At 43.5% G+C, this 121,896-nt stretch overlaps 4 protein-coding genes across 6 annotated transcripts; 3 read left to right on the plus strand and 1 right to left on the minus strand.

Annotated features, from left to right (window-relative positions):
- The first annotated feature begins 7,871 nt into the window (after nucleotides 1-7,871).
- On the plus strand, nucleotides 7,872-37,604 carry LOC311236739 (ran-binding protein 3-like). 3 transcript variants are annotated; one of them, XM_084324485.1, is made up of 14 exons: nucleotides 7,872-8,232; nucleotides 19,940-19,998; nucleotides 20,102-20,132; nucleotides 20,282-20,350; nucleotides 21,165-21,227; nucleotides 22,682-22,747; nucleotides 24,634-24,731; nucleotides 26,203-26,285; nucleotides 26,916-26,988; nucleotides 27,089-27,176; nucleotides 30,027-30,148; nucleotides 31,532-31,652; nucleotides 33,430-33,822; nucleotides 36,250-37,604. In XM_084324485.1, exons 1-14 carry the CDS (start codon nucleotides 8,022-8,024, stop codon nucleotides 36,357-36,359), a joined length of 1,587 nt encoding a protein of 528 aa, XP_084180611.1. In that variant the 5' UTR covers nucleotides 7,872-8,021; the 3' UTR covers nucleotides 36,360-37,604. The 3 variants fall into 3 exon arrangements, with proteins under 3 accessions (XP_084180611.1, XP_084180612.1, XP_084180613.1); XM_084324486.1 differs by having other exon boundaries at nucleotides 30,030-30,148; XM_084324487.1 differs by having other exon boundaries at nucleotides 20,285-20,350.
- Nucleotides 37,605-42,539: 4,935 nt separating this feature from the next.
- Nucleotides 42,540-50,826, plus strand: nadk2 (NAD kinase 2, mitochondrial). Its single transcript, XM_084324074.1, has 12 exons — nucleotides 42,540-43,202; nucleotides 43,535-43,623; nucleotides 43,772-43,860; nucleotides 45,651-45,732; nucleotides 45,985-46,068; nucleotides 46,435-46,577; nucleotides 47,688-47,781; nucleotides 48,031-48,126; nucleotides 48,547-48,602; nucleotides 48,759-48,812; nucleotides 49,148-49,271; nucleotides 49,383-50,826. The coding sequence occupies exons 1-12, from the start codon at nucleotides 42,963-42,965 to the stop codon at nucleotides 49,519-49,521; spliced, it is 1,290 nt and encodes a 429-aa protein (XP_084180200.1). The 5' UTR covers nucleotides 42,540-42,962; the 3' UTR covers nucleotides 49,522-50,826.
- A 3,987-nt stretch (nucleotides 50,827-54,813) lies between these two features.
- Nucleotides 54,814-66,782, minus strand: skp2 (S-phase kinase-associated protein 2, E3 ubiquitin protein ligase). Its single transcript, XM_084324287.1, has 10 exons — nucleotides 66,693-66,782; nucleotides 65,802-66,079; nucleotides 65,026-65,137; nucleotides 63,992-64,135; nucleotides 62,564-62,698; nucleotides 60,844-60,942; nucleotides 59,353-59,480; nucleotides 57,608-57,659; nucleotides 56,724-56,831; nucleotides 54,814-55,916 (listed from the first exon to the last, which is right to left on the minus strand). The coding sequence occupies exons 1-10, from the start codon at nucleotides 66,713-66,715 to the stop codon at nucleotides 55,703-55,705; spliced, it is 1,293 nt and encodes a 430-aa protein (XP_084180413.1). The 5' UTR covers nucleotides 66,716-66,782; the 3' UTR covers nucleotides 54,814-55,702.
- A 4,523-nt stretch (nucleotides 66,783-71,305) lies between these two features.
- On the plus strand, nucleotides 71,306-121,526 carry rictorb (RPTOR independent companion of MTOR, complex 2b; the record flags this gene model as incomplete). Its single annotated transcript, XM_084323996.1, has 38 exons — nucleotides 71,306-71,354; nucleotides 71,497-71,544; nucleotides 75,936-76,033; nucleotides 76,679-76,743; nucleotides 77,424-77,555; nucleotides 77,958-78,021; nucleotides 78,794-78,920; nucleotides 91,094-91,263; nucleotides 92,059-92,126; nucleotides 92,226-92,293; nucleotides 93,407-93,489; nucleotides 94,503-94,590; nucleotides 95,140-95,230; nucleotides 95,681-95,747; nucleotides 96,234-96,314; nucleotides 96,860-96,960; nucleotides 98,289-98,454; nucleotides 99,423-99,524; nucleotides 99,952-99,998; nucleotides 100,248-100,383; nucleotides 100,871-101,070; nucleotides 102,387-102,513; nucleotides 102,741-102,905; nucleotides 104,122-104,198; nucleotides 105,685-105,763; nucleotides 105,876-105,985; nucleotides 106,742-106,829; nucleotides 106,943-107,035; nucleotides 108,005-108,111; nucleotides 109,133-109,383; nucleotides 110,185-111,310; nucleotides 111,850-112,024; nucleotides 113,122-113,206; nucleotides 113,776-113,964; nucleotides 114,604-114,762; nucleotides 116,760-116,883; nucleotides 118,059-118,197; nucleotides 121,391-121,526. 38 exons carry the CDS (start codon nucleotides 71,306-71,308, stop codon nucleotides 121,469-121,471), a joined length of 5,226 nt encoding a protein of 1,741 aa, XP_084180122.1. The 3' UTR covers nucleotides 121,472-121,526.
- Nucleotides 121,527-121,896: the final 370 nt, after the last annotated feature.

A 121,896-nucleotide genomic window follows, 5' to 3' on the forward strand; every position in this document is an offset into this window, starting at 1 on the left:
GGGTGAAATGAAAGATTTAAACTGTCCAAAGGACGCTAATGTATTGCGTTTTAGGGTACATTGCAAGACGTCCCAGATGGGGGAGGCACAGAAGCTAAAAGCAGATTTCAAGTTCAGTGTGAACTCTGGGGGTTTGAAGTGTGAGCCAATCATTGGAGCGAGTATGATGAGGTGCAGAGGACTAGTCCGATAATGAAGTGATATAAGGGGGATGATCTCTAATAATGGCTTTATATAGAAATGTATGCCGGTGCAAATAACGTCTCTCTGCCAGAGAGGACCACCCAACCTTATTGTACAGGATACAGTGGTGAGTACTTTAACCATCACCGGGGATACATCTGAGGACTGAGTGACTTACAGAATCCAAGGGTTTAAGAGTGGAAGCAGTAGCACGTCTATAAATCACATCTCCATAATCCAAGACAGATAGAAAAGCTGCTTTGGCAACCCTCTTTCATCAGGACGCTGGTTATGTTCCTGTGTGGTGACCATTCCCTGAGGATTTAGTCAAGGTCTGCTTGATTCCTCAAATCAGACAAGAACACAGAGTTCATTTTTCTTTCTTTTTTTAGCATTTTTACAGCTTTATTGGTCACGCAGGACCGACAGAGGAGAGGGCGAACGGGAGGAGAGGTGGAGAGGACATGCGACAAATAACGACGGGAGCTGGGATCGAACCCGGGTCGGCTGCGTAGGTGCGCGAGGCACTATGGTATGCGCCACGAGGGTGCCCCGCAGAGTTTATTCTTAATGGTATTCCCCTTTAAATACTGTTGCACGTTTTACCTCTTGTGGTAACATAGACACTATATAGAATATAAATAGACAGTCATCACTGTGTCCTTTATGAGAAGGTTTGTTGGTCCTCGGCGCTGATGGAGAGGCGAAACAAACACTGGTATTTGTTAATTTTTAAGGCCCTTATAACACCTCCTTCTACTACATCATTATTGGAATGGAATTTTGAAACCTATAGAACCAATCTAGTGACTGGCTGGTCCTTAATGTCACCTGAGTTTTGCTCGGAACAGGGTAAATCTGCATTTTGCTATGATGCCCTTAGCTAGTGGAATGAACTCCCAACAGTCCTTACAGCTTGAGATTCTCCCCTCTGTTGTAGAGTTTAACACCTTGATCTCCAACTGTTGTCAATCAAGTTGTACGTGTTTTAATTGATTTGTTATCCGTGCTTTTGTCTCACCTTGTTGTCTTATTGTTGTGATTTCATATGCTGTGTGATTTCTTTTGCCTTTTTTTTGCTTATTTCTGTATGTACACTCAACGTGACTGTTAACATTAACAGGGACTAAACACGTTTAGCAATTATGCCACATCAATGTGGAACGCCCTACCCAAAGCTGTAAAGGAATGTGAATCACTATACCCACTTTCAAAACCACTCTCAAAGAACACCTACGGGAGACTGCAATTCGAAACTGGCCCCTGTAAATGTCCTAACCCAACCCCCTCCAATGTACAGTAAATGACCAAGTATGGTTTTGTCAATATTCCAATGTACAGTTTTGCTTGTACAGTTGTACAGTGTTAACCCCCACCCCTCCTACCCAACCCCCCCCCCCCCCCCACCCCCACACCACCCACCCAACCACCTCCAATGTACAGCCCCCCCCCCCAAACCCCACCCCACCTACCCAACCTCCCCAATGTACAGTTTTTACGTCAAATGTATATACTCTCTTTTATGGACTCTTTTTGTATCACAAACAGTACTGTATTTGCAGATCTGGTTGGTCATAAATGTATAGATGTAGCAGTACTGTCTATCTGTATGTCATGTGTGTCATATATGTCCTGATGAATTGAAAATGGGGGACCCTGATGTAAACAAGACGAAAGTCTTTCTCTGGTCTGCATCCCCTTAACAATTGTGTGTATTGAGCTGTACTGTATTGTACCCATTCTGCAATCTGTTAATAAAGTTTTCAATCAATCAATCAATCAACATGATGTAAATTTAAAGGCAACTGAGGTTTAAATTTACATCGTGTTTACAGTCAGGAAGGTTTGAAATTAAATATACACTGGTCCAGCTCTTGATATACCATTGTGTGGTGGGTGTCAGTTATTTAAGGTTGTGACCAGTGGTTTACCTCCTGAATGTGACCGAGTGACTGTTATCCCAGATCATTTGAGGATTGAGAATTGGCGATAAATTGCCAAATTTCCCTCGGGATTAATAACGACAAAGTATTTCTATTCTAGGATGTCTGCTGTCGATCTAGACTAGAGGTAGTTTCTCTGCTAAATGTGTGATGTGATATTAGTGCCACCATGTGGTGTACATGGAGAATTACACTAGTGGGTCAGCATCTCAACTGAGCCATAATACAAGTACTGGTATTGTAATAGCTGGAATGATACAAGCTTATGTAGACAGAAAATGTGATCATTACATTAGATCACATTTTTGTGATCTAATGTAAAAAATAAGGTACATGTACATTGCAGTGAAATGCTTGGTTCTGTATGAGCCCCCTGACATCGTGCTTCATACAGTAAAAAAAAGTAAAAAGAATAAAGACCAAACACTATACAAATGATACAATATACAACTAAAGTACAAAATAAAGTACAAATGCAAACAATGAAGTACAAAATGCAAACTTTTTAAAATGCAAAGATTATTTAGGGATGTAGTGCAAATCTTTTAGTAATAAATAGATCAAATATGGTGTGGTGTTAAAAAGTGTTTAAACTTTAAAGTGTCTAAGGTGAATGTTAATGGTGAGTGTTTAAACTGAGAGTGTGCATATTATTACATTATCATATGGATCCACGATAAACCAATTTTATACAATAATGACAATTATTAATGGTAAGAGGTGTTGTTTTTTTGTTATGGTTGTTGTTGTTGTTGTGGTGGTGGTGGTGGTGGTGGTGGTGGTGGTGGCGTGCCAACCCAGCAAAGTACACATCTTCTCCATTCTAGGGGAGGGAAAAATTACTATCTTAGCTCGTCACTGGTTAAAATGTCCTCATGATATGCATTCACAGGGAGGATCGTGGAGATTGTAACGTATAATTAAAAGAAAAATCAGTTTATTGACATTTTTGGGTAATGTACATACTTTATTAAACAAATTAAAAGAAAATGAAACATATAAACCCACAACACTCCCGCCCTCCCCCATCCTACCACCCCCCCCCCCCCCCCCCCACTGCCCCAGTTCAACCGCCCTCCCCACTCAAGATCTCCCATGTGAGGCATAATTCTTGCATAATCCACCCACTCCTATTTATGCTTTAACTTGTGTTTGATAATCTCAACTATTTCAACCACTTTTCAACCACGATACCTAAAAGGCAAAATAGCCACAGTGAAGAATACTGTGATTACATGTTGTGAATTGTGAAAATGTGGTGTAAATATCCTGATATGATATTTTGGCCATATCGCCCATGCCTACTCCACTCCATTGATTTATTGGAGAACTAACGGCTGCAGAACTCGAGAACGGAATGTCTGACCACAAAGTGTGTCTGACTCTTAACCACCGGACAACAACATATGACGTATATCATGCGAGTTAGGGTACCTTGTGTATCCTGCACCTTGTGTATACTGTTTACTTTTACTCTCACTCATATATATTCAGATAAAAATTCTTTATTGCCTATATTAATTGTAACATATAATATAACCGATAGGGTATACAAATCCTCATCTGCACTTTTGTTTAAACACTATTTACTTTTCTCATGTTTTTATATTCAGAGTTAATTAAATCGTTTACACTGTTTATCTTTTTCTCATATTCTATATTCAGAAAATGTTTATTGCCTATATTTATGTCTTTCTACTATTGCCCTGCCCCTCCCCCATTTCCCCAAGGGAATCAATAAAGGAATATCTTATCTTATCTCATACACAGTATAGGCAGAGTAAGGGAAAGTAGGCCTACAACCCATCTATTTTTGTATAATTTGAGGCGTGTGGCGGCTAAATGATTGACCTTCTGCTCTAACTTTGATTCAGCCGTGCTCTTTGGAGATGGATAAACTTCCAGTGAGTTATGGATGACTATCATAGAACCGGTGCCACTCGTTTCAACATTCAGCACACAAGTCAGCTATCGACGAAAGGTGAAGTTCCACTTAAGAGATAATAATAGAAGATAATAGTACACAATGTTTATATTATCTCGAGGTAAGGAGAGAGTCATTCTCAGTAGCCACTTCACAGTGCCGAATGACAGTTTGAGAATTCAAATTTTCTCTGATTTATTGCTTGATAATGGAGACCTTTTGATGTGATTGATTGCCTTGGTCAGCATGCTATGTCGACGCTTAATGACTGAAGAACTGAGCAAAGAGCCTCAATGTCAAGGTCAACAAAAGGGTGGAGGGGGGGTTGTGAAATGCAGCCAGCAGTTCCTCTTGCCTATAGAGGCGCAAAACATTATTGTGCAAGACTCAAAGGCAGACCAAGCCTGTTCGGGAATCACAAGACAGTGACACAAACACAATCCAATCCACTCAGAGAGAGACAAGACTCGACTAGCACAGCAGAAGGCCTGTAGTGGGGGAAATGTGTTTAGGGTGAATCATTTGAGCCTGGAGACGTACAGTCAAATCAATCAATAAATCTGTCAATCAATCAATGAATGAATCATGCATAAGTATACCGCATACGCATGGCACTATACAGTTACTCACAGGAAAACATTGCAACCACCAACACATTGCAATAACTTATGCATACAGTTACAGTACATGTCTGCATGCACAAGTGAAGGTGACACAGCCATTCTAGATGTTTCTTTTTCACACACACACACACACACACACACACACACACACACACACACACACACACACACACACACACACACACACACACACACACACACACACACACACACACACACACACACACACTCTAGTCTGTGTGTGTGTCACACACACACAGACTAGAGAAAGAGCTGTAGGATCACATACACTCACACACACACGCACACACACACACACACGCAAACATGCATGCACACTCACTCACTCACTCACTCACAAACGTGCGCGTGCACACTCACACACACACACACACACACACACACACACACACACACACACACACACACACACACACACACACACACACACACACACACACACACACAGACCAGTCCAGAAGGAGCTGTAGGACCTCATAGACTCACACACACATTATGCATGCACACATGCGCGTGCATACACACACACGCACAATTATACACACACATACTGTAGAAACATACATACATACATACTGTACTGTGATCCGATATTTGTATTTTCCTATAGTACAGCTGCACAGTGCACACTTAAGTTAGTATAAAAACCAATCCAGTGTTGGTAAGATAATATGCTTGCTAATTGAATAGCTCTGCTTAAAGAAAGAAATAGTCTCACAGCTTTCCCTTAATGGTTTTCATTTATTTGATCTGTACATGTCTGCATGCACAAGTACACAAGCACATGCACACAAGGTACTGCAGCCGTTCTAGACGCTTCTCTTTCACACTCAGCGAGAGCGAGAGAGAGAGAGAAAGCCCTGTCAAGGCTGCAGGACACACAGCATAGTGGAAAATTCCTGCCGCTCTCACTGAGCATGCTCAGAGAACCAGCCTGTTCCAGTCCCTCCAGTCCTGCTCCCCTCACTCACTCCTCATGTATCAACATTATAATTAACAGCTGGCGTGATCTCACTTGACCACACATCATCAGCAGGGTGTTCTCTGTGTTCTCATAAATCCTGTTATATTTATTACTAATGGCGTTACAGTAATAGGATATCATAATAGGATATCATCATGTCATTATTCGGAGTCAGAACACACAGTACCGGTATATAGACGGTTTCAACCTTGACATTAAAAACAAATATAAACCAACATTTTGGAACATTCCAACATTCCTATCAGTTGTTGATATTATTAACTGAGCATGACTTATTAATAAGAGCAAAATGGCCACCGTGTGAATAATGGCCAATAGGGAATCGACTGTAGTTCTAGATGTTTCCTGACACCTCCTCAAACATTCCACTGAAGCCATCTATCAGTCCTAAAGAGCGACGAGACACACAGTAACAAGCAAACAAACACCTTGGACAGGTGCCCATCTAGTTTAGCTGTATATTGTTTACAATCGAAGGTGATTAAGCAGACGGCACACACACACATGCACGCACGCACACACACACACACACACACACACGCACACACACACACACGCACACACACGCACGCACACACACACACGCACACGCACACACACACACACACACACACCACACCTACACACACACACACACACAGGGGTGTAGCTCCAGATTCTGGGCCCCATGAAAGAATGTATTTGTATAGTGAATGCGAGCACGCGTAAGCGAAAAAAAAAATGTATTGATGAAAACGCATAATATGGTTTTTACCTATACATTCGGATCAGCAGTTCAGCACCTGCACTGTTGGTGGGTGAGCCTAGTAAAGGATGTCGCATTGCGTTCATCTTCAATGAATGGACCAATGCAATAGTCTACCAAAGCCCCCCCTCTCTCTATATATATCTCACACACACACACTTCAGAAACAAACATAGTATCAATGAGAGCATCAATAATACACCTGAGTGATGTCTAGTAAAAAAAGAAAAAAAAAAAAAATTGGGCCCCCCCCCAGTGCTGGGCCCTTGGAATCATCCTAAGCTACCCCCCCCAGCTACGCCCCTACACACACACATATTGCACACACACACGCACATGCACACGCACACACCGAATGTGAGACTGAGTCATCCTGCTTTAAGTTAAAAATAGCTGTGGGCACTGAGCCTAATACACCATCACTATCCGTATCCATGGATGTATTCATTCTACACACCAAATCAACTGTAACCAGTACTGATGACAAACTAAACCCATAGAAAATGGGGAACATGTGACTGTAATTCAAATTACTTTTACACAGCTTCTACTTTGTTGACGTTGAACTATTGTTGAACTATTGGGATTTTCAAAAAAACGTTCAATACACTTGGCTTTCATTGACAAAAGCTTTACCTATAACTTCTACATCCTGCTTCCTCAAGAAGTCAGCCACAAGTAAGTGAATACCAGCTAGGTCTAATGCACAGGCCTTCTTAAGGTCATCTTACATGAACCAGAACTCAAGATTCACACTGCAAACGAAAATAGTTCAATATTAAAGCCTATTTACACACCAAACATACAGACGTAGGCCTACCATCAGCCCTTTGATGTCAAATTGCCGTCGAATTAAGTAATCTGATGGGAAAAAGTTAGCCTGTGATGTTTTATACATGTGCAGTGTGTAAGGTCCCCACATTACACTGTTTTGGGATCACTATTACAAACTTGTTCATCCTCAAAGATCAAATAAATTGTAAACCTAATGGAATCTCAGGGTAACAGCATCAAAGTCTTTAAGAGTTCACTACTAACATGTATTATATGCTACAAAGCCTGATTACACTACCCTTATTGCTATACATACATCCTCTATATATCTATAATATTTAGTCAGCTGGGACCCTGATGTAAACAAGACGAAAGTATTTCTCTGGTCTGCAATGCATCCCGTACTACTGTATTGTACCGATTCTGCAATCTGTTAATAAAATGTTCAATCAATCAATCAATCAATCACAAACGTCAAATCAGACACTGTGCCAACCACAGGCCACGCCCACCACAGACCACGCCCACCACAGACCACGCCTCCACAGCCATGTGGCGCGCCGTTCGATAGTAAATAGGCGAGGCTTCGGTTTTTTTGAACGGTGCTTCCGCTGTAGAGCTAGTTACAGTAGGCGACGTTATCTGACAGTGACAGGCAATACGACCGAGTTGATCACGTCTCGCAATCTGGTTATTGTTTCGATAAGACAGTGCTTCACAATTGAAGTAAACATTTATTATTTCGGCTATTTTAATTGTTTTGGAATCGAGTGTGTAGTGTAGCAGCGTTGGATTTTCTGCTTTTTTCAAAGATCTGAGAATTATGAGAGGAAGCCTATCATCGACTACTACAGATATCGGCGAGTATTCCACGCGTATGCCTTGCTCAAAAGACTTGAATGACAACAAGGTTCCCATCGCTGCTGCAACTACAGAGGACGCGCGTCCAACTGTCATCATCTCCAGTAATAATATTAATATCTCGGCCGAGCAGCGCTCCGTTGAATGCGCGAAGAACAGAGATGATCTCAAAGGTAAGTGAGCCGATTATTCAACTCAGACGCTTATGGCCATTGTTTACATGCCATTTAGTTGCAGCTTTCATCATGTAAAAAAAACACTGAAGTGTATCCTATCCTATCCCGATGGTCTGGATAATGGGTCGCGCCTTGCATATGTTATGATGAATTGAAAATGGGGGACCCTGATGTGTATTGAGCCGTACTGTATTGGGGAACCCATTCTGCAATCTTTTCCATGATAGGCTATCTTGAAATAATATACACACACTTTTGAAGTGACACAAGCTGCACACACACACACATGATCATTGACACAGGGCCTGTAAAACAATAATGATTAACTCTGACTACTTTGTAATAAATTAGTAGTAACACTGAAAATTCTGATCTGGGCATATTCTTCAGTAAATTATTATGAGCTAAAGTTTGTTATTAATATTTAATCTGGGGTTGTTTTCCTTGTAACCTTATGTGTCTTTTGCTTTTGCAACACTACTATCACCGACATCTAAGAAGGGAGATCCCCCCTTGAATGGCCCCTCTTAAGATTTCTCTCCTCCACACTGCCTGTGGTGCATTTTTTCCTATTGCTAGGTTTTAGTGAGTTTTTCCTTACCTTCGCGTGGGGTATGTCTGGGAGTGTTGCATTTATTTAATTTATTTAAATTTGTTTGGACTTTATGGTGTTTTTGTTTTGTTCTTGATTTATTGTGATGTTTTTTCTTGACTTGTTTAATTAAAGAAGACGTGTACAGTCCGGCCCATGGGGACATTAACGTGTGTTGTCGGGCCTTTACAAATACATTTGATTTGATTTGTCAGAGAAATTGCAGGTTTAAAGCTCAATGTCCACTGAGATGTGCAACCTGAAGATGTGCAGAGAGTGAGTAGCTAAACTAAAGCTGGATATGTGCAGAGAGTGAGTAGCTAAACTAAAGATGTGCAGAGTGAGTAGCTAAACTAAAGCTGGATATGTGCAGAGAGTGAGTAGCTAAACTAAAGATGTGCAGAGTGAGTAGCTAAACTAAAGCTGGATATGTGCAGAGAGTGAGTAGCTAAACTAAAGCTAAAGATGTGCAGAGAGTGAGTAGCTAAACTAAAGCTAAAGATGTGCAGAGAGAGTAGCTAAACTAAAGCTGGATATATAACAGTACTGTATATTTGAATACCGTTTATGTCACAAATGTATCAGTACTAAATACCTATATGTCCCTATGCCATAAATGTCATGTATGTTGTGTATGTCATAAATGTCAATATGAATTGAAAATGGGGGACCCTGATGGAAACAAGACAAACGTCTTTCTCAGGTCTGCATCCCCTTAACAATTGTATGTATTGAGCCGTACTGTATTGTACCCATTCTGCAATCTGTTAAATAAAGTTTTCATTCATTCATTCATTCAACTAAAGCTGGATATGTCCAGAGTGAGTAGCTAAACTAAAGCTGGATATGTCCAGAGTGAGTAGCTAAACTAAAGCTGGAGGTGTGCAGAGAGTGAGTAGCTAAACTAAAGCTGGAGGTGTGCAGAGAGTGAGTAGCTAAACTAAAGCTGGAGGTGTGCAGAGAGTGAGTAGCTAAACTAAAGCTGGATATGTGCAGAGAGTGAGTAGCTAAACTAAAGCTAAAGATGTGCAGAGAGTGAGTAGCTAAACTAAAGATGTGCAGAGAGTGAGTAGCTAAACTAAAGCTAAGATGTGCAGAGAGTGAGTAGCTAAACTAAAGATGTGCAGAGAGTGAGTAGCTAAACTAAAGCTAAGATGTGCAGAGAGTGAGTAGCTAAGCTAAAGCTAAGATGTGCAGAGAGTGAGTAGCTAAGCTAAAGCTAAGATGTGCAGAGAGTGAGTAGCTAAACTAAAGCTGGAGGTGTGCAGAGTGAGTAGCCGCTAAGCTAAAGCTGGAGGTGTGCAGAGAGTGAGTAGCTAAACTAAAGCTGGAGGTGTGCAGAGTGAGTAGCCTATGAGCTAAAGCTGGAGGTGTGCAGAGAGTGAGTAGCTAAACTAAAGCTAAGATGTGCAGAGAGTGAGTAGCTAAACTAAAGCTGGAGGTGTGCAGAGTGAGTAGCCGCTAAGCTAAAGCTGGAGGTGTGCAGAGAGTGAGTAGCTAAACTAAAGCTGGAGGTGTGCAGAGTGAGTAGCCTATGAGCTAAAGCTGGAGGTGTGCAGAGAGTGAGTAGCCGCTAAGCTAAAGCTGGAGGTGTGCAGAGTGAGTAGCCGCTAAGCTAACGCTGGACATTATGGTCTACTCTACACACCACAGCACTGTGCTCAGTGGGCGAGACTCGGTCAAACGTCTGGAGGGGCGTTTCTCACTGACCCTCAACTTCAAGTTTCAAAATCCACTTGTGAAACTGAGGACCGGATCACGGCAGCTTGTTCCAGGCTGTAAAACTAGTTTGTGCTAATTAAGCCCCAGTGGACTCCTGCTTAGTGTTTTTGTTTTTGGAGCAACCTCCTGGCTAGTCACTTGTGTTTGTGAAAGTTACCAGAACATTCTATTGCACTGAATTTGAGGAAGGATGTTAATCTTAGGGACAGAGACAGATTGAGATTGAGACAGTGTTTAGTACGGTAATCTAGTTATTGAATGAGCCACATACTGTACCAGGGATGTCCCGATCAAATTAGTTTTGCCCCCGATCCCAATCCAAGTAATTTGATATTGAGTATCTCTGCCGATCCTGAGTCCTGATCCGATACTTCCGATACCTTCCTAGATAATACAGCTGCACAGTGCACACTTAAGTTAGTAAAAAACGATCCAGTGTTGGTAAGATATGCTTGGTAATTGAATAGCTCTGCTTAAAGAAAGTCTACATCACAGCTTTCCTTTAATTGTTTTCATGTACTTTTGAACAAAGTATAGGAAATAGGCTGATACCGATCAATACCAATAAATTAAAATATACCACGATCGGCTCCAATTGGTCCCCTAAGATATTGGGACCTCTGGGAGTTAATGCAGGGTGCCCTTAGTTGTTGGAGGTTGTTTTAAGTAGCTTCACATTCCTATGAAGTGAAGCACCTCCTATAATAGGCTGGAAGAGGCCCTGTGTGGCTTATGAGCTGAGTGTGTGTGTATGTGTCTGTGTGTCTGTGTGTGTGCGTGTGCGTGTGCGTGTGCGTGTGCGTGTGTGTGTGTGTGTGTGTGTGTGTGTGTGACCCTTTCTAGTTGATGTAATGGACATAGCCTAAGCCTACTATAACAGAGAAAGGAGAGGAAGGGTTAGTCATTTAACTGTGGTGAATCTGGGTCAATGTTTTGCAAAAAAAAAAAAAAAACATTTTTAATGACTGAACTGTGAACCTCCAGACCTCAAGGTGATCTGCTGATCCTGACTGAAAACATTTGACTCGTTTTAACTGCACTCAGGATGCAAAATATACATTATAATACATTTTGCATCCTAATACAGTTAAAACAAGCCAATTTATTCAGTTACTTCGAGTAGTGTTATTATTATAGCCTCCTGTAGGTCCAAGTTCCCTTTTCAGTTTAGGCTAATTATTTCAAGTACCGTACTTTTCGCACTATAAGCCGCACCTGACTATAAGCCGCAGCAGCTAAATTGAATGATGTGTACATATATAAGCCGCACTGGACTATAAGCCGCAGGTGTTTTAATGTTTAATTACCATATGTAATTAGCATTGGGACACAATACTGTCGGACAAATAACAAGAATTAATTCATTTACAAGTTGTATTAAGTTTAGCAAATAAGGGAACAGATAAATAACATTTCAATGCATCAAAAAAGCAATATTTAGATTTTTACATTTTCGGGTTTGGTCACGTCGAGTCACATAATAAGCCGCACCGTTATATAAGCCGCAGGGTCGAAAAATGGGGGAAAAAGCCGCGGCTTATAGTTTGAAAAGTACGGTAGTAGCAAACTGTTGATCGCCATCCGTTTCGTTATGCTACAGTATGTTGAAGACGTTTCTGTGTTCGTGCCCCTTGTCCTGGCCTGGCCTTTTCCGTGAGCTCCACTAATTCGATACAGATGTGCTGGTAGACTAAGCTATTGTTTTGTGTCGGACTTGTTTAGACCGGTTTAAATGTTGTCAGCGAGACAACTCAAACCACATTGTTCAGGCTCTCAGCCAGCGTGTGTGTGTGTGTGTGGTGGTGGGATCGCAGAGAAATCCTCTTTTCTTCTCGCAGACCGTTGACAGTCGAGCACAAGCAGTACCCCGAAGAAATCCAGGCAGGAAAGGGAGATTTGTGTGGATGAGGGGTCGGGACTCGAGAGGGGAAGGGCTTTTTGAGCGCTGTATTGTTCTCGGCGTGAGTGATGTGTGGCCAGTGTGGCCAGCTGTTGCCTGTCACTGCGCGCTGTGTTTTTCCTGGCACTCTGCCCTCCGCAAGCCCCACCCCGACACCCGAGGAGGCATTCTGGTTCTGTCCAGAGAGGCCTAGTGGGGCGGTGCTTCCTGTCGCCGCCACTGCCACGGTGTGAAAACGGAAGCAAGAAAGGTGGCAAACTGTGCCTGTGTGTGTATGTGTGTTGGGCTCCTCTTTTTTGCTTATTTTTCACAGAGCAGAGAACGAGTAGTGAAGCAAGGCCACATGTGGCAGTTAGATTTATGGCATGATGAGCCTCTGCCAGGCCAGGAACACAAAGAGGCTTTTGTGGGCAAAGTAACTCACCGCCCGCCCGGCCAGCCCAGCAGCAGCAGCAGATGGGCTCAGACGCGCTGTCCACCCACTGTGTGCCCTCTTGTGAAAGATGGGAACATTAAACAATCGCAGCTCAATCTTACAAACTATACATTTTTCTGTGCATGTTGTCGACAAAGCTCACTGGATGGATGTAGGCCTAAAAGGGATGGACCCCTAGAAGGATGAATGTGTTCAGAAGAGCTGTGTGTGACTGTGTGTATATGATGTTACTGTATGCTGTATGTACTCTGTACACACTACACACTATCTGTGTGTGTTTTAAAGCTGGTGATGATTACCTCTTGGAGCCGACGCCTGGTCATCACAGGCTATCTGGACTAAAAGACAAATGCACAGACCTTGTTAAGTCAGCCATCCATCACTCCCCCATCATATGAATTGTCCTGTCCTTGGCCCTGGACAGCTATAAAACACACACACACAATCATGCATGCATGCACACGCACGCACACACACACACGCACATACATGCACACACATGCTTAACACACACAAAGAATCATTGCAGTGGCAGAGAGCGCTAGTAATTTGCACATCATGCATCTTGTCACTCATACGCAGTTCTCTCTACATCATGCAGCATTTATTGCTCTTCACATCAGTCAGTTCATGTGACATTTTGTATGCACAACAGCGTACGCACAACAATTGAAAGTATGTACATGGTAATTTGATTTAAAGCGATAGTTGTGCTTTTTGGAATCCTGGCCCTATTTGTTACTTACCAGTGACAGTGTTGATTGGCAGAGTGCTTTTTCAGCACAACCCATACTGTTCTTTATTTTAGCTTCCACAAGTTAACCGCAAACCAATGCAGAGTAAATGGGGTCAAACTGAAATTGACTTTGTGTGCACCGTGGAGTAGGTTTTGGCTGTCTTTAGTCGGTCTGTACAGACAGGAGCTTGATCCCATTAAAGGAACACGCCAACATTTTGGGAAATTAACTTACCGTCTTCTCCAGAGAGAGACAAGAAGATAGATACCAGTTTCCTCTCTGTGCATTCAGTAGAAAGCTATCTGGCTGCATGTTAGCCTAGCTTAGCACAATGAATGGAACCGGACATGACCGGTTAGCCTAGGCATTGTCCAACTAACACCTCTCCTGAAGGCTAACCGGTCATGTCCGCTTCCATTCATTGTGCTAAGCTAGGCTAACATGCAGCCAGATAGCTTTCTACTGAACACACACAAGAGAGGAAACTGGTATCTATCTGCTTGTCTCTCTCTGGAGAAGATGGTAAGCAAATTTCGCCAAAATGTTGGCGTGTTCCTTTAAGCTAGTGTTTCTCAAAGTGTGGGGCGCAGGGGGGGCGCAGAGGCATGACAGGGGGGGCCTTGAGATTAATTTTTTTTTTTTTCTTTTTTTTATATATTACAGAAAATTATCACTAAAGTGTTATCTGTTGCAGCTGCACTGTTCTCCATGAAAATACCATATTTGGATAAGTTTGACCATTTCTCAAAATCTGAAAATCATTATTTAATAAAACACAGAAAAGGATCACCAAGTTAGTCTGGATAAAAAAAAACTTTACAGACAACATTGAGACAAAGCTTCCTGACACATCTCCATCCAAACTCTTGGAAGAACTCATTGAAATCTCATCTGATACCACCTGGAGAGCTAGTTTCAGAGTGTGGTGCTGAGTACCAAGTATCTCATGATGCAGCAGTTAAAGTGTTGATACCATTCAGCACCACATATCTGTGTGAAGCTGGCTTTTCATCCATGACAGCTCTGAAAACAAAATATAGGGCCAAGTTGAGCCTTGAGGATGACATGCGTGTTGCCTTGTCAAAGACTGACAGCAATAAAGACTGTTTGCTTATTTCCTATGTTCGCTTTGTAAATTCCCAGTCACTGAGTGAAGATCTGCTGTTTTGCAAATATGTCAAAAACAGAGCGACAGCTGATGAGCTCTTCAAAATTATTGACAGTTACCTGATAGAACATGGACTGAAATGGGAGAACTGTTATGGTTTGACACCGACCCCAAACGCAAACGGCACAGAGAGAGTTGTTTCAGAGTTAGCCAAAATCAAGGGCTTGTTTATTTACTGAGTAAACAGAAAGAATTTGGTGGAGAACAGAACAAACTGGGAAACAGGCATGTGAGGAATGTTTGCTGCTCTGCAGCTTCTCCCGGGGGGTTACGTTTGTGGAATCTGTCCGTGACGTCTGAGCCGCTCTGCAGAATCCTCCCAGCATATACTCCGGGGTGGTGGCGGATAGGGAGAGAGAGAGTCCGAGTTAGCTCAGTGCACAATTGGAAACTGACAGGTGACAGGTGAAGTGACTTGTCCAAACAGATAAATCCAAGTGACAGAATCTTCGGTGTGAAACACACAGTGAGCAATGTCCAAACAATAAATCCAAGTGACAGAATCTTCGGTGTGAAACACACAGTGAGCAATGTCCAAACAATAATAAATCCAAAGTGAATATCCAAACAGGCAAAAAGGGTGAGAACAGTCTGAACGAAAAACAGGATCTCTTCAGTGCTTTAACACACACAAAAAACGATTGAATCCAAAAGACTGTCTTGCAAAAACTCACCAGAGCGCTGTGCGTGAAGCGAGCAGATCAAACAGGGCGAGCGCTTCGTAACGGGGAAGCAGGTTCTCCAAACGGAATACTCCTCGCGAGTCCTGGGAGGCAAAGCACAGGGAAAGCAGCGACGGAAGGAAACGGCAAATGCAGAGAATATTTCAGAACGATCCAACATCAATAAATGGGGAATCAGGGTATATAAAGCCAAGGGGTGCTTAATGACAAGCTGTGACAGCTGCGGGATGAGATTGACCATTGCTCCAGAAGCGTGTGGTTGGGGGAGCACCAATCAAACGGCATCTACAGGAAGAAGCGTGTGGAGAGGAGAATGCAATTAATTAACCGAAATATCTTAAAGGAACAGAGCGAGTGGGTGAGCAGCGGACCAATCATCACAGTACTTTAAGAAGCCCGTGGTGGGGAAAGAACCAAACCTCACAAGAACTGTGTGGGCTTTTGCTCTGACGGTGCGCAGGCCATGGCAGGGAAAAGGAGGGGGCTACAGGCGCTCATCAAGGGGGTCTCGCCAAACGCGCAATGGACGCACTGTAAATTCACAGAGAGGCGCCAGCGTCAAGACAGCTTAGCCCTGAGCTGAATGAGGTTTTGACAGAAGTTATAAACGTGGTAAATTTCATCAAAACCCGACCCCTGAAAGCGCGCCTGTTCTCTGCACTGTGTGAGGAGATGGGAGCTGACCATTCTGCAGTGCTGTTTCACAATATTGGTGTTATTTCAATACATTTAAACATTTCATGACTATTTTGTTGGGGCGAGGGGGGGGGGGGGCCCAAAATATTTTGGTCCGCCAAAGGGGGGCCTGACAGAAAAAGTTTGAGAAGCACTGCTTTAAGCCAACTAGCTGTAGCTAGTACGAGGAACAGCATGGACTGTGCTGGTACGAGGAACAGCATGGCTATCCCTTTTAAATCTGTCGTGATTTTTCATCAACACCTGCCATTACAAATCCTGGAAAAGCACAGAAATAACCTGGTTGTCATCATCTCCTTCTTTACCTTCTCCTGAGCTGCACCGTGAGACTTAACGTTGGGAGGAGCAAGGACCAGGCTCTAAAATCAGACACGAGAGGACAGTGAGTCCTCTGTGTGGGTGGGAATTCATGATAGATGTGTGTTTATTCAGTTTGACAGGTCTCTCAGCGAGGATTTATGTTTAATTTCTGTTCCTTCTTTGGAAGGGTGCGTGCTTCTGTTACATAACGGCCGTTGGCAGAGATGTTCGACCGTTCCTGCAACGTCCTTTTGTTCTTCTGCTCAGTACCGTATATTAATGTGTGTGTGTGTGTGTGTGTGTGTGTGTGTGTGTGTGTGTGTGTGGTGTGCCTCTGATCATCTGTATCAGAATGATGGTTAATAAAGTGTTTATGATTATATATATTGACGGATGACATGGAGATAGATTTGAATGGTGCGTCTATTTCACATTCCCTCTCATAGTTTGCATTACGTAATCCTGACCCACGCTAATCCCTGATGTGGAAAACTGTCCATCACAAATGGCTGTCACAGATGGCAGTCATGCCTTTTCCCCGACGTTCATGTGCCAGTGGCCAGTGGCCGCACCGCGTGACGTCTGCTTTGTTTTTCTCATGCAAGGGGTCCAGAAGAGCTGGCAGACCTCTGTGGCCACTAGGGATGGGTACCTTTCACATTTGAACCGATACCGGACCTGTGAATCGATACCGGTACCCAACGGTACCTTTTTTCGGTACTTTAGTCTCAAGAAATTTAATTTACCTACCTCAGTCGTAAAAAAAAAATCCAAACTTCAAATAACTACAATTTCGACAGTTTTCGGCTTGTCATTGCTCCGACTGCTTTGTTGTTGAATCAAGTAAAATCCTAGGTAAGCATATATTGTGCGTGTGAACGTTGACATGAAAAGAGAAAAGTAAAAAAAAAAAAAATTATTTTATTTTTTATTTTTATTTTTTTTTCGGTTTCTCACTTGATTCGATACTCGGTAGTACCGACGTGTTTCGGTTCGGTGCCTCAAAAGTACCGCCTCAAAAGTACCGAATTCGGTACCCATCCCTAGTGGCCACAGACCTATTGTGACAGTGTGGTAATAATGTGGTGACGCCGGTATGGTAGCATCAGAGACTGGAAGAAGAAGAAGCAGTACTGCGTGTCTCTTCCAAAATGTCTTCTTCTTCTACATTTTGTTACAAAGATGTGCTCATTTACAATACAGTCACGCAAGACGGGACATAACATCATACACACACAGCCTTGCAGGGCCATGGCTAAGAGAATAATCATCAAAGACTCTAGTCACCCAAACAACTGCCTCTTTGAACTGCTGCGGTCAGGCAAGCGCTACCGCCGGAGTCTCATGGCCAGTACAGAGAGACTCAGTAGTAGGAGCTTCTAACCCCAGGCCATCAGGATGCTCAATGACAATGACACTATGTATAAACAACCCATCATCTATGCACTGCACACACATCCACATGTACACACACTCACTTTAAACAAACACTCATCTTACCACTCACTTTACTCACTTTAACACACTTTATATTTATCTATTATTAAAGAGATTTGCACTACATTCATACCTTTTTGTATGTTTTGTACCCCATCTCATTTCTGCATTGTACCTCACTGTTACTCATTTTACTCTGTATTGTATATATGTATATTATTGACTTTACTTACTTACTTCTTACTTACTTCTTATTACTTACTTTCTTTTCACTGTATGTAGCACACTCCCAGGGGCTCATACAGAAACAAGCATTTCATCATAAAGTATTCTGTATTTTGTTGTGACTAATAATAAACAAACTTGAAACAAATTAGAAAAATGAACACACCACCACCAAAAGAGAGGGGGGAACAATGACCAAGAAATACTTTAAATAAATAAACATGATACTGATGATACATAACACAGTGGCAAGTGAGCTACAGTAAGGAGGCTATTGTTGTTGTTGTTGTTGTTGTTGTTGTTGTTGTTGTTGTTGTTGTTGTTTGTCAGTAGCTTGAGTGACAGGCTTGACTGTGACTGCTTTCATTATTAACTTCTAAAAAAAAAAACGACAGTAAAACTGATGGCATCTTGTTGGCATTGCCTACTGTTCCTACTACTCATGAACACTGTGACACCATAGCTCATCATCAAACAATGACACACAGTGTCATAGATGCAAAGCATTCTTGCATAGATTGAAGCGGTCTTACACAAAGTGCCATGTATGTGAGCTACCACTAGGGGCAGAGTTGCTAACCGTGAGTGAGTGAGTGAGTTAGTGACATTGCCGGTCTAGGAGCTACTTTGCATCTTAAAATCCCTCCTTGTCATCCATTCATTATTCATTTATCTATTTGAGATCACCCATCCCATGGTGGGGTGATTCCAACGTAAAGCATTTGAGTGGCGTTGATCGTTTTGGATTAGAGGGTATTTTTAGAGTCTCTCGAGACTGGTCCATGCCGGTTTCAGAGCTTGATTGACCCATTGCCAAACCTTGGCGCCTGTTGCCTGGCTCAAACCCCCCCCCCCCCAACACGATCCCAACACTCAGCCCTCGCCCGGAGGAGGACCCGTCCCCAGCTCTCATCCACGCTCGTCGGGGCAAGCTAGTTGCTTACATAAGAGCCTGTGGAAGTCAAAGCGTCTATTCATTGGGATAGCAGAGCCTGGAGATGGATGACTCAGCCTCTCTAGTAGGCGCCCCGTTCTGGGTGTGTAATTCTCATGGCTTGCTCTTGGCTCATTTACCATTCTGACTGCCATGGTGATGTTTTTAGATTCTTGGCGCAGCACCTACCCTTTAAAACTCGATTCAATTACTCAACTACTCTAAAATTGACTGATATTTGGTATGCCGTGTGTTTATACTAGGTTAATACCATTGCATTTACATTTAGTCATTTAGCTTTTATCCAAAGTGACGTACAAGTTCTATACGACAAGTCAGCAGGAACTAGGGTACAACTCTGGCAGCTAAGGGTCAGTAACATTGGGTCTCATTCTTTAACGGACTTACGACAAAAAGGGCTTTCTCTTAGGGCCATTTGAGACCTTTTCGGGCAAGACATGAATATAGACAATATATTATAATATAATATTAATTATATATGTTTTATTGGGACGGGTGGCGAAGCCCAAAATCGTCCCGAAAAGGTCTCAAATGGCCCTAAGAGAAAGCCCTTTTTGTCGTAAGTCCTTGGAGAATGAGACCCATTGTTCGTCAAACAGTGTCGAACTTGAGTGCTACAGTCTTGAGTGAATATCGGCATAGTGGGTATAGTGATATAGGTGAAGTTAAGTAGATTCCTAAGTAGCAAGAGTGCACCATGATACTCGTGACCTGAGTTTGAAACAGGGTTATGAACTTTTGCAATGCTGTACCACGCTGGAAAATAGCTGAATGTCAAGTATAGAAATCAATGTACACGCAAGTATGAAGAATCGTCCTATTTAGTTTCATCTATAATGTTCTCTTTTCACAGAGAAAACGGTGATAGCCCCGCCTCTGTTCATCTTTCAGAAGAGTGGCCTATCCATGAAGGTAAGACTGGCAGACGGCCGTTGAATGCCTTGAATGCTATTAGATAAAAGTAGTATAATGTTGTATTTAGTTTAGTAATCCTATGCTTTTTAATTTCCTTCAGAGAAGCGCAGAGAAATGGGAGGAAGAGGCAGGTAAGCTGAACAGGGTAAATAACGTTTTCCCACGAGGGGCTGTTCCATTGTGAATGTTAGCGTTGTCGGTCGTTGTCTTTCGTGTTTTTCCACCAGAGTTTACTGTGATTAGTGTTACATGTACTTGTCCCTTTGTGTTTTTCTTCCAGTAGTTGTTGGAGTCAGTCCAAGCAAGAGAGTGAGATCGTTCACCTACCCTAGTCCCAGAATTAGAAATGGTGAGTTAATTCTGCCTAAAAGCAAAACAAGAACATTTCAATATGGTAGATCAATGTCCTTACAGTTACAATGGATACATAGCAGAAGTATTTAACATACGTTATACTTAATCATAAGGTCTGTTATTCTGATGTTACTCGTGTGTCGTGCACCAATAAAGTTGTTTCATTCAAGTTGATATAATTTGTACATATCATTGCTGATCAATGCCTCAGGTCCCCCCCCCCTCTGCCCCCAAGTGAAACTGGCACAATGACACTGACTGCACTGCACTAGTCCGTACTGGAACTCTGCACTCTTCACTTTATATATATATATGTATTTTATTGATTAATCCTCCACTGCACTGTTTCGTTTCTTGTCATGTGTCTGTGTTGGTGCAACAATTACCAATGTGTTTTTACACAAATGGCTCAATAAAGGAATCTGAATCTGAATCTGAATCTGAATCTGACTGGTGGAAATCTCCCATCTCTAAATGGGTGAATTCTCAGGAATTAAGGAAATCAACCTCAGTGTCAGATTTGGGTTTTGAATTGGGGTCATGGGTCAGAGCTCATTGAACCATGTAAATAGAGAACCATGTAAATCCTAATTTATAGTGAAAACGTAAAAAAGATTTCCCCTGACAGCAGTGACGTGCATAATTGTGCATCATAGTGAAGTTGTGTAATGTTATGTTGTCTGGTTATCTGTGTCACGAGTCAGTCAGGGCAGATGAACAATGAATCACTACAGTGTTCCGACGAGAGGAGGATAATCCTAAATCCAGATTTTCATGATTCCCTGTGATCGTTTTGTTTCCATGCACAGATTCCAGTGACAATAGCCGGCGTGTGAGATCAGCCTCCCTCTGTTTCCCGCCTCCACCTCCAGGTACATGAAACACGTCTCACGCTCTCTGTCTGCGCTGAGGGCATTTCTGTTTCAAATATATTTTTTATAGGAAGAATCTGTATAAAATAGAAATTTTATGATATATGGACGATATCTGTATACTGTACACTAGGGCTGCAAATAACTTGTTGTGGATTAATCTGGCGATTATTTTATCGATTAGTCGATTCATCTAAAATAAATGATTAATTTCCCCCGAAAAAAACAGCAATTGATTTATATTTGCAATTTAACATTTCAAAGTGTTTTTTTTAGTGCGGTACTACTATCCTTAGGTCACATGGGTAGTTGCCTCTCTGACACCACCTAGTGAATACCCAGAGTAGGAGATGAGCCATGACGTTTATTTTTGTTAAATAAAAAATAAAAAAAACAGGATTTCTCTTGTTTGGCGCTCAATGAGTTAACAATGCATCTGTCATGAATATGCATGTCATTGACAACGTCGACTCACCATTGCAGCCCTACTGTACATATACCCCCCCCCAGCACTACTTTAGGTTATGGGTTAATGTTCAATTTGCATTCTGTTCAAGAAAATGAATGACTGACTTGACTGGCCGACTCGCCATTATTGTAACATGCATGCGTGATTTTTAAGGTCCCATGAAACGGCTAGCAGAATGCTAATTTGACTCTACAGATGTATGTGTTTCCTGTAAAAACTGGAAGCTAGGGAGGGACTTGTTGTTGATATTCTTTCTAGGCGTAAAGGCATCTTAAGGGATTTCTGATTACATGCAGTACTAATTCTACATGAGCACATACAAGGAGTCTTGAGAAAGAAACGATATGTCTCGACTTGTTTGAAGATTGCCCGTTCAGTCGCTAGGCGTTTTGGTCGGAGGAGGAGGAGGAGGAGGAGGAGGAGGAGGAGGAGGAGGAGGAGGAGGAGGAGGATTGGGCCTTGAGCCCCAGCATAGTTAATAAAGTACCGAGTCATGGTGCTTCCTGCTGGAGCTGTGCACGTGTCTGCCAGCGCATCTAACGTTACAGTAATGCCAAGGCCTCATATTGCCAGCATTCAGACGGAAGACTCCCCCGTATCCCTTTCTCCTCGTCCATTTCGGTTCAGTCACACTTCAAGCTCACCTGCTTGTCATAAATCTCACAGTGACCCACTATAGCCGCCACGTGACTGGTGTTCTCATGTCGTTTGCCTTGTGTGTGTGTGTGTGTGTGTGTGTGTGTGTGTGTGTGTGTGTGTGTGTGTGTGTGTGTGAGTGATGGTCACCTTTAGCGGAAATCTGCATGGTGACATTACCAACATGACTCATGTCACTGCTTTTCTCCCAGGGGTAGGGGTGGGGGGCATGTCGGCTCATTTCATTTTCTTGTCTTTTAACACGTGAATTAAAAAGTCATGAGCTCAAAGCTTGTGTTTTTGTTTTCACCTCGGACGTCCCTAACGAAGTTCTCCTCCTTTCTTGTAGTCTCACGATCAAATGTGTTCATGACGTCGAGCACGAGCAACAAGACTAAGGTTCCAGATGAAACAGGTGGGCGTCGGTTCTGATGTTTTTTTCCTCTCTTTACGAAAAAGTATCATGGTATTCCCCCTCCCCCCAAAGTATCATGGTATTTCCCCCCCAAAAAGTATCATGGTATTTCCAAATTAAAAGTATCATGGTAATTCCAAAAAGGTATCATGGGATTTCCACCCTTTTCTTGGTCAGTAGCATGGTGGTAGTGACCGAGAATCATGGTTTGAATTAGATTATACCATGTTATTATTTAGTATTAGTATTATTAAGTGTAGAATTATACAAAAAGTATTTGTACCATGGTAAAACTAAAAGTACCGTAAGGATAAGCACTCAGTGAAGAAACCCAATCCTCATACCAAACACTTATGCTACTGATAGTGGTCAAATAAAAAGGTCATATGTGTGTTTGGGGGGGCGGGGGGTAGGGTAGGGTAATGAGTGTACAGTAGGGAATAGGATACGAACCAGGTTTAGGGAAAGGGGTGTGGGTGCAGGAGGAAATGGGTCAAATGGGAGCTCCACATGGCCACCACAACCCAAAGTGTAGATAGATAGGCAGCGAGAGCAGCATATCACCAGGGTTATCAAGTGTAGATAGGCAGCGAGAGCAGCATATCACCAGGGTTATCAAGTGTAGATAGATAGGCAGCGAGAGCAGCATATCACCAGGGTTATCAAGTGTAGATAGATAGGCAGCGAGAGCAGCATATCACCAGGGTTATCAAGTGTAGATAGATAGGCAGCGAGAGCCGCATATCACCAGGGTTATCAAGTGTAGATAGATAGGCAGCGAGAGCAGCATATCACCAGGGTTATCAAGTGTAGATAGGCAGCGAGAGCAGCATATCACCAGGGTTATCAAGTGTAGATAGATAGGCAGCGAGAGCAGCATATCACCAGGGTTATCAAGTGTAGATAGATAGGCAGCGAGAGCAGCATATCACCAGGGTTATCAAGTGTAGATAGATAGGCAGCGAGAGCAGCATATCACCAGGGTTATCAAGTGTAGATAGATAGGCAGCGAGAGCAGCATATCACCAGGGTTATCAAGTGTAGATAGATAGGCAGCGAGAGCAGCATATCACCAGGGTTATCAAGTGTAGATAGATAGGCAGCGAGAGCAGCATATCACCAGGGTTATAAAGTGTAGATAGATAGGCAGCGAGAGCAGCATATCACCAGGGTTATCAAGTGTAGATAGATAGGCAGCGAGAGCAGCATATCACCAGGGTTATCAAGTGTATATAGATAGGCAGCGAGAGCAGCATATCACCAGGGTTATCAAGTGTAGATAGATGGGCAGTGAGAGCAGCATATCACCAGGGTTATCAAGTGTAGATAGATAGGCAGCGAGAGCAGCATATCACCAGGGTTATCAAGTGTAGATAGATAGGCAGCGAGAGCAGCATATCACCAGGGTTATCAAGTGTAGATAGATAGGCAGCGAGAGCAGCATATCACCAGGGTTATCAAGTGTAGATAGATAGGCAGCGAGAGCAGCATATCACCAGGGTTATCAAGTGGGCACCTCCCTTCACTGGTGTTTCGCAATGCCATTCGCTCTCATTGAAAACAACAACAGCTGCATTTAAATGACCTTTTGGAAATTGCCAAATACCGTAATAGCCAGTTTTCTTAATTTCGGTTCTCGTGAGTGTAAAATAAACGGATACGAATTACATTTCTAAGCCTGGTGTCTTACTTTACAAAACAGGTGTTGCAATAGTTTAAAAATAGCCGCCCCCATTCGCCTGTTTACATAGGAACTTCAAAGTGAAACAGAGGGCAATTGGGAGACTCTGCACCTGCACGTCTGCACGTTTTTTTTTATCATCCTAACCTATGTGTCACCCCCACCCCCCACCCCCCTGTGTGGTGTTTACCCTGTCCGTCTACAGTGCCACCTGTGCTCCGGGGGCGGAGGTCATTTCTGAGGCCCGCTCTTCTCCTCGCCCCTCAGCCCTGGAACCTCTCCGGGCAGCTGCACCTACCTGAGGTATTACGCAGCTCCGCTTTACCCCTCACAACACTCCCCCTGTGCCAGACCTAGTGGGACATGTGTCTGACACCCAGGTGCGAGGGCCGTAGCACCACTCTGGACTGAGCGCCTGAGAACAGGGAATTATTGTTCGGCCCGGTCTGGTATAGAAGGTGTGAACAGCGAAGCAAACTTTGCCTGGTTTCGTGCTCCTCTGCTTTCATGGTGTCTCCTGACGCAGCCTACGGGGGCCTCACATTCCTTTCTGACTAAACGCGTTTGCTTAACCGCTAAAGGGGCGGGAGTTTGTCCAAATGTAAAATGTCAAAACTGGTTTTTGAGTCCTGTTGTTTTCCCATTTCTCGGCATTCAACTATTCATTTAGCAACCGAGAACATTGATATGGTTGTTCTACCAAACTGAAAGATTTCTCTACCCGAGATCTTCCCACATTCTCGTAAAATATAATTATGGACCAAATGCATATATTCTTCTGTGCTTTTCCCCCAAAAAAGTTTTTCAAGGGGAAGGAACATGCTTAACTCATTCAGCGCCAGGGATTAGCCTTGTCCCGTTCGAGCTATGCCACGCTTTAAATATAGGGGTGCGTCACCTTGTTTGTAGAGCTATATCTATATTCTATATTATAGCTATGGAGACAATACTATAGGCATTTGACAGTGACTTTCTTCCGTCGAACATGCAAAAAAGAGATAATTTATTCATGCATACGTTTGCGCGTTATCCCGGGGTGAATATAAGTATAGTTTAGGAGTGATCCGGGATCATTCCTGAAAAGCTGAGTTATAGGGCGCTACGTGTATTCTACTATAAGCATTGGCGTTTCTTGCCTGGACATGCTACCATTTCCAAATCAAATGTATAGGTATTATGTTTCATCATGAAAGGGGGGTCGTTTTTTTATGCTTTGATGGCCAGTAACGACATTCATGTTGAACACTACAGACGCTGATCAGCTGGATCGATATGGAAAAAAAAACATTGTTGGATCAAGCTGAAATTGATGTCAGATAGTCCTTACCTTTGATCGGGGGTATTCCAAAAAGAATATTCCAATTGTCTGATCGCGATTTCCAGTATTGGTGTCCATCTGGTCCCGGACATAATTTGGCACAATTTATGGATCGAGTGTGCCAGATGCATTTCGAAGTGGTCGGATGAAGCGATTTACTCGGCTCCGTCTAAATTTAGCGCCCGGAGGGATTTAAATGTAAGACACGGTCTGGAACAGGGTTTACTGCACTCTCGATACTGCCACCTAGCCGGATCTGGCCGGTACTGCACCCTCGGGGTCCCAGTAAACTCCTTGTTGGCGGGGAATGAGTTAAAGGAGGCAAGCGTTTCTCTGTCTTTATAAAGCAGTTATTACCAAATACTATTTGTTCAAATGTAACTTGTCAAACAGTATCACAGCATGATCAGTAAGACAAAAGATGTATTTCTTTTTCTTTTCGTTTTCTGTTTTCAGGGGAGCTACAGATATAACACTGATATCTGCAGCATCGCAACTCGTCAACCATCTTCTTCAGTCATCTCAAACCAAACACACAGGTATGCACAGAGTTATTTTTTTTCTCATTTTTTTCCCGAGTTCTGTACAACTTTGAGAAAATACAATATAGATTATAATACATTCTTTTCAATAAACAGACAAATCTTCTTTTTTATAAAAATCTTGAAATAGATAAATACAAAATATTTTAACAACCCCCCCCCCAAACTGAAATATAATAATAATAACAGTGAAAACTGTTTTGCATATATATATATATATATATATATATATATATATACAAAATAATAATAAAATATATATATATGTATATATATATATATATATATATATATATATATATATATATATATATATATATTTTTTTTTTAAAGACAGAACCCTCCCAACACCCAACTTCCCTGACCCAGTTATCTGGTTATGGCTGGATGAATCGTATGCATTTTTGCCCTCATCAGGTACCATCATTAGCGTAGAAGAGGTCGCTTTCCAAGGGCGAGACGAGGCAGCTTTACTACAGTCGATTAACCCAGGGGACAGACCTGTGTCTCATCTCTCTCTCTCTCTCTCTCTCTCTCTCTCTCTCTCTCTCTCTCTCTCTCTCTCTCTCTCTCTCTCTCTCTCTCTCTCTCTCTCTCTCTCTCTCTCCTCCCTCCCTCCCTCCACAGGCCCAAGGCGGAGGTGTCTACTTCCGAAAACATCCAGTTTGTCTTTGGAGAGAACATGAGCGAGAGAGTTCTGGTGTGTTTTGGTTATTCAGTAGATGTGCTTGCAGCTGTTTCGCCAAAACCTACAATTCTTTTACAACCAGATCCTGTCATTCTTCTCTTCCTCTCAACAGAGGCCTCAGAAAACCCCGAGCGACGGATCAGAATCCGACTGCAGCACATCTGAGTCTGAGTCCTGTGGCTCCGAATCGAGACATAAAGGTTTGTAGGTTTTTGGTCGTGCTGTTTTAACCCTTTCACCACCACACTACAGAAGGTTAACGCTTTCAGTACCACACTACAGAAGGTTAACCCTTTCACTACCACACTACAGAAGGTTAACGCTTTCAGTACCACACTACAGAAGGTTAACCCTTTCACCACCACACTACAGAAGGTTAACGCTTTCAGTACCACACTACAGAAGGTTAACCCTTTCACTACCACACTACAGAAGGTTAACCCTTTCAGTACCACACTACAGAAGGTTAACCCTTTCACTACTACACTACAAAAGGTTAACCCTTTCACTACCACACTACAAAGGGTTAACCCGTTCACTACCACACTACAGAAGGTTAACGCTTTCACTACCACACTACAGAAGGTTAACACTTTCACTACCACACTACAAAGGGTTAACCCGTTCACTACCACACTACAGAAGGTTAACGCTTTCACTACCACACTACAGAAGGTTAACACTTTCACTACCACACTACAGAAGGTTAACCCTTTCACTACCACACTACAGAAGATTAACACTTTCATTACCACACTACAAGGGTTAACGCTTTCACCACCACACTACAGAAGGTTAACACTTTCACTACCACACTACAGAAGGTTAACGCTTTCACTACCACACTACAGACCGTTAACCCTTTCACTACCACACTACAGAACGTTAACGCTTTCACAACCACACTACAGAAGGTTAACACTTTCACCACCACACTAAAAGGGTTAACGATTTCACCACCACACTACAAGGGTTAACACTTTCACTACCACACTACAGAAGGTTAACGCTTTCACTACCACACTACAGACCGTTAACCCTTTCACTACCACACTACAGAACGTTAACGCTTTCACAACCACACTACAGAAGGTTAACACTTTCACCACCACACTAAAAGGGTTAACACTTTCACTGCCACACTACATAAGGTTAACCCTTTCACTACCACACTACAAGGGTTAACGATTTCACCACCACACTACAAGGGTTAACACTTTCACTACCACACTACACGGGTTAACGCTTTCACCACCACACTACAAGGGTTAGTGCAAGGGTGGTAGTGAAAGCGTTAACCCTTTGTAGTGTGGTAGTGAAAGCGTTAACCCTTTGTAGTGTGGTAGTGAAAGTGTTAAGCCTTTGTAGTGTGGTAGTGAAAGCGTTAACCTTCTGTAGTGTGGTAGTGAAAGGGTTAACCTTCTGTAGTGTGGTAGTGAAAGCGTTAACCCACGAAATGGCAGGACGGGGCTTGACGCCAGGAGGGACTCTGTTTTAGCGGTAGTTCGACGGTACTTCCAGTTTCACCGCGGGATATCGGCCATTGCGTAAATAATGTACCGTGGTACTGCCGTGGTACTGCCGTGGTACTGCCGTGGGAACAATCAATCCAATTGACCATATTCACACGGCTGCCATTTTGCTCTTATGTCGTCATGCTCAGGTTGGGATCCCTTGTTGATTGCAAAACCGCTCTGAATTCCGGATCTGGGAATAGAGAAGAATCCTAATTTGCATTAAAAAAATATCTTTTAGAATTTTGGTGCAGGACAAAAGGTATGTCCACTTAATTTGCATGTAACTACCTCATGCTTATTTTGGGAATATACCCTACTGCCTTCTAGTGGTGGTATTTCAGAACTGCATACAAAGGCACTTCGACCTCCAAAGCACATGCCTGCTTTTACCGGTGTTTACTGATAACATATTTAGTTTGAGAAATAAACTGAACCGTGCGGCTAGGTGGTGTAGTGGGCAAGGCGCTCGCCACCAATGCAGGAGACGCTGGGTTTGAGCCCAGCTCTCCGCATTGCTATCAGCTTGGCTGGTCGTTCATACTAACACAATTGGCAGTGTTAGGGGTGGAAAAGCTGATGGGTGGGGATCGGACGTTGTGGACAGCGACTCCTACAGGTCGGTTGGTGCGCCTGCGCAGCAGAATCAGGAAGCGACGGGGGCGGCGTGTCCCTCCCACGCAGACCCCCGCCGCTGAGAGATCGCGCTGTGCAGGTGAAAAGATGCGACGGCTGCTTCCTCGAGTACCGGAGGGGACACGTGATGTAAGGCTTCATCCACATTGCAGCCGGCTTGTGGGAGGCATGGCCTAACGGCGTTTGAGACAGGGGAGGGTAGAATTGGACGATACGGAATTGGGATGGGAGAAAAATAGAAAATGAAAGAAAAAAAAGTAGATAAAAAAAAAAAAAAAAACTGAACCCTTTCAGTGACCCCAATCACGTCACTCACAATACATTGTGTATGTGTGCTAATTCTGTGACTGAAACAGATTTGGGATACGTTCACTGGGCCTATGCTGTTTTTGAGTATAATTCTATTATCCATTTGCAGAATGTGGCTCAGGGTATCTGCGGGGTATTAAAAAGTATTAAATTCATAATTCTCAATTTAAGGCCTTAAAGGGTATTAAAAGTCTTACATTTAATTTGCACAGGTATTACATTTTGGGGGGGGGGCAGCCCGGCTGAAATAATATTGAATGTTTTTGTATTCAAGTCGTTATTTGTGGGGCTACCGGGAGCTTGGTGTGTCTGGCGAGAGCTTGTATGGAACGCTCAATAATTTAAATTGGCGCGCAAAAAGCTGCAAATGCAGCCACCAGTTCAGTGTCACTATGTGTTTTTTTTTCTTTTTTTTTGCTAGTATGGTCGTGAAATTGGTATTACATTTTGCTCCAAGTGGTAATAAAAAGCGCTTAAAAAGTGTACTTGTTGGAACCTACAGATACCCTGTGGCTGTGATAGTGTGTATACTCTGTGTATTTCTGAAGCCTCTTGTTGTAGCCTTCAAGTAAACTTTGTGTTTTGACACAGCAGTAGTGTGGAGCTCGCTGAGGGAGTCCGCTGCAGCCTACAGTGCTTCCTGCGGGAGGCGTCGTCTCTTCCGACGCGTGCAGCTCGTCACCGGGGAGGAGACGGAGAGCAACGTGGTGCAGGTGGGTCATGTTTAGTGAACAACGGGGTGCACCGTTAGCGTGGCGGCGTGCAGGGTGTTGGTCGGCGCGCACACCAATTATGGGTTATGTTGTGGAACCGGACTCGTCAATTATGGATGTAGATGGATCTTCATGATCAATATAGGTTTAATAGTGAAACACATAGTAACAAGGTACATGTAGATTAAAATGAGCTTTGTTGAGAGGGGTGTTTCCACTGGCCACCTGGGAGACACTGAGGTGGAGAAGGGGGGATCCAGCTCTCAATGGTGGAGGTTAGGAGGGGTTTGTGGACATTGGCTCTCTAGGTGTGAGATTCAAGCTATTGTTAGGACGAACAAAGGTATTCCTCCACAGTTATCCTAGTCGGGTGGTGGTCTGGGATGCCCTGCTAAATTTTTTGCGCGGTGACACCGGCGCGTACATCACCACGGCGAACCGCATGACCCGTACGAACATCAACACGTCGAGGGAGATTGATAAGAGAGCTGATGAATATCATCCAGGCTTACACTAAATAACGTTGCTATAAATAGACTGCATTTATATAAAGCACTTAACAACTTGTGCGTCACATTCACCCATTCACTCACACGTTCACACGCCGACGGCGGAGGCGACCATCCAAGGCCTCATCGGGAGCAGTCGGGGGTTAAGTGCGTACTTCGACACGCTGCCGGGGAGGAGCCGGAATCGAACCGGGAACCATCTGATTACCAGACAACCTCTCTACCTCCTGAGCCACTGTGGCCCCCCACCCCAGTCCATGCAGGCAATTATTTGATCAACTAGGATCAAAGCTGCTACCACGGCAGGCGCTGCAGGCCGACGTTGTCGTTTGTTTTGACAGACGATGTGCCTGCTGCTCGCTGGCTGATACGTTACACACATCCTCATGGTGGGCTTCGTCAAGTTAACATGTGAAGCTGTGCATCGTGCGCTCTCTGTGTTTCCTCATGGTGGGCTTGGTAAAGTTAACATGTGAAGCGGTGCATCGTGCGCTCTCCGTGTTTCCTCATGGTGGGCTTGGTAAAGCCCCAATCCATGACTGTTTGGACCACATCAGTGTGGATTATGTTCACATGATACATTCTTGAAAGAGTTTGATGTAGACGGAAAATACGTTTTTTTTTTTTTTTTACTTTCAGAATAAAGATCTGTTGTATTCCAGTGTTTAGAGACGATGTAAATAAACATTTTACAGTCATGAAATACAAGCAAATACTATTTACACATATTTATTTGCGGTGCCCAAGAGCTGTATAAAATAAATAAATGAATAAAAAAGTTGAAACATGTCTCCACTGCTATTATTATAAAAGAAAATGTGGCTACCCATTTGATTTTAGATTTTTAAAGCTTCTTATTGCTGTTGTGTTTCAGCTGACCTGCAGGCTGTTTGTCCTGGAAAGAGGAACACAGTCTTGGAGGGAGCGAGGGAGAGGCGTCTTACGACTCAATGACCTGGCTTCAGGGAGTAACGGCTGTCTGCAGTCCAGGATAGGTTCGTTTTTTAAGTTGATTTATACATGTGAATGTAAAACTAAATATAATATATAAGGACTATATGATTAATACTATATCTATATATGAATACTATGACCGTTGGGTATCCGAGTAAAAAGATTTCTTAAAATTCTTAAAGCCCCAATCAGGATTTTCCATCTACTTAAAGTAGGGATGCTCGATATTGGCTTTTTTACCGATACCGATATTCCGATATTGTCCAACTCTTAATTTCGATACCGATACCGATACCGATATCAACCGATACCGATATATGCAGGGTTTCCCCCCAAAAAAACTGAATAATTTCAGGTAACTAATAATTTCGCTGGATGCATTCAAAAGGCTTTCTAAATGTAAGCATTATCTGTGCAAAATATGATAATTAAAAAAGTAAAAATTAACATTACATATCTCTTGTTGTTGAATTAAACCAACATGCATACTTTTGACAATAAATAAAATAAGAATTGGTTCTTACTTGCTTGCCTGGGTAAATAAAGGTTAAATAAATGTAAAAAAAAAAAAAAAAAAATTGTTATTGTTTTTTTGTTTTTTTTTACCGATACCGATATTTTCCGATATCACATTTTACTGCCGATATCGGCCGATAATATCGGTCAGCCGATAATATCGGACATCCCTAACTTAAAGGTATAATCTGTAATGCCGTCAAACGGCAAACACTAGGCAAAAACGTAACCCCACCACCAAACATTAAGAAATTGTAAAGGAGACATATTTACATTTTCTAGTTGGTTGTTGTTGAGTTCTTCACACAAGGATTAAGACTAAACGGGTACATATTAGTTGTGTATGTTTTATATGGTATTTACTGTAATTTGGAAAAGATTTGTTTTCATTAATAACATTTGAAAACACTGGAGTGAAACAGACTTATATTTACAATGTGGTTAGGAAAGTTAACAGCAATTAACTGGCAACCTCTAGGCAAAAGATGACAACGACAAAGATGCACTACTTTTGCTGTTTTGCTGTGACGTGTGGATTGGCGTTTAGTATTGCACTGTGAATTGATTACACTGTGAATTTATTACACTGTGAATTTATTACACTTATTACACTGTGAATGTATTACACGTGAGTTTCTCCAGACCTCTCTTGGCAGAGCCTGAACTCCAACCCACACATCAGACAAAAACAAAAACTGTAAACAAAGCGCGGTACCGCTTTGTCATCTTTTGCCTAGAGGCGGCTGTTTTGGAACTTTCTTAACCACATTGTAAATAAAAAATATAGGTCTGTTCTACTCCAGTGTTTTCAAATGGTATTACAGGGGGGGGGGGGCGACAGTGGCTCAGGAGGTAGAGCAGTCGTCTGGTAATCCGGAGGTTCCCGGTTCGATTCCCACTCCTCCCGGGCAGCGTGTCGAAGTGTCCTTGAGCAAGACACTTAACCCCTAATCGCTCCCGATGTGCAGGTTGGCACCTTGCATGGTCGCCTCTGCCGTCGGTGTGTGAGTGAATGGGTAAAATGTGAGCAACAAATTGTAAAGCGCTTTGGATAAAAGCGCTATATAAATGCAGCCATTTACCATTTATTAATGTAAACAAATCTTTTACAGCCACAAAATACAGCAAATACCATATAAAAAAGATAAAACTGATATTTATCTGTTTAGTCTTAATCCTTGTGTCAAGAACTCTGTCAAACATTTTTGGTGTTGGGTGCCACCCATTTGACTATGTTTTGGATCACAGATCGACGTTAATGCGTCCTTTCCTTTAACCCGTCCCTCCTCTCTCTCTCTCCAGTGATGAGGCACCAGGGCAGCCTGAAGGTCATCCTCAACACTAAGCTCTGGTCGCACACGCACCTGCGTCGCCCGGCCCGGCGCAACCTGGAGGTGACGGCGACCGACGTGGACAGCGGGGCCCTGCGTGTCTTCCTGATCCAGGCCAGCGCCAGGGACGTGGCCCGGCTCTACGTGGCCATCCACCACCGCCTGGTGGCTCTGCGCTGTGCCTCCGTGGGCCTGGCCGCTGAGACCATGGGGGATCGAACCAGCAACAAACTCTGTAACAGCGAGAACGAGGAGGAGGGGGGGGAAGAGGAGGACGAGGAGGAGGAAGAGGAGGAGGAGGAAGAAGAAGAGAAGCAGAGGCAGGAGAGGGTTCGAAGACTTTACTTGACAAGGCTAAGACCTGGTGAGGATGAGAGGCCGACACTGGGATGTAATCGTGTCTCACTACCAGTCACTTTCATGACGATTAAAGATCATAGAATTCAACTTATTTTACTTGTAAATTCTTTTTAAACTTTTTTTTTTTTTTTTTTTTTTTTTTCATAATAATATTTCTGTTATTTTTGGCAAACAGAACACGCATATATCCACAAAGTAACACCAAAATCAAGAAGACCACAAAAACATACAAACAAGACTAAAAAACAACAAATAAATTTATTTTAAATTTTCACTCGTCAAATAATTTTACTTTTAAATACGTCTATTTATTTGAAAAGTGTTGCAGTAAGTAAACATAAACGGCACATCATCATGTTTACAAAGTGTCACAGGAAGTGGCAGCTGGGTGGCGCAGCGGACATTGCGCTCGTCACCAACGCAAGAGACACCAGGTTCGAATCCGGCTGTCGGCGTTGCCTCCGGCTAATCTGGATGTTGTGGACTCCTACAGGTCGGTTGGGGGACGCCTGCACAGCAGAGACAGGAAATGGCGGGGGTAGTGTGAGCCTCCCACACGTTACACCTCGCCAATGAGAGTCCGTGCTGGCAGGTGAAAAGATGTGACAGGCTGCCTCCTCGTGTATCAGAGGGGACACGTGATGCAAGGCTTCTATCCTCTCTAAAACCGGCCAGTGGGGGGCATATGCGAGCAACGTTCAAGACAGGGGAGGGGAGAATTGGCACAGCGAAATTGGGATGGGAGAAAAATAGAAAAAGAGGAGAAAAAGTGGATAAAAAACAAACAAAGTGTCACAGGAAGGTTTTCTACACATAAACGTGTTTTCCAGGGTATGAAAAGGCAAATGTTTTGAATTTGATTTCTAAATGAGAGAAAGCTGATTGTAGTGTGAGTTCAACGCTCACGTCCCTGTTCCGTGTTTGTAGAAGGAGCTGCCGTTAGCAGATGGCAGATTCTCACAGACGTTCAGTGTGCTTGTGCCAAAATGAACTGCAGCTATATACAAAATCTTGAAAATTGGGTCACTCTTTCAGATAGAAATTAGTCATTTGGGGCAAACATTTCCTTCTCTGTAATTTTAAACTATAGAGCCCTGGTTATTTTTTCTTACCAACTTCTTGACTGTCTTCACATTTAAGCCTCTTGTTGGGTTTGAATTACTGGCCTTCAAAACTGAAGGATTAGGCTATAAATAGCTCCATATCACCCGCCCCTGCACAGTGCATTCCTGAGTTAAACACCAGCAACATATGCCGTTGTATGGAGCTGCGTTGGACACAGCACAGACTTTACAATAATTATTTGCCAAGATATTGTTATTTAAACAGGGATTATCGCTGAGAGCGAGGCCATGTGTACAACAGCCTTACACAATTAAATGATGAAACACAAAATAATATTTCCAAGAGCTTACAAAAATAAGCAAAATAATATATTGAAAAATAATAACAACACTCGCCGGTGTATTTGCACAAATTAAGTATCTAAACTGTGACAGTGTGATTTGAACTTGAGATTTTCTTATAGTTTGTTCTATTTTCTTTTTGGCTTTTTATTTATGAACCTTTTTTTTCCATTACAAGGAAACAAACAAACTAAGCAAAAGAAAATTACAATAAATTAATAAACAAACAATTATGAGGACATGTGGTTAGAATAGAATGTCCCACATGATAGAAATAGAAATAGAATGTCCCACATGATGCTTCCAATAATAATTAAATAAACACTCCTTGCGGTTCTTTTTGGAGCCGTGTGGAGTAGGTCATCTGTTCTAAAATAATTATGTACTGTAAATATTGACAAAGGGGCCAACATTATAGGACAGTTTTTCCAATGGCCTTTTTGCTGTTTGTTCCATTTTTTATACTGTTATTCGAGGCCCAGTAGTTTCTTTTAAGAAAGTATAAAGTATACCCATATAACTTTGTATGATAGTACAATAATGTTGTATATACTGTATATATATTTATTCTTACCATGTCTTATCTGTCTGTACATACCTGCATATAATCCTTTTTACATATCTGTAAATACTATATCTATCTGTACATATCCCTTGCCTACTAGTTGTGCTGCCGGCCAGTATGACTACTACCATTGTGTCTTTATACCTGTATCACTGTACATATTAATACTACAACTACATACATCTGATTATCACTATACTCAGTAGTACTCATTTATTTTTATACCCAGTTTAATCACCTGTACATTGTATATTACTATTGCACTTTACTGTTACATTGCACTCTGGTTGGATGCCAAAGTTATTTTCATTGTACTGTACTTGCTGTATAATGACAATACATTTTAATCTAATCTAATTGAATCTAATAAAAATGTGTTACTGCTGTGTTTTACTACCAGCACTCTACATAGCTTGATCTCACAGTACACTTGACTGACTGTCCCTTCTCTCGTTTGCAGTGGTTTGCGACTGGATTCACAGTAAGTCCAGCCTGGCTCAAGGTGGTGACATCTTAGCTCAGCCTCACACCAGACTTCAGAGTGTCCTCTTCATACCTCTGTCCTATTAACTCAACAACAACAACAACAACAACAACAACAACACAAGCAACAAGGAGAAACGAAGAAAAGACTTTTAACTGACCGTTCAGCAATATCTTTTTCTACCATAGCGGCCTTATTCAAAACAAACTGTTCATGGACGTCACACATCTCTTTTTTTTTTTCAACTACTCGTAACTTTTTTGAGTAACAAAAGGGAACTGGTAAAAAAAGATTTTAAATTATTGTTGTTTTCTTCCCTGTGTACAGAATATGCTGCAGTACTTTTTTGATAGTTTGATAGTGTGTTCCTTCCCTGTGAGAAGAGAATCAAATGTATGTCTCAAAGTGCTTTTGAGGCATCAGGATATCAGACAAACCTGCCGGTTTTGTTACACTGTCTCATTTCTGTTGCCTGCTCCGGAACCAGACGTAAGCTTTTGACGGCAATAAGCACCTCATTAGAGATAAATGTCAAATCAACTTGGCTGGAGTATTCCCATATCCCAATTCTGGAAACAGGATTAAGTTATCTTTCTTATATTATTTTAGGGAAATTTTAATGTTTAATGATCGTTTTCCTGAATAAATCATCTGTGAATTACTGTGACATCTTTAACGCAGCAAATATATTAGGTTAGCCTTCGCATTTCTTTGAATTGTTTTAACAAGCTTCACTGGTATTTGGTTGTTGTTTTTATTAATCTAATCACCCCCACTTGATGCTCTACTCTCTTCACAATAGCATTTATTTGCTAAGAGATAACTATCTTGAGCCACTCTTATTGTGATGTTTGAAAATTATTTTATAGGTTATATCTGGGATGGATTTTGAACTACACATTAAGGGTCCATCTTAAAACAGAACTGCACACACAGTTGGGAAGGTTACTTTCAAAGTTGAATGATTGCCTGCAAAGAAAAGCCATCAGTAACGTTATCCACTGGATTACACCAACTCAGTAATTATACGATTTCTGTGTTGCCTTCAAACTCCTTGAAGGAAAGAGACATTTGTATCCCAACTTCAATAATGCTATTATCATCTATCTACTGCCATTAGTAATGATCCAGTATTTCAAATCATACACATCTATGTTTGCATCCATAATCTCGCAAATAAACTGCCTTTTGCTCGCCTGTTATTTAAAAAGTATATGTCATCGGATTTGTTTTTTACCGTAATGGATTACAGTTTGTATTTGTAATCAGATTACTGTGATCTCATTAGATGTAATCTGCAATTTCCCAGCCCAGACATCTTCTGTTTGTGATCTCCCTGTCATGTCATCACCATGATTAAACAATTGTGTTGATGGATTAGGCTTTTCTGTGCTTCTCATCCTTGCTCATGATCAGGGGGGGGGGGGGGGTATAAAGATAGAGAGGGGGAGAGAGAAAGTTGAGAGATCAGATTTATTGTCAGATCAGTCATACACTTACAGTGTGCTGTAGATTGTGAAATTATTTTGTTCTTTGCTCCTCTGCCTTGCAGCAGCAGCATCAACAAAGTGGGACAACAAAAGAGAGCTATAAAAATATAAGCATAATAATGATAAAATAGCACTAATTTACAATACAAGAAACGCAGTGTAATCAGTGTTGGTGCAAGTGGTAGTAGAGTCAATGATGAAACAACTAGACTTACATTTAGTCATTTAGCTCTGGAGTCGACTATAACATAATCACTGCATGGGTGTAGAGTGTGCAAATCAGCGGCAGGATAGGTGATAAAACAGCACTAGATTACAATCTCACGAAACCATGCAGTTCACCTCGCAGAGATCTCAGCTGGTATGTTGACAGTCAGGTACTGCGTCTGATTGAAGAGCCTCAAGCACAAAACAAAATGTAAAATCCAGCACCGGGTACAGGTGGGCCCAGATGGCCGATGGGTCGTGCCTCAGAGAAGGGGAGATGGAACAAAAGCTCAGAGGGGACTGGGAGGATGTGTACAGAACACCAGTGTGGAGGGTGGCTTGCTGATGGGATCCCCCAAAGTAGACAGACTGAACCTCATTAGTGTACTTGCAGCCATAATTTTCACTGAGGTCAACATGAATAAGGCATTTATCCACCATGATGGAATAAGGGACACATAAGGTGTAAGAAAAGCTTTGTTGAATATTTACATTATTAACACTTTGCAATAGCTATGTATATTTATACAATGGCATGCAAATATCTTGATTCTGATTGGCTGAAACAGTCAAGTTAGCCGTTGTTATTTCGTATAACATACACCACGTGACCCCAGATCCCTCCCACAACCGAATAACTTTTTCTGAATGAGTCCGCCATAGATAGACAAATGGAAGTATGAATAGCCTTTGAACGAATCCTCCAAAAAAGATACAGTCAACTGGAACATGTTAGTTCGTTACACATATGTTGGATTATGTAATTGGTTTGTCTCATGACCCATTGTGAAACAAAATAAAAATCACGGACTTTGCCGCAAAACATTAATATCTTTGGAACCGTGTGTGTTAAATTGTATCTGAATCGGGAGATGATCTTCTCTCGTCACAATTGAAATTGTATTTCTCCGTCACGCAAAAGCTGGCTGGCAGTCTCATTGAATAATATACACGCTCCGAAAGTCTGTAAACTTGTTGTTAGATGGCATGGCAATTTCTCTCCCACCCAACAACCCCCTCCTAATGTACAGTCTCCTCCCCATCATATGTATATATTCTCTGTTAGGATCTATGGGTAACAGTACTGTATATTTGCATATCGTATATGTCACAAATGTAACAGTACTATATACCTGTATGTCATGTATGTCCCTATGCCATAAATGTCATGATGTATTGTCATGTATGTTGTGTATGTCATAAATGTCACTATGAATTGAAAATGGGGGACCCTGATGTAAACAAGACAAACGTCTTTCTCTGGTCTGCATCCCCTTAACAATTGTGTGTATTGAGCCGTACTGTATTGTACCCATTCTGCAATCTGTTAAATAAAGTTTTCATTCATTGCTTTGTAGCACCCCCCTCTGCTTCAAAAGGACACTGTCACACGAAGCGATTTCACTGGATGTCCCGGACGCCTATTGCTTAATAACAGCGGAGCAGTGCTGCCGTTGCTTCCGCGTTTTCCCTGATTGGCTGCGACACGCCCCGCGGCAGGCGCGGCAGAGCTTGCGGCATTATGTAACCGCCCTAATCCGCCATGATTTTCATTCGAAGCTCAGCTCACCTGGCAGCGCAGCGGTCCTGCGGTCCGTTGTTGACAAGTTCGAATCCCATCACATTTTTTCTTTTTAACATGTATTCTTTCGCCGGTTAAGGTTAGGCATGGTTAAGGTTAAGGTTAAGGTTAGGCATTGTTTCGGAGTTGGTTAAGGTTAGAACGGTTAAGTTTAGGCGCTGTTAAGGAGCTGGTTAAGGTTAGAGTTTGTCTTAGAGAATGGCAATATTCTTTCTATGGTTAAGGTTAAGGTTAGGCATGGTTAAGGTTAAGGTTAAGGTTAGGCATTGTTTCGGAGTTGGTTAAGGTTAGAACGGTTAAGTTTAGGCGCTGTTAAGGAGCTGGTTAAGGTTAGCGTTTGTCTTAGAGAATGGCAATAGACAGCCTATTTCCACACTGCCGCTCTCCCGCGTTGCCGCGGTCACATGGTCAAATTGTCACATTCTTGCACTCCTCCGCTGTTAGAAAGCAACACGCGTCCCGGACACAATGGAAATATGGATATATTCGTAACGAATAATTAAAAAAAGATACAGCAACTGGAATATGTTAGTTGTTTACACATGTTGGATTATGTAATTGGTTTGTCATGACCCATTGTCAAAACAATAATAAATTGCGGGATTTATATGAAGTTTGTTGTTAGATGGCATGCTTTGTAGCACCTGCTTCTAGACACAGACGCAACTTTTTGGGCCTAGTTTGTCTGTGGATGGTTTTGTGAATAAATCTCCATTATGCTTCAATTACTGTGTGTTTATTGTATAGCAATAAGGTTGGGTGAATTTGGCCATTGTATAAACGCATTACATCACTTGAAGTCATGTGTTATACGAATTAGATCACGCCTAGGGGGGTCTAACGACCCCTAGGTGTGATCTAATTCATATAACACACTCCTGCGCGTGATGTAATGCTTAAGTCCCTAACAGGGTGGAACTCTCTCACGGTAGATGGCTGAGCAATCCACCCATAATTATTATTATGTAAGTGCTTTAGCTCTACCAATACAAGTACCTGAAGGTTAAACATGTTATTACCTGATATAATTCTAAAAACGCACAAAAAAACATGATTACCCACCCAAAGGTTGTCACATTGAAAAGTCACCAATAGTCAGGAATTACCCATGTGTGTACAAGCTGACATGTAGAGATAGAAAGAGAGAGAGAGAGAGAGAGAGAGAGAGAGAGAGAGAGAGAGAGAGAGAGAGAGAGAGAGAGAGAGAGGGAGAGAGAGAGAGAGAGAGAGAGAGAGAGAGAGAGAGAGAGAGAGAGAGAGAGAGAGAGAGAGAGAGAGAGAGAGAGAGAGAGAGAGAGAGAGAGAGAGAGAGAGAGAGAGAGAGAGAGAGTGTGTGTGTGTGTGTGTTGGTAAGTTTTCCTATCAGAATATAACAACGTTATAAAATGTATACCACCAGTTATTGTTTCTCAAGTGCATTGTTATACAGCATGGTCGTTTCCTTTTAGTAGAGAAATCACCAAGCTCTCTATTGGTGGGACATCTGATCTATGTGTAATAATCACCAGAAAAGTTCTGACCTGAGATCAGTGATATTTTCCCAAATCGATTATTTTATGGAAACTAAATCTTAGTAGAGAAGGTTTAGTCTGACCCTCATTTCAAATAAAATAAGTTATTACATAGATAGCCTGCTGCCCTTGTAATGCATTATTACATACATTTAAAGTAGACACTTATTCAGTGTGTTCTTTCTGTAAAACAGAAATCGAATCGAATTGATGTATCTAAGATTGACACCAATAATAGTAGAAGACATGGGTCTTGTTTCTGAATTGCAAATACAAACTCACAATCTATAGATAATGCGTGCAAGCTTAATGGCATCCAATGTAATAAAAAAAGTCAACCAACAAACTAGATTCTTGTACCGGATCTCTTCTCTGGTAAACAAGAATAACCTGAAGACTCTGGCAGGAGCACTCATTCAAGGGTACTACGACTATGCTTGCACCTCATGTTACCAAAGCACCTCAAAGGCGCTAAAAACAAGATTACAAACATCACAAAACAAACTGGTCAGACTACTTGACCTTACCCCTAGAACCCACCTCACCCCTGCCCACTTTGACAACCTAGGATGGCTTAGAGTAGACGACAGAGTACAGCAACTTGCAATGGGCCTGGTCTACAAGATACACTATACGACTAAGGTACCCATGTACATGTCAAAATAATTCCCAAAGGTCAGTGAATACCACGACCACAACACCAGAGGAAGCTCAACAAATCATGTTAAACCCAGATTCGGCTCAAACAAGGGACTAAACACGTTTCGCAATTATGCCACATCAATGTGGAACGCCCTACCCAAAGCTGTAAAGGAATGTGAAATCCCTACCCACATTCAAAACCGCTCTTAAAGAGCACCTACGGGAGGCTGCAATTCGAAACTGGCCACCGTAAATGTCCAAACCCCCCACCCCCTCCTAATAGACAGTCTCCTCCCCACCGCATGTATATATTCTCTCCCCACCGTATGTATATTTCTCTCCCACCCACCCACCCCCTCCAAATGTACAGTCTCCTCGTATATTTCTCTCCCACCCACCCACCCCCTCCTAATGTACAGTCCCCTCCCCATCATATGTATATATACTCTGTCAGGATCTATGGGTAACAGTACTGTATATTTGAATACCGTTTATGTCACAAATGTATCAGTACTAAATACCTGTATGTCCCTATGCCATAAATGTCATGTATGTTGTGTATGTCATAAATGTCAATATGAATTGAAAATGGGGGACCCTGATGTAAACAAGACAAACGTCTTTCTCTGGTCTGCACCCCCTTAACAATTGTGTGTATTGAGCCGTACTGTATTGTACCCATTCTGCAATCTGTTAAATAAAGTTTTCATTCATCATTCATCATTCATGCCCTGCCCCTTCACGTTGACGTCCACGTGTTGTACGTAACGGTAGCCAATCCAATGGAGAGAGCTATTTGCGTGGTGTATGTACGTGCGATAGTAGTCATAGTCATAGGTAGGAATTCCAGCGTACTCGTGTTGTACTTTTCTGTACGATATCTTTCCAAATTGCGATTAGGAATCATTCAAAATGAAGTGTTGATGGTTGTAAAAGACTATATCCAGTCGGAATATATGATGCCGTGCACGCATATGTGGAGATAGATAGGTGAGGTCGCGAGTTGGGAAGAACAAGCTAGCTAACTTGAGTTTGTCAGCTAACTATAACAAGCTGGTATATATCGTCCTTGACAGGTGGGTGAGAGACTCGTCTCGCAGCATCTGGATCTGACCAGCTCTCTCTCTCTCTCTCTGTGCAATGAATGGATCCAACTCCACGACTGGACAGCAGACTGATTTAAACTGATAAACTGATCGTTTATTAGGCACACGTGAATTCGTCGATTGCTTCGTTCCGTCTTCGTTAGCAGCAAGAATGACGAGCCGTTCTTCTTTGGTCAACTTTCTGTGTCTTGGGAATCGAACTATTGTTGCACTGCTCAATGGAAACAGCCTCCATCCTCTCCAGACAACAACACTACGGCGTATAGCATCACAGGCCCAACGTGGATTCAAACCTGCAAAGGTAGCAGTTGTGACGAAGACTACGAGATACGAGTTCGAGCTGCAAAGATACCGCCATGCAGGACTTTCTGAAGAGGATCTAAAACAGCTGGTGAGCATTGGAAAGTGTTCCAGTCCAGACATACTAACTTGTGACATTTACCTAGTCTTACTCCTCAAAGTGTCTTTCTCCTCCTTTAGACATCATCAAAATCATCAAGTTCCCCTTTCAGCTACTATTGATTGATTGAAAACTTTATTAACAGATTGCAGAATGGGTACAATACAGTACAGCTCAATACACACAATTGTTAAGGGGATGCAGACCAGAGAAAGACTTTCGTCTTGTTTACATCAGGGTCCCCCATACTATGCCATCATCACCAGTGATTTGTGATGTGATTTGACAAAAAAAGCTGTGTGTGCATTTTGTGTTTTTGACAGCTTGCTGTGAAGGGCTCCAGCTACAGTGGTCTTCTGGAGAGACACCACATCCACACACGCAATGTAGAGCACATTGTGAACAGTCTACAGTAAGATGTGTGGAAGCAGTGGGTGTGGCTACAAAACAATGGTCTACACTCTACACACTACAGCTATGAAGATGTGTTTTTTTTTTTTTTTTTTTTTAATGCATGGTTCTTTTTGTGAATAACTCTGATCCGTCTCTTTGTTCTCCAGGAGCGAAGGCATCGAGGTCCGAGTGGTGAGGAGAGGAGAATATGATGAAGAAATTGTGCAATGGGCCGATACCATCATCTCTGCTGGAGGTAGGTCGTCACACGGCAGGGGGAGCCTAGCCTATACCTTTACATCCACTGCTTTACATTGAGTCATTTAGTTGTGAACAAGTCAGCAGGAGGGGTACGTCTCTGGCAGCTAAGGGTCAGTGGCGTTGTTCGTCAAATAGTGTTGAACTTGACTGTTATACACTCTAAGTGCATAGTAGTATAGACATATTAGCATGATAGGTAGTAGTAGTAAGCAGTAAGAAGTTTAGTTTTAAAACAATATATATTTCAGATATTGTTTGAAGAGGTGTGTTTTTTTAGATTATAGGAAGAGGGTGGGTCAGTGTCGTCATAGAAACGTTTGAGAATGTCTTCTCCCGTTAACCACTGGGAGACAGAAATGCAACGTAAGAAGTACCGTTGTCTCCCAGCACTGAGTCATGTCTGTGAGAACTGCGTGGCTGTGAACCCATCCTCTTATAATTCTAGCTGCTGTGTCCACACTGGCTGATGGATTACAAAACATTACCGTCTACTTTCTTTCAGACCAGTTGAATGTGTCTTGCCAACCAATATGGCAACTCATATAGTGGTGGTTGGTTGTCATGTAAGGGATAATGTATAGCTACGAGGTCATTGTCGCAAAATAATTGACCGACACAGAGTTTATAATACGGAGGCGCAGCGCCGAGGTGTTTTAAACGTCAGTGAAGGTCAATTATTTTGCGACAATGACAGAATATAGGCTATACATTATCCCGCTTATTACATGGCTAACTTACTAACAATATACCTAATTCATCGACAAGACGAGATCAAATGCAGACGCAGTTGTTCTGTGGCTCTGTCAGCCCAAATAAAGTGATTATTATTATCGGCAGCCGGCAGGTCTGTGGTCTGATTGCATGACTGAGTGCAGCTGTGCATATGCTGAGCAGCGCTGATATATACAGTGTGTAGTAGTGGGCTTGATTGGTCCAGCTGCGCACAGCGGTCATTATTGTTCGGCAGAGGTCCGTTATCGAGTAATATCGGACCTCTGACGAGCGCTATTGACCAATCACAAGCAAGCATTTCGGCGAATGTGAAAACGCCATGTAATAATGAATGATAATCGCCTAGCACTTGATTACGATCTCCTTTTTGACGACAAAGATGTCTGTGATGGAATACTATGAAAAGAGTAGAAAAGTAAAAAATAATGTTTGCTAAGGGTAGAACTTTAAAGTACTTCCCAATGCCACAGACAATGTTTACCAGCATTGGGTTTGAAGTTTGTGTGTTAATGTCCCATTCTGGAAAATTATCTCAGTTTAGATTGTTTGATAATGTGAGGATGGATATATTTCACAGAAGTCTTGCCCCCCCCCCCCCCCCCCCCCCCCATGCCATGTACTGTATGTATAGAGAATCTTTTTTTCTTCACTTTTCTATGATCAGAATGCAGTGTTAAAAGTCCCACCCACAGTGCATTTCATACCTGGACCCAAGTTTTTAGAACATTTGTATAGGGTGTCTCTCTATGGTCATTCACTTTTGTTCCTCAAAACAAAATGTGGAAAGCACTATTCTAGCTCTAATAATTCATTGGACTAATGCATGTGTTGTCAAAACACTTCCTCCAATTCCTCCCTTCATCGAGCTAATTATTATCAGTTAGTCTGTTTGTTATTAGCTTGGTTTTCGGCACTATATTTCCCACATTAACATTCAGAACGGCAGGACTTCCCCACTCTATGTAGAGGGCATACCGTCAAGTCAGCAAAGTCCTCGGGCAACAAATGGAAGCACACAATGCTAGTTGTGTTAATGGTTATTTGTTTTGTCAGGTGACGGGACAATGCTACTCGTTGCCAGTAAGGTTTTCAGCAAGGACAAACCAGTCGTTGGCGTTAACACCGACCCAGAAAGGTAAAACACTTTGGGAAGGGATAGAATAGTTGGTTAAATAATAGAGGACAGATTGACCTGTTGATCCTTTTTATCAGCATGTAAATCACATTAGGAAAGTCATCTTGATAATAACACTCAAGTTAGGAGAATGTTGCTATAAAACCCACATACAATTATTTTCTGAATAACCTAAATGTTGTTTACAATAGCCAGCCGCGTGTTCATTCTGTCTGCACGTTATAGTCATTAGACTTGTGTGTTTGCGTGAAGGTCAGAGGGACACCTGTGCCTGCCTGTGCGCTACACACATGCCTTCCCAGAGGCTCTGCGGAAACTCTGTCGTGGTGAGTTCAGGTGGGTATATCTCCTATCCCCCCCCCCCCCCCCCCTCGCAAGTGTGAACGCTGTTAGAGAGAATCCCATGTTTATGTGTAAAGAAGACTCATTCCTCCCTTTGGAGGAATTCAGCAGCCCTAGAGACTATCGCATTGCCCCCTAGTGTTGCCTTTCCACCCAACTGAAATGAATAAGTGATTCCAGAAAGTGGAATGCCTATTAATATCACAGCATGGCTTTTATTACCCTCCTCTTCTTCCCTTCGTCTGCATGCGTCTCTCTTCTTTCCTGACTCGCTCCCCTATAGCTCCCCTTCTGTGATCTTCTCCGGTTGATTTTTAGTTTCCTTCTCTCTCCTCTGGCTCCATCTCTCCTCGGGCACAGGTGGCAGTGGCGCCAGAGGATCCGTCTGCACCTGGAGGGCACGGGCATCAACCCCACTCCGGTGGACCTGCACGAGGAGCAGCTGAGCCTCGAGCAGCACAACCAGGCCCACCGCCTCACCGCCGCCGCCACCAGCCAGTGCAGTATGTCCCCCGCCACGCCTACCGGTCGCCTGAATGCCTTCTACAACAGAATTGCGTTTCCACGTCTCTGATTGGCCAGGTCATTTCTGGTCATGTGACATGTACGCCCAATCGTGGGACCGCAAGTTTCTACACTGGTTTTAAGCTTAGGCGCTCGTTCGAAGTTGGTTAAGGTTAGAGTTTGTCTTAGAGCATGGCGATAGAACGCCAGGTAGTTTGCAGGCTGTTGGACCCGGACATAGGCGCAGAACTTGCTGTCCCACGATTGGCGCACATGTCACATGACCTGGCCAATCGGAGCGCAAAACTCGAACGCGGAAACGCAGTTCCGTCGTAGAAGGCATACACGCGTACCGGTCTGCCTCGCTCCTTCCGCGTCCGTCTTGTCCTCTTTGACTGGACTAACTGACCTATCGCAAAACCTGCGTCCTCTTTTCTCTCGATCCTCCGATCACAACCGTTGCTTTCCGTTTGTGATTGGAGGACAGAGAGAGAAGAGGGGCGGGGTTTGAGGTGGGTCAATTGATGTTTTTTTTTTTTTTTTTACTTTATTTTTTAGCGTTTATCGCTTTTCTGGCCAAGCATGACCGACAGAAACGGGTTGAAATGGGATGTAGAGCAGGGGAAGACATTCTGAGAAATGACGGCGGGTCCGGGAATCGAACTCGTGTCCCCCATATCCGTGACGAGCACGGTTTTCCCCGACGCAGAAATAGCGCCGAGATATGAGCTACGGGAGCTCCCCCGGTCAATTGATGCTTTAGTGAAGTCGGAAGTACATCTGCCCGCCTGCTACACACAACTATAACTGGGGGGGGGGGGGCGACAGTGGCTACGGAGGTGGAGTGGGTCGTCTGGTAGCGTGTCGAAGTGTCCTTGAGCAAGACACTTAACCCCGGGCCCTAATTGCTCCCGATGGGCAGGTTGGCACCTTGCATGGTCGCCTCTGCCATCGGTGTGTGAATGTGAGGAACTAATTGTAAAGCGCTTTGGATAAAAGTGCTATATAAATGCACCATTCACCATTATGACTTGAGCTTGACTGTCATTGTATTAATTAAAAAGGCTCTCCACTACTTGTTCTTCCATTAACTTGGTTGTGTTTCTCAGGGACAGGAGCACTGGATGACGGCTACTCTGAGCCTTGCCTACTACCTGTCCGAAGCCTGAATGAAATCTTCATCGGAGAGTCTCTGTCCTCCAGGTATCCAAGTCGCGTCCAACGATCCAACCAAAACCATTGCACGGAAGACCCCGTCCCAAAACGAACGTGTCCTATTTTTCTGTTGTGTTTTGTGTGTGTGTGCATGTTGTCTCCCTCATTATCCCTCCACTACTAGCACCCCCACCACCTCCTCGAAACCCTTCTCTCCAGCTCTCATCAGTGGATCTCTGTCCATCACAGGGTGAAGTGTAAGTCCTTGAAACCTCATCTCACCCTCTCGCTCCATAGGGCCTCGTACTATGAGATCTCTGTGGATGATGGACCCTGGGAGAAGCAGAAGAGTTCAGGCCTCAGTATCTGCACTGGAACAGGGTCTAAAGCCTGGTACGACTGACACCAGACATCTTGCATTTTTACCTTAGGATGCTGGTTGTAAAAATCCTGGTATTGGTCCCCCACCCACACGCATCACCGCACATTTTATGCATATATTTATGTATATATTTTTTCACATATAGTAAAAAATCTTTGTGAAAGAAAGATGTATATAGCCTGGTTGACCAACGTTGACAAATTAAGACATTAAAGAGGTCAAGTTGTGTAAAACGTTAGTAATTTTGAAATGGAAAGCAAGTAGGAACCCTGTACTTTAAAGTTAGTCATTTTGAAATGGAAAGCAAGTAGGAACCCTGTACTTTAAAGTTATCTGTTATTTCAGTTAATATTTTAATCTGAAAAAAGTACACCCTTTTTAGAATGTTAAAAGCATTCTTGTGTTTATTTTTCTTCCATTTCTGCCCATAGGTCTTATAACATCAACAAACTAGTTGAACAAGCGGTGGAGGACGTTCTAAAAATAGGTATGTGCATTTAGCAGATGGCCGGGCCTGTAATCTTCATGTGGCTCTACTTCTTAAAGTCTCTGAAACCGAAACCAAGTGTAACGTAATCGATTCATGCCCTCTAAAGATGCTATCTGACTTAAGTGGCAATAACAAAATGTCTTGTCTCCACAGGGAAGTTACAAACTGGTCTTGATATCCCACTTAACCGGGAGTTAATTGAAAAAGGTGAGTTCCGCGACACTCTGTTTTGTCTTTGACTTGTGGCATATACATTTAGTCATTATGATTTAGCTAATTGTGAAAAACAAGTCCGCAAGAGGGGTACATCTCTGGCAGCTAAGGGTCAGTGGCATTGTTAGTCAAATAGTGTCGAACTTGAGTGTTACACTTCGAGTGTGTAGTAGTATATATATGTTGGCATGATGGGTAGTGGTATAAATATATAGTAGCATAGTAGTAAGGTACATAATAGTAAAATATATATTCTGGGGCTTTGTATTCATTGTCTTTATGGGAAAAATATGTCCTGTATTAATTTCCGTCCTCCGTTTGTGGGCCAGTCACCGATGATTACAACGAGTCCCTGGTGTTCAACCCGGAAGACAGACGGTTATTCTTCAGCATCAGGGAGCCCATTGTCAACCGAGTGTTCTCCAACAGTCGCCAAAGAGGGTTCGCCACCAAGTGAGTTCCCTTCCTCATTTGTTAACACTTCTAGCTCAAAACATTTGTCAAATTTTGTCTAGACGTTGTGAAAGTGTACGTCTTGACATCCCGTCTGCTTTGGCTGTGAAGGGTGTGCGTACGCTCACGCTGCTGGGACGCCTGCATGGTGGTCGACGGCGGGACCTCGTTCGAGTTCAACGACGGTGCCCTCGCAACAATCAGCCTGAGCGAGGAGGATCGGTTACGGACAGTGTTGCTTGAGAACTGAGTCTGTGTTTTCACGGACCACATCGGTCTTCAAAGGCTCTCGGTTGTCGGTAGTGTATGAAGGGATTCGGGGGGGCAAAGGGAAGCGCTCCCTGTGTTTAGAGGCCGCCCACACTACATGCATTCAGGTCCTATGACAATCTACCAATCCAAATAACTGTTGTTGGGGCTGGGTACCGCCACTGATTCCCCCGAATCAATTGGATTCTGATTCAGGTCCCGATTTGATTCAATATCGATTTGGTTAGGGATGTTTCAGTTACAATACCAATTTTGCTTGGATATGAAAGGGATCCTCGAAGAACTAATGCTGTAAATTGTACAAGGAACCCTCTAACCTGGTGCATTAAAAATATTAATGTTTACATTAGGAGTTGACCACAAAGCGGTTACATTAATGTACCTTTTATTTAACATGACCAACACACTACAGCAGTCGACACAATATAGTATATATATATATATACTTTCGCATTTTTTTTTCAAGCTCAATCTGGGATTTTATGACTTGTTATCGTATTATTCAAATGAAGAATTTTTTTTAAATATATTTTTAACCCAGCCCTAACTGTTGCATACTTTCCTGCATTTTTAAATGAAATATACTCTCCAAATACAAATGTATCAATGTCATTGTTTTGACTTTGTGCATTGGTACAAAATCCATTGAGTATTGCTTGTTTTAGTTTATTTTTCATTATACCTTGACAATTCTCCACAGATGAGGTTATTTAGCCAGTAGACATGTTATAGCTTGGGAGCCATTGCCATTTTACTTGTTGTTTTCCATGGCTTACCGTTCACAGCCTCACACCAGTATGCTGCATTGCATTGTTACATATTATCTCCCTAATTTCATTTCCAAAAGATCTGTGGGGGGGATTTACTGGCATTCTGTTACACAGCTGTTTGTAAAGTATTAAGTATTAGTTGTAATTTTTTTTGCTGTAACATTATTCATGTCTCCAAACTGAGGAGTAGAAGAGTGATCAGGAGAAAGATGGCGGGATTACTGGAAAGCATATTTAAATTATTGTAAATATGTCACCGTATCAAGTGAGTCACTCGGATAGTGATTTTTATTGCTATATTGCCAATGGAAATGAAATTCCTAGCCATGATGAAGCACATTTCTTCAGGGAAAATCATTGTTGATGATGGAAGATGATCTTTTTGCTACTGTACAGCTATAGAATCAATGAAATGTTGCACAACAGCTGTTATTTTTTGTAAGTGTTTCATGACAAATATTTTGGCTAACAATTTTTGTAGCATTTTGAAGCATTTTTGGTGTAATAAAGAGTTGAAGAGGAAAGGAAACGATGATGTACACTAAAATATGAAAACGCCATACCAAAAGAATGCAAAGTATTATGGTCATAGGTCATCACCTTAGCAAGAGTGAGTTTACCTGCCCAGCAGAAATGGAGCAAGCCACTGCATCACTTTTCAAGCCCATGCACGTGCAATCAATCAATCAAATTTATTTATATAGCACATTTAAACATGACACTTGTCAACCAAAGTGCTTCACAAAGGATGCTTGGTTCATACACATACAGCTCATAATAGTAATATTCCACAATTATTACATTGATAGTAATAATGGCACACAGTCATAAATTCACCAATATGCGCATTTGTTATACATGCAGGACTCTTTGAGACAGACGTATGCGTGGCACGGAGCACCCGGCGGGGGGGTGGGGGTGACGAGACAGCCTTGGCTCCCCCCTCCAGCACGCATACGAGTTAGCCGCCATCACCAACGTGAGGTGCTGGGCCATGGGGGCGCCGCATGCCACTCTTATCTCCAAGAGGGCCTTCGACTCCAGCAGCTCTCAGTTCGACCTTGGAGTCGTCCAGGAATTTGTTTTGGCTGACTGACTGGCAACATTTCCCCAGTCACGTCGATTTAAATTTGATTTTAAGTAGAGTGAATTATAACTCTATTGGTTTGAGTGGAGTGGAGTGAATAAAGGATTTCAGACTCAAAGGCACCAGCAGCTTCAAGCTGAATTAAAAAAAATATATATTTCCCAGCCTCTGTTCAGCAGGTTGTGTACTTTTGGATGAGGAACGCGATGGTGTTAAGTTTTCCCATGGGAACCACTTTGCAGGCCAAAAAAAATATTGGTACATCCTTTTTAATTTTCTTTAATTTAATTCAGCTCCTGGAGTCTGGAAAACCTTTGTTGCTCATGCATGGGCTTGAAAAGTGATGCAGTGGCTTGTTCAATTTCTGCTGGGCAGGTAAACCTGTCCTAATTTCTCCAAAGTTGCCTTAAAAGGGACAATATGCCTGGACCTGTCTTTAGTTTGAGAATAAGACCTGCACCGGCGGTGCACCAATACCAAACTAAAGTACAGTTTTTTATATTAAATGCCAGGCAGTGGTTGAAGAAGTACACAGCTCCTTTACTGTATAAATACTACTTAAGTAAAAGCAGAGAAGTATTCGATATTGAATGCACTTTATCAGAAGTAAAAGTAAAAATACTAAGTGAAACCAAGTCCCTCTAACATTCTACTTGGGTACAGTACCAAAGATACCATGCTAATTGATGGTGGAATGGGAGGACGCTCAACACTAAAGCTTTAAAAATGCACGTCTATTAAAATATTTATCCCCATAATCTTCTGTAGAAAGTGTGGCCAGTTAAGACCTAAATCATACTTTAAGCAGAAAACGGTGTCAGCACACATCAAGTCTTGCACACAAAAGAAGATAATTCATAGTGGTTGTTGATCATTAAGTACTACAGACTACACTAAATGGGCATGTCTTGTCACGTGTTATCGATTAGTCCGTCAACAATGTTCCTGTATTTTGGTTGTTCAGTTAAAAAGAGACCTCACAAAGTAATTATCTGTTTTGTCTTTTTATTGAAAAGAATGGTCACATTATTCACATTTAATACATTTACATTAAAGGGGACACATTATGCTTTTTGGAGTTTTCCCTTTCCTTTAGTGGTACGCTATGAATTGAAAATGGGGGACCCTGATGTAAACCAGACGAAAGTCATTCTCTGGTCTGCATCCCCTTAACAATTGTGTATTGAGCTGTACTGTATTGTACCCATTCTGCAATCTGTTAATAATGTTTTCAATCAATCAATTATATAGCTGGAGGTGCATGTAGAACATATGCAGTTACTAAGCCCACACCAAACAACTCCCTCCGACAGAAAACACTGCTCCTGAGCTGCCTGGTTTATAGTCCAGTCTTTTCTTCCGTTGCTGCTCTCTATGTCGCTATGTAACACATTTCATATGGGTGGTCGACTTCTCGTTTGGGAACTCTTTTTTCCACCAGCGGGTCACTGAAATATGTTTCAAACAACATTTTAAGCAAGAAATAGAATATGCAACTGCTGGATCTTCATATTTGATCTCCCAACGCCTAGTTTTGACAGTTTGATCTGAATTTTGGCGGGAAGCAGCAGCCATTTGCATTTAAAGCTACAGACACAGAACTAATTATTTTCAAATACGTTTTGGGGACCTATATTAACAATTGTTGAAAAAGGAGCATAATATGTCTTCTTTAAAACAATTGCATCAAGAAATGTCTAACTACAAAAGGAACTCAATGGATGAAAACATCTTCAAGTTTTCCAAGAACTCCACACAAGTGAGAAATAATTCTCAGGTGCACGACGCCACCCTGTGGCTAATACCTTCCTGTGTGACACTGCAACTCGTGTCCACTTCTGAAAGCACCACACTGTGTCCTACTTGATGTGCAGCATAGATACAGGTGGGTGATCAACTAAATTAATCTCAATACACGTGTAGTCAAGTATAGTCAAGTATAATCAAGTATAATGTGTTCTGCAATGCGTTAACTGGTTTTGGTGTTCCCAATACTAAACATTGAGTTTTTAAGTCAGTGTACTCAAAATGCTAATAATACACAGTATTAGCTTTCAGACATGTGGGTTACATACTACAAACTGGATTATGGACCCAACTAAGAGATGGTCGAACTTGTTTTGGATTTTGTGTGTGGGGAAAGAAAGTTATTTGGGACCAGTTCGATTTATTAATTGGTCCACTTGCTAGGTTGCATGCAAATAAAGCCCTTGACTTATGTTTGCAATTGCATACAGCCTTAAAATGTTAATGGAACTTGATTAGTCTTTTTCCAATAAACTTGACCTCAAAAATACCTAAATCAATCAAACTGGCCCCAATTAGATTGAAATTTCAAAGTGATTTTTTTTTAACAGATGAAACTGACAACCATATCAGTTTGGGTCAGTAGATTATATGGTTGTAACTTGCCTATACTGGAACAATACTTGTGGTTTACCAAACTAGCAACAACAACATGGCCACAAGATTTATATCCATACATCAGAAAAGTAAAGATTTTTTGAGTCATTACATTAAAAGCATGACCTCACTGATTACAATGAATAACTGTCATTCTTACATGTAAAAATCCCTGCAGAGTGCAGACATCCATAGACCACTGCACTTCCGCGTTACATTGAGCTCATGGGAGAGAGGGGGGGGGGGGGGGGGGGGATTAATGAATGTGGCTGAGCGCCATGACATTAAGTGGTTGTAGCTACAGCTGTGGGGGTGCTGGATACATGATCCAATACTTTTATACGCCCGAGTCTATAGACTCCGAGTCCCACGGAGTGTCTCTGGATTGTCCAGAGATCTAGGTTTATCAATCTGTGCATGCGGATGTTCGGGAGTAGGTGCAGGAAAAGTGACTATAGCTCGGCCGAGAAAGTGCAGATCGACTTGGGGTTGGTCTCTCCGTGTTCAGGAGACTCGGGCGTATAAAAAAGTCTATTGGGTCATGTCTCCAGCACCCCCACAGCCGTAGCTACAACCACTTAATGTCAAGGCTCTCATCCATATTCATTCATTTTCTCCCCCCCGCTCTCTCCCCCATGATTTCAGAATACCGGAAGTGTTGCGGTGGTCACTCTAAAGAGTAAAACAGATTCTGAAAATGGGGCGGCAATACAACCGAAACTGGTCCAGAGACAATCTTCCCATTATCTCCATGCACTGTAAAATGGTATAACAACTACACTGGTCTTTTACAATCATCGAAAAGGTAAAAAAGGGCATTCGAACATTTCAGCTAAAAGGCTGCAGACATCTCTCATAATGTGATCAAAAGCTTATAACAGTTTAGACATTCAACAAATATAAAACCTGGCTTTTCAACACATCATCAGATTCCCAGGAATGTTATAAAAACAGCAGCCCGATAACAAAACACATTATCATAACAGTACCGGGGGGGGGGGGGGGGGGGGGAGTTAACAAATAATTATGAACTAATCGATTTAAAAGAGAGTACTACTTTGAGATTTTGGAACGTTAAAGCAACTGTTCAAAACATTCTTGGTTTCTTTTTCCCATTCACTCAGTCAAGTGATAAACAGTGGAATGCAGTGAAGCGGATGGCTGGCTGCTACGGCAGGGACCAACGAACGCCAAGGCTTCACTAAACCATCAGAGCAGCCTAAAGACACACAGGAACAGCATGTTATTAAAGACTCATTCGCGAGCCACACATGACACACCTTGGGAGCAGTGAGTCTAAAAAAAATAAAAATAAAATAAAAATAAAAACCCATAAGGATCGACTGGAAACAAACTAATCAATAAAAAAGAACCCCAACTGAACGGCGCTACTTTTCCCTGATATGGAGAGAGCCTGGCAGTCACGTTCTCAACTAGCACTGTGGAGAAGGCCGCCGTTTAGGATCTTACATTCTGAAAAAGGTCACGGCCATCATCGGACCTCCTGTTACATCAACGCTGATCAGAAATGTAAAAAAAGGAGCATCATCGGACCTCCTGTTACATCAACGCTGATCAGAAATGTAAAAAAGGAGCATCATCGGACCTCCCGTTACATCACCGCTGATCAGAAATGTAAAAAAGGAGCATCATCGGACCTCCTGTTACATTAACGCTGATCAGAAATGTAAAAAAGGAGCATCATCGGACCTCCTGTTACATCAACGCTGATCAGAAATGTAAAAAAGGAGCATCATCGGACCTCCCGTTACATCAACGCTGATCAGAAATGTAAAAAAGGAGCATCATCTTCAGTAGCAGCTGGAATGTCTGGAATACAGCAAATTGGTTCGGAAAACATAAAAAAATAAAAATAATAATAATCTGACGCAACACTAAAACTAAAAGACAAACGACTTGAATCTCAGCCGGAACCCCGTGTCCCACATTAGGCGGTCGTCCCCGCAGGACAGCGTGGGACGGGCTACGAAGGAGAAGGGCCGGGTGTTGATGGTGAGGCGGGACAGCCCCTTCTTCAAGGTGCGCAGGCAGCTCTCCTGCACCAGGCCAAACACGTCCAGCAGCCGCAGCGCCGGGAACCGCTCGCTTAAGTCACTGCAACACAAGAGGATTCATTTGATAAAGATCAGATTCTAATTTATTGTCATTAGTGATGTCCGATATTATCGGCCGATATCGGCATTAAAATGCGATATCGGAAAATATCGGTATCGGTTTTAAATTTTTTTTTTTTTTACATTTCTATAACCTTTATTTACCCAGGCAAGCAAGTAAGAACAAATTCTGATTTTATTTATTGTCAAAAGTATTCATAATGTTGTGTTAATTCCACAACAAGAGACATGTAATGTTAATTACCTGAAATTATTCCATTTTGGGGGGGGGGGACACCCTGATATATGCATGATATATATGTACCGGTTGATATCGGTATCGGAAATTAAGAGTTGGACAATATCGGTATAGGTAAAAAAGCCAATATCGGACATCCCTAATTGTCATTATACAGCACAACGAAAAGAAGTTTGGCATCTAACCAGAGTGAAAATGTAACAGTAACGTGCAATAGTAATATACAATGTACAGGTGATTCAACTGGATATAAAACCGTATAAATCAGTACTACGGAGGAATAGTGCTAATCAGATGCATGTACAGAGTTGTAGTATTAATATGTACAGTGATACAGGTATAAAGAAGACACACAGCATAGCTAGTAAAGAGTAGGTATAGATATAGTATCCATCTAAAGATGTATGAATGTACTACAGTATGTGCAGTCAGATGTGGATAGATGGTAAAAGAATAATATATATATATATATATATATATACAGCATTATTGTACATGCTATGATGCTATCATACTGAACAAACGTGTTCAACAGAACAGGAGACTTACGCCAGGGAAGCTGCGTGGATTTGGTAGCAGCGACTTAAGGACAGGTGTACAAGATCTTTCAGTTGTTCAAGGATAGGGAAGCTGTCAGTTGTCAGGAGAACACTGTCACTGAAACGGAGGATCAAAAACATTTGTAACAAAATGACAGGATCGAAATACACTGTTGATAGATGCATCTTCAGCGTTCATCGATTTACATGCATGCCCAAACTGCCCATATTCTAGTACATTAATGAGCAGCACACACTCAAACATTGATCATGTAAAAAGTTAAACATCATGCTAGTTTGTTTATTACGGTCATGATCGGAGTATGCATACTGTAATTAAATATTAAGTGTATAGGGTGAGGCTGCCAAAGTTCCCATGAGTTGCAACTTGCAACACTTCCTGACAAACGTTCAACAACCTGATGAAATATTTATGTTTGCAACAACCACTACACGGGATTACATGGAGACGCCAGGGGCCTCCAGTCTCAGTACTGGGTCGCCTGAGGGAATGTTCCATGTGAGCAACATGAAATACTGTAGCCCTGCAGTTTGACATATGGGAGATGAATGACTTGGCTTGTAGCCTATTAGGGAGGGAGCGAGTATGTGAGATCGCTGCGACAAGGGAACACGGACAGTACTTTTATTCTATTTACATGTAATGAACAACAGAATTACCGGTATTCCATAAGGGATTGGATGTCAACACTTGTGTATGAATTTAGTGACCAACACTGTCATCTTTGTTAAAATAATTTAGTTCACAGCCGATAAATCCTCCACTAAAGCAAACCAGCCTCGTCCAGGTCAGTGATACAATTCAAACCAGCCACCAGCCAGTGATACAATTCTCTGAAGCAGCACACGCCTTTATGACGAGTAGATCCTCACCTTAAATCCAGCACTTTGATATTAGGACATCTGTCTACCAGTGTCTTCAGATCTAAAAAATGGGACATAAGAGTAGTAGACAATCAGTTACAATAGAGACGTGAGTTGACGCAGTATCCAGACTACAGCAATAATAGTAACCCAGTAGAGCATTCTTTGCAGTGATTATGGGTACGATGACGACTGCGCATCGACAAAGTACCCACAATGCCATTTAAGAACGGTCTCTAGGGTACTATTAATGTCATTTAAATATGCAGCAGTTCCCCCAACTCTATCAAAACTCATTCGGTCACTCGCGGTTAACCACTCTTCCCCCTGTGGCCGCTCAGACACGGCACTTTGACTCGTGTTCAGAGAATCTGCCCTCTACTCTGTATATAGGTCTTTGTTACTCTCCAATTCTCGCTGCACACATAAACTAGCTCCTTAACACTTTAGTTGCCAAAGGACGAGTTTAGGCGTCCTTCCCCGCCATGCTCAAGTTGCCGAAGACGCCGTAACTCGTCTTTGATATCAATATTTCAAAAATCTGTGATCGGAATCATATTTTCCATCCGCAGCCTTCACACACAGTTCAGAGCTCCTCTCAATCCTCTAGCGGTTCAAGAGCGCCATCTGGTGGCCGATCGGCAGAAGCGCCAAACAGGAAGTGATGTGGCTGAAGTGCTGATCACCCATATTACTTCCGGCCACTCTCTATAGCTCCCGCGACTCCATCTTGACACAATACATAGCGATCCGTTGCCAATAACTCGATAAACAACATGATTTGGACGTATATACCATTATACAACCTGGAAATGGACCGGTTATTTTTACATCCCATAATGGAAAACTGTCTACCCCACGCTGATCGCCCAACGGCCCGCGGAGACTGGGGTGAGTTTTAGCGTGTAATATTTCCGTGTTCGATACTAACTGATCTGATGAACATATGTCCCACATTAGATGAATGGTATAACGCTGCCCACGGAATTATAAACGCCCCCTCGCCCATCCGGTCAACATCAGATAACGTGTAGTAACTTCCAGAAGTACTTCCAGTTGGAATTTTTTATATCGCGCCGATTGCTATCAAACTGTATTTCATCATCAATATAATGCATTTGGGGCTATAAATCACGTTCTGGAGAAAGCTGCAGAAAGAGATGAAAACATACTTATACTTTAGATCATATTTTAGTATGAATATGTGAATAAAAAAGTTTAACGTTGCTACACCATGAACAATACATATAGGACCTTGAATGAGCCCTAATAATGGCAATCTAGCAATAGAATTTAAAAAGTTATAGCCCTGCAAAGAAGGGGAACTTCTCCATGTTAAATAGAGCTAGCAACGGATGGTATATCATGAATTTAGCCTTAGGCAATCAAAGTGTTAATCATCGCAATAAGTTCTTCATTAGTTGAGTAATCCGTCAATAGGGTCTTGGTCTATAAACCTTTAAAAAAAAATATATATATATATATATATATATATAAATATGAAAAATAGACATTTGTTTTTGTAGCCACGCCACCTTTGCAAAAGTCAAAAATCTAAACTAACCTGACAACTCCTCACCTTGTTAGCTAGGTTACAGCAACCGTAGGATTTTAGAGATCTATTTTCTGCTAGCACTAAAATGTCAATACTGACCATTAGAATCCCAATCTTAAAATAGCAGTCCATTCAAGAAGAGGAATAATTTCTCTTCATGGGTTAATTAATTCCATGTCGCGGTGGATCTTTCACTCACCTTCCATGGTGAGGTTCTCTCTGTACCCGCTGATGTTGAGCATGGTGACGGTGGGGTGGAGGTTACCCACGACGGCCTTCACATGGTCGTTGCTGAAGCCACACCATGATATGTTGAGTTGTTTTAGCCTGCAAAGAACAAGGACACAAGCTCTACATCAGTGGCTCCCAGGCGCTTTCATCAGCGTATCTGCAGGTTCAACAAGTTAAATGTAAGACTTTTTAAGAAATTTTTTCAATACCACTTAAAGAGCTACATTTAATACCAATTTCATCATGACCAGACACTGAACTGTGCTCTCGCCAGATGCACCAAGCTCCCGGTAGCACAGAAAAAAAGCCATTTCCTAGCTAAAGATTGTACATCATGGCAGGTATCGCCCCTCCAGACATCAGAAGAGTGGTAGACAACAGGACAGAGCGGCGCAGGCAAGCCACAGATGAGAGGCACCCCCTACATGGCCATGTACCTTCCCCTAGTCGACTAAAAAAAATGTTTCATGACCAACAGTGCTCCACTGGAGACAACATCATCTGAAGCCCGCCTTAAGATTTGGAAGGAAAAGCTGTCCAACCACCCACACAGCTCGACTATGCCCCCCCCCCCTGCCGAAACCGTCCCACCAGGATAACAACTGGGCAAAATGAAAGTGCCTGAACCGACTGCGCTCAGGTGTTGGCCGTTCCAGGGAAGCCCTATACTAAGCAGATGGGGTTATTAGTGGCCCGACCACATGCGACTGTGGCACAGAACCCCAGACCATGGAGCACCTCCTTCGATGTCCTCTGTTAGGTGGACCCTGCACAGCAAAGGACCTAGCACTCTACAACATCAAGGGACAGCAATGTACCAAGCACTGGCTGGACGTTATATAAGCTGAATAGTTTCGTATAAGGACATGAAAAGAAGAAGAAGCTAAAGATTAAAACCCCTTCCCCTAGTAGCTCCAGACTGAACGGCCACTACCCAGCAGAGGGCACTTCAAAACTAGGGGTAGGGGCCATGGGAAGACATTTGGGATTGGCCCTTAGTCCCAGTGTCCCCCATCTGATACGAATTTGGTTTTTAGGCTAACCGGTCATGTCCGCTTCCATTCATTGTGCTAAGCTAGGCTAACGAGCAGCCAGATAGCTTTCTACTGAATGCACAGAGAGGAAACTGGTATCCATCTTCTTGTCTCTCTCTGGAGAAGACGGTAAGCCAATTTCCCAAAATGTTCCACGGTGCACCCAAAGCAAAGCAGTTTGCGTCAGACGATGTTCTGAAGTGCTTTTCACAGTGGCCCCATCACCTTTACATTAGGTTTGTGTCTCTCTAAAGGAGGAGCTGGGTATCCAGTATGAAGCACAGCATGATGGATTGCGCTGAGAAAGGACTCTACCCTTCGACAACATCATCATCCATCACAGATTATTAGGAAACAGGGCTAAGGGGCAACATTCTGAACGTACCCCTTTAAGGCAGCATTCTACAGACGAACGAGCTGCTTACCGGGGGAAAGACTTCAGCATCTGGCCGAGCGAGTCGGGTGAGAAGCCAGAGGAGCCGCACATGTCGAGCTGCAACACGTCTGGGTTCAAGGCCAGAGACCTGCGTGACAGAGGAACAGAGGGAGTAAGGAAACGGAGTGCTATGAATATATAAGAATACTGTATATTATTAATATTATGTGGAAAAACAACATAATATCTGCAAAAAAATATTATATTAAATTATTCTACAAGACTAATATGCTAGAGTGCAATACCGGCCGCATCCTGGTAGGTGGCAGTATCACCCACCCTTCGGGCGCAGTTTTCTTGGTCAGGCGAGTCTAGCGGTTCACTCGATGGCATTGGAACGCGTCTAATGCCCCCGATGCATGTGTTGTGGTGGATTATGTTGGCGGCACGATGGACACCAATACTGGAAATCACGATGAGACAGTTGGAATATTCTTTTTGGGGTACCTCCTAGTGAAGGTAAGTACTATATGAAATCAACTATTTGACTAATCGGAGTAAGCCCTACTTACTACCCTAGTGTCTTTATACCTGTATCACTGTACACATTAATACTACAACTCTGTACATACATCTGATTAGCACTATTCCTCAGTAGTACCGATTTATATATTTGATATCCAGTTTAATCACCTGTACATTATATATTACTATTGCACGTTACTGCTACATTTGAATCTAATCTAAGGTGTGCGAACGGGATGCCCCGATCACGTTTTTTTTGCCACAGATACCGATCACCAATCGTCTATGAGTCATATCGGCCGATACACTGCCGATACCGATCGTTTTTGGTTTTCTTATAGTAGCTGGCAGTATTATACTGTAGGTCTAACACAGGCATTCTCAAAGTCCGGTCTAAATTATCTAATCTAATCTTAGAAATTAAGTAAAGTGAATAGTACTGGGTGTTACGCATAACAGTATCTAAGTTAATTTACTTCTGACCATTATAGTCAAAGTATTTTCCTATGAACTGAAACTTATAAGATGTTCTGTGTTCAGTTACAGCTATGAAGCATGATAGCTAATTAGCCAACAGCTGCAAAAACGAATGATGTCAATTATGTTATTATAAGACATTGATATCAGGAGCTATCTGTAGCTACTGCTAGCCAGCTAGATAACGTTAGACAATGCCTCATGTATTAAACTAAAGTGAATAGTTTACTGGGTCATTTTGTTTAAACAGTAACGTTAGCTAGGTAGCTAACGTTAGCTCACGGAACAACGATAGCTAATTAGCCAACAACTGCGAAAACGAATGCCAAAATGGTGATATCAGACGTTGATATCAGAAGCTAGCCAGCTAGATAACATTAGACAATGCCACATGCATTAAACTAAAGTGAATAGTTGACTGGGCCATTTTGTTTAATGCTCCAGTTATGTTGAAAGAGGTGCTCATGCACTCGACTCTTGCCGGAGCATTTGACATGGGTCTGTGATCATGTTTTTCCGCACGTGTCATCGATTGGTTTTCACGATCTGCGAAAATAAAGCATTATCGGAATTCACCCATCTCATATTTATACTGAATATCGGCCGATGCCGATCGCTGGCCGATCGATCGGGGCATCCCCTACGTAATCATTATTTTCACTGGACAGACAGAAGTTAGACATGTTGAAAGTGCCTGACTTACAGAAGCCACCACGGGAACACACTACATATCTTTTTCTTCCTCCTCACATAACACACACACTCACCGGATGATGGAATCTGAGAGCTGTAGACCTTCCAGGCTGAGACACTGTAGCCGTTTGCAGCGGGAGACGATGTCCTCCAGAGCCAGGGTGGTGATGGTGCAGCTGGAGAGATCCAACTGCTGGAGACGCAGGGACCTGAGCGGGGCAGCAGGACAACAACATCATGTAATAGAATGTTAACCATGCCAATATTGATGGTCATAACAACATCATGCAATAGAATGTTAACCATGCCAATATTACATGGTCATAACAACATCATGCAATAGAATGCTAAACCATGGCAATATTACAAGTTCATAACAACTACTTAAAGGACAACATCATGTAATAGAATGCTAAACCATGCCAATATTACAAGTTCATAACTACTTAAAACGGGAACTTTGCCAAAAACAATGCAGATAAATTTTGCACATAATCTCGCACACATCCAAAAACTCTAAAAACAGTTTTCACACATCCGTTTAGTTTGACAGTTATTGAGTAAATGAGTTAGAAAATGGCCACCAGTGATGTCATGATCTGGGACATGAAATTATGTAGCTGTATATAATACCAAGTCTTATAGGGACTGCTACCTCATCATGTGTATTAAAGAGCCACTTTAATACACATTTGTCATTTGAGTGTTAATTACATTACATACTGGTATAAACGTCAAACAAAAATGTGCTGTAAATAGCTCAACTATTCAATAAAGAAACATTGTATAATTTAAATCCCTGGCTAGTCAAGGAGACTATAAAAGAAGGAAGGGTCATCACGTCACTGCGTAGCCTGTTACTCTTACAGATGTGTACAAAGTGGCAACAAAAGGGACCCAAGTTTATTTCATGCTGCAATGGACCTATCTCAAACCCTGCCCTCTTTTCTTGATCCTCCAATCACAACTGTCGCTTACCTCGGACAAACTTGGTTTGTCCGAGGTAAGCGACAGTTGTGATTGGAGGATCAAGAAAAGAGGGCAGGGTTTGAGACAGGTCCATTCAAGGAAACTATAAACGAAGGAAGGGCCATCATCACGTCACTGTGTAGCACGAGAAGAACGCACATTGGTGCCAAATGTGGAAAACGTTCAGTTCAGCCGACATCGAGTCGAACGGGATCAACCATCTCCTTGTTTATGACACGTCATTTAAACAGGTTATTATTACCTCGGGTGTCAGAGAATCATCAACAATTTGTTGCATTAACTAGCTAACGTTTGATCTATCGGTTGATGTATATTTCCTCCGATTTTGTTTGTATATTTTGCCCATCTCCCATAGGCTTCAATAGAACAAACACCAAAATCTGGCACCAAGCAGAGCATAGAACGCTGGTATTCTGACGCGACGACCCTTCCTTCTTTTATAGTTTCCTTGTGTGGCTAGTATGTGTGCTGAAGGAAACTGGCACCAACAACAGGAAGGTCTCAAGCCTCACCTTTCATCCGTCAAATGTAGCTCCTCGATGAGGGTGCGAGGACACCGCAGCCTCCGGACCCCAGCGGTCAGTACCTGCTCCAGGGCAGGACTCATGTGGGTCATCCCCACCAGGTCCACACTGTGCCAGAGAGACTCGTCATGCCTGCAATAGGGACAGGCGAGAGGGGTAGGTTGGTGGAGACGTCGCAAGGTGAATGGACTGCAATTATATAGCGCTTTTATCTAAAGCGCTTTACAACTTGTGCCTCACATTCATTCACTCACGCGGAGACAACCATGCAAGGAGCCAACCTGCTCATCGGTTTAAGTGTCTTGCTCAAGGACACTTTTTTGATTTTATTTTATTTTATTAGGGATCCCCATTAGCTGGTGCGATAGCAACCAGCTAGTCTTCCTGGGGTCCACACAAAAAAAAAAAAAAAAAAAAAAAAAAAAAAAAAATACAAAAACAATCACTATTGCAAAAAACAAAATTATTAAAAGTCAGTACACACAATGCATAATGAACCTACCGTAACAATTAACATAGCTAAAATTACATTTGTGTAAAACAAAAACAAAAAATTACTTTACAGTGTTAAAAACAATTTAAAAACAATTTAAGATTCTTTTTAAAAGTGAATCTACTGTAAATGCAGCAGAGGTTCCGAGGCAGGCCATTCCAAAGAGTTAATGCTCTAAAAATAAAAGATCTCCCCAGAGCGCTGGTTCTAGGACCTGGCAATTCAAGCTGCCCACTACTGGAACCTCTAGTGTAATGCTCGTGCACAGTATTACTAAAAACAATCTGATTATGTATAAAAACAGGAGTTTTACTACTTTGACACACTGCTGGGTGGGAGGAGGAGCCTGAATTGAACCAGGAACCTTCTGAGCAACTGTCACCCCCCTACTGAGCAACTGTTTCCTCTTAAGGGTCATTGATGTGGCCATGGCTGTTGATTTCACACAGTCGGGGGGTAGAGGGGTAAATCGTCAAATGAAGCAAGTAGTTGAAATAACAACGACAACTCGCTGAGGCCCAAGACTTACGTTAGACGATGCCAGCGCTTGCAAACCCCGGCGACCCTGACAAGCTGCTGTAGTGGGAGAAAGTAGAGGACCCTCAACAGTAACTCATCTGGAAGACTGTCCCAAGAGATACCTGTGAATTAATGACATTTTTATTTAACAGATTGCAGAATGGGTACAAATTAATACAGTACGGCTCAATACACACAATTGTTAAGGGGATGTAGACCAGAGAAAGACGTTTGTCTTGTTTACATCAGGGTCCCCCGTTTTCATTTCATAGTGACATTTATGACATACACAACATACATGACATTTATGGCATAGGGACATACATGACATACAGGTATATAGTACTGTTACATTTGTCACATATATGATATGCAAATATACAGTACTGATACCCATAGTTCCTGACAGAGAGTATATATGATGATGGGGATGAAACTGTACATTAGGAGGGGGTGGGTGGTAGATAATTATACACACGGTGGGGAGAGAATATATACATATGGTGGGGATGAGACTGTACATTAGGAGGGGGTGGGTGTGGTAGATAATTATACATACGGTGGGGAGAGAATATATACATATGGTGGGGAGGAGACTGTACATTAGGGGTGGGTGGGTGGGAGAGAAATATACATGCAACTGTACTGTAAACACACAACCATCTAAACTCATTTGGGTGTGGTGGTGTGTATTCAGCAAACACACACAAAAAACAGTAGCCACTTTGAAAGCTAGTCAAACAAGGCCCAACAACAACTTGGTCGTCTCTGCCAACTCATCATTACCTGACGTGGACTCTCTGCGGCGTCTTGAGCGCCTGGCGAGCACAAACTGGCTGTCCACGTTCTCTTTCCCCTTGTTGCAGATCACTGATCGCGGGTGCTTGGCGAGCGGTGACCATTGCTGGATGAGCTCGTTCGGGGTGTTTTCGGAGTCTTCTCCAAAGCACCCCCTCTTCTTCAATTTGCTGGGATTCTTCCATTTGCTGTGATTGCTCTTCTGCGAGTTGGACAACATGGAGCCCTCGAAGTTCTCACTCATACAGGGCAGCTCCTGCAGCGGCCTGTAGTAGGGTTGAATAAAGTATATTACTAGATACAGGGGATTAAAACATCACATATGAATAACCCTGGGTCTCAAACGTATGTTAAGTTATTTAATAAACACGGTGTGGCCATTTGACCAGTAAAACTGTTGCAGCCAACTCATTGTGCAGCCCGCCATAATAACTAGTAATAAGTTGGCGACTATAGCTGATCGCGCCATTTCGAAACATGCATACGATGCAATGACATTTCTATATGATTGCTAACAATAAATGCACGTATGCAACCATAACTATCGTTGCGTGAAATGTTTGATTTTACATTATTTCGATTTGGCTCCAACAAGTCAAGGAAGGAAGTGAGCAGCAAACGCGCGGTATCGAGTGCCGCGTATAGTAGTTATTGGACAACTAACTAGCTAAACGACTTGTTAAAACTTGGATCACATAAATAAGGTTAACTTTAGTGTCTATTGATTAACAAGCCTTAGAGATAATAACGGAGAAGATTAAAGATTAGAAGAAGACAACCTTCGCAAGGGCTCGGTGTGTTCATAGTACCATGGATGGGAATAATTGTGGGCAATTATGTGAGGTTACTTTACAATCAAGGTCAAATACAAAAACATACCTTTCTAGTGAGATCTCCTCCATGATTTGGGCGATAAATCCTCAAGTCGAAAAGTTAAAATAAATTAATATGAATGAACGCTCCTCTCCGATCAGAGCTCCAAGCGGGACTATTTAAACGTCCCCGTAAGCGCCGGGCTCTATCGGCATTATGATTGGCTTATCGACGATCCGGCGGAAATGACGTTTTTGGTATTTCTTCTTTGTGTACAAAAAACAAAGTCGCACATAGCTCAATAGTGCCACCTCGTGGAAGTAACGTTAGGAGATTTCTACATGGTGTTATGATGACGGTGAAAATTATTATGTCAAACTGCCTCTCTCTCCATATATTTTAGACTATGTTTTTGTAATTCGATTAGACCATTTAAACTTCTTACAGCCATAATCCCCGTGTTACAGATTACCTGTACAGATAACATTAGTCTGGACAGCAATAAAGGCTTTATTGGGGAGAATCTTCATCACAACTTTCAAACCCTGGCTGAGTGACACAAACATTGATTGATTGATTGATTGATTGATTGATTGATTGATTGAAAATTTTATTAACAGATTTCAGAATGGGTACAACACAGTACAGCTCAATAAACACAATTGTTAAGGGGATGCAGACCAGAGAAAGACTTTCGTCTTGTTTACATCAGGGTCCCCCATTTTCAATTAATCATAACATGATACAGATAGACAGTACTGCTACATACATTTATGACATACCAGATTTACAAATACAGTACTGTTTTTGATACAAGAAGAGTCTACAAAAGAGAGTATATATACATTTGACGAAGAAACTGTACATTGGAGGAGGTTGGTAGGTAGAAGGTTGGTAGGAGGGGTGGGGGGGGGGGGGGGGGGGAATGAATGAATGAATGAATGAATGAATGAATGAATGAATGAATGAATGAATGAATGAAAACTTTATTTAACAGATTGCAGAATGGGTACAATACAGTACGGCTCAATACATACAATTGTTAAGGGGATGCAGACCTGAGAAAGACGTTTGTCTTGTTTCCATCAGGGTCCCCCATTTTCAATTCATATAGACATTTATGACATACACAACATACATGACATTTATGGCATAGGGACATATAGGTATTTAGTACTGATACATTTGTGACATAAGCGGTATTCAAATATACAGTACTGTAACTGAGGGGTACAATTCCCTGACTGTATTGATAAGTATGGTATCATTAAACCACTACCGCTTTATGTACTTTAATTACTGGCCATACAGTACACGATATATGAATATGATGAACACTTCCCACAATGAAATCGGTTCCAAACAAAGGTATAATTCAAGTATTTAATGGAGCAAAAGGTACATATGATACTTTACATTATTCTTTGAATGCACTTGTAAGGCAAAGGAGTATGCGTAGGCAAATCAATAACGAATGTATCATCAAGGACCAGTCGCACCCAGCACATCACCTCTTTCAGCTCCTTCCCTCAGGGAGGAGATACCGGTCAATACATGCTAAGAGTACACGATTTAAGAACAGCTTTTTCCCCCAAGCAGTTAGACTGTTAAACACTCATTGACTGTCCCCTCACGTGCACCATGCACTTACCACTGCACTTGATAATCTCTGATTACCAACCATTATGCACTTTATTATTTAAAATATTCTGTTATGTACAGTGTTATGTGTTATGTGTTCATGTATGTATTATGTACTACGGTCTGTGGGAGCTCCCCTGAAATTTCGTTGTATACTGTGCAATGACAATTAAAAGTCTATTCTATTCTATTCTCTGGTTACGCAGGAGGTAATTATACAACCTGAATCTTAGGGAATTATATCTATGGTACACTAGTAATATAGCGGGAGATACTGGAAGGGGTTCCCCCTGGTTGTAAGCCAGCAGGGTAGAAGATCTGTCGGTAGTAGAACGTCTGGTCAACGATGACTAGGGAGACTTCAGGTACAGAAGCCGGTGCAGTAGCCTCTTGATCCACAGACGAATACAGCTTGGTTCTCTTGTAGACTGTAGCTCCACAGTGAAGAAAGCTAGTCGGCCTCAGGCTCTCTGAGACGCCGACTCGACTTGACTCCTCGCGGGGTAAATCCAACACGTGCAGGCGTCGGCGATTATCCGCTCCATAAATCACAGGACCAAAGCAAATATATTCCAGCCGCAAAGGGCTATGTAGTCGTCGGGTAGATTAATCCAGTGTACATGTCCATACGGTTCTCGTCTAGGTCTCCTCGGGTGAAAGCGCCATGTGGTCAGCCCAGCCTGGATAAGAACCCCAGCTAATACGAGGAAGCGCCGGAGATGCTGGCCACTGCAGAACTTTAACCGCACGATACACTATACACAAATAGACTATTAATGCCTTAATAGAAATATGTCGCACTCGACGGTATAGCGCCAAACTCTGACAATTCAGTTACTAATTCGCACGCGGTCTCAATGCTCTATTCTGGGGCCAAACAGGCCATACTTCACCGCACGTTGTATCGTGGGTGAGGCTTCAACTTATCGGTAACATACTAAAAGGACGAAGGGTAAGGGGTAAGGGGCTTCTATATTCACCTGCGCCGTATTTATACGCACGGTGAACAAACTAGTTCCACTCTCATTTCTGTCGCGTATCCCTGGGCAAGGCCGGGCATGTCCAGACACATCTTGACGGTGACTTTGAACCTGGCTCCGGAGGCCGGTCCCTGGCGCCGGTGGACCGCTGTCCAATAGGAGAATGAACTATTATGGTCTGGGCTAAAGGGATATTCCGTGTATATGTACAAGGAATATACAGGGGATATCAAACGATATACAAATACTATGCAATATATATCAATAAATAAATATATATATTCGGTTTAATCTGATCCTTTGTAACAAGTACTGTTACCCCTAGATCCTGACAGAGTATATACATATGATGGGGACTGTACATTAGGAGGGGGTGGGTGGGTGGGAGGGAAATATACATACGGCGGGGAGGGAATATATACATGCGGTGGGGAGGAGACTGTCTATTAGGAGGTGGTGGGGGTTTTGGGCATTTACGGTGGCCAGTTTCGAATTGCAGCCTCCCGTAGGTGCTCTTTAAGAGCGGTTTTGAATGTGGGCAGGGATTCACATTCCTTTACAGCTTTGGGTAGGGCGTTCCACATTGTTGTGGCATAATTGCGAAACGTGTTTAGTCCCTTGTTTGAGCCGAATCTGGGTTTAACATGATTTGTTGAGCGTCCTCTGGTGTAGTGGTTGTGGTATTCACTGACCTTTGGGAAGTATTTTGACATGTACATGGGCACCCCGGTCGTATAGTGTATCTTGTAGACCAGGCCCATTGCAAGTTGCTGTACTCTGTCGTCTACTCTAAGCCATCCTAGGTTGTCAAAGTGGGCAGGGGTGAGGTGGGTTCTGGGGTTCAGGTCAAGTAGTCTGACCAGTTTGTTTTGTGATGTTTGTAATTTTGTTTTAAGCGCCTTTGAGGTGCTTTGGTACCATGAGGTGCACGCATAGTCATAGTACCCTTGAATGAGTGCTCCTGCCAGAGTCTTCAGGGTATTCTTGTTTACCAGAGAGGAGATCCGGTACAAGAAAAAAGTACCGTTGGTTGGTTGACTTTTTTTTATTACATTGGATGCCATTTTGTCACAGGAAAGATTTGCCTCTAGGATGGAACCCAGGTAGGTAATTTCGTCTTTCCTTGTGACAATATTGTCACCCACTGTAACTGAGAAGCCGTCGGTCTTGCTGAGTTTGTTATTTGAACCGAAGAGAATGGACTCTGTTTTGCCCATGTGTAATGATAGTTTGTTATCAGCAAGCCATATGCAGATTTTGCCTAGTTCCGTGCTGAGGGTTTTTTCAACCTGCAACTTGTTCTTGTCAGAGACCAGCAGGGCTGAGTCGTCCGCAAACAGGAACAAGTTGCAGTCACAGGCTGACGACATGTCATTTGCATAAATTAGGCAGAGTAGCGGTCCTAGTATGCTTCCTTGTGGAACACCACAGCTCACTGTGAGGGGGGGGGATAGAGTACTGTTTACCTCTACCATCTGTTCTCTCCCCTCCAGGTAGGATTGCATCCAGCTCACTGATAAGCTATCAAAACCAATTGCTTTTAGCTTGTCCATTAGAATGGAGAAACTGTACATTGGAGGAGGTTGGTAGGTAGAAGGTTGGTAGGAGGGGTGGGGGGGGGGGTTGGGTAGGTGGGGTGGGGGAAACTGTACATAGGAGGTGGTGGGGGGGGGGAACTGTACATTGGAGGAGGTTGGTAGGTAGAAGGTTGGTAGGGTACTAGGAGGGGTGGGGGGGGGGGGGAAACTGTACATTGTAGGTGGTGGAGTGGTGGGGGGTTGGGTAGGCGGGGTGGGGGTGGTAACTGTACATTGGATTATCGACTAAACATGTTCTACGCGTGTTTAAAGTTGATGTCGCTCCCTGGTGGTGCTTTTGAAATGTAGAGTTATTAGTGACACAGAGCAGGGGTATCATCATAAAGCAGACTACATGGTGTCTGGTCAGTTTGGTGATGAGAGGGGGCTTCTGTGGGAGGCTAGAGAAGGAGAAGGGGGGGGGGAGCAAGATTCTCGCGATAGTATCTGTTAGTTCAGTCAGTGCGGATCCTGTGGAAATATGGCGGTCAGCATCCGAGGCCGTCCGTCTCGAAGCGTTCGGATGCGAGGTGAGTCAGATTTCCATCCGTGGCGGAGAGATTAATAGATATGCATTTCATTGTTTCCCCCCCTAAATGCATTAGTTGTGTTATTGCGGCCATTGTATTCTCTTCTAGTTGACCTCATTTGTGTTGTTGTGTGCACTGACAGGTCGGAATGACAGCGGGGAGGAGAATGTACCGCTGGATCTTTCCAGAGGTATGTTGTGATCCGTGATTGATGACAGATCAGTCAGCATCCTCATCCTCATTACAGGCATCACCCCGTTCTCAATGTTTGGTTGCCCTTCTTCAGACAGATCACGTTACTGGCTGATGAATACACTTTATTGTTTTGTTGTCGTTCTTTGCAAATTGCCTGCGAGTGGGCGAAAATTGGGTTTCTCTTTGCTCAGCTAGCACTTAAGTTGCACTGTCCGTGCCACCCAGTGCGTAGCTAGCAATCTGCCAGGCAGAATGGTGTAGTAGTACTGTAGTAGTAGACAGTAGTACTAGTAGTAGTTGTTGTAGTAGTAGTAGTAGAAGAGTCATTTTGTTATGACGCTTGTTAACCGGGGCAAATATTAGATGGATGTAAATAATTACAAACTGAGCTGCAACAACAATAACAACCCTGCGATTAAGTCGACTTTATGTTTGTTTCAGTGAATGAATGAATGAATGAATTAACTTTATTTAACAGATTGCAGAATGGGTACAATTACAGTACGGCTCAATACACACAATTGTTAAGGGGCTGCAGACCAGAGAAAGATTGTCTTGTTTACATCAGGGTCCCCCATTTTCAATTCATAGTGGGTCATGTGCCCCCCCCTCCCCTCCCACAATGAAAACATAGAGTCCCCAGAGCAACATCAACCTGAAGGCATGGAATTCACGAGTTTTAATTTCATTCTGTCATCATCTGTTATGATGCTGCTTAGATATTATATGGTTTTCTAACAGGAAACCAGCAAGCAGCAAACCTCGATCACCTACAGCAAGCAGGTTGCTCAGCCACTCTTTAGAGAATGAAACTGTGCTGCAAATTTGGCTTGTGATGAACACCACTTTTTATAGTCTAACTCCTTCCTGCAATCTAGTGAGGTTATATAAGTTATCATCCTTCAGCTATTAAAAACTGTGGGATCGGATCACACTCTTCCGACAAGATTGGAAATGTCAAGGTTCTCTCAGCCAAGCACAGGAATAGATGTGTTACTGTCCTCATTACAGGAGCACAATGTCCCTCCCTGTGTAGCCCACCAGTCATCTGAGATCGGCTCAGGGCCACTATGCACTATTTCACTCAACAGTGAGTTATTTGACACAGGCCTAGAATAGCATAGACAAAGGGATGTTTTTAGACGACTGGGTCATTATGCTTGTACTTAAATTAAGTTTTAAGATGATAAGACTTCAGCGCTATAGCTGATGAAGCTGAAATGACATCTTGTCAAATGTGTTACGCATGTAAGTACTGAGTAGATTGCTTACAAAGCTTTTACAATGGTAAATAGTCGGAATAAACACAGTTACACTTTTTTCACAATGTTCTATGTCATTTGAATGCAAGAAACAGCACTGGCTGAAACAGCACTATAGATTTCACGCAGCAGAGTTTTGTGATTGCAAATGGACAATTTCACGAGCAGATCTGACACTTTTATTAATAAATGTGTGTGTGTGGGGGGGGGGGCAGCCCGGTTGTCAAGAAATGAAATAATAATAAATATATAAAATGTTTTTGTATTCAAGTCGTTGTTTTTTGCGGGGCTACTGGGAGCTTGGTGCGTCTGGCGAGAGCTTGTATGCCAAGTGCAGCCACCAGTTCAGTGTTGCTATGTGTTGTTAGTATGGTTGTGAAATTAGTAATTACTAGTATTACATTTTGCTCTAAGTGATATTAAAAAGGTCTTAAAAAGTCTTAAATTGAATTTTTTTTCCCGCCAGTACCACCAGTATTTAGACCTGCCCCCATACCAGATTGTGTTTCTTGTTCAAGTGAGTTGTACTGGCTGCTGGATACACTGGTGTGCGTGTTGTGCATGGTGTAGCTTACAAACCTTGGGAAGTGAATGGTATATTCAATTATTGTTTTTGGTGTTGGATGGGTCGTCGGACATGACATGAAAATAAAATGTCATTCATTCACTGCATAATAATTAGGCTTTGGCAACTCTCATGCTTGTCTATAACCTCAACACAGAAATAACAATTGTGTTTATTTTAAAACAACTCTTATATTACTACCTACTATGTTAATATGTTTTTACTACTATGCACTCAAGACTGTAGCACCTAAGTTTGACACTATTTGACGAACAATCGTACTTACCCTTAGCTGCCAGAGTTGTACCCTTCCTGCTTACTTGTTGTACAGAACTTGTAAGTTGGTTTAGATAAAATAATCAGCTAAATGACTAAATGTAAATGTAACTCAGGATAATAAAAGTTATCTAGCTGATCTTGTGTCAAACTGGGACTTAGCTAGTATTTTTGTGTAACAAAGTCCACACAACATGAACTAAAGCGGGTCAAAGACACACAAAAAAACTATAACTGTCCCTATTATTGGTCTGATCTGGCCGTTCAGATTCCTCATCGTTGGTCTTCATGATGAAGGTGAGTCTGAGTCAGCCCACGTTACCCCACTTCTTAGAGAGCTTCACTGGCTTCCCATTGCAGCACAAATCCACTTCAAGGTCCTTGACCTGGCATACCGTAAAGCAAGGGGAACGGCTCCCTCCTACCTCCGGTCAATGCTCTCTAACCCTCTCAAGACCCCTCCGCCAGGGGTGCGTTGCTCATGGGACGGGGTTGCACGCCATGCAACCGGCTCTGTGAGCAGAAGCACGCGCACGCACATGCACGGATATGCACGCGCGTGCACACAGGAATGCGCTGCACTCGACTGATGCGCCAACTCGCTAAGTACCCACATGGCTACTTTGCATAACAATAGCTCAGGTTGTCAAGTGTGTTCAAATACGTTCTCAGATACATTCACACAAAACTTGTGAATGAAATGTGTTACATTCCATTCGTAGAGGCAATAACGCATTGTCTTTAGTCTGTGCTTATGCGAGGGAACATTCGTGGCGTCATTAAAACACAGTGCAACCAGCTCTACATCTTCTGGCCGCCTCAGACCCACTCCTATTCGTCAAAGAGAAGTCGGCTATTCTCGGTCCTCACTCCACAGGACAGCTGAAACTCGCCCAATATTCTACCCCCCAAAAACGACTAACCATCGTACTGTCTTCTACTCTTATGCACTTTGCTACTATATATACAGTATTACTACCTAGTACCTACTATGCTAATAAGTCTATACTACTATGCACTCATGACTGTAGCACTCAAGTTCGACAAAATTGTACCCTTCCTGCTGACTTGTTGTACAGAACTTGTAAGTCGCTTTGGATAAAAGCGTCAGCTAAATTACTAAAAGATGTAAATGTAAATAGGTTGGTCTGAACAGACTGTATCAGTGTCGGGAGGAGTCGGGACTGTCAGTCAGCCCTGATGCTCTTGTAGTAAGAATACTGATGAGATCAAAACTTCATTATCCCCAAGGAGAAATTGTACTGTGAAACTGTCTGTTTCCCTCTGATCCAACTGTTTCCCTCTGATCCAACTGTTCCCTCTGATCCAACTGCAGACTAGTTTACAGACTAGTACATTATTTCAAATGTTGGCTATGTCATTTTAAAAGACTCTGGACAGACTCCTGTCCTGTCACTTCAGATCGACAGCTACACGGTCTGTGGCCAATGAGAATTTAGGCCAGCAGAGAACTGATTTAAACTGCCCATAGGTCAATAGAAAACTGATTTAAACTGCCCATAGGTCAATAGAAAACGGATTTAAACTGCCCATAGGCCAGCATAGAACTGATTTAAACTGCCCATAGGAAAGCAGAGAGGACTACACAACAAAACAACAAAAGGACTACAACTACGGAGAGAACTGAACCCAGACCAGGGCTTTCCCCAGTAATTGCAAACAAGATGGTGCTGAGTCACAAGTAGGGGGTGGTCCGTAAAAATACATTTGAAAGTTATTTAAAGTACAAGGTTGCACAATAGTTTAATGTTGAACATGAAAACACATGCACGTGTGAAACCCCCCCCCCCCCCCCCCCCACACACACACACAGTGGAACAGAAGACAGAGAAATCATGTATTAGACAATGTTTCTAAGCTGGCCCCTAGCAAACAGATAAAATATAATAAAATGAAAAAAAATATTTTTAATTATATTTAAAATAAATACAGTTTATAAAATTATTATTAATTATTATTTCTTAAAACACATGGTGACACTGGCGTGTTGTCATAGTGGTGCTCTGCCCCTATACGGTTGTTTAGGGAAAGCCCTGAGACTGAAGCTGACTCTAGGTGTGAATGGAACTGTGTGAATGTGAAGCAGGGCGTAGCTGAAAAAGAGCATCTGTGCTCAGCGAACCTACCCTGGTTAAATAAAAAAAAAAAAAAATTGTCGTGATCGTCCCAGTCTTCCAGTGTGTGACAGGCGAGGTCAAGCCTTGAGTCGACAGTAGCTCAGGCTAAAGGTGTTGTTGCGTTTCTTTTCTTTATTCATTTCAGATCCCTCAGAGAATCTTCGTGAAATCCTTCAGAATGTGACGAAGCAGCAAGGAGTCTCCAACATGCGTAAGCTGGGTCACCTGAACAACTTCATAAAGGTTGGTGAGAAACAAAACAATCCCTGTAGATGCCGGCTTAGATTAAAATTCATTGTCATTATACAACACAAGTACAGCACAACGAAAATAAGTTTGGCATCCAACCAGAGTGCAAATGTAACAGCAACGTGCAATATTAATATACAATGTACAGGTGATTTAACTGGGTATAAAATATATAAATTAGTACTACTGAGTGTACAGAATTGTAGTATTAATATGTAGTACAGTGATATAGGTATAAAGACACTATGAAAGTAGTCATACTGGACAGCAGTGTAACTAGTACGAGTAGGTAAGGGATATATACCGTATACAGATAGATATAGTATCTACAGATATGTAAAATAAAAGTATTATATGCAGATGTACAGACAGATGTGGATAGATATATATACGGTAGGAATACAGTATACGGTAGCATTATTGTACCTGCTATCATATAGAGTTATATGGGTTATATGCAGGTGTATAAGTAGGTATATAGAAGAATTATATGCAGGTATATTCAGACAGATGGATATATATATATATATGTGGTAAATATGAATGTATATACACAGTAAATAATTTACTGTGTATACGGTATGTTGTGTGTTTTGGCAAGCCCCTCCCCCCTCACATATGGATGTCTTTCACCTGCAGCTTCTTTCCAAAGTCGGCCACTCGGAGGAGAAGCTGGGGTTTACGTACGAGGAGATAATCATCTGGTGAGTTGTTTTGGACGTATCGCCCCTTGTTGTTGGGGAGGCACTGATCCATCTTCTTCAGTCCCGATACCTGGGCTTTGGGTGTCGGTCGATACCGAGTACCGATCCCATCCAGTCTCCCACCCACCCCTCCTACCCAACCCCCCCCACCCCACCCACCCAACCACCTCCAATGTGCAGCCCCCCCCCCCCCCCCCCCCCACCAAATGGACCATTTAAAAAAAAACATTCTACGTTCTTATGGAATGAATGAGATTAAAAAATAATAATAATACAAAAAAAATTATAATAATTCAAATACATTTTGAGTTAATTTTCATAAAGCGATAATTTGCTGTGTAATTAATTAATCTAATTAACGCGATAAACTGACTGCCCTAGTAATAACATTTCTCCATTAGAGAGAGTTAATATGTCAAAGATGCAGCAAATCAAGTCACTTTGCTTTGATTTCTGGCACGGTAGATGTGTTTCTTCTTGCTATCGGATTTAGCATCGCGGAAATTCTCTGATAGAGAATTCCATTTTAGCCAGGTACTGGATATTTGAGCCTATATCCGATACCAGTATCGGTGCATGCCTACTTGTTGTACCGAAGCCCACAGTATGATTCTTTGTTATTATCCTGATTTCCTATGGATTCTCAGGTCTTGATGAAGATGTTATTATTATGACCCCAGTCTTCGATTAGCGTTGCTGAATGAGGCCAAGGAGGTGCGCGCTGCAGGCCTGCGGGCGCTTCGGTACCTCGTCAGAGACAGCGCTATCCTGGAGAAGGTCCTCCGGCTTCGGGTTGACTATTTGATCGCCAGGTGAGTCTTAACTGTACAACGGATATCAGTGCAGGTGATCCTGTGGTCGAGAGGGATGAGAGGGGGAGAGAGGAGAGAGGGGGAGAGAGAGAGATGAAGAGGGAGGGAGGGAGGGAGAGAGAGATCCTGTGTGGACTAGAGCGTAATGTGTCAGGTCCTTGCATCATGAATGAACCTAGATGATTAACTGGCCACGATTACGTACCACATTATGCAATTGTAATGATTAAAATAAAGGTTAAAAGTAGTTATTGTTGTTGTTTTTTTGTTGTTGCTTTTTGACATTTTGATAATGGATCATCTCTCAGGAATTAAGAGTAATTTTGTTTTTGAATGGAAATCCACGATACTGCTAACATCTAGAAACGCCATTTAATAATGTCTTAATTGATTTAATCCTAGGTGCATAGATATCCAGCAGAGTAATGAGGTAGAGAGAACGCAGGCCCTCAGACTGGCACGAAAGGTGAGATCTTCACTTAATTAATGACTCAGCAATACTTCTTACCTCAACTCTAAAAGGTGTGTCATGAGGCACACGGCAACACTAAACACACCAGGTACATGAAGATAGACGTCACACAGTGCAAAGCGACACTAAACACACCAGGTACATGAAGATAGACGTCACACAGTGCAAAGCGACACTAAACACACCAGGTACATGAAGATAGACGTCACACAGTGCAAAGCGACACTAAACACACCAGGTACATGAAGATAGACGTCACACAGTGCAAAGCGACACTAAACACACCAGGTACATGAAGATAGACGTCACACAGTGCAAAGCATCCCACCCAATAATACTAGTAACAGAAATGTATGTTTATGTTTTATTAGCATCCCCATTAGCTGTCAAGAAAATAATACAACAGAATACAAATACATTGATATTCAACATTGAAGATACAATGAATGTTTGTATTCATTCACATTCCCCCCAAAAAATCATATCTGAAAGGGTAACTAAAATTGATTAAAAAAAAATTAAAATACAATACAATTGTTAATCACATCTTACTACATCATACTGCATCAGTCTCATTTACATCATTTCACTTTTTTATATCTTTTTAAAACTATATTTATTCTTCACTTGCTTAATAACAGAAGTGGTGGTTGTGTTACACCGTGGGCTATGCTGAGAGGACTGAACGGTGTCCTTCCAAAAGGCGTACCGTGCTGTCGTTAAGTTATCATCACTGAGCCGTCTCTCTCTCTGCTGCCCCCTACAGATGATCACTGTGAACGCGCTGCTTTTCCCTTCCTCTGTCACTAACTCCCTCATCGCCGTGGGCAACGACGGGCTGCAGGAGAGAGACCGCATGGTCCGGGCCTGTGTGGCCATCATCTGTGAACTAGGTGAGTGAAGAGAGACAATTAACGAGCACACACACACACTGGTGCAGATGCACAAGCACACACACACACATTTTAATACTTTATTTGGTTCCACAAATTATATTACATAAACAGGGAATCAAATGTATCGGGGCCAAGCAGCACTAAACACTTAAGGGTACACATAGCACCTCCTTCTCCACGTGGCTAAGCTGCCAATAATAGCTGAGACAGAGCAATATTTGGCAATTTGTTTGGCTTTTCTTTTAGACATTGCAGCAATTCTCAGACCGGTCATGGTGCATTTGTGTACATGGCCAAGACTTCCGAACACAAGTACACTATATCTACACCTATACCCAAGGTCAGCCATCACACTGAGCAGTGGTTGGTATTTGATATACTTGTCCCGGAAGGCCTGGTCCATGTACAGGTCAAAGGTACAGCCTACTTCTATGACCAGCACCTCTCCGTGGCTGGTGTCAACAAAAACAACGTCCGGTGTATTGGGTATGTTAGCAAAAACATCGTTGGTAAGGCCAAACCACTCTGGTTTCACTCTGGCATGTTTGTACATTGCTGCACTAGATGGTGATATGTTCCGTACCACATCAGACACAATGTCCACACACACACACACACACACACACACACACACACACACACACACACACACACACACACACACACACACACACACACACACACACACACACACACACACACACACACACACACACACACACACACACACACACACACACACACACACACAAGCACACACACACACACACACACACACACACACACACACACACACAAACAAGCACACACTGGTTCAAATGCACAAGCACACACACTCACACACTGGTGCACACGCACACACACACACACACACACACACACACACACACACACACACACACACACACACACACACACACACACTTACACTGGTGCACATGCACAAGCACACACACACTCACACTGGTGCATATGCACAAGCACGCACACACACACACACACACACACACACACACACACACTGGTGCACATGCACAAGCACACACACACACACACTGGTGCACAAGCACACGCATACACACACTCACACTGTTGCACATGCATGAACACACACACACACACACACTGTTGCACGAGCACACTCACACTGTTGCACATACACAAGCACAAACACATGTAAAAACACCCTCACGCACACGAGTGCCTTGTCCAGGGTACCTGTGGGGTATTAAAAAGTATTAAATAGTATTAAATTCATAATTCTCAATTTATGACCTTAAAGGGTATTAAAAGGTCTTAAATCTGCACAGGTATTACATCAAATGTATCTTGGGGGGGGGGGGGGGGGACTGTCAGGAGATGAAATAATATTAAATATATTAAATGTATTTGTATTCAAATCGTTGTTTTTTGCGGGGCTACCGGGAGCTTGGTGCGTCTGGTGAGAACTTGTATGGAATGAGCGAGAATTTAAATTGGTGCGCAAGTGCAGCCGCCGGTTCAGTGTCGCTATGTGTTTTTTGCTAGTATGGTCGTTGTGGAATAATGATCCCCTCCCCCCCTCAAACAATCTCCCAGTCATGTTCCAACCCCCCTCCCATTACCCTCCCCCATCCATTACCCTCCACATGGAGGTGGTGTCTGTATGTACATACACAAGGACACCAAATTCATCAACAGAAATGACCTGAATCATAAATCAATTGAAACTGTATGGGTGGAAATCCTATTCGAAAGGGCGAAATCCCTACTGGTTGGCACAGTCTACAGGCCGCCAGATCATAGTGAATTTTATGATACACTGGATGGGTGTTTAGCTGGAGTTGAGGATGTAGACAAAATTCTTATTGGAGACTGGAACACGGATATGCAACGAAAAGATGCACCCGTCTTCAAGTCATTCAGTAGGTTTTGTGATCTGCACGGCCTCAGCCAGCTAATCACCCAACCCACACGTGTATGTGAATCAACTCAGACTACCATTGACCTCATTCTGACCTCCGACAAGTCCAAGATCTCCAAGAAAGGGGTTATAGCATGCGGGTTAAGTGATCATTATATGATATTCTGTACCCGCAAAAAACTAAAACAAAAGGCTGGCTGCCACAAAACAGTCACATCTAGAGACCTCAAAACCTACTCTAGCGAGGCCTTTAACCTTGAACTGGAGAGCCTGGACTGGTCAGATGAACTCAATGGTACACTGGTTGAAGAAACATGGCTTGGTTTCAAAACCAAATTCTCAACAATACTAAACGACATGGCCCCCCTAAGAACCACCAGGGTAAAAAATCGCGCTGAGCCGTGGATGCACTCCGAAATACTGGCCGCTATGAAAACCAGAGACAAAAAATGCTCCGAGTTTCGTAAAAGTCAGTCAAAGCTTACTAAAAGCACGAGCAGTGAACTCCAAGCCCACGTGACTGTGAGGTTTTGCCCGCTGCTCACCACCTTTTCTCTGTTTCTTTAATTCCTACTGTTAGAAATTCCCTTCTCACTCACTCTCTCTAGCCCCCACCCTCTCGTTCTTTACTCTCGTTTACTCTCAGTGGCCACACCTGGACTATTATCAATTACCTCTCGCACCTGTGGTGGCAGGCTAATTAGTTCCCCTGTGGGCTTTAAATACCAGGGCTCTTCCCCTCGTTTCGGCGTGGGGTCGTGTTGTATTCATGCTGAGTCATATTCTCTAACATCTAGACTCTTTCGGGAGATCCTCTGGTCTACCAATGCTGCAAGATGGATCTCTCCAGCCTTGAGATGTTTGCTCCAGCCTTCGTCTGCTGTCGCCGTAGCCTGTGGAGGAGACTGTTCTGCGCTCCCTGTAACTTCCACGGGAGGCACCCCAGGGCTCCACTGCAGACCCCAGCGCAGCTGTTCGTCCTGACGCACATCGAGACCAACGCGCATCTCCCGGACCCTTGGGCTTGGCACGCTCTTCAGTCACCAGCGCGCAACGCGCATCTTCAAGGGCTTTGGCCACCTGTCGCCGTTTGCCTGGAGGGAGACATGGTACTGCGCTCTCTAATTCTCTACGGGAGGTATTCCAGTGTTCCACTCCAGACCAGCGCGCCAGATGCGCTCAAGCCTTCGCCACCTGCCGCCGTTTGCCTGGAGGGAGACACTGTACTGCGCTCTCTAATCCTCTACGGGAGGTATTCCAGTGTTCCACTTCAGACCTTCGAGCTTGGCACGCTCCTCCGTACCAGCGCACAGACGCGCACCTTCCAGACCTTCGAGCTTGGCACGCTCCTCCGTACCAGCGCACTGACGCGCATCTTCCAGACCTTCGAGCTTGGCACGCTCCTCCGTACCAGCGCACAGACGCGCATCTTCCAGACCTTCGAGCTTGGCACGCTCTCCAGACCTCAGCGCGCCGACGCGCATCTTCCAGACCTTCGTGCTTGGCACACTCCTCCTCGCAGACGCACCCCGAGGCGTCTCTCGGTTCCGACGCGCACACCAAGGTGTGGCGCGCACTCTGTTCCTCGGCTCCGACAGCGGCTACCCGGTGGACGACACCCTCGCCACCGCCACTGTTCCGACGCGCACACCAAGGTGTGGCGCGCACTCTGTTCCTCGGCTCCGACAGCGGCTACCCGGTGGACGACACCCTCGCCACCGCCACTGTTCCAGCTCTCTGTTCCGACGCGCACACCAAGGTGTGGCGCGCCACTCTGTTCCTCGGCTCCGACAGCGGCTACCCGGTGGACGACACCCTCGCCACCGCCACTGTTCCAGCTCTCTGTTCCGACGCGCACACCAAGGTGTGGCGCGCACTCTGTTCCTCGGCTCCGACAGCGGCTACCCGGTGGACGACACCCTCGCCACCGCCACTGTTCCAGCACTCTGTTCCTCGGCTCCGACAGTCGGCTACCCGGTGGACGACATCCTCGCCACCGCCACTGTTCCAGCACTCTGTCCCTCGGCTCGGACAGCCAGCCACCCGGTGGCGATGCCCTCGCCCCGCTGCTGTCCCTTACCATTACGCATACGCCTGGGTGAGTTTTGATTGTGATGTCACTCACTCAGCGTAGTGCCCTTGCCCCCGTTCCCGCTGCTGTCCCTTACCATTACGCATACGCCTGGGTGAGTTTTGATTGTGATGTCACTCACTCAGCGTAATGCCTCTTGCCCCCGTTCCCGCTGCTGTCCCTGTACCTTTACGCATACGCCTGGGTGAGTTTTGATTGTGATGTCACTCACTCAGCGTAATGCCCCTTGCCCTCGTCCCGCTGCTGTTCCTGCACCATTACGCATACGCCTGGGTGAGTTTTGATTGTGATGTCACTCTTCCAGCGTATTGCCTCCTTTAGTTCTCACTTAGTTATTAGTTTGGACATTTCATCTCCCACTCTGTTTAGTTCTCTCGTGGATATTATTTTGGACATTTCATCTCCCACTGTGTGTTTGTTCACACGAAGATAGTATTTACTTTGTTACTTTGTTATTTGGACTGTTCTGCATCTGCCCTGTTTGTTCCCTTTGAATATTAACCCTCTCCTCTGTTCTGCAGAGCGGCCCAGATGTTTTCCCACCAGTCCCCAGTTCCTCCCTGTCCCCAGCCCGCCTCCGCGGTTCTCTGTCCCCAGTTCCTCCCTGTTCCCCAGCCCGCCTCCGCGGGCCTCAGTCCCCTCTGTCCCAGTTTCTCCCCTTCTAGTTCCACCTCAGTCCCTAGTCCTCTATCCCTAGCTCTCCTAGTCCCTAGTTCCCTCTCCCTAGTTCTCCTTGTCCCTGGTTTACCTAGTCTCTAGTTCCTCTGTCCCAAGGCGTTCCCTTAACCTTCCCTTAGGCGTTCCCTTACTTTCCCATAGTGTTCCCCTTTCCTGCCCGCCTCTTAAAGGCACTTTACCTTCCCCTCTTGTGTTATTCCAGTGTTTTGTGTTTTCTCCCTTAAAGGGACAGTGCCCTTTTTCCCTGTTCTAAATAAATATCTGTTTCTTGGCAAACCATCATACCTGTCTTGTGTTGTGCGATTGGGGTCGGTTACAAACCATAACAGTACGACCCCACCAAATCGACGACCCCAGCCAGCACAGACGGTGTATGTTGAGTTTGCCTTTTTTTTTTCTTGTTCCCTCTAGCTCCCCTGTTAGCCCTGTTAGCTCCCCTGTTAGCTTGTTAGTCTCCCCTCTAGCTCCCCTGTTAGCCCTGTTAGCTTCCCTGTTTGCCCAGTTTAGCTTCCCTGTTAGTCCTGTTTAGCTCCCTTGTTGGCCTGTTACTCCCCTGTTTAGCTTGTTAGTCTCCCCGGTTAGCTCCCCTGTTTGCTTCCCGTTTTGCCCTGTTTGACCCCCCCGTAGCTAGCCATGCCCTGGCAGCTAACCCAGTCCCTCAGCAGAACCCCTGTCTGCTAGCTTAGCCCCGGCTGCTAGCACAGCCTCTATGTTTATGCAGCCCTTGCTGCTGGCATAGGCCCTGTAGCTAGCCATGCCCTGGCGGCTAACCCAGTCCCTCAGCAGAGCCCCGGTCTGCTAGCTTGGCCCCGGCTGTTAGCACAGCCTCTATGTTAATGCAGCCTTGCAGCTGGCATAGGCCCTGTAGCTAGCCAGGCCCAAGCAGCTAACCCGGTCCCTCTGCATGGCCTCCACTTTTTTGTGTAGTTTATCCCACTGCTAGGACTGCCCTTTCAGCTAGCAAGGTCAGTTTTTCTCACACAGCTAGGACTGTCCTTCCAGCTAGCTTGTGCTCTCATGCTGGTCCAGCCCTGTCTGCCAGCCTAGCTCCGGCAGCTAGCGCAGCCTCTATGTTGATGTAGCAGTACAGCTAGCATAGGCCCTGTAGCTATCAGTGCCCTGGCAGCTACCCTTTCCCTCTGCTAGCCTGGCTCCGGCAGCTTGCGCAGCCTCTATGTTGATGTAGCAGTACAGCTAGCATAGGCCCTGTAGCTATCAGTGCCCTGGCAGCTAACCTTCCCTCTGCTAGCCCTTTCCCGGTGCTTCCATGGTTACCCCTTAGCTACCCTGCTTGCCCCTCAGTTCCTCTAGACCAGTTGCTCTAGACCAGTTCTCTAGACCCAGTTCCTCTAGACCAGTTTCTCTAGACCAGTTCTCTTGCCCAGTTCGCTAGACTAGTTCTCTAGACCCAGTTCCTCTAGACCAGTTGCCCCTCTGCTACCCTAGTTACCCCTCGGCGACCCTGTTCCTTTTGCTAGCCCCACTCTTGTGGTGGCTTCCCCTGCTGGCTTGGCCAGTACCTCTTGTTTTGCCCCCTGCCACTCTGTCTGTATTTGTTTTGGGTCGCCGGGTGGCTCCCGTTGAGGGGGGGGTACTGTGAGGTTTTGCCCGCTGCTCACCACCTTTTCTCTGTTTCTTTAATTCCTACTGTTAGAAATTCCCTTCTCACTCACTCTCTCTAGCCCCCACCCTCTCATTCTTTACTCTCGTTTACTCTCAGTGGCCACACCTGGACTATTATCAATTACCTCTCGCACCTGTGGTGGCAGGCTAATTAGTTCCCCTGTGGGCTTTAAATACCAGGGCTCTTCCCCTCGTTTCGGCGTGGGGTCGTGTTGTATTCATGCTGAGTCATATTCTCTAACATCTAGACTCTTTCGGGAGATCCTCTGGTCTACCAATGCTGCAAGATGGATCTCTCCAGCCTTGAGATGTTTGCTCCAGCCTTCGTCTGCTGTCGCCGTAGCCTGTGGAGGAGACTGTTCTGCGCTCCCTGTAACTTCCACGGGAGGCACCCCAGGGCTCCACTGCAGACCCCAGCGCAGCTGTTCGTCCTGACGCACATCGAGACCAACGCGCATCTCCCGGACCCTTGGGCTTGGCACGCTCTTCAGTCACCAGCGCGCAACGCGCATCTTCAAGGGCTTTGGCCACCTGTCGCCGTTTGCCTGGAGGGAGACATGGTACTGCGCTCTCTAATTCTCTACGGGAGGTATTCCAGTGTTCCACTCCAGACCAGCGCGCCAGATGCGCTCAAGCCTTCGCCACCTGCCGCCGTTTGCCTGGAGGGAGACACTGTACTGCGCTCTCTAATCCTCTACGGGAGGTATTCCAGTGTTCCACTTCAGACCTTCGAGCTTGGCACGCTCCTCCGTACCAGCGCACAGACGCGCACCTTCCAGACCTTCGAGCTTGGCACGCTCCTCCGTACCAGCGCACTGACGCGCATCTTCCAGACCTTCGAGCTTGGCACGCTCCTCCGTACCAGCGCACAGACGCGCATCTTCCAGACCTTCGAGCTTGGCACGCTCTCCAGACCTCAGCGCGCCGACGCGCATCTTCCAGACCTTCGTGCTTGGCACACTCCTCCTCGCAGACGCACCCCGAGGCGTCTCTCGGTTCCGACGCGCACACCAAGGTGTGGCGCGCACTCTGTTCCTCGGCTCCGACAGCGGCTACCCGGTGGACGACACCCTCGCCACCGCCACTGTTCCGACGCGCACACCAAGGTGTGGCGCGCACTCTGTTCCTCGGCTCCGACAGCGGCTACCCGGTGGACGACACCCTCGCCACCGCCACTGTTCCAGCTCTCTGTTCCGACGCGCACACCAAGGTGTGGCGCGCCACTCTGTTCCTCGGCTCCGACAGCGGCTACCCGGTGGACGACACCCTCGCCACCGCCACTGTTCCAGCTCTCTGTTCCGACGCGCACACCAAGGTGTGGCGCGCACTCTGTTCCTCGGCTCCGACAGCGGCTACCCGGTGGACGACACCCTCGCCACCGCCACTGTTCCAGCACTCTGTTCCTCGGCTCCGACAGTCGGCTACCCGGTGGACGACATCCTCGCCACCGCCACTGTTCCAGCACTCTGTCCCTCGGCTCGGACAGCCAGCCACCCGGTGGCGATGCCCTCGCCCCGCTGCTGTCCCTTACCATTACGCATACGCCTGGGTGAGTTTTGATTGTGATGTCACTCACTCAGCGTAGTGCCCTTGCCCCCGTTCCCGCTGCTGTCCCTTACCATTACGCATACGCCTGGGTGAGTTTTGATTGTGATGTCACTCACTCAGCGTAATGCCTCTTGCCCCCGTTCCCGCTGCTGTCCCTGTACCTTTACGCATACGCCTGGGTGAGTTTTGATTGTGATGTCACTCACTCAGCGTAATGCCCCTTGCCCTCGTCCCGCTGCTGTTCCTGCACCATTACGCATACGCCTGGGTGAGTTTTGATTGTGATGTCACTCTCCCAGCGTATTGCCTCCTTTAGTTCTCACTTAGTTATTAGTTTGGACATTTCATCTCCCACTCTGTTTAGTTCTCTCGTGGATATTATTTTGGACATTTCATCTCCCACTGTGTGTTTGTTCACACGAAGATAGTATTTACTTTGTTACTTTGTTATTTGGACTGTTCTGCATCTGCCCTGTTTGTTCCCTTTGAATATTAACCCTCTCCTCTGTTCTGCAGAGCGGCCCAGATGTTTTCCCACCAGTCCCCAGTTCCTCCCTGTCCCCAGCCCGCCTCCGCGGTTCTCTGTCCCCAGTTCCTCCCTGTTCCCCAGCCCGCCTCCGCGGGCCTCAGTCCCCTCTGTCCCAGTTTCTCCCCTTCTAGTTCCACCTCAGTCCCTAGTCCTCTATCCCTAGCTCTCCTAGTCCCTAGTTCCCTCTCCCTAGTTCTCCTTGTCCCTGGTTTACCTAGTCTCTAGTTCCTCTGTCCCAAGGCGTTCCCTTAACCTTCCCTTAGGCGTTCCCTTACTTTCCCATAGTGTTCCCCTTTCCTGCCCGCCTCTTAAAGGCACTTTACCTTCCCCTCTTGTGTTATTCCAGTGTTTTGTGTTTTCTCCCTTAAAGGGACAGTGCCCTTTTTCCCTGTTCTAAATAAATATCTGTTTCTTGGCAAACCATCATACCTGTCTTGTGTTGTGCGATTGGGGTCGGTTACAAACCATAACAGTGACTGAACTCAAACTAGAAAGAAACAGACTAAGAAACGACGTAAACTCCATGATCAAAACTGCAAAAAAGAATTTCATCAATGACAAAACTGAGGAAAACAAAAACAAACCACGTGAACTTTGGAAATTACTCAATAATCAACTAGGATGCAGTAAAAAACTTAAAACCAGATTCTCAAACATAAACATAAAAACGGACAACACGCTCATCACAGACAAGCTGGATGTAGCCAATTACTTAAACATTTTCTTCACAAACATAGCCACAACACTGGTAAACAAACTACCCTCCCACTCAGGGCTTTATGGGGTAGAACACATAGTAGCTTACTACAAAAACCTAGGGGTCCGCAAGGACGACTTCAAGCTGGAAATGGTAACAACAGATGAGGTACTCAATAAACTGAGCGCCCTCCAACCTAACAAGGCCACTGGCCATGACAACATCCCCTCCAAATTCCTCAGAGACTCAGCAGCCGCCATCACCCCAATCATCACACACATAATAAACCTCTCCATAAAACAGGGACACGTCCCCAAGGACTTCAAAATTGCGAGGGTGACCCCTCTGCACAAAAAGGGCAGCAAATTAGACCCAGGCAACTACCGCCCTGTTTCTATTCTCACCTCCATCTCGAAAGTCATGGAAAAAATAGTCTACGAACAGGTCGAAAAGTACCTAGCGGAAAAAGAATTCCAATCTGGCTTCAGAACATCCCACTCCACTGACACATGCCTTCTCTATTTGAATGACCACATCAAACAAGAGGTGGACGCAGGCAAATACTGCGGCATGGTCATGCTGGACCTACAAAAGGCCTTTGACACGGTCAATCACTCCATTCTGATTGACAAGCTAAAAGCAATTGGTTTTGATAGTCTATCAGTGAGCTGGATGCAATCCTACCTTGAGGGGAGGGAACAGATGGTGGAGGTAAACGGTACCCTATCCCCCCCTCTCACAGTGAGCTGTGGTGTTCCACAAGGAAGCATACTAGGACCGCTACTGTTCCTAATTTATGCAAATGACATGTCGTCAGCTTGTGACTGCAACTTGTTCCTGTTTGCGGACGACTCAGCCCTGCTGGTCTCTGACAAGAACAAGTTACAGGTTGAAAAAACCCTCAGCTCGGAACTAGGCAGAATCTGCATATGGCTCGCTGATAACAAACTATCATTACACATGGGCAAAACAGAGTCCATTCTCTTCGGTTCAAATAACAAACTCAGCAAGACCGACGGCTTCTCAGTTACAGTGGGTGACAATATTGTCACAAGGAAAGATGAAATTACCTACCTGGGTTCCATCCTAGAGGCTAATCTCTCCTGTGACAAAATGGCATCCAATGTAATAAAAAAAGTCAACCAACGAACTCGATTCTTGTACCGGATCTCCTCTCTGGTAAACAAGAATACCCTGAAGACTCTGGCAGGAGCACTCATTCAGGGGTACTACGACTATGCTTGCACCTCATGGTACCAAAGCACCTCAAAGGCGCTAAAAACAAAATTACAAACATCTCAAAACAAACTGGTCAGACTACTGCTTGACCTTACTCCTAGAACCCACCTCACCCCTGCCCACTTTGACAACCTAGGATGGCTTAGAGTAGATGACAGAGTACAGCAACTTGCAATGGGCCTGGTCTACAAGATACACTACACGACCAAGGTACCCATGTACATGGCAAAATACTTCCCAAAGGTCAGTGAATACCACGATCACAACACCAGAGGGAGCTCCACAAATCATGTTAAACCCAGATTCGGCTCAAATAAGGGACTAAACGCGTTTCGCAATTATGCCACATCAATGTGGAACGCCCTACCCAAAGCTGTAAAGGAATGTGGATCACTACCCACTTTCAAAACCTCTCTCAAGAGACACCTACGGGAGACTGCAATTCAACACTGGCCCCTGTAAATATCCTAACCCAACCCCCTCCAATGTACAGTCATTTACCTAGTATGGTTTTGTCAATAGTCCAATGTACAATTTTGTTTGTTTGTACAGAGTCTCCCCCCCCTCAATGTACAGTTTTGCTTGTTTATACAGTGTGCCCCCCCCCCCCCAACCACCTCCAATGTAAATTACCCAGTATGGTTGTCAATATCCCAGTGTACCCAACCCCCCCCACCCAACCTCCTCCAATGTACAGTTTCTACGTCAAATGTATATACTCCCTTTTCTTGACTCCTTCTGTATCACAAACAGTACTGTATTTGCAACTCTGGTATGTCATAAATGTATAGATGTAGCAGTACTGACTATCTGTATGTCATGTATGTCATATATGTCCTGATGAATTGAAAATGGGGGACCCTGGTGTAAACAAGACGAAAGTCTTTCTCTGGTCTGCATCCCCTTAACAATTGTGTGTATTGAGCTGTACTGTATTGTACCCATTCTGCAATCTGTTAATAAAGTTTTCAATCAATCAATTCAAAACTCCCCCATCCGTTCACCTTTTGTCTCTCACCTTCAACCCTCTCCAGCCTCTCCCAACCCATGTTTTCCCCCTCCTCCCCCTCCTAACTCACCCCCCCCCCCCCCTCCTTAACTCCTCCAATCCAATCGCCCCTCTCACCTGGGCGTAGCCCATCTTCTCTGACTATATTATAGATCAGCGTTTCCCTTGTCTCATGAAGCCCGTTATGAAACCCCACGGCCAGGGGTTTTCGCCGGGTCTCTCAAGCCAATTCTCCTGGGTTGTAAGCTAAATAAACTTGTGTTTAACTACGTCTACATTTGTCTGAGTACATCCTTACTCGTGGTAAATTCTACATTGTGAAATTAGCCGTGCTGTGCTCTGGAACGCGGTGAGCATCTCCATTGTCTTTAGAACCGGGCCTTTCACCACCAGGCCAGACCGACCAAAGCCGACTGTATCGTCTGGTGTGAATGTTGACAATTTTTTTTTTAGTTGACAAAAAACACAATGGAGACACAAACCCAACCATACCGTACCATGCTAGACCACGACTATAGCCCCAGCCAGGCAGAACATAGCTAATGGAGACACAAACCCAACCATACCGTACCATGCTAGACCACGACTATAGGCCCAGCCAGGCTGAACATAGCTAATGGAGACACAAACCCAACCATACCGTACCATGCTAGACCACGACTATATGAACATAGCTAATGGAGACGAGGCATACGACTCCACACGCACACACACACACACACACACACACACACACACACACACACACACACACACACACACACACACACGCACACACACACTTCAGCCCGTATCTGTTTGCCGATGTCAATAGTGTATCTGTGGTCACTGTGAGGTCTCTTTCTTCCGCAGCCTTGAAAAACCCTGTTGTGGTGGCGCAGAGGGGCGGGCTCAGCACCGTCCTGAAGAGCGTGATGGACTGTCAGCTGAGCCGCATCAACGAGGCACTCATCACCACCATCCTCCACCTCCTCAACCACCCACACACACGGCAGTACGTCCGCCCGGACGTGGAGCTGGAGGTACGGTGTGAACGCCCTGCTCCACTCCAGGGGCCGTGTGGCCAGATCCAGCCTCCACAACGTTATTTAGGATTCTCCCAAGAGGTTCCAGAATGATGACATATTGTATTTGTTGTCGTTTTCTTCTGGTACGATTTATTTAGATTTGAGGAAGGATTTTAGAAATTAGAAATAAATAATAATAATAATAATAATAATAATAATAATAATAATAATAATAATAATAATAATAATAATAATAATAATAATAATAATAATAATAATAATAATAATAATAATAATAATAATAATAATAATAATAATAATAATAATAATAATAATAATAATAAAATAATAATAATAATAATAATAATAATAATAATAATAATAATAATAATAATAATAATAATAATAATAATAATAATAATAATAATAATAATACACTTTATTTGTATAGCACCTTTCATACAAGAATTGTAGCCCAAAGTGCTTCACAGCAGTAATATAGACATAAAATAGACATGGGCATACAATTGGCAAAGAAATGGCATGAATATAGACGGGCATAAAATGAGCAGAGAATTGACTAAATAAAAGCAATGCATAAATTGCAGACATAAAATTAGTGTAGAATAGAAAATAATGCATGCATTCATACGTTATCACAATTGACCTGCGCTACGTGTCCTCTCAATCGATCGATGATATATCCTTTAGCTATATGCTCTATGTTGCTTTGACACCACGGAAAATTGGACCCCAGTCAATGCAGGATGGGATTTGTAAATTAAATTAAATTAAAATGTCCTTCTGCAGCAAATCCTGGCCCCGTACACTGACTTCCACTACAGACACAACGCAGACACGGCAGAGGGGCAGTTGAAGTGAGTTGTTTTTATTTTTTTTAATTATTGTGCACTTTTTAAACTGGACAGGGTTTGTATTTTGTTATTCATTCAATGATGTTTCTATGTTGACATTAGGGAGGACAGGGAGGCTAGATTCCTGGCCAGTAAGATGTCTATTGTTGCTTCATTTCGCTCCTGGTCCGGTAAGTTGTTTATTTTTGTTTGCTTGGTCAAATGAAATGTTCACCATACATGTTATTTATAGTCCTCTGATGTCTGTGGTTATGTTTTATTTTTGAGAGATCAGCTTAGAGCAGTGTGCGTCACTTAGCAAGTTGAAACCTAGAACGCCAGAAGAAGTCAAGCCTGCATTCTTAAAGGAACACGCCAACATTTTGGGAAATTAGCCTAGCTTAGCACAATGAATGGAAGCAGCATTGTCTAAGACCTCTCCCGAAGGCTAAACGGTCATGTCCGCTTCCATTCATTGTGCTAAGCTAGGCTAACGGGCAGCCAGATAGCTTTCTACTGAACGCACAGAGAGGAAACTGGTATCTATCTTCTTGTCTCTCTCAAAATGTTGCCGTGTTCTTTTAAGATCGGAAACCTTCAAATGTCAACAAATCAGTGGGAGCATGTGATAGGATACTGTAGGTTAACATGGGCAATTTATGCAAGCTGGTGGGTGTGGATCTTTTTGAACCACTGAAATTAACCGAATAATGGTAAAAACTACATTCAAAAACCTACCTAACTTATATTAATATGAATTACGGATGTTGAGATGTTGCACTTTGATATTTGATATTATACAGTATATTATCATATTTTCTAAGTCTGGCTAATTGACTCCCATTCATATATATATACTTATAAGCTAACTTGTAAGTATATAGGGAAATTGTATGACTTTTTCTGCAGCCCACATAATATGTGCAAGCAAGCTGGGACGCTGTTGCGGTCAGTTCCATCCTTGGTCCCATGTAGTGGAATCCTTCTGCAAGGGACTGTGGGATCCATAGCAACCATTGAAAATGCCTTCTTCTATTAATTACTTTGATCGGCTAGAGTCCGGAGGTTGGGACTCAGCCACAGTGTTTATTAGGGGGGGGGGGTCCAACTGGACATGGGATTCCTGGTGTTATTGAACCACACGTCCCTAGTTTACCCTTGTACTTCCTGTCCATGTGTCAATGCTTCATTAACATGTCTCTGTTCATGATAATGTTGAATATGAATGAATAGAATATGTGCCACACGGTGTGTATAATACATGAGGACATGCTGACCTCTCTCTCCACCTCATCATCTTCCAGGCATCATTAACCTCTGCAAGGCAGGCAACTCTGGGATCCAGTCCCTCATCGGCTTGCTCTGTATACCAAATATGGAAGTGAGGGTAGGTATACTATAATGTTAAAGCCAGATCTATCTGCAGTGTATAAGTAGTACACACTCTGTCTATACTCCTTGCATTTCCTATTACCTTAAAGCTCAAATTCAGACTACCTAAGATTAGTGGAGAATTGTGCTTGTTTGTGGAGCCCAGTTACATGTACCGATCTGAATATGATTATGTTGCCACCTGGGTATATTGGTGATTTGGCAGCGTTGCAAATCCTGGACGAGCCCCCAAAATGAAAGTGAATCCTCGGCAGGTGCATAAATTGCACTGATTAGCAAGGTCTCTTATAATAGAGGTGGTGTGCCCCCTAGTGTTCAAACAAATACAACACCATAAATAATAGAAATTCCAACAAGTCGGTTTCTGCTTCTACAGTGATGATGGAATTCAATGCGACTTCACCACTTGGCTCTGGTTTCTTTTCCCAAACCAAGCACAACTTCCTCCTTTCTCCCTCACCTCCTACACAACCGGGCCCTCCTGTGGCCAAACACAGTGGGCTAGATCCACAAAGAATGGATTGCACGGTGCCAATTTGCACCCTTACTTACAATTCATTATGCATTGAAAATGGGGGACCCTGATGTAAACAAGACGAACGTTTTTCTCTGGTCTGCATCCCCCTTAACAATTGTGTGTATTGAGCCGTACTGTATTGTACCCATTCTGCAATCTGTTAATAAAATGTTCATTCAATCAATCACCTGCGCAGGTGATTGATTGAATGAAAATGGTAATGAATTGTAAGTAAGGGTGCAATTAGCACCGTGCAATCCATTCTTTGTGGATCTAGCCCAGTATCTGCTAATAAATTCTTTATCATAAGCTTATAATAAAATAAAAAGCACCCCGCTGACTTTCTTATTTCTTTATATAGGTGTTTCAATTACAGTAGTTCTAAATCCCCCTCTTATCGATTAAATCTTTCTTTCTGAATTCGATTATGATAATTGGCTGCAGCTCATCTATGACTAATAATATAATGTGGTCTCTGTCTGCCTCCATAGAGAGGATTGTTGGAGGTGATGTACGACATATTCCGGCTTGCCATACCTGTTGCGACTGCAGACTTTAGTGAAGCACTTATTAGTGTAGGTAGGTACAGTGACATCACTTTCTTTGTTCTTCATCTGCTGCTGCCCTGATGGGGGGGGGGGGGGACTATAAAAGAAGAAAGGGTCATCATGTAAGAATACCTGCGTTCTATGCTCTGCTTGGTGCCAGACTTTGGTGTCAGTTCTATTGAAGCCTATGGGAGATGTAAATAATACAACAAATATACAAGCGATCTAAGGAAATATACAATCAACCAATATCAAATGTTAGCTAGTTAACAATGCACCAATTTGCAGATGATTCTGACATCCGAGGTAATAACCTGTTTAAATGATGGGTCATAAACTAGATGGCTGATCCCATTCAACCTAATGACGGTCGAACTGAACGTTTCCACACTTGGCACCAATGTGTAATCATGCGCTACACAAGGACGTGATGACCCTTCCTTCTTTTATAGTTTCCTTGCTCACACCACAGAAGAACCATGCTCTGTGCGCGTTGCATGGTGGACTTCATGTAGTAGAGTGGGTGTTCCATTCTGTTGTGAGTCGCTGATAACAGCAGCACTTTGTGTTTCCTGTGTAGACCCCAGTAGGTTTCAGGACAGTTGGAGGTTGTCGGATGGCTTTGTCGCTTCCGAGGCCAAAGTTATCCTTCCACACCGATCACGCTCAAGGTAACGAAAAAAATCGTTTGTAGTCAATCTTCTCTCTTCCAAGCATACCTAGTTAAGATGAGAAAATGTATTCTCATTTCCTTTCAACCTCTCAACCTTTATTGCCCGTCATTACTCAAAATGCAGGTCTGCTTTACTCCATTGTTTACTAACATTACAGCCTCAGAAGTCACATAAAGCTCATGTTAAGTTGTCAGAACTTGTATCAAAGACTCAGAACTAAAAAGAAAACAAAGAATCTTCAATCCAATAAATTACATACAAAGTTACAATTTGAATTAATGAAGAAGAAAAAAAAACGAAACGCTGTAAACTAAGTCAGTAGTGGGTTTGTTTCAATAGGGGGCGCCATACTGCAATCACAGATTGTGCTTAGAGTAGAGTAGAGAAGTTTGCATAATATGCATGTGTATACATTTTATTTATTTACGTTTTTGTTTGTTCCTTCAGGCCAGACCTAATGGATAACTACCTGGCTTTGGTTCTGTCTGCTTTCATCAAGAGTGGACTACTAGAGGTACAGTCATCTCTTCTCACTGAGTTAGTCTGTATCCAGTTGGGATGTCCGATATTATCGGCCGATATCGGCATTAAAATGTGATATCGGAAAATATCGGTATCGGTTTTCAAAAAAGAAAATATATATATATATATATTTTTTTTTACATTTCTATAACCTTTATTTACCCAGGCAAGCAAGTAAGAACAAATTCTGATTTTATTTATTGTCAAAAGTATGCATAATGTTGTGTTAATTCCACAACAAGAGATATGTAATGTTAATTACCTGAAATTATAAAAAAAATTGGGGGGGGGAAACCCTGCATATATCGGTATCGGTTGATATCGGTTGATATCGGTATCGGAAATTAAGAGTTGGACAATATCGGTATATCGGTATCGGTAAAAAAGCCGATATCGAGCATCCCTGGTATCCAGTCATCTCATTATTGGCTCTTACATACCTGTGTCAGATGCCCTCTGACTGCCTCTCCTCCAACAGGGTCTGGTCGAGGTGATCACCAGCAGTGACGACAGCATCTCCATACGAGCCACCATCTTACTGGGGGAACTCCTCCACATGGTAACTGTGTCTTCTGTTACTTTCCTGTGTTGTGCATTGTTTTTACAGAATGTGGTGGTTGTCCCAACACAGATAAAATGTTCAGCTATGACAAGAAAGCCTCCCTTTTGAAACAAGCCATTCAGAATTGCAGCCACAATGTAGTTAGTAAGACCTTGTATGCGCGTGTATGTGCGTATGAAGAGATCTTGATCAAATGCATGCATGTACAAGATGGTGGATTGCGCGTAAATCTTCTCTTTTCTACCAAAAGTTTAACCTAAAATATGCTTCTGACAACATTTCTGAGTCATCAGTATCTTGAGTCATATTTGATCTGCAACGTCTAGTCTGAAAGTTTGGTCTGAATTTCGTTCAACTTTACAGGCTTGTGCACCACTGCTAGTTGTGTTTTTGTGATTGGAGGATCAATAGAAAAGGGTGTGGCTTGATATAGGTCAATTGGATCAGAGCAAGAGGTACCAGTGGGGATTCTACTGTCTTTCTGGGGGTTTGCTTCTGATTGGCTGATTCTTGAGCTGTTTATTTGATCTTTCTCCCCACAGGCCAACACCATCCTCCCTCACAGTCACAGCCACCACCTGCACTGCCTTCCCACGCTCATCAACATGGCTGCCTCCTTTGACATCTCAAAGGAGAAGAGATTGTGAGTGGCAGTTAACTAAGCATGATACAGCCGTATTAACTGGTTTAACTCAATAGTATGTTGACAATAAGCAATGGATGTTAAAAACGCATTGTGTCTGTTATAATGATGCCTTGTAAGCAGAAAAGAGTATTGTATTGAGTGTTAAGTGTTTAGTTTTTCTTAAAGGGTAATCAAAAACAACGCTGATTTATTTTGCACATAATCTCGCACACATCCAAAAACTAAAAGTTTTGCACACATTAATTTAGGTTGACAGTTATTGAAAGTAAATGAGGGTGAATATGGCCACCAATGATGTCATCAGGGACCAAGAATCCTTGTGTTGTGTTAGGTTGCTTTCACACCTCAGCTCTTTGGTCCGCTTCAATCCAACCCTGGTTAGTTTCCTCTGATAGTCCTGTTGGTTTTGGGTTGGTGTGAAAGCTCATTAGAACTCTGGTGTGGACCAAACAAGCGAACTCTGGTCCGCCTGAAAATGTGGGTCTCGGTTCGCTTGCAAGTGAACCCTGGTGCGGTTAGTTTGATGTGTGAAAGCAGGAAAAGACATGAAAGATTTGCATTTTATGAATTGAATCTGATTGGGCAGATTTTATCCCATATATTTACAAATGTGTGATTTGTATAGTGACATGAATGAAAACGGTCTTTGTATGGGGATATGTGTTGCCAGATTAGATTGAGAAACTGTTGTATCCCTTTCATACATTACGTTTAATTATTCCTGCTTATTATTCAAGCCAAGTTGAAGTTGAAAGTTGAACCTAAAATATGTTTTTTAAAAGTAAGATTGCTATGCTATTGCTGTATCTTTGAGTCATATGATCTGCAATGTCTAGTCGGAAAGTTTGGTCTGAATTTCTCGACACAAGTGACAATAGGTTGAAACAAGCAAAAATGTTTGCAGTGTAGTACAGTGACATTGAAGTACAGTGTAGTACATTGACATTGAAGTACAGTGACATTGAAGTAAAGTGTAATACAGTGACATTGAAGTACAGTGTAGTACAGTGACATTGAAGTACAGTGTAGTACACAGTGACATTGAAGTACAGTGTGGTACAGTGACATTGAAGTACAGTGTGGTACAGTGACATTGAAGTACAGTGACATTGAAGTACAGTATGGTACAGTGACATTGAAGTACAATATTGAAGTACAGTGTGGTACAGTGACATTGAAGTACAGTGTAGTACAGTGACATTGAAGTACAGTGTGGTACAGTGACATTGAAGTACAGTGTAGTACAGTGACATTGAAGTATTGAAGTACAGTGTAGTACAGTGACATTGAAGTACAGTGTGGTACAGTGACACATCCCTTTTCAGACGGGCGAGCGCTGCAGTCAACTACCTGAAACGCTTTCACGAGAAAAAGAAGCGAGGACCCAAACCTCACAGCCTCTATCTGGACCACATCATGCGCAAATCTGTGGCATCGCACTACTGTCGAGACCAGCACTTTAAACCCCAGAGAGACATCTACATCATTAAGGTATTCATTCATTCAAACCTTTATTTGTTCTCAAAAGAATCATTGATGGTTTCCCTCATTTTCAATGAGGTTGAGATTACAGGCAAGTAAAAATAGGTCAAAACACAAATAAAATAAGTAATAATCACAAATAATCTGTTTAGACAGTTACTTTGAATAAATAGGACAAAAAACAAGATCAACACAGTCAAAGTCACATTTACTGGCAAGATTGTGTATATGGTACCTAAATGTAAACTTATTGTCAAGCCAGATGCCAAGATATTAGCAGTCTGTAACTCTTTCGATGTCATAACCATTCACAGTCAATATATGCAAATCATTGTAAACAATATCTCTAGCCCTAGAGAACATGATGCATTTTGTTTTGCTTGCATTAAGCACACGCTTAAAGCCAATAGGCATGTCTTGCAGAGCATTAAATGAGCTGCAGGTTCTCAATGGCTAGTTGTACAGAGTCATTTATAAATGATAAACAAGACAGGACCCAGGATTGATCCCTGCGGGACACCTTTTGTAATGGGCAAGAATTCTGATTGGGCTTTCCCAGTTTTCACACACTGAAGTCTCTGAGGCAAATAACTATGAAACCAAGCATTTGCAGCAAAACCAATGCTGTGTAGTCTATTTGAAAAGAAGTCAACTGTATAGAATGCTTTTGATAGATCTACAAATAGTGCAGCACATTGTTTTCGTTTATACAATTTAAAACTAAAGTGGCTGAGATTGTGCTATGATATGCTCTGAAACCAGATTTGTGTCAACTTAATACAGAATGATTTGAGAGAAATGCATTGGAGGGTTAGGGTTAGGGGTTTGATTCCCATTGGCGCCCATTTAAAAAAAGTTAAATAAATTAAAAGTATGCTGTCACTCTACTGTTATGGCACTTTGGATAAAAGCATCGAACATGTTATTGCCTCAACCGCCTACGAGTGTTGGTACCACTGCTCTATTTGTGACTGTAGGACACTGAGGACGCTCTCATGATGAACCTGAGAGACAGTCACATCCTGAACCACAAGGAGAACCTAGACTGGAACTGGGTCCTCATTGCAACTATTCTAAAGGTAATGTTATAGCTGACTGGTTCAGGGCTCAGAATATCAGGCCTCTAGGAAGGAGTTCTTTCACTTTTTCAGTACAAGACCCTAATTGAGAAATGTCTCACCCTGGGACTGATTTGAAATACTATCTTGTCACGTAGGCACCCAGTAAAAAGAACAGTTAAAAAACAAAGAACAGTTGCTATTCATGCTATTATTGTTTTTTCTTCCAGTACTATCAAATGTTCAACTATTGTGTTTATTGACCATATACACACGGCGGCCATTTTGCTCTTATGTCATGCTCAGGTTGGGATTCCTTTCAACCCTGTTGAGAACCCAACTGGAGCATGACATAAGAGCAAAATGGCCGCTGTGTGAATATGGTCAATAGTAACTAACTGCGGTTTCTTCTAAGATTACCCACTGATCTTGATTTATTCCCCTCTAGTGGCCAAATGTTAGCCTGCGTAGCAATAAAGACGAACAAATGCACAAGTAAGTATTATAAATACTGCACCCAGCTGCCATTTGGCTCTAGGGACACTAATAACTACAGTTGGCTGTGTATTATCCCCTCTGTATGCAATCATTTAAGCATTTTGCATTTCATTGGATCATGCTTTAAGATGCTTCAAGAAAAAACAAACATATAAACCAGTTAAAGCAATCTAGCAACATGCTGACATGTGTGTGTGTGTGTGTGTGTGTGTGTGTGTGTGTGTGTGTGTGTGTGTGCGTCTACAGGTTCGTGCGGAGGCTGCTGTTCTTCTATAAGCCCAGCAGTAAGCTGTTTGCCAGCCTAGAGCTTGACCACCCCAAGGCCAGGCAGCTCACTGCTGTGGGCTGTGAGTTCCTTGAGTTCCTCCTAGAGTCTGATGAGGTGAGGAGGTCCTGCACTGTCCAGCAAATAATAACACGACGTGATGACAGTGTGCACACTTGTCTGTATGTATGTATGCATCAGCCACAACGACATCCAAGCTTGCTTGCACATATCTGGGCCTCAAACAGTGGTTGAAAAGTGACTATTTTCAAGTATTAGTACGTATTTTTACTCAAGTACTATTAGTTAAGTAGAATTTCGAGCTACATGAGTATTTTCATTTTAGGTAACTTTATACTTTTACTCCACTCATAGGTGCATACTAGGGAAACTATATGACATTATCTGAGGCCCAGATATGCGCTAGCAAGCTGGGACGCTGTTGTGGCTACGTACGTATGAATGTTCAGGACATGGCAGCAATGCTGCCGTCTAGAGTGAATTAAGTATGTGCTCGTGTTTTATATCTCGTGCACTTAAATCGACACATCTTAACACGGTCTCTCACTCTCCCCTCTCCTATCCGTGTTCCCCTGCCTGCTAGGATGGCCAGGCGTACCTGGAGGACCTGGTGAAGGACATCGTCCAGTGGCTGTCCTCCTGTGCCGGACTCAAACCCGACCGCCGTATCCAGAGCAACGGGCTCCTCACCACCCTCAGCCAGCACTACTTCCTGTTCCTGGGCACTCTCTCCTCCCACCCACATGGCGTCAAGATACTGGAGAAGTGCAGTGTCTTCCAGTGGTCAGTGTCGGCTCTCTTGGCTTATTCAGTGTTTAAGATAAGATATTCCTTTATTGATCCCCTTGGGGAAATTCGGGCATCATAGCAGCATGGGTACAGGTAGTAGAATTATAGTACAGTGGAGAAGTAGAAATATAATAAAAAATAGGCAGTGTAAATAATATAACAATATAATAATAACAATTTAAAGGTCCATGACATCATTGGGTGTTTTATTAGGTAAGATATATAGCTAAGTGTACCGGTAAATAAGTGGTCTTGTGACTTATATATTTACTAGGCCGTGTAACACAGTTTGGTACATACCTCGGTTTTGGGGTCACGGTTCGGTACGAGTTCGGTACAACAGGAAGAAAGCTACAAAAATCCCAAATGCATAAGGCTAGGTTTCTTTTCATTGCTGTGGAATGACTGTCTACAAGGAAGACAAGACATTGTTAATGTGATATGGTATCAGTTTGGGTAATCTATTTGTGCTGGTGGGCCTGCTTGATATTGTAGGTGGGCCACCAAAAATAAATGTAAAAAAAAAGAAAAAATGTGTGGGAAACACTGGTCTTGTACTGCCAGACAATGAGCAGCACCTCAGTTCTGGGTACTTGGCAGGGATGGTAGTTGTTCAGGGGGAGAGGCTTCTAATTCAGATATTTTCCCACAGTTTCAGGATTCAAACCGGTGATTTTTAATCACAAGCTCAGGTCTAATCACAACAAGGTCACTACTCTCTGACTATAGACCACCGCAACACTTCCGGTATTCTGAAATCATGGGAGAGAGAGCGGGGGGAGAAAATGAATGAATGTGGATGAGAGCCTTGACATTAAGTGGTTGTAGCTACGGCTGTGGGGGTGCGGGAGACATGATCCAATAGACTTTTATAAGTCTCCTGAACACGGAGAGACCAATTCCAAGTCGGTCGGCACTTTCTCGGCCGAGCTATAGTCACTTTTCCGCACCTACTCCCAAACTCTGCATGCGCAGATTGATAAACCTAGATCTCTGGACAATCCAGAGACTCCGTGGGCAATCTGTCTATTGGATCATGTCTCCAGCACCCCCACAGCTGTAGCTACAACCACTTAATGTCAAGGCTCTCATCCACATTCATTCATTTTCTCCCCCCGCTCTCTCTCCCATGAGCTCAATGTAACGCGGAAAGTGCAGTGGTCTATAGGGCTTCGTCCTCCGGTTCCGTTTCGCAAGGTTCATTTGGTAGAGAAGGGTAAAGCTTTAATTTCTTTATTTGAGCATTTAGACACTTTATGCATTTGCTCGTATTCCGTCTATTTTATACTGATTGCTCTCTGCTCTCCCAGCCTGTTGAACCTGTCTACTCTGAAGACTCAGGACCATCTGCTGAAGCTCACTGTGTCCACGCTGGACTACAGCCGAGACGGGCTGGCCCGTGTCATTCTGTCGAAGATCCTCACTTCTGCCACTGATGTGAGGAGAGCACTGCTAAAACAATTATAGCAATATCACATTAACAATATGATCTTCACATAGAATTGCCTTTGGAAAAGTATATATATATATGCACTTACACACAATTATACATATTTATATATATACACATATATGTATTTAATAATATAGTCATTTCAATTTGTCATTTCAATTCCATGCCTGTTTCTGATCACCTGCTGCTGCCCTCTGCTGGTTTAACCCAGAACTGCAGGCTGTATGCCACTAAGCACCTGCGGGTCCTGCTGCGCGCCAACGTGGAGTTCTTCAGTAACTGGGGCATCGAGCTCCTGGTCACTCAGCTCCATGACCGCAACAAGACCATTTCCATGGAGGCTCTGGACATTCTGGACGAGGCCTGTGAGGACAAGGTCAGGGAACGGGTCACAGAACCCTGTTGTCAGTGGTTCTCAACAACAAAGACCCCCCCCAAACTGATGTAAATGATGCTTTGGAACCCCCCAAACTGATACAAATGATGCTTTGGACCCCCCCAAACTAGGGATGCTCGATATTGGCTTTTTTACCGATACCGATATACCGATATTGTCCAACTCTTAATTTCCGATACCGATATCAACCGATACCGATATATGCAGGGTTTCCCCCCCAAAAAAATGGAATAATTTCAGGTAATTAACATTATTTTGACAATAAATAAAATCAGAATTTGTTCTTATCGGTACTTGCTTGCCTGGGTAAATAAAGGTTATAGAAATGTAATTTTCTTTTTTTTTTAAACCGATACCGATATTTTCCGATATCACATTTTAATGCCGATATCGGCCGATAATATCGGTAGGCCGATAATATCGGACATCCCTACCCCAAACTGATATAAATTATGCTTTGGAACCCCCCAAAGATTTTGTCTCAGGGTCCCCATCTAAGAAGTAATTATTTTATTGTTCCATGATAACAGAGGAGAAAGTGAAACCTATGAATAGTTGATTTTATATGTTCTCTCATTGTGCTGTTGGCCCTGTTCTTCTGGGGACCCCTGGAAGGGCTCTTGGGCCTCCTAGCCTGACGCGTTAGACCCATCGAATGTATGCAAGCAAGCTCTCCACTGGGTCTGAAAGAGGCACATTGAGAAATAAACAAATGGCTTATAGGCGAAAATGGTCGTCAAAGAATTATATGTGATTGGATAGGTGTCTTTTCTTTCATGCCACAAATGAATTCCTAGCGCATGTTAAAGTACAAGAAAAATAAGATTTTGTGCTCCCCTCTATACTAACAACTGATCTCCCAGATGGGAAAAGTGCAGAGAGACATTTCATCGGCGACTCAGTGCATGTGTGTGTGTGTTCCTGTGGGTCGCCCATCTCGCGCGTGTGTGTTAAAACTGCATGACAAATAAAGACTTCTAGTCTAACAATTATAATTAGCTCACCCATGCCGGCTATTCTAAATGTCAATATAAAGCCCCTGTCTTAGCGCACAGCATGTTGCCTTGGTAACACACATGTAATCACAGTGCCAGGAACTGATTGCGTCATGAGAGACACCAACACGTCACCATGGTGAGTCAAAATGACGTCATTGAAGTTAATTGTCATTTCTCTACTTGTTGTGATTCTTCAGACCAACCTCCACGCTCTGATCCAGATGAAACCTGCTCTCACACACCTCGGGGACAAGGGTGTCCTGCTGCTGCTAAGGTAAGAGACATAGCTATGGTCACTTGGCCATCACCGTTGAGTTTCATCGGAGGAATCATTTAGCAAGAAGCGTTTAGACGAGGTATCCCTTTATTGTGTGTGGCCGGCAGCCTGGATGGTCTCTCTCTCTCTTGTGCTTAAAGAAAAGATGGGCTGAACAAACGAGCCGACGTTCCAAAACAGATGATAATCACATGAATGACCCCCTGCAGGCTTTTGACCACGATGACCTGAAACCACGGAAAGATTGACCTGGAATGGGTTACACTTAAAGGAACACGCCAACATTTTGGGAAATTAGCTTACCGTCTTCTGTGCGTTCAGTAGAAAGCTATCTGGCTGCATGTTAGCCTAGCTTAGCACAATGAATGGAAGCGGACATGGCCGGTTAGCCTTCGGGAGAGGTGTTAGTTGGACAATGCCTAGGCTAACCGGCACTGTCCGCTTCCATTCATTGTGCTAAGCTAGGCTAACGTCTCTCTCTGGAGAAGACGATAAGCTAATTTCCCAAAATGTTGGCGTGTTCTTTTAAGAGACAAACCCTGAGGTTAATAACATATCATGTTGTAACGTTTGTCTAATTTTAATTTCAAACCTTTATTTAAACTCGAAAAGGCAACTGAGGTTTCCCTCATTTACAGTCACGTCGAGTGTACATACAGAAATAAGCACAAAAAAAACCCACATAAAATCAAGCAAAAATCAAGGATAACAAATCAATTAAAACATGTACAGCTTGATTGACAAAGGTTGGAGATCAAGGTTTTAAACTCTGCAACAGAGGGGAGGAATCTCAAGCTTTATGGACTGTTGGAATTAATTCCATGAATAGAATAGAATGATCTTTATTGTCATTGTTACAGTGTTACAACGAAATTTAAAATGCAGCCCTAGGTGCTAGCCGTCACACAGTCCTAGATCATAAAAAACACAGTCCTAAACACAGTATTAAATATAAAAACAAGAGTAAGGCATAATAGACATAACATAAACATAGACATGAGCTAGGGGTATCATAGCAAAATGCAGGTGCCGTGCCTCTGCACACTGTACCGTAGCACTTTATGCCACCTTTGACAGTTCTCTCTTTAATCAGTGAATTAAATTAGTTTTATTGAACTAAATCAGTTTTATTGAATTAGACTATAGGTGTTTATTGAATGGATTCGTTTTCTATTGAATTAATTCGTTTTTATTATTGAATGATTCGTTTTTATTGAATCAGTTTGCATGTTTATCATGAGGATCAGTATTTATTTGACTATTTATTTCAGTTATTTAGTATTTAATGGCTATAACCGAGACCTGAGTACTGTATTTCGTGTTCTATGTCCCATGGGAAAATGACAATAAACATGACTTTGATATTTACCCTGTTCTAAGCAAACTTGGGGGACCTATAGGGGGACTATACTACTAATAAATAATGATACATGTGTTTCCGTGTGTTCAAGAGGTCCCCTCACCACAGTATCTTTGTTGCCAGGTTTCTGTCCATCCCGAAGGGCTTCACCTACCTCAACGAGAGGGGCTATGTCACCAAACAGCTGGAGAAATGGCAGAAGGTAACCAGAACAAACGTGGCTGCCTGGTACGCTGGTCTTCCTCCGCTGACCCAAACCCTTTCCACATGGTTCCTCCTTGTTGTCGTTAATCTACCACATCTCCCCTGTACAGGAGTATAACCTGAAGTACGTGGACATGATCGAGGAGCAACTGAACGAGGCTCTCACCACGTACCGCAAGCCCGTCGACGGGGACAACTATGTACGCCGGAGCAACCAGAGGTCAGTTCACCTTCTGTTTGTTCACCTCAGACCCGCCCCCTTTTCTTGATCCTCCAATCACAACTGGAAAGCAACAGTTGTGATTGGAGGATCGAGAAAAGAGGGCGGGTTTGAGATAGGGGCAATACTGCCCTGCAGAAGCTAACCGCAGTAACTATGCAAACGGTGAAACTGAGAAAAATGGCTTTAAAGTTCTTTGAGTGATTTTGTAGTTACTGCAATTCTGTATACCCCTTTTTCTCTAAAACAGAGCAAGGTGGAACTCTGAAACTTTGTCACAAGATAAAGCAGATAATTGAGAAGTTCAATTTCACTTATAACTAAATTTTGAAAGAAATTCTAGTTACTGCGATTAGATTTGACTAATCAGGACCAGGTGCACTATATCGTTTGGGGAGAAAAGTCTATGGAATAGTTTCATAACTGAATCGGTCCCTGGAATACTACCTGAAGCTACAATTCTACCCAGTTACTGTTGTTGTTGTTGTTGTTGTTGTTGTTGTTGTTGTTGTTGTTGTTGTTGTTGTTGTTGTTGTTGTTGTTGTTGTTGTTGTTTGCAATGGCAGGCCCTGCACTTTGTTTACTCTTCTGAGAAGTATCTTCTAGGCTTACGTTTGGTTCACAGTGCCTTCAAGGTGTTGAAAGCTCTGCTGGTAGGTTCAACCCAGTCCTAATGCAATGTCAGGACAACAACACAGACTGATAGCTACTGAGTTATATTAACCTGGAACTTGTTGCCTCTGTGTGGTATGGCAGGTTACAGAGGCCAAATGTTTATCTTCCTGTGCACTTGTATGGACAGCTAGTCCACGACAAGACAGGCTGCCATCTACTGGAAGCCCAGGTAAGTTCATTTTCATCTTTTGCACATTAGCCGCAGTAGCAAGTACAAGCACGTTTTAGTATTTGTGTGTGTGCTGTGTACAGTATAACCCCCCCATCTTTCACCTATCTCAGAATGTGGTTCCTGATCTGAGCTACACTGTTCGCTCTCCAACGCTGGACAAATGGGAGGGCATCAAGCAGCTGAAGGCAGCACTCTGGGCTCTGGTTAGTAGTCATGTTTAACACTTTGATTGCCAGCGTGGCGTGCACTATTTATCGTTGGATGCCACCACCCACTTCAATGATAGCACTCTAAACGCATAATCTCTGTCTTAAATTATGGCTATGTGTCTAATCTGCCCGTCGTTTATCAATGACTTGTTTGCAGTCAACATTGTCGAGACGGATTGTTTTTTAATCGGTTCATTTCCGTTTTTATAGCATTTTGAAAAGCCCTTGTTTTTCAGGAAAATATATAGATTCCGTGATAATCGCCCTTTACTGGAATATTCTGGCATACACAAAAAACATTGTCATTTTTCGGCCTATTTATGAATCGTTTTCAAATAAACGCTAGATTATCGATAGTATATGTGTACTTATGCACGCTAGAGAAGCAATCTGAAAAATATATTCTCTCATTTCCTGATCAGCGCGCACACACAGACACACACACACACACATGGGGCACACGCTGATATATAGGTCAAAATAGATCCGATTACCCCAAGACTGGTAAAATAAATTGCTTACCTCAGATCAGTTGTTATCCAAAATGATTATTCTAATTCCTGATCGCCATTCCAAATATCGATCGCGTTTATTGATTCAGCGTTGGGTACGGGAAAAAAAAATACGACAAACAAACGCTATATGACGTTGGTGGCACTCAACTGGCGGCATGAACTAACGACAAATCGCGTCCCTGGCACTCAAAGTGTTAATGTCCACTCAATCTGGGCTCCCTATGAAAATGGCCCCGACTGTGCTGTGTGGTGGAACCAGACTCATCAATTATGACGTAGAAGACTGATCTTCATGATCAATATAGGTTTAATAGTGAAACCCATACAATGTGTGAGATTCAAGCTATTCGTAGACTGTAATGTGTTGCCATCTGATATCTGGAACAAACACTTGTTTATAATAATTATAATAATAATACTGTTGTTTCTGAATGGTCTTGTCCCCCAGGGTAACATAGGCACGTCAAACTGGGGCCTCAACCTGCTGCAGGAGGAGGGGGTGATCCCTGACATCGTGGCTTTGGCCCAACACTGTGAAGTCCTCTCCATCAGGGGGTAGGAACCTGTTTTCAGTCTGAAACCCACCTCCGTTTTTCCTGACAAAACGAGATGCAACCTGAAGCCCCTATGTTCCTTGTAATACCCCCCTGCCCCCGATCACCACCCTCCAACTAGGGCTGGGCGATATGGCCTAAAAATAAAATCCCTGTTTTTTTTTTTCTTTTTTTGAATTACGATTTTAATCTATTCTTTTCTCTTGAAAACTAGAAACGCCAAGGAAATTATTCAAATAACCTTTGTTTTTATTTGACACAAAAAAATTATCAAACCAAGATGAATGTCCCTATTGGGATTGAAGTGCAAACCTAACTTTCACCAATCTTCACTTAAAAAAAGAAATTATATATATATATATATATATATATATATATATATATATATATATATATATATATATATATATATATATATATATATATATATATATATATATATATATATATATAAAAGGTTACTCTTGATCAAACAAAGATGAATGTCCCTATTGGGATTAATAGTGCAATAACTTGCTTTTTCACCAAACTTAAAACAAATAAAAGGTGCCTATTGATCATCAAACAAGAATAAATTTCCCTATTGGGATTAATAAAGTGCAAATCTAACTTTCACCAAACATCACTTTTTGTAAAATAAAAGGTGACTCTTAAAAACAAAATGCATTAATAAAAAAAAAAAATCATTAATTCGAATTAATCGATAATATCGATTAATCGCCCAGCCCTAACTCCAACCTACCACCTACCTTTCCCCTTCCCTACTTTCTCTCCGTCTCCTGCCCCTCCCACCCTCCCCCCCTCGGTTTCCTTACTTCCCTGATTGTTCCCCTACTGGCTTTTGTATTTGCTGCTTGTTACTCGTGGTTTTATGTCTTGTGTATTCATACTGTTGCCTGTTTCCCTCTGGTTCTATGTTTCTCTGTTCTTTGTTTTGCTTATTGTCTTTGGGTTCTTGAAAAGTGCTATATAAATCAAATGAATTATTATTATTATTATCTCTCTACCGCCTCTCTGTGCAGGACGTGCCTGTACGTCCTGGGTCTGATCAGTAAGACCCGGCAGGGCTGCGACGCGCTGACGCACCAGGGCTGGGACGCCGTGAGGCACAGCCGGCGCACCCTGTGGCCCGTGGTGCCCGAGGAGGTGGAGGACCCGCAGCCCGACCCCCCCCTCCACCTGCTGTCTGCCGTGCCCACTGCCAGCACCCTCAGCCTCACCTCGGAGTCCGTCGGCTCCCGGCACAACAGTGACGGTGACCCCGTACAGCCCAGTAAGCCCACGCCGTCCACCTGTTTTGTCAGCATAACGATTTTCTTTATTGTGTTAGTCGTGGATGTGTTCCCTTTACGTGTCACTATAATGATGAACCGCTGATTTTTGAACCGCTGATTTTTGCATTTTGTACTTTCGTTGGTCTATTGTATATTTTGTAGGGATGCTCGATATTGGCTTTTTTACCGATACCGATATACCGATATTGTCCAACTCTTAATTTCCGATACCGATATCAACCGATACCGATATATGCAGGGTTCCCCCCCCCAAAAAAACTGAATAATTTCAGGTAATTAACATTGTGGAATTAACACAACATTATGCATACTTTTGACAATAAATAAAATCAGAATTTGTTCTTACTTGCTTGCCTGGGTAAATAAAGGTTATAGAAATGTAAAAAATAAAAAATAATTTATATATTTAAATATATATATATATATATATATATATATATATATATATATATATATATATATATATATATATATATATATATATATATATATATATATATATATATTAAATATATAAATTATTTTTTATTTTTTACATTTATATATATGTTATATATATTTTTGAAAACCAATACCGATATTTCCCGATATCACATTTTAATGCCAATATCGGCCGATAATATCGGTAGGCCGATAATATCGGACATCCCTAATATTTTGTATAGTGTTTGTGTCTTTATTCTTTTAACTTTTTTTTTTACTGTATGAAGCACAATCTCAGGGGTACACGTACCTTATGTGACAAATAAAACAGAACTTGAACTCGATCGTGTGTGTAGGTCTGTACATCCTGGACGACGAGCGGCTGGAAGGCGGCGACCTCTCCGAGGACTCGTCCCTGTACCCGCGTCCCAAGCTGCTGAAGGACCGCAGCAGTCCCTTCACCCTGCTGGCCTCCAGCCGCTTCCGCAACCGCCTCCTGCACTCGCTGTCTCTCTCCGGGAAGAAGCTGCGCGGCGGCGGCGGCGACCCCAAGGGCGGCAGCACCCGGGGCGGCCAGGCCGGATGGTCGGACGGAAAAGCGGGTCGCAAGCGCACTATCACGGAACCCACCGGCTACTCCTTCGGAGGAGCGGCGGACGTCTTCCCCGTTTACGACGACGGGAACCTGCCTAGAAGCCCCTCGGTTAGCCTGGAGACCTCCTTCGTGGGCAATAAGGCCACAGAGAACCGGGGCAGCACCCCGAGCATCGGGGAGGAGGAGGTGGAGGAGGAGGAGGGCCGGCTGCAGCGGTCCGTCGGGGTGGGAGGGCCGGCGGAGGAGAACCACCGGGAGCAGAGTAGCCGGGAGCGGCTGGCCGGAGACGGGCCCCCCTCGGGAGGCGGAGGAGGGGCCCAGTTCAAGAGCCGCAGCCAGAGCTTCAACACGGACACCACCACCAGCGGCATCAGCTCCATGAGTTCCAGCCCCTCCAGGGAGACCCTGCCCTCCGCCATAGACACGGACTGCGACAGCCTCAACACTGTGATCAGCGCCCAGACCATCCAGAACATGCACTCGCTCACCCCCCGGGACCGGTCCACCACGACGCACCTCTCCGCGTCCAAGTCCAGCCCCGCCTCTCTGGCGCCCCCCGGCTCCTCCCACACCCTGCCCCGCCGCGGTCAGTCCCTCAAGTCGCCCTCGGTGTCGGCGCTGAGTAGCCTGACGGACTGCGGCCTCATGTACTCCAACTCCAGGGACGCGCTGGGCTACGCCACGCTGAAGTACGCCGGCTCCCGGGATGCGTACGGGAGTCCTTGCGACGCCCTGGGCTACGCCACCCTGAAGAGGCTGCAGCAGCAGCGCATCCACCCGTCTTTGTCCCACAGCGAGGCCCTGGCCTCCCCCGCCAAAGACATCCTCTTCACCGACACCATCACCATGAAGACCGGCAGCCTGGACTCCAGACTCACCACACCGAAGTAACGCGTGCCTGCATGTGCACACACACACACGCACGCACCCGCACATGCACACACACACACACACACACACACGCACCCGCACACGCACAGCTTCAGCGATTAAGATAAGATATTCCTTTATTGATCCCCTTGTTAAAATTCAGGCATCATAGCAGCATGGGGGAGGGGGGAGGGGAGGTACAGGTAGTAGAAGACATGGTACAAGGCCCAGCACTCAAGTGAATGTCGCTAGCTGGTGGAAGAGAAAGGTATTCGCCCGTCCCTCTCCTCGTTCCCCCGCCCCCGCTGCCAGGCTGTCTCACTGTGTGTCCCTCTCCTCGTTCCCCCGCTGCCAGGCTGTCTCACTGTGTGTCCCTATCCTCGTTCCCCCGCTGCCAGGCTGTCTCACTGTGTGTCCTTCTCCTCATTCACCCGCTGCCAGGCTGTCTCACTGTGTGTCCCTCTCCTCATTCCCCCGCTGCCAGGCTGTCTCACTGTGTGTCCTTCTCCTCATTCACCCGCTGCCAGGCTGTCTCACTGTGTGTCTCTGTCCTCAGGTTCCTGAAGGCTCTGAGCTTCGCCTCCCTGGACAAGGAGGACCTACTGAGCCCCATCAACCAGAGCACGCTGCAGCGCTCCTCCTCGGTGCGATCCATGGTGTCCAGCGGCTACGGCAGCTCTGACGACTACGTAGGTGTAGCGCTGCCCGTCGACATCAACAACATGTTTCAGGTGAGGGTGGCGCGATCCTCGCTTTAGTTTAGTGTTACGTCTTCCCATAGATCACGGTAAAAATAAGCTCCTGGTCCAACTCACCATTATTATTCACCATAGAGATATCTTAAGTGTAAATCTATAACAACTAAACTTTCAAACATATGCAACCTGACGATTCCACTTGCAGCAGCAACACTACTCCTAAATTATATATCACTACTGCCGGCCTCCATACAGCAAAAAAGAATCATTCTGGTCGGGCGTTACAGCAGCCAAGAAACTGATAGCCATGAGGTGGAAACAACCTGAGAAACTTACAATGATCAATTGGTCTCTGAGCGAAGCGCGATCTGGGTGTTGGTCCTGAGGGGTCCTATGGGGAGGAAATGTCTTAAATGTCTTCTTTTGTGGTGTCTGTAATAATATAATTATATTCTGTATTTATTATTTGTATTGTTTCTAATTGTCTTGTCGTTATTGTAATTATTATTGTTGAAGTACATTCCTGTGATGTCTTGTGTATTATTGTGTTACTGTATTGTGTCGTGTTTTGTTAAAATGAAAAAGATTTAATGGAAGAAAAAAAATTTGATAAAAAAAAGAGATGTCTTAAGTGTCTGGAAATATTAATCACAATATTTTGCTCTCTTACGAGAGCTAGCAAGGGGCTCTGGGTAAAACATCAAACATTTGTTTTTTCAAAAAATTATACCTTGCAGCATATTTAAATTATTTTTTTATATTAAAATATATTTAGTTTTTAAGAATTGTAAAGGATAGACAAAAATAAGCATGTGCTTCAGCCTATTCCTTTTTTCGGTCACTGATTTTGGATTTTATGTGTGAGCTTACTTTGAATATGTACATTTGTGATTAAATATATTTTTTGTATATACCGAAAATCAACCATGCATTCATTACCAAGTCCTCGTCTGCACCTTCCGAGTTCGAATGCAATCAATGCTCGAGTCCGAGTCCGAGTCATCAGTGCTCAAGTCCAAGTTGAGTCCACGATTCCTGAAAATCAGTCCAGGACTCAGACTCGAGTACTACAACACTGTATCTAAGTATCTGAAAATATTGTGATTGCTTATGGCATTTGGTCTTCCTAGATCAAAGAGACGCCATACTTCCAGAAGAGGACCAGCCCACCCTCTGAGGACAGATCTGAAAAATTCTTCTCTGGAGACTCTGATGGTGAGAACGCTGAAAACCGGGACGGGGTCAACCTGACTGATCTCCTTCTTCCCTACCGCCCCACCCGTTCCCTCCGGTCTTCCTCCACTGCCTCCCTCACTGTCCCGACATCCAAACTCAAAAACGTTGGTGATCGGGCCTTCTCTCGCACTGCACCCCGACTCTGGAACTCCCTCCCTCAGTCCATCAGAGACTCCCCTACACTCTCCACCTTCAAATCTCGCCTCAAAACCCACCTGTTCTCCCTAGCCTTCAAGCCCCCCCCCCCACCCATAACCCCCCTCCAACCCGATTGATGTCTGTTCCTGTTGCTCTGTCTTTTTTTGTGTTATCTCATGCTGCTTTCCCCTGTTTGCCCCATGGTCTCATGTTCCTTTTTTTTTTGTTTCTTTGTTTTTACTATGTTCCCATAACTACTGTCAGCGACTTCGGGTCACTGCGAAGCGCTATATAAATAAAATGAATTATTATTATTATTAAATACCAAGATTTGGTTTCATATTATCTACTCGGCGACTTGTACCTCAGTTAATGAAGTGTTGTCCACCCTGTGTTTGTCCTGCATTCAGGCCCCAGCGAGGGCTGTCGTCCAACCGGGCTGCGCACCCAGCTCAGCATCACAGAGCTGATGAGCCGGGCAGAGCAGCAGCAGACGCTGGGCTCAGAGGAGACGGGCCTACAGGAGCACAGCGACGACAACTGCCTCTACTGCGCTGGACTCTCTGTGCTGGGAGTCAGCTCTCATAGCAGCCACCCAGGTGGGCCCAAATGGCATTACAGCGCAACACAGGAAATATTGAGGTCTATATTCAGCTCTTTTTAATTTTAATTTTTTATCTTTTCCCCCCTCCTTTTTTCCGATTTTTCTCCCATCCCACTGTTAGTCGTTATGCCAATTCCCAACCCCCTTCCTGGTTGTTGCGCACCCCCCCTACTGTTGGTCCGAGAGGCCGGAGACTGTCACATGCTTTCCTCCGACGCATGTGCAGCCAGCCGGCAGCCAGCCGGCAGCCAGCCTGGCAGCGCAGATTCTCACTGGGAGAGTGTAACGTGTGGAAGGTCGCACTACCTCTCTCCAGATCCTACCCTCGCTGTGCAGGCGCCCCGACCGAACTGTAGGGGTCGCTGTCCACAACGCCCAGGACCCACCCACGGCTCCCCTCCCCCTAACTCAGCCAAACGAGTTAGTATAGCGATCAGCCCGAGCCAAGGCAATGCTGACACTCTGGGAGTCGAGACCGCAGCCTCTTGCATTGGTGACGAGCACAATCTCCGCTATGCCACCTGACCGCTCAGCTCTATTTTTGTGTTCAGTGGGCACTCTAGCTGGTATAGTCATTTGCCCAATCACTGTTAATAAGTTGTGTGTGTGTGTGTTTCATAATTCCCTTCCTCAGACTTAACCGAGGACAACTCATTCTCAGAGTGGTGCAGTCCACCTGCACAGAACCACCTGGACGTCATGGTCCAAACTAAACTGTCAGAGGTGTCTGGATGCAGCGATGCTGTGTCCCAATGCTCCGCAGGAAGCACCCGCAGCACAGAGATGGTTTTGGGTAGGTATTTGGCACCATAGTCTTTAAATCTTAAAATTTGTATATTTATTTACAAGAAAATCGGGGATACTACACATCATGGTGTAGTTTTAGTTAGCCCCACTAACGAGAGCTAGCAAGGGGCTCTGGGGATAATAATAATAATAATAATGGATTGGATTTATATAGCGCTCTTCTCTGACTGACTGTTGCTCTGACTCAGAGCGCTTCACAGAGTCCATTATTCGTTCATACACAGTCATACCGGTGGTGGTAAGCTACAATTGCAGCCAGAGCTGCCCTGAGGCAGACTCACGGAAGCGTGGCGAATAATCAACGCCTACGGCCCCTCCGACCACCACCAACATTCATTCACATGCATACACATTCATACGAGGCAAGTAGGTTAAGTGTCTTGCCCAAGGACACAACGGCAATGGGATGGACATGGGCTTGAGCGGGATTCGAACCACCAACCCTTCGATCATTGGACGCCCCGCTCTACCCCTGAGCCACGCCGGATGGCAGTATTGCTCACTTCCTCTGTCATGTCAACCACTTTGGTCCCAGCTACGACTCAAGTGAGATATCTTGAAAGGTAATGGCCAGATTAGCATGAAATTTGCTGTGCACATGCATGATCCTATGAGGAAGAAACATGTTGATTTTGGTGACCCCATGACCTTTTCCTATAGCGCCACCATCAGGTCAAACTGAAGTTATGGCCGGATTGGGCATACAGTTTGTTGAGAACATTTATGCCCCTATTTATACCCCTAGAGAGGAAGAAACCTATCCATGACCTTTCCTCTAGCCACCATCAGGCCAAATCGTTCAAATGAACATATCTCCTGACCTATTAGTCGACTTATAAATCATAAAGCATTATGAAGAGAGGCGCAAGAATGCTAGTGAGAACATGGGGCTCTTAACTCATTCCGGGCCAACAGCGCCCTCTGCTGATGGCCCTTCCGTGCCAACGCTATATCCAATGGAGAATAGGACTTATTTGCGAGTACTTAAAACATATCAAATATAATAGCAATAGATAACACTAAATAACACAGTGATCGTCAATGAGTTGCTACCAGTCAACATGCACGAAACAGATAATTTTTTCATACATATTTCCATTTTATACCGTGATGAATATCAATATATTTCTAGAGCGTTCTGTCTCATCTCAATAAACCCCAGCAAATCGAGCTTGAATGTATTTCCTTAGAAATCGTGCCATTTGTCGCTTGATCTATGAATAGTTTTCAAATAAACGCTAGATTATCGATATTATATGTGTCCTTATGCACGAAGAGAAGCGGTGTCTGAAAAATCGCTTCTCCGTACTTTGGTCGGCGCAAACCTCACACACACACACACACGCTCCGATGGCGGTGATAGGAACATCTGATTACCCCAAGATTCGTAACATAAAGGCCTTACCTCACATCTGATGTCATGCAAAAAGATTAATCCAATTCCTGATCGCCATTCCAAATATCGATCGCGTCCATTGATCCAACGTTATAGTCCAAAACACATAATCCACGATGCTCCCAGTGGGGGGGACTCAATGCAATAGTATCCAGCTGCATGCCCGAGAAGTAAAACCTGGACCGGACTTATTTTTTTGATGCACAGTCCCAGCCAATCCAATCCAATGATGTGCAATACCATCCGGGAGACGATAGGCGGCGGTATTTGCCCTTTGCGAGCTCAGACCCATTCCCAATGATAACGTCAGGCTGGATGGATGAAAAATGTATGGATATCGCTAATAAAAGAAATAACGATTAAAACCCGGTGAGTTAACCCGACTATACTCGTGGTTGGCAATGAATGGGTTAAGAAGGCAATACCTGTCACTTGTGCGGCCGGTCGCTCAGCCGGTCCATTCAACCACTTTGGTCTGGTTGGGTGTAAGAAACGGCACAACCTCTAATATAAAAATAAAGGTGAAAGAGAAAAACAATGGTGTAGTTTTAGGTTTGTGGTTCCTTTGGTTCTTTGCGCCCTGGCAGGAGTGAAGTCCATGCCTGAGGACGCTCCCACGGGCAGGGTGCTGCTGAGGAAGGAGGTGCTCCGTCTGGTCATCAACCTCAGCTCCTCTGTGGGGATCAAAGGCCATGAGACCAGCCTGCTCACGTAAGACACAGGCTACCTCATCACACACGTATACACAGTGGTGCAGTGGTGATCTCATAAGGGGTTGCACTGTGTTTTAATGACGTCACGTGCATGCGCGCGTGCACGTGCTCCCGCGCATGCGCATAAATGTTCCCTCGCGAATAAAGACCATGCTTAATTGCCTCTAGGAATGGAATGTAATCCGTTTCATTCACAGGATTTGTGTGAATGGTCCAACTGTAGTATTTGAACACACCTGATGACCTGAGCTATTGTTATGCAAAGTAGCCAGGTGGGTACTTGGCGCAGAGTCAAGTGGACATTCTTGTGTGCACATCCGTGCATGTGCATGCACGACGTGCTCCTGCTCAAAAAGCAGACAGAACGGCGTGAAACCCCGTCCCATGACCACTGCACCACTGCATATACAGTACATAGAAGACACTCCCTCGCCAACAATTTATAACATAAAAGGAAACGGCACCCATTTCAAGAATACCCACATGTTATTTATTTGTATGTACCGTAATGTAAAACCTCATTTGGGTGTAAGAGCTCACACAAACATATTATGGGCCCAGTCAACGTGCCATTCATTTTTTATGGAGCAGTCCCAGACTTCTACACCACAAACTCGAGAGCTCTCTCTCTCTCCTTTATCTCTTTAGGAGAGAGTGCTGCACATTCACACATATTGATTGAACTGTCCTGGAGGCGCAGGATTAACTTGTGATCTCTTGAAATGGGTGACATTTAGCATTTTATTTAGCATTTTTAGATTATATATATTGGATTCGATTTTAGATCATTAGATTATATACTGTATATATTGTAACTATATTTATTGTAGGGCAAATATAATTAGAGAGGGCATACATACCCTCATCTTGCACCTTGACCTTTTTACACTGCCTACTTGCCCTTATGCGCATGCCCAGAGTTAATTCTATTGTTATATTGTTTACACTGCCTATTTTTTATTCTATTTTAATTTAGATTTCTCCACTGTACAATCATTTTACAACCTGTATCATATCTTCTACAACCTGTACCTCCCCTCCCCCCTCCCCCATGCTGCTATGATGCCTGAATTTCCCCATGGGGATCAATAAAGGAATATCTTATCTTAACTTACATTTCTGACTAAACGGTGAATACTGACTTGCCTGGATGACTGTGTGTTCTCTGGGCAGGATCAAGGAGAAGTTCCCCTACGCGTTTGACGACATCTGTCTTTACTCGGAGGTGTCCTACCTGCTCGGTCACTGCATGTTCCGTCTGCCTTCACGGCGCTTCATTCAGGAGCTCTTCCAAGACGTGCCGTTCATCCCGGTAAGGGTGGATTCACAGTATGAGCTTTCTGGAAGACTTCTAAACGAATTAAGTCAAAATATACAGTCCCCACAGATACATTTTTCCAGATTATAATGCTGCTTCAAAGAAAGAAAGAACTATGATTAAGGATCCAAAATGGCACAGCCACATTCAGATGAGGCACCTCAGGTTTAATGTTTGAATTAAAAGAATTAAAAGAAAATGCTAAATACATGGTGTGGTATTTTTATAAGCGCTTTCATGACTAGCTAATACATTTGTCCATTTTCAAAGCTCTGTAAAGAATTCTAGTATGTGTGTGAAAAGGTTTGAGAACCACTGTCGTAAATGCACTTAACACATTGACCGCCAGCAGCAGGGGGCGCTGATACCCCATCACCAGGTCTTTATTCAATGGATATAGTTTTAGACTGTGACATTTGCGAGTGCTTAAAATACATCTTATATTATATCTATGGGTCTAATAACGCCGTAGAGTCTCAGTGAGTTGCTTCTAGTCAACATGCCCGAGACAGATTGTTTTTTCATCCGTACATTTCCGTTTTATACCGTTTTGAATAGAGTATGGTTTGGGTGTTTTTCAGTAATTCCAGGAAAAATACAAGAAAAAGGCATTTTACTGTAATCCAGTCATCACGTTGTAATTTTTCGGCTGATTATCTAATCATCCTGAAATCAACGCTAGATTATCAGTATTATGTCTCCTCGTCCATACATGAAATTACCGTCGTAGCGGGGCGCTCGCCACCCCCCCCCCCCCCCCCCCCCTCCTCCTACACAACGGTAAACAGCCATACACGGTCCACACAGATAGCTGTGATCGGGGTAGAAATAAATGTCAGATCAACGATCAAATTTATATATAATGTTCTTACCTTGTATCTGATGTAATGCAAAAGAGATAATCCAAATATCTGATCGCAATTCCAAATAATGCTTGTGGAGGTCTGTACCACACTACCGACCGTTTCACAATGACGGGCGGGCGGAGTTACTGTTCAATGCCATCGTTGTATAGAACTGGCTCGCCCGAGGATTTAAACCCCACCCGCCCGTCTCAGATCGCCTCCTAAAGCACAACAGCCCATTTTCAATTAGATGCAATAGCTCCGCCTGGCAGTAGAGGGCGGTGTTGACCGTCTGCCAGCTCAGACAGGCTCTGAAGGGGATACCAGACGCTGCAGCTATGAATTATGAATAGATATAGCGAATAAACGAAATAACGATCCCAAAAACGAGTTAACTCGTTTCTGGCGCTCAACGCATGGCGGCCAATAACGAGTTAACTCGTTTATGGCGCACATTGTGTTAAGAGAACCGTAATGTATAGAGCTGCGTCATACTGGAATTGTATACCTGTGAAGATAATGATTATCGGCAACAAATGTACTTTTAAGAAAAAGTTGAAAAACACTGTTATGAATAATGAAATACAGTTGGGTTATTGATTTATTTAGTTAGTATTGTATTTGTGGTTGGAGCCTTTTTGTGTTGTGATTTTGAAGATATTGAGAATGTACTTAAGCTAAAGTGTTTCTTATGTTTTTATAGTTTTTTTTATTACTCCAATGTTATAAGTTATGTGTTCGGACCTGTTTGATTTGGATCAATCAGCCACTTATCACCTCTCTTCATCGTTGGCTCATGTAGTTTCTACGTTGTGTTTATTTCTCCGACGTCATACTGGCTGTACAATCTTTGTCATCCCCCTTTAATGCAATCCGTAAACATAAGAATTCGACACTAGACGGCGTAGTACCTTTCTTGGAATCGTTGTTTATTACATAAACAAAAGCCTCAGATATTACCCATCTCGTATTGTCCTTGAAAAGTCTTTGATGGAACTAAATTCATTATTCTATCGTCTCTTCTGCTGTTTAGTCCAATGGTGGCTGAGGCCTCGTCGTTAGCCAAAACCCTTCTCCCGTTAGCCGAAGCTAATGATGATGTGTCATCTCCCCTCCCCCACCGGCGAGGGTGAGAGAGGGATGAAAGTCTCTGATCCACGTCCGCTCGCGTCAGCTTCGTGTCTAGATCTAACTTACACCTGGAAGGAAACTCACATTTATAATATTCATCATCATCATTATCATCTCGGCATAGCAATGACAGGCCCCGCCCCTCTTCTTGTTGCCATGTGACGCGCTGTCATGGCAACTGCTGTTCACCCTTCCCCCATTAAACGTCCGTTCTATTGATGTCAAACTCTCTCTCTGACCATTCTGCCTGCTCGCAGTCCTTATCAGTTGTTATGTGCTGAACGACCTCGAAGCCCTGGGCTCTATCTTAGTCTGCTGCTAAATACATTTCCTCTCTCTCTGACCGCCTCCACCACCACATCTACCTCTCTGACCTGGCACCTTTAGATGCTGTCATCTCCCCCAATATATACATTATATACATTGAAAAAACCTCGACATCCTTCAGACCCCAGGAAAAATAGTATTTCACCCATGGGTATTGACTAATGGGGATCCATATAATAAACAAATAAACAAATGTGTCCCATATTACAAAAAAAACTGAAATAAAACAAAAGCTAAACTAATACTAAACATAAAGAAACAAACTGAAAGTAGCAAACCCATGCTGAAAACTGAATAGATTTTTTAAATCATTAAAAATACAAAACTATTGGTGGCTGGGTAGCGCAGCGGACTAAGCGCCTGCCTACCACCGCAGAGACACTGGGATCGAATCCAGCTGTCACCGGTACCTCCGGCTTGGTCGGTCGTCCATACTAACACGATTGGCAGTGTTAGCGGGTGGGAAGCCGGTGGGGTATGTATCCTGGTCGTTGTAAACAGCGACTCCTACAGGTCGGTCGGGGCGCCTGCTCAGCAAGGAAGGGAACGGGGGCAGGTAGTGTGATCCTCCCACGCGTTACACTCCCCCAGTGAGAGTCTCCACATGTGTCGGAGGAAGCGTGTGGTAGTCTTCACCCTCCCAGACTGACGGTAGGGGGTAAGTGCGCAACGACCAGGAAGGGAATTGGCATAACGACTAAATTGGGGGTTGGGAGAAAAAAGTATGGAAAAAGGGGGGGGGGGGGGGGGGGGAGATAAAAAAAAAATACAAAAAAATACAAAACTATAATAACCCTGACACTCTCACACATACACACACACACCAGAAGCAGGTAATATGACATGTTAAAATCTGGATATGAATGTATCTTTCTCTTCCTCAGATGTATGAAGAGGCAGAGAGCATCCTCTCCAGGCCGCCAAAGAACAAAACGGCTGACCCCTCCTCTGAAAGCACCGGCTGACCCCTGACCTCCCCCTCGGATTTATGAATCAGCCGGTCACTTCCATTTTCACTTCTGCCTATTGGTCATCCTCACTGGCAATGGACCCGTCTCAAACCCTCTTAACCCTTTCACTACCACACTACAGACTGGCATGCCTTTGTAGTGTGGTAGTGAAAGGGTTAACCTTCTGTAGTGTGGTAGAGAAAGTGTTAACCCTTTTGTAGTGTGGTGGTGAAAGGGTTAATCCTCTGCTAGCAACAGTTGTGATTGGAGGATCAAGAAAAGAGGGCAGGGTTTGAGATAGGTCAGTTGTGTGCTGAACCTCCAGCCTTCACCCATGAACCATAATTCACCTCTTCTGATCATCCTCCCTCCTTCTCAGCCCCCATCCGGCTCCAGTAGCAATGACGGAGGTTGTGCGACACAAGAAGAGATATTTTTAT

This window comes from Notolepis coatsorum (assembly GCF_963971535.1).
Source record: "Notolepis coatsorum genome assembly, chromosome: 11".
Taxonomy (NCBI): domain Eukaryota; kingdom Metazoa; phylum Chordata; class Actinopteri; order Aulopiformes; family Paralepididae; genus Notolepis; species Notolepis coatsorum.

Bases quoted from the DNA above. Each gene is read 5' to 3' on its own strand.
- LOC311236739 (XM_084324485.1), top strand. From the start codon at position 8,022: ATGAGAGGAAGCCTATCATCGACTACTACAGATATCGGCGAGTATTCC. The intron at 21,228-22,681 runs GTACATGAAACA...CCTTTCTTGTAG, and splicing joins TTTCCCGCCTCCACCTCCAG to TCTCACGATCAAATGTGTTC. The intron at 30,149-31,531 runs GTGGGTCATGTT...GTTGTGTTTCAG, and splicing joins CGGAGAGCAACGTGGTGCAG to CTGACCTGCAGGCTGTTTGT.
- nadk2 (XM_084324074.1), top strand. From the start codon at position 42,963: ATGACGAGCCGTTCTTCTTTGGTCAACTTTCTGTGTCTTGGGAATCGA. The intron at 48,127-48,546 runs GTACGACTGACA...TTCTGCCCATAG, and splicing joins GGAACAGGGTCTAAAGCCTG to GTCTTATAACATCAACAAAC. The intron at 48,813-49,147 runs GTGAGTTCCGCG...TTTGTGGGCCAG, and splicing joins CCGGGAGTTAATTGAAAAAG to TCACCGATGATTACAACGAG.
- skp2 (XM_084324287.1), bottom strand. From the start codon at position 66,715: ATGGAGGAGATCTCACTAGAAAG. The intron at 66,080-66,692 runs GTATGTTTTTGT...ACCCTACTACAG, and splicing joins GAGGAGATCTCACTAGAAAG to GCCGCTGCAGGAGCTGCCCT. The intron at 57,660-59,352 runs GTGAGTGAAAGA...CCCATTTTTTAG, and splicing joins AGAGAACCTCACCATGGAAG to ATCTGAAGACACTGGTAGAC.